The sequence below is a fragment of the Drosophila albomicans genome, chromosome 2R, assembly GCF_009650485.2.
Source record: "Drosophila albomicans strain 15112-1751.03 chromosome 2R, ASM965048v2, whole genome shotgun sequence".
Classification (NCBI taxonomy): Eukaryota; Metazoa; Arthropoda; class Insecta; order Diptera; family Drosophilidae; genus Drosophila; species Drosophila albomicans.
This window is the reverse complement of record NC_047631.2, coordinates 19,658,851-19,798,550: the sequence shown is the minus strand read 5'-3', so window position 1 is coordinate 19,798,550 and position 139,700 is coordinate 19,658,851. Positions and strand designations below refer to the sequence as shown.

Genomic DNA, 139,700 nt, shown 5'->3' with positions numbered 1-139,700 from the left:
CATTTTTGTGCGTTTTGTTATGTTGCTGTTTTTTTTTTTTTGTTTTTTTGCGTAGAATTCAAACTCATAAAGTTGTGTGCACAAGTGTCTGTGTATAAACTCCACTATAAATGTAGATGTAGACCGCAGTCTGGCTCTGACGGCGCCGATAAGCAACTCTCACACACACACACACTTATACACACATACATACACACACTTTGGCACAGAAGTCGCAAGAAAAAGGCGCACAGATTTGAGGGGCAAATATGCAACGCAACTGGTTTATCAACTTGCATTTTGGCGCCAAAATTTCTGCAAATCTCTTTCATGCCGTGCGCTTTGCTCGCCCTTCGTGCCACACACAAGCTCACACACAGATACACCCATACACAGATACAACTCGAGTATAAAGAACAGACCATATACATTGGTATATGTTTATATACCCTTTATGCATATAATTTTCGTTTTATTGGACAAAATTAATTGGGCGCCAAGATAGAGGCATTAAAAGCCACTTTAGTTTCTGAGGCACGCACATAACTTTGCAGACACAAGATACAAATGTATCTGTGTGTGTGTTTCCTAATGAATTTGTTCAACATCAACAACCGCAACAACAGCAAAAAGCCCACACACACATGCTAAGCCGCAATTGACTGAGTTATTCTATGTGGTGTCAAGACGAAATAGTTGCCCAGCTTCCTGACTGATTATTTGCGGTCAGCCTTCAGCAAATTAGCAACAATGTTGTGGGAGAGAGATTGATCGGAGCTCACGCAGCTGACTGTGATTACCACACACCACCAAACGCGTCATCTCTCTGTGGTTGTGGTTATGGTTGTTGCACTGGCCGTCACTCAATCAGCCAGCCAGTCGGTGCAGCACAGTCCATTCATAGCCAATTTTCGCCAGCCGTAGATCCTTGACCATTGTGACAGCACACAATAAAAAAAAACACAAATGCAAGACTAATATAAAGGAAAATGGGAAAAAAGAATGCGGAATCAAAAAGCGTAAAACGATAGATGCTTCCTGTTAGATATCCTCATTCATATCCTCATCAACTAATAAAGAGATTTCCTTTTTCTTCTTTCATTTCTTCATTTTTGCACTTGGCCAACAAGTAGCCAGCGTTGGCAATTAGCCAATAGGTGGTCCATTTGTACCTGTCCTCACTTTCTGTGCTCTCCGCAAAAACCAAACAAATTATGTGATTAACAACAAATATAATATAAAAGATACGCGTACGCATTGTTTGTCCGAAATTCTCAGCGGAGAACTGCGCGCTTCGCTTATCGGCGAGAGTTTTTAGCGCTTAAACAAATGCAGTCCAGTGTATACTTTTGATAAGTGAATAGGCCTCTGATATTAACATTGTTCTGTTTCCTTGTAAATACACAAAAGCGGCACAAAGCGAGTCCCGTGGGAATAATAACAGCCTGTGTTCCCTTAACTCGTGTTTAATATGCATTACGCGTACGCAGCACTTCCGAGCCGCTTTTTTCATAATTTATGATCGGAAATTCGCCTCAGAAATAATCAGTTTATTCATATCAAATGATTCACTTTATAAAAAGTTAAAATGCAGTGCAAGTAATGTTAGATACGAATGCAAACGTCAGGAATATGCTAGCGAATTGCAATTTTATTATTAGAAAAGCATTAATTATCAAATTGGAGTTAGTTCTTTTGAAATTGCGTCTAGTTCAAACCTCTCAAGGGATTTTATATTTTATCAGCATATATATAAACTGAAATACCAAGAAGTGATATGAAAAGCTTTTTGCTTTCTAGCTACTTTAATGGAATTTTGTTTACTAATAAGCGTGCTTTTCGTTTATTTTTATAAATTCTCCTATCTACATTTTTTTAATAACTGTTCACTGACTAAGAAAGAGACTTTCATAACCGAATCCTAAATTTAAAATATCTATCAAAATTTATTATCATTTAATAATTCAGTTGCTTCAAGTCCGCTGGGCATTTAATCTTGAACTTGTCAATTCTGTATCTAAATAATTATTGTAATGCATGTAGTTGTGCCGCCTTGGAATATGAGAAACTAAATGCTGCCCCCACAAGACAAGAGGCTCAGCTAAAAATAAAGGGAGCAAATCAAATGGCCTCACGCCACCGCAAAGATGCGCTGAGCGATACATAGAAAAGATGCAGGACAAGTTTAAGAACAACTCCCCACACACAACATACACACACACACACCCAGGCATTGTATACACACTCACACACACACATGCAGACTGCACTTAGTTATACTCGTATGGGGATAGATACATGGAAAACTCGTATTTCTGCCACCAAGCGAGCGCACAAGCTGAAAGGTCAATGCATTTAGTTAATGCACTACAACTCGCCTGCATGGGTGTATGTGCAGTGAGTGTGGGGATAAATGTGTGAGTGTGTGTGTGTGTGTGTGTGTGTTGTGCGTTGGAGCTGCTGCAGCCCCCACACAGTTGCACAACGCTGCGACAACGATATTAATATAAGCCCTCGCTCAACTCTCTCGCAGTGTTGCTTTGCTGCCTAGTCCTCTTCTAAGGTTCAAGCAACTCTACACAAACACAACTAGCTAGAGTGGAGACATTCCATTTATGTGTGGGCACAGCATCCAATGTGTATGTGTGTAGAGTCTCGCCTTCTATTTCGTAACGGACAACGGGGAACACAACTCGTTGTTCGTTCCTCGTTCCTCGTTCGATGATCGTTGCCAACTGGACTGCGGGACTTTAGTCCAGTTAATAACGCCCACATGCGAATGTTGCCAATATTGTTGTCAACACAAATAAACATCATCATCTGATCACGATTTGGGGGACCCGCAAACAACAAATGGGAAACAAATACAAAATCACTGGCTTAGAATATTCCCACGACAGAAATACAGATGCGAACGGTCGCGCCGACACAATTGCTACACTAAAACACCCAAAAAACCAAAAAGGCAAAAAAATTAGAGAAACCGAAAAAGTAAAAAGAAAAAACTGTATATATAGCAGGCAAATCCGACCCAGACTGAAGCTGAGGAACTCACGGCCGGCTGGCAACAACATCTATAAACGCCGATTGGCAAATATTTAATTATGCTGCGTAAACTTTAAACAACTTGACAATTTCACACTCGCCTGTGAAGATCAAGACCAAGTCGCTCTCGCTCTCTCTCTCTCTCTCTCTCTCTCTTTCTCGCTAGCTCACTCATTCAGCGTATGGATCAGTTAATGTTGTTTTATGATCTTTAAATACGGTTCGCTCTGTGTCTGGGCTGCTCGACTTGTTGGCTTTGTCGTAACCGTCGTCGTCGTCGTCTTCGTAGACATTGAGCCCTTGCCACGTCCCTGTGTTCCATTCTGTTTTGGCGTTTCTTTTTTTTATTGTATGTTCTACAACAAAGTAACAACAGCAGCAACAACAACAACAACCACAAGAAACGACTGTTGCACAAGCATCTTGTTCCATAATGGAGCAATCTTCGACTTTATTCTTATGGCTGGTGAATGTAAATGCGAAGCTAAAGCTAAAGCTGGCAATCTACTCCTATATGTATATGTATGTGTGCACATACATACATACATACATATGTGTCATGTCGATTTGTCTTATTTTCCATATTTTTTGCATATTCAAAATAACTTTGCACATATGACTGACGGCATTGCGCGTTTCCGTTTGTCAGCTGGTTTGCTTTGGTTCGGTTTCTTTCGCTGCGAACTCTGTGAAGCTTTGCGTTGCTGCTGATGCTGATGCTGTCACAGCTTGGGGTAAATTCCTGTGTATTTCGCGGAACGCACTTAGATGCAACAACAAACAAATGTTTAACTGGAAGGCGTGCAAAATTCTAGTTTTTTTTTCTTCACACTTTACTAGGCGCTAGACCTCGTCTCCTCACTCTTTCAAGTCCCTTCGTCTGCAGTCTCCAAGTTTCCGTTTCAGTCCCGACTCAGAATGAAATTCATTCACATTTCTGTTTATTTTCTTTAGACTGAATGCTGCTCTGTTGATGCTGTGTTGCTTGGGTGGCCTCGTATTATGTGCGCAAGTGCTGATAAATGCGACTATTAGTTATTTTTTATAACGGCTGCAGAAAATGTAAACATATGACTCATTTGACTACTAATTTAATCATATGTTAGTTTCTATGGAACGTGCAATTGATATCCATAACAATCGTAATTACCAATTAACACTCTACTTTAAGGTCGTGAGATAAGTCAGCAAATAAGACCAACCGACCATATGACATTCATGAATATCACACAATCTGTCTGCGCAGCTACAACTGTATGTTGAATGTTGTATCTGTATCTGTATCTGTATCTGTAACTGCATCGCACACGTAGTATGTACATACAATTTGAGTTCGAGTTTGAGTTTGAGTTCGCGTCCATCCATCTGTATCTTTAAGTACACTCGAAAGTCACGAAGCATTACAGATGCAAACAAGCTGAATGAACGCCGCAAAATACATAAATACAAAGTGCCCACAGTTTGTTTTCATTTAAATTGAAATTGAAGTCTTCTCGCCGTCCAGCAAAACTTTAGCTCGGACTTCGCCATCGACTGCGACTGCGACTTTGACTTCAACTACATCTCCACATCTTCAGTCGAAACCACGCAGCAAAAGGAGTTCTCGAGCAGAAGGCGCCCGCCACAAGGGGGCAAGGCAACAAACTGCAAGACGCCAGTGCCAAGTCAAGACGCAGACTCATTGCAAACACCACAACAACGACGACATCGACGGCGACGAACTCAACTCAGTGACTTCAACAAGCAAGCGAGAGAGAGGACGACGACGACGACAAAGCCGATGAAGGCGATTTTCATTGTTTTGTTTCCCTGTAATTCTCGCGCTTTGAAAATTGCATTACAAACAAAGGCAGCGAGCGAAATAATAAGAACAGCGATGCTTTTTATGCCAAACCACTCGACTGCAATATACCCTACACTCTACACACAAGAACACAATAAAATTACGACAAAATTCAAAGAATGCAATTCTCTTGTATGCAAAATCCAAAATTCAGCAAATATCTTCTTTAACAGGCAGAAAAATGAACTTGATTGATATAATGTTTTAGCAGTAATGCGTTGAAATTATAACCTTGTTTAATAAGCTTTATGGGGAGTACACCCTTGTGGCGATCTTGTTTTGCGGCAAGCATGCAAAGATTTTTGTTGCCTGCAGCGCATCGCATGATGCCAATTGTTCTCGCACTCGCTCACACACTATTGCTATCTCTGTCGCTGGTTCTGGTGTCTGGCAGTAAAGCAAAAAGCATTTTGCTGTCCAAGTCAAAGTGCGTTTCGCACCAATTCGCGCAACTGCTGCTGCTTCTGGGTCTGAGACTGAGGCTGAGGCTGCTGCTGTTGATGATGTCGTTCTCCGGATGATAATCATGGCAATGATGAGCTCAAATCGAGTCGAGTCGAGTCAACTTGAGTCTCTCGAATGGCAGTAATGATGCTGCCCCGCTTCGCTCATAATTATAATTACGCCCCAGCATCCATCGACACACAACACACACACACACACACACACAGAGGCCCCAAAGGGCTGCAGCGACGATGGAAGCCAAGGCTTCTTCTCTTCTTCGGCATGATGAAGCACTGGAATTCGCTTTGCAAATAACAAGCAATTGTCGTTGTCAATGTTCATTTCCGTTTAGTTTGCTTTGCTGTGCTGTGTTGTGTGCCCTCTGCCACGCCCCTGTGCGTGTTAGGCCCCAGCCTGTCGCATCATTGGCAACGCTTTTCGAGTGATTTTTTGTGCCGCCTGGTCTGCAAGTTATTTGCTAATGAGCGCTAATTGAGTTCGAAATGCGTCTAAATGGCCGAAAATGCATGCAGTACTTTTTGCTCTTCCTTTTTTTGGGGGGAGGGAGGTAGCTGAGAAGTTGTCCAGGATTTTCTTCCGTTATCCCAACGCATCCGTCGGTGCTCCTTTTAATTCCAGCACACGCATTTCTGTAAATGTAATTTAACAAAAATAAACCGCAGAACAATGTACTTCACGCGGCTCACATCCAGCTGTCAGTCACTCGGCTTGAAATAAGTGACTGTGTTGATGGGACAACAGCGGCTGAAGAGAGCTCCCCAATTTCTAGCACATCGAGCAGCTCTCGAGCTGCTGCTGACAAACTGACACAATTCGTTACAAAACCATACACAGAACGCCCCCAATGATTTCAACCTCTATAAATAGATCCAAGAGATGGGAAAATGCACGGGGAATAACCACTTCCGGCTGCTGTTGGCGCGTGCTCAAAACACTCCAAACACATATCCAGAAATAATCCACAATTGCAGCAGCTCGAGTAGGAAAAACTTGATATGAAAATCAAACTAATTTTTTGGTAATTACAGTCAACGACCGGACTGAAAAACACTTGGGAAAACACACGGCGATGAGTGAAAAAAAAGGGAAGATACTACGAGAGAGAATGCAGTCTCAATACGAATTCAGAAAGCAACTCAACATCTTCTTGGGACTTGGCGGCTTTTCATAAATTATTAAACTTTAATGGCGTCACTGACATTTATCGCTCGCCGAAAGTTGGCAAAATAGGTCAAGTAGCGGCTAATGACGACGCAGCATCCGAGGGTCGCCGCGGCCCTCGAGGCTAATCCTCCGCTCAGCGGACCAAGTAAATCACAAATGAAAATAAAAATGTCCAAAGAAAGTGTCCACAAGAGGGCACAATAAAGAGAACACAAAAGCTGAGCTGAGCTGAGCTGATTTCAAATGCAAATTATTGAAAGTGGAATTGTGCAAAAGGGTGCACAGCTTTCTTCATGGCTATTTGATTGCATTGTTTGCGCTAATAGCGACTGGCCTCTGCGTCCATTGCATCCTTTGTGCACGGTCATTAGCCGCATCCCGTGACCGTGACCCGCGCAGACAGATGCGACAAGATGCTGCCTCCTCAGCCTCATCCTCATCTTGCAACCCTAGACGGGGCAATCAAATGTAGCCAATCGAGTAGTAACCGGTATGGGACAACTTCGTTTTGTGGTCCAGTTTCCGTCCTCGCCCTGCAGCATGCAAAAGGGGCCGCAGTCAGACAGACATCATGCAAATTAGAGGTTACCCCTTTCACGGGATATTTTCGTAGGTCGACCCAACCCCGCTGATCATTACGTTTAGTGCTCGACGTTGTAGAAAATTTCATGCGCTTTTTTAAGTGTTTTTGTGCCGGAAAAGCGAAACAGTAAAGAAAAGAAAGTGTCTTAAGCCGCTTTATGGGAATTACGCGCACATTTACATGCGCATGTCAAATGGTGGCCAGAAACAGGATCAAAGGTCGCTGCAGCTTTCAAAGCAAAACGAGTGAAAGCATCTCAAGTTGATGTAAAAGGCGAGATGCTTCCTATTGTGATTGCCCCTCAAAAAGGGGCTGCACCATTTTGGGCATAAAACTAAGCCAAAAGAAAAAAAAAACTAAATAAAAGAGAAACAAATATAGATTGTTAGCTTAGAAGGGATAACGGTTGGGAAACGTCTAAGGCAACAATGACGAGCGTGTGAGTTAAACCAAATGGCAACACTTTGCCCAAAAGTTTATAACAACAATGAACATCGCGATGTTATATCATAAATTAATATAAAAGAGAAGAAGTATTTCTTATGGTGCCCCCATAGGAAGCATATATGAGAATGTGTATGTGCTTCTTGTGATGTATCAATTAGGCAATCCCTTTTGCTTTCCACAATTTGAATGCCCAGAATTCCGTTGATGATCTCACAATCAACCCACTTTCTGTTCCGCTGTTGTTGCTGCTGCTGCCTTCGTTCCGCCCGCCTGTCCGGCACAATAAACTCGCACTCGAAGATCTTAATCACAAAAAAGAAAAAAAAAACGAAACGACACCCCAACAATTTGAGCATACTCTCAAGTATACCATTGAATTTGTGTATTTGTGTGAATCCCCCGGAGGCGCCATGAGCGCAGCGTCGCATAGCCTGCAAGCTAATTAGACTAAATCATTAAAAAGGCGAAACAACAAATTTAAATATACAAATATTGTATACGAACAAAATCTATTAAATGCTCCAGCATAAATTTCAATTTATAACGCCTAGACATCGCACACGCGTGCAAGCTAACGAAAAATCATAGTGAAGATCTAAATGAGGCCACATCGAGCATCGAGGCACGCAAACCGAATGAAAGTACAACGAACCTCCCGCAATAATTCATCGAAAGTCTATAACGGACTCTACACAAACTGCGCACTGAGCTTACCCCCGAAGATATAAAAACAAAAACCGAGAGAACAGCTCATGATAAAGTTGTCAAAGGGGAGCAACCGAAACTTTTGAATGTAGAGAACACGAGAGAGACTGCCACTTGAGAAATCCGATAGTTCTATGAGCACTTTAGATCGTCGAGCTTGATGTTTGGCACTCTAATTGTTCTCCGCCCTCGCCAGTTTTTTTTTCTTTTTTTTTGGGTATGCCTATCGATTATGAACGATTTCTTTTTATATAGGGGTAGTCAAACATTTTATTTACGAGCTGCCGTAAATGGGTTAGCATCACGTAATATAGCGACAAGCATTTCCGATGATTAATCACGCATATTCCATTATTGTTTCTAGCTAGGAATTAGAGCTGCGCACTTTCCCATGGCCCAGATCAGTTCCCAAAGCGAACAAGTGCGCAACTCCACATGGCATTAATTGCGTTTTAAGTACATAGCAAGGATATGCCCAAGTGATATGCCCAGCACAGGTGGCTCCACTTCCATGACGCAGGAAATGCAACACAGATGCCTGCCTTTTCATCTTCTTGCCACCCAGCGACGATGACAAAACTTGTTTTCGTCTCCCAACCAGCTATGCAAATGATAAGTGCACAGCAATCAGCTACGAACAGCATTGAGACTATGTGAAATTGGGTTGCCCTTTAAGCACGGCTCGTAAAGTATTTTAAAATATTCATTAATTTCAGATGGCGTTTTCCCCGAAACTCATATGCATATGGAAATGCGTGTGCATATTCAAATGAGATTTTTCCAGCGATTTTTCGCACTCTACGCCTCTTCGTAGCGCCTGATAAGGGTATCGGGTAATTATTATGCAGCTTTGTGCCAAGGCGTCAAGTAAAAAATGCAACGTTGCCATCACCATCATCAACATCATCTCGACGTCTCCGACCCTCCCGTAGCCAGGGGTGACAGCGAGGGGCACCAAAGAAAGAAGGAAAAAAAACAACAGTAAGGAGAAGCAGAAGGAGAAAAAAAACTGACGCCTTTTGCAGCGGCGTGTGAAATCTTTGGGTTTATTTAGCTACTCAATGCCAGCGCCGGGCAAGCCGGCTGATGGTGCTATTTCTGGCGAGGACGACGATCATATCAAGGCACAGGCAATTTGGCTGAAGCGCAGGGTGTCGCTGCCAAGGGGTGGCCTGGGTGAGTGACAGACGAACAGACGAACAGACGATGCCAGGTTGGGTGAGGGAATCTCGCAGCAAGTCTCAACTCAACTCTCTCAACTCTTTTCTCTAGCTTTTGTATATATTTTTCTTTCGATTGCAGCCGCTTCGTTGCATTCGCGGGCAATACAACAATTTGTACTTTGGGATTTTTGGTTTGCTTTCGGGTTGCTTTTGGGTTGGCCTGGGATTTTCGTATGGGAATGGGGTATCATGATCATGACATTGCACAGACCAACAAAATACAATCAAACAAACAACAACAACTACAACAAAATGCGCTGGAAAAACAAGCGAATAATGAAGCAAACTTTTTACATTTTTTTCCTTTCTGACATTCATTGTAGTTTTTTTTCGCCTTTTCATGAAGATCTTCTTCTGGGGTTGAAGAGTTTTTTTCATCTTTAGCTTGCAGCTACTGCGCTTTATTACAAAACACTTGAAATTTTCAACATGAATTTACCCTTTTTTCTTATAATTTATAACATAATTTTGACTGTTTTTTATATGTTTTTTTTCTGTTGTTCCTTGGTGTCATTGTGCTTTCTGACTATCAATGGCAACGCCTGGGGCGGCACTTTCTTTACATGATGTAAGGAAAGTGACACGAAAAACCCATCGTTGGGTTTGAAAATGTTTTGTTCGCAATGGGATAAAAATTAGCTTAACAAAATGCTTTATTTGGATGGCAAAAGCGTGTTACAAAGCAAAAAGTCTTTATAGAAAAAAACTGTTGTTTTTTTTTTGGTGAAATTTATATTCAAATGATTTTTTAAAATGCCGGAAGCTAAGAAAAAAAACAGCTTATAACACTCAATTTAAGACAAATTTTTTTGGTTAAAAATTTTTTTTATTTAATGCGTAGTTTAAATAAAATGTGCGATAAAAGAATAGGTTTTTATTTAAAAAATTATATGCAAATGGAATAAATTACTAGTAAATTTTGTATGCGGACATAAAATTGAACTGCGAAATTGTCGAGTTAGATTGTTTCGCTCTGATAATCTTATCCATATTGAATTGTTGTGCTCAATCCCAATTCAAGCCCTCCCCACTCAGCTCATTATAAGCCTTATTCCAGCGTTGCATGCGCCTCAAATTCAAATTCCAAATTGAGAGGCACGCAAAAAAAAATAAAAGAAAATTAAGGATCGCAATAAATTATTTGCAAAGGTATGCGAAAATCCAAGAAAATGCATCGCAATCAATATGAAAATTGGCTGCGTTGTGGCAAATGAAAATTGGCAAGCGAAGGGTGCAAGTTGCCAAGCAAGTTTCGCCAAATCGATGGGAAATCAATGTGCGCATGCAGTTCACCCTAAACGAAATCTTAAGCAACTCGGTAGGCTTACCTAATAATCTTAGGCAAAGGCTGAGAAGGTTGAGGTTGAGTTATGGCGGGGTGGTCATATACATACATATACAGTTCGTGAAAGGTATGCGAAATCAGCATTGTTGTTGTGTCCTTTCTGTTGCTTCTGCTGCTGCAGCTTCTAGCAAATTGCAAAATTTGTGACGCATTCAAGATGCGAGTTGCGATCCCTTTGGTGACGACGCCGAGCACTGGGCAAAGGGACCTGGGAAAGCAACTCGAACATTAACCGTAATGTATGTTCAATAAATATTTGGTAATTAAATAAATATGGTAGCTAGGCCGAAGGATAAGAGTGTAGCAGCTGTGCAGCTTTTTAGGCGCATGCTCAATCGACCCTCCAAGACAAGGGAGAGTGTTACAATTTCACCTTTTTTTTCTGTCGTGGGATTTCTTGTGCTCGAATGGCCATGGGAGCGTTTTATGTAGAAGCGCACTGATATGCTTCCAGTTAAATTAGATCAGTTAGGGGATCGTCTTGCGTTTGACTGATCGTGTGACAAATACCCAAAACTACAAAACTGGACTAGACAACCTAAAAGGGGATACTTGAACATGGGCTTAAAAAGGAATGACTGCTCCTAACATATAGTGGTAAAATTATTTACGAAACTTCATTAGACAAAACCAGACTTATGTAAAATTACATACAACGCATCTCCAATATCTATAAAGAATATGCCAAGTCAAGTTAAAGAAAAAGTCGCAGTTGCTTGCATGTTAACCTTTCTATTCATGGCAAATTAATGCTGCTTTCATCTCAGATTTATCGCAGATGAACCTCCGCCCCTGATTATTGACTAGTGTTGCATAGGGATGCCGTGCCACGCCCAGCTTGACATTCGTTGCCAAGAGCTCCTGTGACTTTTTCCAATTTTTGCACAATTACCCTACAATCGATGCTTTCTCCGCAAATCAATTGCAAAAAAACACAAACAAAACCCCATGACACATTGCTATAGCTGCATGCATGCATACAGCAGTGGAAACCCTACCTTAAGCAACCTGGTCTCTTACCTTACCCTACTACCTTGCCTTGCCTTGCTTTTCCTTTACCTTACGCTGTGTGTTGTTACCTTATCCCTTGCTACCTTACTCAACCTTGCCACACCCAGCGAAAGGAAAAGGGGGAAAGAGAACAGGGTATGTGGCTATGTCAAACCAAAGACGTTTGCTACAAATCTCTTTGGGCTGCAAATTTATGAAGTACGTGAATCGGAAGTACAAGACATGGAAAAGGGGGAACCTAGGGATTTAATTGCATTTTTTAGCGCGCGCGCTCATTGCGAAATTTCAGCTGCGATTCAGCTGGCAAACACGGCGCGACTTCTTTTTTTATTTTTAAGGGCATTGATAGGGTCGATCGGGTTCGGTTCGAGTTTTTGGGTTCGGCTACGAGTTTCGGATTCGGTTTTGGATTTGGATTTGAATCGATCGTTCGATCGATTGGCAAAACTGCGCCGCAACAGTTAGCAACGCTTCGGTGGTTCAACCTCAGCCACATCCTTATCCAACTGCACCGCATTGTCATGTTAATGTTGCGAAATGTGAATTTGATTGCCTCCTGCCTGTCGAGATCAATAAACACACTAATGAGCTAAAGGGTTTTGCGCATACCCTTTCGAGTGGTAGCTTCGATTTTCCTGTCTCGAGAGTTTTTCCATTTTTCGCCAAGCCTATTTGCATTTTCCTTGAGCATTTTCCGTTTCGTTGGCGCTGAATGGCCGCGTGTGCCATGAATTTCGATGGTGCCGCACTAAGTTGTCGGGATCCCGTAGTGAAAGCTGCTTTTCACATTCAAATTGGCCCACGTTGCGATCGCAATGATGCCCGCAAGGCGTTTTAAGTTGCTTACTTTGGCAGCAGTTAATTGGTTTGAAGTTTTACGCATATTTGCATTTCAATTGAACTTTTCAATTTGAATTTTGAAAGCGAAACTTTTGTCTAGACTTAGGAGGTGTTGGCAAAATTGGCGGGCGGCCTTTCACCAGCTTATTAGGGGCTGTCTGTAGAATTAGAAATTAACCTGAAGGCTTGTTTACTAATTGGATCTGCCTGCCTGCTCCAAAATGAAATTGCAGCCAGTTGGCAACTAGGCAAGAACAGCTTGCTCGAGAGCAAACAATGTGGCAAACTGTCAAATAATTAGCTGCTATTGATGGTCAATGGAAACTGCAGGAATTGCAGAAACTCCAGGGGCGTGACACGTCACAATATGTCCACACACGCCCTCGGCAAATAAATCTCCAAAACGCGCCAAGAAAGAAAGTCAACCCAATCAAGAGACACAGGGAGAAGGAGAGAGAATGTAACAAATGATGTTTGTAGCACGAGCCGCCGCAAGGAGTCTACGAACTCTCTTAGATTATCAATGACAGCGCGCAGCCGGCAGCAGCAGCAGCAACTTCATAATTCTCTAATTCTTGTCTTGTTGCAGTCGGCAACAAGAACAATTTGCAGCAGTGCAAGATGAAATGCATGCGGCAGCTGCGACGATTTTGTGGCAAGGACCTCGACAAAACGTCTGGGACTCGAGAGCTGCAGAGCTGAGGTTGCTGCCCCCAAGGAAACGCGCCCGAGTCTTGAAATTTATTGATAGCGAGTGTGTGTGTGTGTGATGCAGACTGCAAGTCTGTGAGTGTGTGCAAGCTCAAATAAACTCACAAACACACATGCAGATACAAGCTTGTATTTCGAGTGGTTCTTGCACTTTTTGACTGCTTTTCACTTTTCTTGCTGCTGCTCAACTTAAGTTGTTTTTTTTTTAAGATATTTCGAGATTTTTGCATTTGCGCGCATTTCTACAGCATCGAAAGCACCACCGGCTGCGGCTCCTGCTGCTCCTTGCTGCTGCTGCTGAGACGGCACCACCTTCCTGGAGGATGAGGACGTCATCGTCACCCCAATTTAGTTGCTACCCATAGCCAACTTCCCATTATTCTCCCTGTTTGTGTTTGCGTTTTGTGTGTGTGTTTCATGCCTCGCTTTGCCTGTTTCCTTATGTCCTTACGTCCTTGCTTGCTTGCTGTTGCTTCTTTTTTTTTTTTTGCTTTCTTATGTTTCCTTGCGTGTGCATTTGCCGCATAGCTCGCGCCAAGAAAACGCATATGCCACCTCGATCGCCCATAAGTAATCCTGCTTGCCTCCTTGCCACTCGCACATACACACACACACACACACTGCCGCATGCAATCGCATTTGAAATGAAGCAAAAATTAAATGAAACGTGGCAAGGAGCAGGAAAAACTCTCCAAGTCTGAGCCGCCAGAGAGCATTGCCATTAAGCAGCTGCTTGGCTGACTGACTGGATGGCTGGATGACTGACTGGCTGGCTTACTCGACAAGAGGGTTCAACTTTTTTCCACTCGAACTCGTATATGTACTAGTAAAGCACCACCACCATGATCATTATTACCACCCGATCGATAGAGCAACCTACCAAACTAACACTACTAAGGCAACCGCATGGTTTTAACACACACACACACACATTGAGAGTGCATTACACTCCTTGGAGTTGCCAGTATTAGAAGCAAAGATATTTATGACAAGACGTGCTGCATAAATAAATGAAACCGTTGGCGTGACAATGACCCCAATGTTATTAATACGGCTGTTGAAACTACAGTTCCGCTAGAGGGTGTGCAACACAACAAGGGGACGGGGGCGGGGGCGAGTGCAACATTCCAGCAATATCATATGTGGGGCACATTAGAGCTATCTTGCCTACTGTCTTAGGTTAGGCACATGAAAAGCAAACAGTTCGTTGAACTTCCTTAGCATGTGCCATACAATTCCTGGTAATACATCATAAAAAACGGAGTTCCGATTGGGGTAGATAACTGCATACAACCGTTTAAATGACCTATAAAAAAAACTATATGCCAAAATGTAAACAAGCCAACTAAAATAGCTACGGCCTACGAGGGGATTACCAAAGCATATTTACTTGGGGTTTCTATAACAACACTTTTTTAAGAAATAAAAAAATAAGTAAATGGTGTTCTATTTATAAATAAAAAATTCGTAGAATTCAATAAAATTTATTGTTATGCATTGTGATAATGGAATGCGGAATATGACGAATAAAAATTAAGTATTTAACTGATATCCCTTATGATAAATAAGTTACACATTACCTAGCCATTACAAAAAAAAAATGAAAAATGTGTAATACTAATAAAATTTAGAGGTCTTCATTAAATATAACTTATAGTAATAAAAGAATAGAATAAGAACCCAGTATGTTATTTAACTTATGTATCAATCAACAGCCAAGTTGATGGATTGATAGTCTATAAAATTCAATTACCATAGAAAGAAATACCTTCTTAATATGGTAAGCTTTGTTATCTTGATAAGATTGAATTTGCCACAAGTATTTTTCAAAAGCAATTAACACCTTTCGATTAAAGTCTGTGGAATACTTATTGACATTAGCTTTAATGAGAATGAATTTTTATTTAGTTGTTTACTTCGACATTTCCAAGTACCCAGCAAATTGTATCCAACTAATAATCCAGATACTTCCAGCTTTCTTGGCCTTCATTTACATACCAAATGTTTTAGCAAGTTCTGGTTAAGAGTATTTTCACCTTGTGGCCATTAAGTATTTATGATGTGGAGCTAAGCATATATTCGAATTAAAGTCAATTATGCTAAACTTGAGTGCGGATCAATAACAAACACACAAGTTCAATCAGCCAATTGCCCCAGCTTGTAATGGGGAGCATCCAGTTGGCAACAGTGCTCTTAGTGCCTCGGTCAGTTAATTAGCTAACAGTGCGACTCTGCAATATTCATATTGGGGAGAAGCGACATTGGACCCTTGGCGCACTTACAAACAACAACAAAAATTTGTCAACCAGCGATAAGTCGAATTGTCCCCAGTCCAAGTCCAAGTCCAAGTCGAAGTCCCAAACAGCGAGTTGCAGTTGCATCGCATTAAAACGGCACAAAATATGGGACAGATGTTCGGGAGTTTTTGGCTTGTGCCAAGCAAAAAGTTGAAGGTGTCAGAGTCAGCGGCGGCGGTGGCGGCAACGGAGCGCCGGCTGCTAAGCAGTCTAGGCAAAGAGAGTGAGAGAGACAGACAGACAGACAGTAAGACAGACCCTAGGCTAAATGCTCATTATTTGCTGCATTTTGGACGGCGTTACACTTCTGCCGTTGTCGCTGCTGCTGAAGGCGACGTTTTCTTTAAGAAAACCTCGCGCGCTTTGGCACGAGCTAGAACTGAGTACCCGACTGCTGGGTATGATCAGCTGTGGCCGCATGCACTGCGAAGGGGGATGAAAATATACCAGGTGGCGACGGCGTCTAGGCAACAACCCCTAAAGTTACCAAGCATAGAGATCTAGAGGAGCACAGAACGTCTTGAGGGCCCCGAAGAACGCATTGGAAATTGTGCAAAATCGATTACAATGATTGCATTTGCGACAACGGAAGAAGGAAGAAAATTGAAAGGGAGCTGGATGCTGCTGCTGCTGATGCTGCTGTAAGTAAGTGTTGCCCTGCTGCAGGACAATGGCTGTGCGCCGGAAGAATAATGGCATAAACATTGGACGCATTCAAAAGCGGGGCAAGATGTGCAGCACAAGAGAGGTAGAGGGAACTCGAAGGCCCGGTGTTGAACTGATTTTCCTTGTGTCCATTGTTGTCGTGCATTGTTGATTTCTTGATTTTTTCGACAATTTTGCACAGCATTGCGCAATGATTGCTGCTGCATGGCTGCAGCTAATGTCTTTGCCAGTAATTTATATGATTTTTGCAGCATATTTTCTTTCTCTCTGTTGGCTGTTGCCTGTTGGCTGTTGTCTCGTGCCGCTGCAGGCCCGGTGTGTCCAACAATGCCCAGTGTGGTCAATCGCTTGCCGTGCTGTTGCACAAATTTGCCTATTGTCGCCGAGAGCCATCAAATGCTTCTCGAGTGTGTGGTGTACAGTCTTTCAGTCTGGCACAGCGGTGTGTCGAGTGCGGCGAGCTTTTTTTGCAGCTGCCACACAGCTCGTCTTAGCTCGTGCCCCGTTATGATTTATGTCACCCATGTAATCAAGCAGCAGCAACACAACTACAGCATTGATTAAGCTAGCGGGTCATTGACTGAAAGCGGCAGCTGCACCCGTAGACAACAACAGCATCATTCAAGCGGTGGTATCATCAACGTGAACGCAAACGCAAACGAATCGGAATCAGAGTCGACCACCAGCATTTGAGCATGAGCATGAGCATTGAGCATTAGCCAAGCCAGCACCTGCCTGTTACAACTTACAGGGGCCCGTGCCATATCCTGGGGGTTGTATGCGCACCATAACCACCCCAAAAATGTGATTCACCACCACAACAACATCGAGCACCAGCAGCACCACCAGCAACAACACCACCCTCTCGATATCCTTGCAGCCGTTAGATTCTCACACGCGTGCGCATGTCCTAAATGCTGGTTTTGCGCACTGTACTTGCCGCCAGGACGAGGGCGCAGATACATACACACACACCACCAGCAGCAGCACACTACAAATACACACAATCAGGATCAAAATCAGACACAACAGGCACGCCAATTAAACCATTTGCGGAAATGGCGTCCACTTGTTTTCATTTCCCTTCATAAGGGGCGCCGCCGCCTGCCAACCATCCACCCCTGTGTTGAAAGCAAAGCGTTGCAGGATCTAAGCGCACGTGCGTCTGCGCCTGCGCCACACTTTCGCGCATTGACTGAAAAAGGATCTGCGACACACACACACTATACACACACCCTCTACAAGCCCCTTTAGGTTGATCCTGATATCCTGATGCCGGCTCAACAATGCCACTGTTAATGCAAATACAATCGCATCCTTTCAATTTGAAAGGTCCTTTTGTAACGCTGTATATTAACAATTTCGGATAAATATTTCAAATGGATTTTCATCAACATCGTCGTCATCATCATGCGGGCGCCGAACGTGCTATATTGAATAGGAAAATCTGCTGAAAATTGTATCCGGCACACGTGCCAAATGAAAGGATCTAAGCAACTTGGATGTTGGGCGTATGCTGTGCTGGGCGTGAGGTGGATTCCCTAAATTTGCATAAACATTGAATAATAGTGTTTATTTTAACATAATATAGAGTACCTCCAGTTGAGTGGAAATCGAAATAAATTTTGAGATTCGAGAGAATATTCATTCATCATTCACAGAGTATTTAATCTGATTCATGTGCCCAGAGAAACCCATAAAACCTATATAGATAGAAATCATTTGAAATACCTTACTAAATTCTAAAGTAATTTTGTATTATATTCCCTTCATTTCTGTTGTATAATATGCAGTTCGTATGCTCAGGTTTCGACCGAAAAAAGAATTGTATTTTGTTTTATGGAGAGATCACATCAAGATTATGCCAATTCTCTGTTCTTTCTCTTTCTCTGGCTGTTTTTCGTTTTTTTTTTTTGTTTTTGTCGAAAATATGATATATGGCTTATATGAAGCACTCACTCAGCAATTAGCTGCTGGCTTTAAGCGCGCAACTGAACTAGCCACACATATGTGTACTCGGTTATGCATGCCACAATTTGTATCTGACAGATACAGATACAAACATACACAACGAAATACGAAAAAAATACGAAAAACAAAAAAATGAATGCCATGCAAACGAAGTTATTTTTAAGAAATTCAAACCTGCAGTGAGTGAATTATGAGCCAGTGCTGTCAAGGCTATGGGCTGATGCTTGGCAAGCGACACAAGCACACACACACACACACAGTAACACACACGCTGGGAAGCGGGGATCAGACCGAATACCGAATACCGGAGACCGGCGATCGGAGCCCAGTGCGCAGTAGGAATAGGTGTGATCGAGAGGAGAAGCTAAGAAAACAGCAACACCTTACACGATGCACAGAACAGGTTGCAGCTCGAAACAATAGGTAGATAAACTCACGTACTCATAATTGTTGTTGTTGTCGATGTTGAAGTCGATATTGCTGTTGTTGCTGTCTCGTTTCTAACATTTTGGAAATCTGCGCAATCTGCTTTGGTATGCACAGGCTACCATGCATGATCATGGGCAGGGACTGTCAATATACGCATATACAATATATATATATATACATATATTTACTTGTAGCTAGCCCGCTGATGATGATGATGAAGATCAGAAGTGGTGATGGCAATGACTAGGAAATATTGCCTTTCCTAAGAAGGATTTGTGTCAGCAAACGTGACTGGAAACATCAAGTTGTTGTATGCATTTGATTGCTGATCCTTTTGTGTGCTCGCATGTCTATTGTTTGAATAGTTAATTATGGGTTGGATCAGTTGAACACTCCTTTTGAGCCACGCCGTGAGTTGGAGGCCTCAAATTTGAGCTGTGCCGTGCTGTGCGCCTGCCTTTTTGTTTGGCACTTTTCCACTTTTTTGTTTTTAGCCATTTTTACCGGTAATTTGGGAATTATTTTTGAAATTTTTTCGAATTTTCATATATGTATGTATGAAGAGAAAGACTAAAACAAACCACAGTTGCTTATCGGTGCTACGCCTACACCGCACTCCACATGGGCGTGGTAGCGTTGACAACTGCTGACAATGACTTCATTTGTTTCATTTGTTCATCTGTTTTAACTGTTGGCTCTGCAGCAGCTTAATATTGCACACATATGGCCAGCGTGCAGGGGCCCAGATATTATGATGGATCGCCGCTTTGAGATGGAGATGTACTTGTCAGCGATGATTATTCATATATGACTGAAATTCAATATGTGCGTCTTCCGCCTTTTGTGTCTGGCACAATGTGTTGAATGTGCAATTGCAAACCATTTAGCAGAGTAAAAATAAGAATATAGATCTTCTAGCTAAGATCGTAGTAATCACTTAATGGGTTACATTCATTTCTGCCCAAAAAATTCTAAAGAAACATTATTGGCAAAACTAATCCAATATTTTTTTCACTGAAATCCTTTTAGAAGAAAGTTTTATAAAAACCTTTCTTCTTTTTCCTTAATTCCTAATTCAATGAATTATTCGTTGCCAACTCAAATTCAGAATCACCAAAATAAATTCGCAATTCGAATAAAACTCATTTTATTAATGTCTTGTCAAAGTTCTCAACTTGAAAACTTCTCATCTGTGTATCTTGAGAACTTTCCCTTATTTAATTATTCATTGCAAATTGAAACCAGTGAAAGCATTAGGGATTGACATGGACCATTTGCGATCTTCAAGCTGCCAAGTTGCATCCCACGGTTGCCCTCGGATACAAAATGCACCCATGTCACATAAATAAAATTTGTATATGCGATTAAATTGGAAATTCAATCGTATTGCATTCGGCAAGACAACGCATATCTGCGCCTTCTGCTGTCAGTCAGTCTGTCTGTCAGTCAGTCTGAGCATTTGCCCAGGTCGATCGCTTGCATCCCTCTAACCCTCCCAAGTAACATTGTGGATGACACCACGCCGAGGAGGCGAAGATGAGAACAAGAAACTGGGAGACGGGAACAGCTTGAGACATGATAGACAAAATCTTGTCATAACTTTGATGTTGTTAGTAAAACAAAGCAATTGCTGTCCTCGATGGTAAGCGGCCCCTCAAGGTAAGCGACATTAGCGAAGGATTCCCATCCCATCTGGGAACGGGATTCGAAATGGGATAGCTGCGAAATATCAGTCGAGGGGTGCTAGACTGGGCAGCTGGTTGGGCGACTGACACTGGGAAAGAAGTCGTTTTTGGGATTATGCAACATCAGCCACATCGATGCCATCTAATGTGCTGTGTAATTCTGTTCGACATTGAGAAATTGCTGGACCAGGCCCATCTCAAAATGCATTTCGAATGCGGTTTAGCCAAGCTTACTGATTTGACTGATTGCAGTGCTTACTTAAATTGCGTTGTTCTGTACGGTCCGAGTTCTAAGAAAGCAAACTGCGCGTTAGACAATAAGATAAAAGTTGGATCGTCACAAGATCAAGATCAGCACATTAGATGCTGGGCAAACAAATCAGCTCCCGAGTTGAATGAATGAATCAAATGCCCCGTCCATAGAAGAAGATCTGGTCAGGCAAACACAGTCCCAAAGACGCGATGATAGCAAATAACAAAAGGGTTGAGCGCGGCTGGCTCTCAAATGTGTTGAAGGCTGAGCGAATGTAACGCGATAAGATCGGTGAAAAGGAACATCAATCCAAAAGAAAAGAAGAAATGCTATCCTTAAGAATGTTAATCAATTAATTACATGCTGTGTACACATCGTCTGAAGGGGCATAGGAAAAGGATTGCTCAGATCGAGGGTTGTCCTTGATTAATTTCCAACATATCCCTAGGCAATCTATAGATTGGCATGAGAGTTTATTTTGTGGTTGTCCCAAAACCGTAGGCGAACATTACTAAAAATGAACTGACCATTGGTCAGCTCGTGGCTCAGTCGCGTGTCTGTTATTAATATAAACAACATTAAACATTGCAAGGGTTAGAGACACAAGAGATGATTATGAAGAAGGGGTGTTATTATACGGATTCACGGATTTATCGATGCTAAAGTGACCAAAGTCATTAATCTTGACTCTAGTTATTTACATAGATGATCATCTCATGCTATTAAATCAATTATTTATATTTGTCTCCATTTTGTAAAGGAATGTATAGTATTGTATAAAAGTTATTTCCAGTAGAGTTAATGGATCTGAGAGTAAAGACAACGGGAATTCAGAGCAGACACTTGAAATGTCGAGCAAAAAAACAGACAAAATAAAAGAAGATACTCGTAAGTATTTTAAATTGCCCTGCTGTGTGGGAACCGAAATGCTGTGCAACATGTGACAAGAACAATTTTTGCACTCACTGAGACCCTGAGACCAGCATCAATATTGCCAACGACTGTTTCATTGTCGACACTTGTTTTGCGAAAACAAAAACCATCGAGTGGCAAAGTCCTTTCAAATTGCCCAAAAACCACTTGAGTTGGAACAATGCAGAACAAAAACCCGCCGCTACTATTCAAATTATATAGAAAATTGCCAAGCAAAACACAAACTAATTGTTGCAGAATGTGTAGCAAGCCAGAGGGGGGGCGGCGGGCATGGGAATCTCTCAAGTGGAATGCAATGTGGCAAACAGATGAAATGATGATGCCAGCCTGCCTTATCGCCAGTGTGTCTATGCCCTAGAAACCTCCCGACAATTATGACACTCAATAAGCTATGCCAAGCATATCAACATTGGAATCGAAATGCGCGCGAAATTCGCGCAACATAAAAAATGTATAAATATCTAAGCATGTCAAGAACATTGTTCGCTCATTAAGCGGCAGTAACAGCGAACGACAAAAACAACAACAACCATTTACTCCCCCGCTCATACTCCTCTCTAGGGGCTGCCCTAACTTTAAGTTTTTATTGCTGTTTACCCACATACAATACCAACTTTTGTTGTGTTGCTGAGCCGGGCGAGCAATGTTGATTAGTACTTCCTGAGGCTGCCATATCATTCCCCACAAATACATACGCATGTATGTATGCTTTATGTATGTATGGATGTACATTCTACATACATATCTACGCACTATGTACTCAGTGTGTGTATCAACAACATATACGCCTATTTGTTTAGAGCTCTGCAAACAATCAAAGAAATGTCGTTTGGGGGGCTCTCTGGAAGCTTGAGCTCAACTTATCAGCGCAAGCGACCGTTAGAAGTAATCGCAACAATGGGCAACAAACACCACATATTCACTCGCATGCATATTTCTTACAACGCACAACATGTGGGCTCCAATACAAATACATGTGCTGCAGCTCAAAGAAGAATTTCTCAGGTGTTGTTTCCGGTGTCGGAGCAACGATAACTACCAAAAGCTGCGTAAGAATGTGAATGCCAATAAGACAGCTTGCGATAATCGATAGAGTTCGGTATCGAACTATCGTAGTTACTCACAGCTATTGCGATAGTTAATAATCGCATCAAAAAGCCATTAATTAGAGATGCATAAAAATACAATACCGCCACCCACAATGAATGTTGCAGCCTTTGCCACGTGACTCAAGAACTGTTGTGAATTCTCTGCTCCAATTGCTGCTGTGTTCGCTATATATTCATTCATTTTTTTTTTGGCTGAAGCACATTTAAACTCTGAACCCGGCAATTGATTGCTCTGGTGAAAGCTTCATTTGCTGGAGAATGTGTTCGTGTGTGTATGAGAGTGACTGTGAATATGAGTGTGATTGTGAATGAATGCGTTCTCTAACATCGAAATGAATTGCTTATTTTGACATTTATTAAAGCTTTAAATAAAATTTATGCAGAGAATCAATTAGTGAGTATGGCTGTGGAGCTGGGGGACTAGCAGGGAGAGGGAATTGCTGACCATTGAACAATGTTGCCATCGCCGCTATATGGACACGCACAACATCGAGCAAGCGAAAAGTCAAGTAACAAAAATATTTCTCACAATCAGTTTGACGGCAAGCAAGCAAGAAGGACAGCGACTAAGGAGAGCGAAGAGACATCAAATAACAACAACAAAAACGTTGCGAGGAAAAAAGACAAACGAGGAGCAGTAACAACAACAACAGCGCACATAATCAGAGGAGCGACAAATACTGCAAGAAATCACAAGAGCAACAACTACAGCGAGAGGTGGAAGATAAACAGGCTCGCAGACAGCCACGCATACTAATGTATTTACACACACAGACAGACTAGTCCTGCACACACACAGATACTGACTTACATATACAACAACACTGTGATTTTTGGCGCAAAAACCCTCTAAGCGCAATTCCGCTTTGCACGCTCATTCCGATGCCCATGCTCTTCACCTACTTCTTGGCTCTCGCGCTCTCTCCGTCACACAATGCACATCTTCGAAGCCGACTGCAAGAAATCTCAGCGCCCGCTAAGACTTCCCCCCTGCTTCGACAGCGGCAGCAACAGCGACTTCAATGCACACTCACACACACAGGGGTCTTCTTGTTGTTGGGCTCGTGTTGAGGAATTTGCGCGCGCGTTGTCCTCGTTCCCATTCCCTTCGCTGCTCGTGACACACACATACCACAGAAACAGCAGGACTAATTCGTTCTCTGCTGTGTACATGTCCTTCGGCCCCTTCGATCAGCTGATCGAAACATATGTACGAGCGAGAAGCAAAGCAGAGCAGCGCAATGGCAGCGCAGGCAACGAACAGGATAGAGTGTATGAGAGCAGCGGCAAAAACGGGACCGAGGGTCATTCCCCCATCCTTTTCTAACCGTTTGCGTGTGTGTTTGTGTGTGGGCATTTCTGATCAGTATTTGTCTATCTCTCATTCTTCTTCAGTTATGTACTTCGAGTATATACTACACATGCTTCAGTTGTGTTGTCTTCTTTGATTTCCCCTACTTTTGAGCGAAGTTCAAATACCTTCGAACAACTCTTTCAATCTCCAATTCAAATTGCAATGGGGCGACACACCCACACGCACACACTCACATTTCTATGTATTTATTGGCATGCATGCATAAGTATTTGTATTTGTCAAGAACAATATGCAAATTGCATTAAATGATCATAACTTACCTAGCGATCAAATATGCTGTGTCTCTGTTTCTCTCGTTGCACACTAATTGCACGTCGCAGTGGCTTTTGCTGTCCAGCGGAGCCCTAACGCACACAAACACTAACATACACACTGCGACTTCTCTGCCATCCATCGTTACGCCCCGTTCGCCCCCTTTTACCTATTGGCTTTCGCGCGCGCGCTCAAATGCTTTTTTTACACTTTTTTTGTTGCGACCTCTGCCGACGTCAGGCGCTTAAAAACCGAATCTCAGCGCTCACTTCTTGGAATTTCGATTTACAATTTAGTTCTTCACGTTCATTTCACGTTTTTTATATTTTTTTTTGCAGTTTTTTAAGTTTATTTAAGCTCTTTGCTGCTCCCGCGGCTGCTGCTGCTGCTGCTATTGTTGTGTCCCATTCTCAATCACGTTATTGCTGCAATTTTCGTAGTCTCTATGTGCTTGTATTAGTGTGCAGCCTATTCTTTGCTGGCAATCAAATTCACCGCTCTCACATGAGAAGTTCACATGTGTTTGTGAGTGTTTTTGCATACATTTTTGATTTCTCAGTTTGCCCTTTTTGCGTTCCATCTTCGACTGTGTCGCCGCACCGTGGTACAATAACTGTCAACTATGAAATTTAAATTGGTCCCCATTTACTAAACTGCTAATTTACTAAAAAGTTGTTATATAAAAATATAATGCATATTATATATGTATGTATTAATATATGCATTCCTTAAATTATTGAATTTGATAAGTTAACTACCAACCAATCTGCAGCATGGTGCATATTTTAACGGCCAACAAATGAACAAGCTCCAGTGTGCCGCGCTATGAATGAGATTTTTAGCTTTTTTTTATTCTCTGCTTGTTTTTTGAACTTGTTCAAAACCACTTTATGATTTCTGCGTCCTTTTTCGTTTGTTGTTTATTCTTTGCCAAAAGATGATCCTCTTCCTGCAGCAGCAGCACAAAAGCACACACACAAAACTCCTCAATTCAAGAGAATGAAACCGTAGCTCATTTAGCTTTGAGCGCATTTTTGCCAAAACGGCTGGCAGCACTGTTGAAGATCATTTGCCTTACCATATGATTCGGTTCATACGAATGTGTGTTTGTATTTGTGCATAGTGTTTGAATGTTTGCTTGTGTGTTTGCATAGCTTGTGTAGTTATGCAGCTTTTGTGCCAATATGTTTTTTCCTGTTTCTATAAGTCTACTATAGGTAAATGATATTTTCGTGCTGCGCCGTCCAAAGCAGTTGCCTGGATTCGCCTCTTGAGGAGCACTTGGCAAGCAGTGCTCTATACCCATGGGTGCCCCCCCTTCCCACACTTCTCGCTGTTAAGCACGGACACGACTCCCGCAGGGTCTGCACACAACTTACTTACAAACATGCATGCAAACACACATACATATACATATGTACATATGTATAAATGTAAGGCACATTTTTGCTTTAACTTTGCCGCGGCTGCCCACACACAATCACACATACACATCCACTCTGAGCTCTGCTCATTTAACGACATTGGCGTCTACGTCTGCAAAACACAAAAGAGACACGCCCCACCTACCTGCCTCCCCCCTTCAACGAAGCAGTATCGATCATATGGCACTACGACTACCTGCTGATGCTCTGCTCACGTTTTCCACAAGGCAACAAGGAGAGGAGAGGTGGGGTCAAAGAGGGGGAGCGGTCGGGCAGGCGTCGCGGAATGCGTGGATCTCACATTATTACCTGCGAACGACACAATCGATGCCGATGCCATCGTCGTCTACGTCTCTTGTATTCTACTTCCAGATTTGCACGCAGGCTGAGTCTGAGATTCCAGGCTCTGCTCTCTGTGACTGCAACGTAAATCACATGTGTTTTTGCTTGTTTGTTTCGTATTCGTTTCGGCATCGGCTCCACTCGACGCGCCAGTCGGCTCCAATCGGGGCCCATTCGGCAATCGGGTTTTGGCGCTCAGCGTCAGCGTTGCTGCTATAAAAGCTCGCGCGCCAAAATTTGTGCCTTCAATAGTGCGTTGGATCTCTTCGATGGTCGATGGTTGAGTTGCTAGAAGAAGGGGAAATTTTTTGGCTGAGCTACCTGTTGCCTTTACATTGGCACTGGTTTGTGATTACGCTCCAAAAAGAACATAAGACTCGTAAGGATTTCCATTCTGTGTGTTGTCTGCCTATGTACAATATTTCTATGCCACTTGTGGCTGAAATGCAATTGGGAATATGGGAAATGGAAAATTGTACAATACATATGCGAGTAAGAGTTTGAGTGCAATATGTATGTAGCTCCGGCTCCCGTTCTCGCCTTTGCTCTTGCTCTTGCTCCCTCTTCTGCTCTCGCTCCTTCGTATTTGCGCTCCTGCCAACAAACACTCCGTTATACACAACGTTCTGCTGCTGCTGCTGCTACTCTCACACAAAAGAGCAGCTCAACAGCGACGTCGACGTCGACAGCGGGGGTTGCACTGAGCGGCTTTAAAACCAGCTGCGCTCGGATCGAGAACCACATTTGTTTTCTGTTCGTCGTCGTGTCAACATCTGCGCCTTCGAGCTGCCTTCGCTTTCGTTCGTTTCGTACGGTAGTGCAGAAGAGTACAATTTTGTGTGTTTGTGCAAAACCATTGGATAATATATAAAATACAGCACACAAAGAACTCACTACTACTACATGCAACAAAAACAACAATGTTAAAACGGACACATTAATGCAAAACTCTCTCAATCTTAACAATATGCAATATTAGTTTTTAACAACATTTAAGTATTCTACAAATCAACACCAACAAATGCAACAACAAAGGACTACACAGTACAAAACTGCAACGAACTAAAAATATTTACTAAATGTGCGTGAATCATCATCAACAATAAAAACAAACTACGAAAATTGTGTTTTAGCAATTTTCTGAAGCTACCAAAAAAGAAAAACATTTCGTGAACAAAAACATTCATTACACATAACAACAAACAACATTCAAAATGCTGTGGGAAACAATTGCCGAAGAAAACAACTGCACCATGGATTGCAATATCAGGTAATTATCAACAATATGCTAGAATGGGATAGCTAAACTAGAGCAAAGCACGACAATTAAATAAAAGTGCAAGTTAGTTGAAAAGAGTCCGACGCTTGAACTTGAGACCCACGCACACAGTAACAAAGTCAAAGTCAAAGCAAAGTAAAAAAAGAAAAATCAAAAACAACAACAAAGTTGTGAACAACGGAAAGCAAGAGCAGCAAAGAAGCCGCCGACTGCGCTGCCAGCGCTTGCTTTACTGTTTTGTTGAACAAAAGTAAGAGTATGTATTTTTTTTGCATTATATTTTTTTGCACGCTCCACACGAGCGACCGACACGTTTTTTCGGCTTTGTGGCGCTCAGCTGTTGTTGTTGCTTGCCTTTTTCATTCATTAAACCGGCTTCCGCGAAGCCCCAACGAAAATAACAGGAAAAAAATAAAGCGAACGGCAGTCAGTCACTTTTTTGTGTTGTTGTTTTTTGTTTGCGGTTCTCTCTGCCGATGAGTTGACCGCTTGCGTTTTTGTGTTTTGCGCTTGCGTGACCCAAAAGACGACAAACTGCAGATGCAACGAAAACGAAAACAGTTCGAGCAGAACGTGCTACCAAAGGGGAATTCCGCTTAAGGAAGAACAGAAAGAGAAGGAAATATTGAGCAGACGGCGAAGTTGCATTTCTAATTTCAAATTCCCAATTTACGAAAAGAGTGGGACAACAACAACAACAAGAACAGAGTCGAGGGGTTGCTCACAGTTATTGCTTGTCTGCTGCTTCTTCGTCTTCTGGTTGTTGTTGTTGTTGCCTTTTACACCACCAGCGCCGCCGTCGCCACCACCGCAGTAGTGTATTTTTAGCTGCGGGTTTAATGACCCGAGAGAGACGATCACCCAAACACAAAAAAAATAAAAGACTGTTGACTAATCCTCCCTCTTTCTTTCTCTTTCTTGCAGCAATGCCAACAGCCTGAACAACAACACACAACGTCGTGCTCGTCGTGCGCTCGCCGCTGCTGACGTCATGGCCATGGATGCTGAGGAGGAGCTTTCCTTCTACGACGATGACAATGCCTTGGTCCTGCCCCAACAGCGCGCCGTCAGCCCCGAGCTGCTTGGTCTGCTCTCGCCTGAAGGTTCGCCACAGCGTTTCCAAATTGTGCGACAGCCGAAAATGCTGTTGCCACAAGCAACAACGACAGCTGCTGCCACTGCAACTGGAACAACAGCGACGCCAGCGCGCAGTTTTCGTGTATTCAACAGTCTGTCGTCCAATGGCAGCATGGAATCCTCCATGGATGATGAGTACATGGAACTGTTTGAAATGGAATCCTTTGCGGGCATTCAACAGCAGCAGCAGCAACAACAACAGTTCCCAAGCGGACTCAACTCGCTGATTAGCGGGCAAATCAAGGTGACCCCCAAGTCGCCAGTGTCGCTCAACATGATGATGCGTCGTCCATCCGTGCGTCGATGCCTCAGCATGACTGAAACGAACAGCAATCAGCTGCCATCACCACAACAACAGCAACCAAAGACGCCAGAGACTGTCAGGGATTGCTTCAAGCGTCCCGATCCACCTGCATCGACCAGCTGCTCGCCCATCCAAAGCAAGCGTCATCGTTGCGTCGAAAAGGAGAACTGCCCCACACCTCCCTCCACCTCCAGCAGCACAACAACAGCGACAACAACGACGACGTTGACGCATCCGCCTCCATTGCGCAAATGCATGTCGCTCAACGATGCTGAGATTATGTCGGCGCTGGCCCGCTCCGAGAATCGCAACGAACCCGAACTGATCGGTGACTTTAGCAAAACGTATGCGCTGCCCCTGATGGAGGGTCGTCATCGGGATCTGAAGAGCATCTCCAGCGAAACGGTGGCACGTCTCCTCAATGGCGATTTCGAACAGCAGGTGGCCAGCTATCGCATCATCGACTGTCGTTATCCCTACGAGTTCGAAGGTGGACACATTCGTGGCGCCAAGAATCTGTACACACACGAACAGATCCTCGAGGAGTTCCTGAGTGCGCAGCAGACTGAGCTGCAGCAGCAGCAAAATGCCGATGCCGGCAACAAGCGCAACATTATCATCTTCCACTGTGAATTCTCCTCGGAGCGTGGCCCCAAAATGTCGCGTTTCCTGCGCAATCTCGATCGGGAGCGCAACACCAACGCGTATCCTGCCCTCCACTATCCAGAGATCTATCTGCTGCACAATGGCTACAAAGAGTTCTACGAGACGCAGGCGGAGATGTGCCAACCTAATGCGTACCGCCCCATGTTGGAGCCGGCCTACAATGAGGCGTATCGTCATTTCCGCGCCAAGTCCAAGTCGTGGAATGGCGATGGTGGCGGTGCCACAACGGGTCGCTTCAAGAAATCCCGTTCCCGTCTGATGTTGTAAATACTATTTTGCAACAACAACACCAACAACAACAACAACACATTGTACATAGCGACACACAATTGCATATTTATTTTCATTGAAAACACACACACACATTTTAAGTTGATTTTGTTGATTTTCGTTTGTTAATTCAATAGCGTTTAAGTTTTATCTCTACCAACACACACACACACACACATTACACCCCGGACACACACACACACTCATACAAGACATAGAACAGGCAGATAAGGACAACAGTAATTTTTTTGTATATGTATTTTTATTAGTTATTTTGGTCAAATTTTTATTATTGTTTTTAATTGACATTTTTGTGTTAGTTCAATTTATTTAGACATTTAGATCGAATTTTAACGTAACAAACAAACAAAAAATGTGCATTATAATCTAAACGAACAAATTTTAGGATCCCCTCTGCCCCCGACAACAGACCCCTTATACATAGTTGATAAGCAGAAACTCTCAAAAAAGGCTAAAACAAAAAAAAAACAACCATACAAAAAAACAAAATCACAATCATTTTACACAAAAAACAAAAAACACAATACACTTAAATGATAGAGCTAATAGTTATGTAAGAGTTGAAAGTTGAAAACTTCTCTGATAGGTCCAATTTACGCTTATTATTTGTTTATTTTTATATAATTAAACCATTGTACACCCCAAAACCTAAACTTAAAAACCCCGACAAAAACCACAAAACAAAAAAAAAAAAACAAATTTATTATTTAATGATTATTTTAAGCAAAGCTTATTTTTGCATCAAAAAAGGCAATATTATTGAACAAAGGCGTAAATTTTAAATATAAATTACAAAACATTGAACTGAAAACTTTGGTATTTTATTTACATCTCAAAAAAACATTGAATGAAAAACATGTTTAATTTTTTTAGCAAACTTTTTAAACTTGGCGGCTTTAGCTGGCGTTGCCTTATTGTTTTACAACTCCAAATTCTAAACGCTGGCAGGTGGCGCCACTGGGGTGTGAAACTTTGCTAAGCTAACAGAACGCTGCCAAATAACATTTTCGGCAAATAATACAACGCGTGTCTTAGCTAAGTTGGGTTGTGTCAACACAAAGCTTAAGCTCAAACCGGCAGTTGATTGTTGAAAAAGTACGAACAGCTTGCGCTAGATGGCGGTAGCCACCATTTAAAGGATTATTGCTTAATAAACGGAAAATACATAGGTGCTTGTTATTATTTATAAGTTTTATGTACTGTCAATATTTTAAAAGTAGCCAAATGTATATTGATTTACTTGTTTAAGCAAATATTAACCTAACAAATATTAATACTAACATAAATGCAAAAGGATTAATTGGCATTACGCATACGTCACGTTGCCCGACTGCATTAATATGAAAGGATTTAAATTTAATGGGAATTGCCGGCCACTAAGCTGCCAGCCATTAAGTTAATACCCACTGTCATCTCTGATGATAAGCGCCAATGGTGCAATTAGTATTTTAAGGCAATTACCGCAAGGCTTAAGCTTTTGGCAACAACATTAAAGCCGACAAAAAAATATACTGTTGAATGCAAAGTTTCAGCCACTTGCTGTAAGTGTGTGCGCTGTTGAAGGGCGACAATATGATAATTTTGTGGCACAACAAACATCCAGTTGATAGTTGTGTGTGTTTGTGTGTGTTTGTGTCCCGCTGTGCACGTGAAGTGTTATTTTTGTTACGCCTTTGCATTAGCAAACCAAAAAGTGTAGCACGCTGTGTGCTGCTTTCTGTCCGTCCAACTGTCGGACTGTCTGCGCCTCTTATCTCTCTTGGGCGACTCTTTGTTGGGCCACTGGGCTTGAAGTGCTGCGAAAAACGGGTTAATCAGCGCAATTAAGGTCAAAAACACGTTGGCGTCGTGAACAACAGTCGAAGCAGCAGCAACAGCAAATGCTTTGCTCTAGCATCTTCATTCATGCTGTCTTTGCATTTGAAAATTTAAATTGCGCATACGACGTGTAAGCCCAGTGCAAGTTGTTGCCTGATTTCCCGCTGCGTGTTCTCGCTCTCGTTCTCTCTCTCTCTGTTGCTATCTCTGTCTGCCACTCTTGCTCTCCCTTTCTCGCTCTAGCAATTGTTCTTTAAAAGCTCGCAAGTGCGCCGACGCCGACGCCACGATTCGCACTCGTTTAAGCCGCCATCGCCGTCGCAACAGCAGCAGCAGCAACAACTGTGTTTGTATTTGTGTTGTGTCTTTGTGTGCGTGTCTCGTTGCGTTGCTTTCCGTTGCTATAAGATAAAAGCGCTGTGCTCACATTATCTTTAGATTGCCGCCGACCATCGTACGGCTCGCATCATCTTTGGACAATTAAAGTGCTTCAATTGTGTGGTTCGGTTAGTGTCTCTTCTTCTGCTAAACGCGTTCTTAACCGTTTGTATAAATAATACCATAAATAAATGCTAAATCATAATTACCAAAAGAGAAAAAAACGCTGTGTAACTTGCAAGTATTTTGCAATCAATTCGGATACCGAAAAAACAAGTTTGACAAAAACGAGAACAAAACGATTTTGTGCTAAACTAAAAATTAGCAGTTACAACGAAAATAAAGCAAACGTTGACAGCGCCATAAATCTATTGCCCTGGGATTGCACATTGTATAATTACCATATGTGTTTACTATAAACCATCTCAATTACAATAAATAATCAGGCACTTAAACGCCCTGCAATTCAAACTGCAATATTTATAAGCTTTACAAATGAGAAACGAGCTCTCGCTGAAATTGTTTAAACTAATTATTTTTTTGTTTTAATTTTTCATTTGCTAGTTTCTCATTTTTATTGTGTTTGCAGCAGTTCATAAAAGTTATTGACTAATATAGTTTGTTTTACGTACGTTGAGATAGTTTTTAAGGTTGTTGACTTAAAGTTAATTTAGCAAACTTGTGATCTTTAAGCACATAGAATATCTGTCTCAATTTGCAAATATTTCCTCATAGTCATCATCAGTTCAACACACTCGGCTTTCGTTGCCCTTCACTTTCGCAATGAACTTGGTACAATAAAAGAAATTCATAGGCGTGCAAATCAATTCAGCGAATTCGCCGCAAGTTGAGTTCAATTGATATGTCAATGTCATCTGTTTAAGTAACAACTATTCACACTACTCGTGGTTGACAATCTGTGCATTCAACCACAACAACAACAACAACAGCAAACAAGAAAGAAAGCTACGATCGAGTGTGCTCGACTGTGAAATACCCGTTAGCCTTTAAAAAAAAACATATTCTAAAAATAAAACAAATTAATATACCGAAAAATACTAAAATATGCCGAAATATATATTTGCTACATCAATATAGTATTATATTCAAAATATACCATAGAGCACAAAATATACCAGATTCTCAGATTGCAGATTTTTGCTATACAATATTATTTCTTAAATAACTTTTACAATTTTTATTTGATTCAACCAAATTTAATATACCATATTGATTATGTATATACCAAAATACTCTAGCTTACTCTAGCTACAATATTACGCCTGCTCAATTAAATTTTTTATGTTGATTTGTAGGGGCGGAAGTAGGCGTGGCAAAACTCTAATGCAAACTTCATCTGCGTGTAATAATAACAAGTGCTGTATAAAAAAAATTATAGCTCTATCTCTTATAGTCTCTGAGATCTAGGTGTTCATACGGACAGACGGACAGACACACAGACACACAGACGGACAGACAGACAGACGGGCTTGGCTAAATCATCTCGACTGTTGACACTGATCAAAAATATATATACATATACTTTATGGGGTCGGAGATGCCTTCTTCTGTCCGTTCCATTTCCTGCGAGCACAAAATTATAATACCCTTCAACTCTTTGCGTAGCGGGTATAAGAAAAAACTACTTTCAATTCATTCAATTTCCATACGAAACTAAATACGCGACATTTCCTTCATTTGGGAAAGTTACGAGCATATAAATCTTCTATGCTTTCGAATCGGCGCCTTTGCCATGCTCCCAATACATAATTGAAACTCCAAGACTTCAAGAAGAACTGGCTCCCGAAGAACTGAGGTGATATGTTAATCCAAGAGTTCATTGGCCGCACCCGCACCCAATACCATCTAACCATATAGCCATACTATATAGTCATGCCACACGCTCCCAGCAATGGCTTATGCATAAATAAATAATAACAAAAAAAAGTGTAGATACACAGAAGAAAACGAGTTAGGAGTTTTATACACAGCTGGTATATCAAGTTCTGTCTTCTAGCTCCCATCTCCCACTTCTCAGTTCCCAGCTCCCAGTTCTCTTCTTTGCCTCAAGAATCAAGAATCTGGCTGCAGTTGAACGTGCTGCAGTTTACTAAATAAAGCTTGCTTGCTTGCCATCTTGCTTCTTGCATCTTGACATTGCAGATCCAGTTGCAACCGCTTTCGAATATATAATAACTACAACTTGACGATCAGCTGTTTAGCATTATGATTTCTGTCTGTGATTTCGGTCGCTTTTCTTTTCCATTTGTCATTTCTATGCCATGCACGTGAGCTGCGCTTGAAGACTGTCTGCGAACTGCATTGCTGTGTACACAATGAGCATAACAAAACGTAAATAAACAATAAACAACAATCATAAACAATGAATGATGACCTGGCTGTCGCATGACGAAGTTTCAATACGCTTGCTGAAGAAACAAAACAGTTTCTTTTACCTTGATTTTGCAATTGATTCTCAGGATAGTTCTTAAGATGTGCTAAACCAATTTAAATTACATTTAAAAATAAAGTGGAGACCATCTAAACTTCAGGTTTTGTCAAAGATATGATTTTTTCTCATTAAAAATAATCAAATAAAATTTATTTACTTTATTATTAACTTTAGCTTCTAACACTAGGATGAAACAAAATTTAATCAATAAATTATAGAATATATGTATGTATTCTAAGAATACTATTCTTTCCTTCTGCAACTTTTCCTTCTGTAACTAATACAGAACTTTACTGTGAATAAAATTTAGATACAACCTTCATATTCTACTTAATAAATGAATAAAATTATTATTCATGTATTAAGCGGAATATTTAGATTATTCAAATTAAAATTAGGATTGCATATAAAATTTAATTAATTATACCCGCTACCCATAGGGTAGAAGGGTATTATAACTTTGTGCCGGCAGGAAATGTATGTAACAGGTAGAAGGAGGCATCTCCGACCCTATAAAGTATATATATTCTTGATCAGCGTCAACAGCCGAGACGATATAGCCATGTCCGTCTGTCCGTCTGTGTGTCTGTCCGTCTGTCCGTCTGTCCGTCTGTCCGTCCGTCCGTATGAAACACTGGATCTCAGAGACTATAAGAGATAGAGCTATAATTTTTTTTCGACAGCATTTGTTATGTTTGCACGCAGATCAAGTTTGTTTCAAATTTTTGCCACGCCCACTTCCGCCCCCGCAAATCAAAAAAATCGAATAACAAGCGTAATTTTAAAGCTAGAGTTACGAATTTTGGTATATACAATAATTACTATAGTAGTTATGATTCCTGAAAATTTTGTTGCGATCAGAAGAAAATTGTGGAAGTTATTAAAGAAATACTTTTGTATGGGCAAAAACGCCTACTTACTATGGGTCTGAGTTGCTTTGGCCGACAATCTGGTACATTGTGCCGTCTATGGTATATTTTGAATGGTGTACTATATCGATATACCAAATATACCATTTGGTATATTTTTAGTATTTTTTAAGTATTTTCGGTATATTTTGAAAATGATACCGCAATATTTTGCCTTTATTAAAAATGGGTAGCGGGTATCTCACAGTCGAGCACACTCGACTGTAACTTTCTTACTTGTTTATTACTATTTAGGTCAAAACTTAATACAAGAATTATGATTTTCATTTAAATATGTTGATTATAAAGTCTTTGACATTCAGTTTTTATTTTAAATATGGAAATTTAATACAATACTCACATTAAATAATTGTTTTTTTTTTTAATATAAGAAATATAATTAAACCTTTAAGATGTATGTACATATTTTATACATTTTTAACGTTTAATTTCTTAATGAAGTTAACATTCAATAGATTGATTATATTGTTATTGAATATTTTTTGCAAAAGTTTTTATGCTAATTATGGGAACATAGCAATCTGTTTTTAATTTTGTTAGAATAAATATTTAATTAGAACATTTTTAATATGCCATAATACAGCAATTTATTCACACTAAATATATCAATATAAATAGAATATACAACTTATTAGTTTCGCTAAAATATCAAAATTATTCTTTTAATAGTGCAAATTGCCTTTCACGCTATTATTTCTATGAATAATAGTGATTAGAATTATGATTAAGACTAATTTTATATTTATATTTATATTTTATATGGGTCAATATAGATGAAATTTAATGACAGATAGGTACATTCACATTCAGTAACTACAAAGTTTAGTATCAATTGATAAAAATATTATAATTCTGAATTATATTTATAATATTTTTAATGCAATTTGATAAAATGGCTCGATGCTCTGCACATCCTAAAAAAAGTATCTCAAAGCCTTAAACAAATCGAGACAAAATTAGATTACGTTTAGCAAGGTAATGTGCTTAATGGCAAATAACAGTCAAGTGTAGACTTCAAGTTGAGTTTAAGTTGCGAGTTTCATTGGCCCAGACCTTAATACGTGTTCGGCATAGCCAAAGTAATTGAACAAAAACACAAAAACAACAAAGTCGAACAACAAATTTGCATTAAAACAATACAAAAAACAGTTAACAACAACGATGAGAATTGTGAGTTGATTGCGTTCCGTTTGGATTGATTATTAAATTGAACTGTGAACAGTGAGCAAGTGATTTAGATTCATTATTAAACAGCGTTCAAAACATTAACATTAATTTAGCAAAGTGATTTACAATAATTTACGATGACTTTTGTTTTTGTTGTTTTCATTTCATTTCATTCCACTCCACAGGCGGTTACCATGAAGCTGTTGGCAACGTTGCTCGTGGCCAGCGCCATGCTGCTAGGCGTAAGCATGGCCAGCATTAGCTCCAGCTATAGCTACTATCGTCTGCCCACCGCATTGCGTCCCAAGAAATACGATTTGCGTGTGCTCACACATCTGGAGAATCCCGAAGAGCTGCGCTTCGAGGGCAATGTAAAGATACTGATCGAAGTGCTGGAGAACACCAAGAACATTACTTTGCATGCCAAGAATCTGACCATCGATGAAGCGTTGATTACACTGAAGGATACTTCGAGTGCGGACAAAAAGAATTGCATCTCCTCCACCGAGGTGAATTCACAGCACGATTTCTATGTGATGCAAACTTGCAACGAACTTTTGGCCGGCGAAGTCTATGAGCTGTCGATGCCATTTAGTGCTGATCTCAATCGCCAGCTAGAAGGCTACTATCGCAGCTCCTATCTCGATCCGGTGGCCAATGTAACCAGGTAAAGCAAAGGCAAGAATTTAGCAAATCTCTCAGCTAATAAAACTCACCATCAGATGGCTATCGATTACACAATTTGAGCCGGCCTCGGCGCGTTTGGCCTTCCCCTGCTTTGATGAGCCCAATTTCAAGGCGCCATTTGTGGTCACCCTCGGCTACCACAAGAAATACACCGGACTGAGCAACATGCCCGTTAAGGAGATCAAAAACAAGTGAGTTAACTCCAAGTAAACTTTTAACTGCTTTGTTAATTGTGCTTTCGTCACTTGACAGCGATCAAATTGCCGACTACATTTGGTGCGAGTTCCTCGAGTCGGTGCCCATGTCAACCTATTTGATTGCCTACTCGGTCAATGATTTTGCCCACAAACCCTCGACGCTGCCCAACAGTACTCTCTTCCGCACCTGGGCACGTCCCAATGCCATCGATCAGTGTGATTATGCCAGTGGCTTTGGACCGAAGGTTTTGCAGTACTATGAGGATTTGTTTGGCATCAAATTCCCGCTGCCCAAGATCGATCAGATTGCCATTCCCGATTTTAGTGCTGGTGCCATGGAGAACTGGGGTTTGGTCACCTACAGAGAGATTGCTTTGCTCTACTCTGCGGCGCATTCGTCGCTGGTTGACAAGCAGCGCGTGGCTTCGATTATTGCCCATGAATTGGCGCATCAATGGTTCGGCAATCTGGTCACCATGAAGTGGTGGACGGACTTGTGGCTGAACGAAGGCTTTGCCACCTATGTGGCCAGCTTGGGTGTGGAGAACATCAACCCCGAGTGGCATGCCCTCGAGCAGGAGTCGCTGGGCAATTTGCTGACCATCTTTAGACGTGATGCTTTGGAGAGCAGTCATCCAATTTCGAGGCCCATTGAAATGGTCTCGGAAATCTCGGAGAGTTTCGATCAGATCTCGTATCAAAAGGGATCGACGGTTCTGCGCATGATGCACATGTTCCTAGGCGATGAATCGTTCCGCGCCGGTCTGCAAAAGTATCTGCTGAAGTACTCCTATGGCAATGCCGAGCAGGACAATCTCTGGGAATCTCTCACCGAGGCGGCGCACAAATATCGCGCTTTGCCCAAGAGCTACGACATCAAGAGCATCATGGACTCCTGGACACTGCAAACGGGGTATGTTAAATATATTGATAGAGTAAATAAATAACTAAATATTAACATACAGAGATTTGGGAAAGAATTCGAAATTTAAGAAACTATATCTTGATCAGGATCAAAAAAAGTTTGAATTAATTCAATTGTCTCATAAAACTTCAATACTCAGATTTTTATTAATTGGAAATTCTTATTCAAATCATGTTTATTTTTGAAATCACAAAATCATACACTAGTATTTATCTTTCACTCAGATTGCAAATTCTTATTTTAAGAATGCAAATCTGGTTGCTTGTAATTCTTATTTTCTGACTGAAACAGCTGCTTTAAGATTGAAAGACTTATTTTTGGAGAGTTTAATTTGCAGTATTTCATTTGCATTTTCAAATGTAAACTCTAATTTGAATATTGACAACCTTGCATGACGATTGCATTTCTTATTTCCTGAAAACAGAGAATTCTGGAATTTAAGAATAAATATTGTTCTTATGTAATACTCATTAAATCAGAAAATGTTGTTACATCATTGAAATTTGTTGAGAACATTGAACTCTTTCTTTTTTGCATGCCTTCTCTTAAGGGCCTTAATATTGGCAATACAATTATTCAGTATTATTATTATTATTTATTTGCTTTCCAATAAAAAATTGAATTTGCAATTATTATATTCTGAACGATTATTTAACGTATGTTAAGTGAGCGTATAAATAAATATGAATTATACTTTGTTGCAATTCAAAGTGCACTTCTAATTTATAATTTAAAAAACTTATTGAAGGCTTTGCCCTACTATTTACTGAACCTTACTAAAGTACTTTAATTTAGCGAATAATTAAAAATGTGTTAAAATGTTTTTAAACATTTCAAAAGTTACATTTTAAGTTTAATATTGAAGATTGGCTTAAAAGATTGCAATTTTAAGTTCGGAATGTTTGTTTAAGTATATCAAGATAATGCAGAAGAACAATTTTGATTTTTAAAGTAGAAGCTGATATTCAAATTAAGCCACAATTCGTATTAATTGATTATTAAGGAAGTAAAAATTCTTGATTATAATAATTACTTTTCTTAAAAGTTCTTTCTTTTATATTAAAACTATTGTTACAAAACTGAAAATGTTCTAGAATGTCAAAGTTAACGAATACTTAACATACGTATACATAATATATTTCAATTTCAGCTACCCCATCATCAATGTGACCCGCAATTACGAGCAGGGCACTGCCAAGCTCACCCAGGAGCGCTACTTGCTCAACACTCAGATCGCTCGCGCAGCCCGCGGCGGTTGCTGGTGGGTTCCACTCAGCTATGCTACTCAGGGAGAGCAGGACTTTAACAACACGGCGCCCAAGGCATGGATGGAGTGTGACAAGAATGGCGGAGTGTTGCCCAAGACAATCACCGATCTGCCTGGCAACGATCAGTGGGTGATCTTCAACACTCAACTGTCGACGCTGTACAAAGTGAACTACGATGAGCGCAATTGGAAGCTGTTGATTGAGACGCTGACGAATGGTGAATTTGAGCGCATTCATGTGATCAATCGTGCCCAGCTGATTGACGATGCCCTCTACTTGGCCTGGACGGGTGAGCAGGATTATGAGATTGCCATGCGTTTGGTCGAATATCTGCAGCGTGAGCGCGAATATTTGCCATGGAAATCGGCATTCGAGAATCTGAAACGCATCAAGAACATTATTCGACAGACGCCCAACTATGAGTTCTTCAAGGTTAGTTCAGAAACGATATTTCACCTTTCTTCGCACTCATTTTGAATTTGTTTTCAATGCGGCTCCATGAATAAAAAAAAAGTTGTTGTTTTTCGTAAGTCGCCCAAAGAAAGTCACAAAATCATCAAAGAATTCAATGAACTCTCAAGTTTGTTTCAAACCTAATTCAACTTTAAATCTTTCAGCGTTACATGCAAAAGCTCATTGCACCCATCTATCTGCATCTGAATGGCTTGAATGACACCTTCAGCGGCATCGAGCAGCAAGAGCAAGTGCTGCTCAAGACAATGGTCGGCAACTGGGCCTGTCAGTATCAAGTGGAGGATTGCATCGAGGTTGCTCAGTCCTATTATCGCGCCTGGCGTGCGGAGCCTAAGCCCGATGAGAAGAATCCCGTGCCCATCAATCTCAGGCCAACGGTCTACTGCACTTCTATTCGCCAGGGTAGCGACTCCGATTGGCAGTTCTTGTGGACAAGATACAAGAATTCGAATGTGGCCGCCGAGAAGCGCACGATTTTAACCTCCTTGGGCTGCTCGCGTGAGGTTTGGCTGCTGCAGCGTTATCTGGAGCTGACCTTTGATCCCAAGGAGGGCATTCGACGACAGGATTCGATGTGGGCCTTCCAGGCAATTGCCTACAATGAGATTGGTTTCCATTTGGCCAGGGAATACTTTATGAACAACGTGGACTTTATCTACAAATTGTGAGTGCAATCGTCATCATAACTTCATCACAAGTTACTAAGATACTTTTTTCACTTTTTTCAGCTACCATCCGATTACCAAGGACATGTCGCGCTTGTTGCCGCCGTTCTCGGAGCAAACATTCCTGGAGAGCGACTTTGAGGACTTTAAGAACTTTGTCACCGCCAACAGAGGCTCATTGAAGGGTCTAGAACAGGCCATACAACAAACACTGGAGACGATGCTCACTAATGTGCAATGGAAGCAACGCAACTATCGCCAGTTGTCACGCTCCATTGAGACGATGATCTAGATATAGATTGCGAATTTAGCTGCACGAATATCCTTAAATAATTACGAGTACACTCAACATATGTAGTTCTTTCTGAAAGTCCTCATCAGCTCATTAAAACTAATTCAACAATTAAGCGATCAGCCTGTACGAGTATTAAACAAGTTTCCAATAAATTATATACAATAAAAAATCGAATTGTTTTTTATGTAAAGGGAAGGTTGATTTTAAAAAACGAAAATTTGGTGTATGGAAATTCTAAAAATAGTTAATACTCCGAAATATAAAATACTTCAAGTGACAGAGGCTTAACTTTTTGTATTTGTTTTTGTTAGTATTTTATTGTATTATTTTTGCATGAAAAAACTAAGGCTATCTTGGGAGATAAATAAAAATGTAAAAAATTGAAATTTCCTAAATAATGTTATTTTGATAAATTTATTATTATTATTATATGGCCATGACAATCTTTTTATCGGGTCTCAGCCTGAAGCATTTTGATAAATTTACCATGTTTTATTGTATTCCTCTATAAAAATACTTCTTGAAGTCTCCCTCTGAATTGACCCAAAAGATTCTAAGATGAATTATTGGATTACTTTTTGAATTAATATATGATATATTTTTATAAAAATTGAGGATTAGAGCTTAAAGATCTCAAAGGTTACTGAACTGGAATGCTAGCGATAAGAAAGCAATAATTCTGGTTCTAAGCAAGTTAGAGACTTAGAGAATCTATGTATCTTTAGTGAAAGCACATAACAATAGCAAGTTGTGATAAACAAATACGTAGATTTATCGCCTAAAGACGATACAAACGTCACATGTTAATTAGAAATGCAATAAAACGAGTCACATTGCGTGAAACTCGTTGAATATTTACTTGGAATCGAAAAAAATATGAACTGAAATCTCAATTTTTAAAATGTGACTACCCTGATCGAAAAGTATAACCTTTATATCATTATATAAAATTCCCTATTATACCTTATATTCTTGCCCCTAAAATCTCAGCCCATCTGCTGAGAATATTCTTGATAGATAGATTAATGACAGATATAAGTTAGTATGTTGTATATTTCGTATATTTAGTCAAGCATGTTCTATAATGCTAATCAATAATGATAATCGTAATCATAATCATAATAATAATAATTGTAATTGCAATTGTAATTAAACGGCGCTTTGTTTTTAATTAACACAACTGTCGTACCATGTGGAAAGTTGAATTGATTTCTCTTATTAAGGATGTTTGTATTGGAATTATTGTTAATGTTACAAATTACAATTAAATTACAATCTAAATAAATATATGTATATGTATAATATGTGTTTGTGTATATGTGTGTGTTGGTGTGTATAATTTTTTTTTTATTTTGTTGTAAATGTTAATATCACTAAAGCAGCGCTCCTGAAACAAAAACGTTTATTAATTGTCAACTAAACTTCTAAACAGATTGCATAAAGTAGTTTTTTTTAATAATTATTATTTATTTTGTTATCATTATTTAGTACAATTATCGTAAGTGTGTGAGCGTGTGTATGTGTGTGTTAGAGTCTGATTTATATGCTTGAAGTTGTTTCGATTTGTTAGCTATGCATTATGAAAAACATCAATATAAACTATTTTATTAATTCTGTTTTTTTTGTTTTGTTTTTTTTTTTGTAACAATTCACTGATTGGTATTTATTGAGTCTGTTGTCTATATGTATTGATGTAAGTTTGTGTTTGTTGTTGGCTGCTTTGCTGTTATTGTTATACTCAAATACCTTTGAAGATTGAAAAGGCGTTTCTTTTATACTTTGTATGGATTTATACTCGTAACAACTATTTAACACTTGATATACATATGCATCTATATGTTTGTATATAGTACGACCAGATGCACTGACATATCTATATTGATGTACGGTACGTATGTATGGATGTATGTATATGCGTGTATGTAAGATATATTTAACTGCTGACTTTTTCTCAATTTGTTTTGCTTTCAATATATATTGTTTATGGAAGTACGCATAGAACTGAACTATAGTATTATTATATGTATGTATGTGATGATTCAGCTTACGAATAGCCGATTTGAGCTCTCTATCTCTTTCTTCCTTTATATCTGTTTGATTTTTGTAATTTACATTTAATGCATATCGAAATCGTGTGTGTGTGTGTGTGTAATTTTTGAGGCGATATCGCAAACAATTGATTAATAGCGTTCTTAACGTGTTAAATTCGTGTTTACAATTATCTGTTTATCTGACTTATATTTTTGCTTTATTGGCAGCAACTTTATAACAAATGTTTGCCAGATCTCAAATGCCACGTTTATAGGGTGCATTTACAAAAAATGTTTAATGAAATGAACAAGTATTAGCTGCGATATATTTAATATATCCAATGTGTGTGTGTGTGTCTGTATGTGTATTTGTCTCGATGATGTAGAGAAATTAGAAAGAAGAATAACACAATACGAGATCTCGACCTGGTCGTGAAATCGATGTCATCATCAGAACTTTAACTGGAATAACTAACCTACACACAGAGCTACACATCGAGGGATGCGGGGCGCGGGGCTTGGGGGCTGGCTTCAGTCAAAAGGTTAAGTTAGTTTTAAACAAGTTTTCGTATAGTTATTAAATGTAGATTTTCTTTTATGTATGTAGATAATCGATATAGCTTAAACGAGTACATTGTTTAACAAACAGACTTCTGCTTCACTTATTTTTTGTTTTGTTTTGTTTTCTTTTGTGTTGTTGTATATATTCGCACACTCGTGTGACCTAATCTAGAGACGACATATTGTATGCACCCAAGCAGTACGTATGTGTGTTTATATCCGTGTCCCCATCGTGGACGTGGATTGCCCCTCTCGTATCCTGGGCACTTGCTCCTCTTCTTTGCTGTATTGATGATTTCAGATAGCCGTTGCGCAGTGTGGCGAAAACCTTTCAAATCTTGTGCAGACCACTTTGCAGATTATCATTTGACCACGAGCTCTGTGGCGTCGGCGGTGGCGGTGTCGATGATGTGCACGGCGGCTTTGAGGGCGTCGATTGGGCCGCTGGCTGCAGATCGAAACGCGCATAGAATAACAAATATGGTGTGATTGTTATTTTGCGCGTGGGTGACAATAAATCCTCAAATTCTCGCTGTGTCATCGCTTTGATTTTATCATCATCGCACATATACCAAATCGGTTCATTGCTCCCTTGTGTGTAATTGGCCTTAACGCCGCCACGCCCCGTGCTGCCATAGCCTGTGGGATATTGCGCTGAATTGCTGGCCGAGCTGCCGTAACTGAGATTGCTGTTGCTGCCATTCTGCAGTGATTCCTCGCTGAAATCGCTGCTGCTGGCGCTGTTGCTGCCCGCCGCACTGTTGCTGGCCTGTTGTTGGCTGCAGCACAGGCGCATGGCGCAACAGTTGACGCCGTGGCACGTGGTGTTCATACTCAGTTTGCCAATGCCATTTGTGATGGTCTTGCTGGTGAAACCATTCAGTTGCTTCACATTCTTGCTCATATCGCCGCTGCTCGACGCCTTGCTGCGTCCAAATTTCATCTTCTTCATCAGACTGGTGCCCGAGGAGGCCAACGCCGAAGCGGCCGCCGAGACGGGTGCGCTCACAATGCTGCTGCTGCTGCTTCCATTGTTGCTCGGTGCGGCATTCTCATTGCTGCCCGCGGACGCCGTCTGTTGTGACTGTGCGTGACTCGTTGTGGTGTTGCGACGATCCTTGGGACAGTTCATATAATCGCTGGCCAAGTCCAGAAAACACGTATACGCAATGTAGTGGCCCACAGTTAGTGTGGCACCCACATGCGTTATGACGCTGTACAGCTTGTAGACATGCAGCTTGTTGGCGTCGCTCAGTTCACAGCACTTGGCACAGAAACAGGGCAGCGTAAATGTGGTCGGCACATAGGTGCTAACCTTCTCCATGCCGCCCGAGAAGCGATTCAGCTGAATGACCAAAAGACGTGGCAGCACCTCGTATGAAATGGAGCGTATGGCTTCAGTGTAGCCGGTACACTGGTTGCAACTATATTTGTTGTCGCCTCGAAAATATTCACGCGTAATGCACGAGTTCTGCAATGAATTAATGCACGAATTAGCAAAGAGTTGGAAGTGGTTAACAACTTGAACTTACTTGTATGTAGGCGCTGGGTTTCTCCTGCAGTTCGGCATTGTCGTAACCAGATATGGGCACGGGAACCGAAATGTCGAGCATGCCCTGCTTTTGACGCGTTATAGTCTCACAGCTCAGGCACTTGGTTGTCAGCACCACAATGCCTTCGAAATCGGTGCTGAAGAAGTTCAAATTGAGCTCACGTATGCGCTCCTCCAATCGCATTTTATCCTTTAGCAGACTAGCCGAGTTCGTTTCATCATCACTGGAATATTTTGCTGGCACCGTTGCAGTTGCTGTTGTTGTGGTCACTGGAGCTGCACTTGGCGCCGCGCTGTTGGTGCTGCTGCTGCTGCCGCTGAGATCGACTGTATTCAAATAGAAAAGACTATTGGAGGCCGCATGCGGCGGTCCCATGCTGCCGCTTGTGGTTGGACTGTTGTCCTTTAGCGGTGACTGCACTCGCGTTGCTTTCGATGATTTCACTTCGTCTTTTCTCTTCGATTTGCGTGAGAAAAACGATGTTTTTGTTGTCGTAGTGCTTTGTGTTTGACTAGTGGCAATCGAGCCATTACCAGAGGCGCTCATTAGCGCATGGTTGCCTCCATCCGAGCGATCCAGGGCATCAACAGTGTCCGTTTCGTCGGGATTAGCAATGTAACTGCAAGGATCAAACATTGAATTAGTAATTTCAAAAGTTAGAGCATTCAAAGTGCCTGCTTACCCATTTGCAATCACTTCGGGACAGTCGCCAATGGCCTTGATCAGCGACTGATTCGTTTCTCGTATACAATTGAGTACGCACATAAGAAACTCATGCGCATCCTGCTGCTGATTACCCTCGAATGTGGCATTCACATCCTGTATGGCATGCAGCAATGTGTCCGCATGATATGGCTCACTCGAGTCGGCCATCTCATTGCCATGCAGACTGTGATACAGTTCATGCAGCTTCTCGCTGACGGATTGCAGACTTGACTTGCTGCTGCTGCCGCTGCTGGAGCTGCTGCCACTGCCATTGGTGGTGCTATTGCTGTTGTACGACGACGACGACTCTGCGGTGGCCAAATCTTTGCTGCTCCAGCTTCTCGCATGCTCCAAATGCACGCCGCCACCGCTCACATTGCGTCCCAGCGACGCTGACTTGGCATTATTCTGTCTTACGATCGTCTGTTGCACCACGCTCAGATCGTGGATGAGATGATGCAGATTGTGCAAGAAATGCGGTGCAAAGCGCAGCGTATAGACCACCGAATTCAGATAGCATGTGTTGCCAATATTGCATAGGGTGCCCATGGCTGGCACATGATTCAAGGCGACGCTGCTGCTGCCATTGAGTCCTGGGCCAGCGCCAGCGCTTGTGCTGCTCGAACTGCTGCCACCGGTGGGCACATAATACTGATGGCTTTGCAGCTCGGCTACATCGACATCGCTAGCGCCAGCCGCATTGTTGCCAGCACGTAGCCCGTTGCCACCAACGGCATAGCCATTGGCCACACCGCCGCCACGTCGCTGCTGCTCATCGCTGGACGTTTGATAGCGTCTGTCGTACAGTGACATGTTGTTGCCGCTGCGCTTGCGTTTGCGGATGGAGCGCGAAGCCGGTTTCGCCGAGTCGAGCTCAAGCTGTGCCGCTGCAATGGCCGCAGCTGTTTCCGGCGAGAAATTCGTATCAAGCTCAAGCCGATTGCGACGCTTCCGGTTCCTACCACCGACGCTGACGCTGCCGCCGCGTTTCTTTTTGCCAGTTACCTTCGGCTCCGGCTCCTCTTCGATGCGATTCCAAAACTCTGGCCTGAATTGATCTGCAATTATAATATTTTAATAAAAGTCTTTCTTTTATACTATTTTAAGCGCTCACCTAACTTCAAATACTTGTCCTCGGAGGACTCGGTTGGTGTTGGCGATGCCTGTGCCGGCGGCGGTGTTATTGGTGGCTCTAGTGCAACAACAACAACTGCTGGCGCTTGACGGGATCGTAGACTGGCGCAACGTGTAAACTCAGCCACATAAACGCGTCGCGGTCGGCGACGTTTTGGGCTCTCCTCAACTTCTGCTGGCGGTTGGGTTTTCACTTCCTCCTGGCTGACAACCTGATCGATAACCTCCTGCACTTCTGGATATATCGAAGAGTTGGTTGTTGTTGTTGGCTTTGACGGTGAAGCTGACGCTGATGCTCTGCGCTGTTCGGTTTTTATGGGACTTGTGGAAGTTTCGTTTTGATCAGCTGATGTTTGCTTTTTGGGCGAACTTTTGATTTGTGTTTCAGTTTGGTTTAGTTGTTTGACTTTGTATTTGCCATTCGGAAGACGGGCTTGATCCTCATTTAGCGCATATATGTCATATTCGTGCATCTTTCATTATCCTGTCAGAAGAAAAGAACAAAAATCAATTCAAAATTACTATATATATACTATTTTTATCTCAATGTAATATATAAATTGAAATGTTTTACTGATAATGAAAAGAACAGCTGTGTAACAAAAAGGCTTGGCCTGATGTAAATTGGCAAATTGATAATTGCATTGTTAATAGGGTTTTCCAGCAATTATCATAAAAACGTGTAATTAAAACCGAGTAAATTATAATTGGTCTTTAAGCAAAATTGATAAAGAATTAATTGTATTTACACTTAAATTTAACACGAAACTAAAATAAAATTTAATGGAAACACTATTATTCAAAAAAATTCATAGATTAAAAAAAAAATTAAAATAAATCGATCCAGAAATTACAAATATAAAAAAAAATATGCTAATAAAAACAAAGATAAGTAATCTAAATTATGTGATCTATCAACATTATTTGCAGACTTCGGGGAAACACAAAAAAAAAGTGAATCAGATTAGAATAGTTCGGTTTAAAAATCTAAAGTATATAGATTTATTGATATATATATTTTATTATTACGTGCGTGCGTGCGTTAACGAAGATTCGTCACTACAATTAATCGAAAGCAAAAGAACAACAAAAAACAGTTGCCTCCTGATAACTGAATATTTGATAAGGAAATTGTATAATGCGGTAATCTTTTAGGCAGTTGTTGCCATGATTCATTTGACAACCACAAACAACTACAAGCTATTTATTATTTGCAATTGATGTTGAAGGAATGAGCTTACATACATATATCTAAGAACTGCGCGTGGTCAATTTCATGAATTGGATGTAAATTGAATTCATAATTGTGAATCAATGACAACATGTTGATAGTTAATTGCCTGCTGACTCTTTTGGCCTTGTCCCTAGGGGTTTTGTTGGGTCACATGCCATGAACATATTTATTATTTGTGCCCCCTAGTATTTTGAGATGGGGCTAATTATGTAAAGAGAATGGCGAGCACATTGACCGGCGACAGGTGGAAAGACAGAGAGAGAGAAAGAGAGACGAAAAGTGGGAATGAGAGGGCAGATGGGGGAGGGTTGTTTTATTGGTGAGGTAGGCCAGGGGCAAATCAACAGCAAACAAACAAACTACTAAAAATGTGAATGCAAATGCGAATGAAGTGTGTTGTGTGTAGAGAAAGAGACAGCGACAGAGAGTGAAGAGTGATGAAACAGTTAACCATGTAGATTGCTCTATTGCTATTGATTTTGTTGCTGGAATGAAGGTCACATGTCGCACAAGGTGCACAAAAATGACGTTGACGCTTGACGGGCAAAAGGCGCATGATGATAATGTTAAGGTTACACAAATCAAAGGCTACACTGCTGTTAAGTCAACAGTTATACTACACATATGTATGTAAAATACGTTTTTTTTTCGTTTCGTTTGCCTAATAAACTGTCAGTTGCTTTGGATGCTGTGTATGTGTGTGTGTGTGACATTCATTTTGCAAAATCGCAAAAGTATACGTGTGCATGTGTGTGTGTGGATGCGACAACTGTAAATGAAACTCACATATTTGGGGAACAACATTTGCGGGCAGTTGCTTCAGTTCTGTGGAGCGCACTGTAAGGAATTATAATATAAACAAATTCCAATTGCCGCCGCCGCCGCCGCTGGGGCAATTGTCAAAAATTTCACTTGCAACGTAACGTATCGCAAACGTAAGACGCACACATACACGTACACGCACACACATAGACATTCACTTCTCGCTGCTTCTGGCTGAGCTTGAGACACCACTCGAATTTTCACTTTTTCACTGCAGCGGTATTCGCATTGATGTGTGTGTGTTATTTTATTTTTATCGGTTGCAATCAGTTTAGCCCATTGTTGATTTTAGGCGGCGCTGCACTTACACAATTAGAAATAATTTTAATTACAGTTTTAGATGTTTTACAGGCACTAAACTTTTATTTTTTGCAGAGAAAAATTGTATGCCGTGAGCAGCACATACGGCCTCTCTCGCTCGCTGGCTGACATCTACTCGCTATCATCGTATTCGTTGCGCCTACAGCAATTACTCCACACGCAAGAAAAAATTTGACTCCTCACTGTAATAGGTATAACGCAATTTGTTGCTCCTCTGGTTTCAACAGTTCGCAAGTTTTAAGTTGACGGCAACACTGGCTGTGTCTTCTTCTTTCTCTCCGGCAAGAATCACGATGTCGACTGGAGTAAGTGAAAAAAAGCGTCGCTTTAATTTGCGAATTATTGTGCAATCCTACACAAATAATTGGCAAATTTGTACTCAACACATAGCTAACACATTTGCGCATACGTTACTAATGGTCGTTCGTTGCCATTCTGCTTTAATTACAGACGCTTTACACTTATCCCGAAAACTTCCGTGCCTACAAGGCGCTGATTGCTGCCCAATACTCGGGCGCTAAGGTGAAAGTGGCCGAGAACTTTACTTTTGGCGAGACCAACAAATCGGAGCAATTCCTAAAGAAGTTCCCCAGCGGCAAGGTAAGTTCAAATATCATATTTTGTATATTTTGCATAAAAATGGCCATTACGTTTTTGGGTGTGCCAAAAAAAAGCAAAAGCCGGGTGTCGTCAGCTTGCAACGTCATCTCTTTTTTTACGCTACCAAATTTTGTGACGCATCAAATTTGTCTTTGTAGGTGCCAGCTTTTGAGACCGCTGATGGCAAATATTTGAGCGAGTCGAATGCCATTGCTTACTTTTTGGCAACCGAACAGCTGCGCGGTGGCAAATGCCCCTTTGTCCAGGCTCAAGTCCAGCAATGGATCTCGTTTGCTGACAACGAAATCGTGCCCGTCTCCTGTGCCTGGGTGTTCCCTCTGCTCGGCATTCTGCCACAGCAGAAGAACTCCACGGCCAAGCAGGATGCCGAATTGGTGCTGCAGCAGCTGAACAAGAAGCTGATCGATGCCACCTATTTGGCCGGTGAGCGCATCACACTGGCCGACATTGTTGTGTTCAGCAGCCTGTTGCATCTGTTCGAGAGCGTGCTGGAACCAAGCGTGCGTAGCGCTTATCCCAGCCTGACTCGTTGGTTCCTCACCATCCTGAATCAGCCACAGGTGCAGGCTGTGCTCAAGGATTACAAACTGTGCGAGAAGGCATTAGTCTTTGATCCCAAGAAGTATGCTGAATTCCAGGCCAAGAACAAGACTGGTGCTGCCGCACAGCCCGCTAAGCCCAAGGAGGAGAAGAAGCCCAAGGAGAAGAAGGAGCCTGCACCCAAGAAGGAGAAGGAACCCGCCGAGGAGCTGGATGCTGCCGATGAGGCTTTGGCTCTGGAGCCCAAGTCCAAGGATCCCTTCGATTCCCTGCCTAAGGGCACCTTCAATTTCGATGACTTCAAGCGCGTCTATTCCAACGAGGAAGAGGCCAAGTCCATTCCTTACTTCTTTGAGAAATTCGATGCCGAAAACTATTCGATCTGGTTGGGCGAATACAAATACAACGAAGAACTGTCCAAGGTGTTCATGTCGTGCAATCTGATTACCGGCATGTTCCAGCGTCTGGACAAGATGCGCAAACAGGCATTCGCCTCCGTCTGCCTTTTCGGCGAGGACAACAACAGCACCATCTCTGGCATTTGGGTGTGGCGTGGACAGGAGCTCGCCTTCCCTCTGTCGCCCGATTGGCAGATCGATTATGAGGTGTACGACTGGAAGAAACTGGATGCCAAAAGCGAGGAGACCAAGAAGCTGGTAACACAATACTTCTCGTGGGCCGGCGCCGATAAGGAAGGTCGCAAGTTCAACCAGGGCAAGATTTTCAAATAAAATGCAACACACACAACACAATTTTTTGAGATTCACAATATGCAGCAAATATTAAAAATAAAGCAATCACGATGCGCCCCTTATAGCTAAGTTCCAACTGATTAGTAATAGCGAGAGAGACAGAGAGAACATGGAGATGGAGAGATAATAAGGAGAACGAGAACGAGGAGACATCGGGGACATCGTGTGCTTAAGAATACAAATATATATGTCCTGGTTTTGCTCAGCAAACACCACAGTTTGCCTTCTGCATTTTTGTATTTCAAACGAGAATTGTTTTTGTCACTTTGCGTTTCAACATGGAAATTATTGATTGTCATCAGCCAGGATTAATAATTTATGCCACACAATGAATAAAATAAATATGCGTTTTCTACTCAAGTAAAATAAGTCGATAAACTTGTTTGTTTTTCATTCTGTGAATTCAATACAGACACTATGTTTTTATTGGCTTCATTTTGTATCGGCTCAATTTGTTTTGCTTATATTACGAATATCGTCGGTTGACTAATCTGAAGAATTTTACACAATTTTGCAAACAGAACTGGTTGCGTTTTTAATAAAGTGGCAAAATGTAGAAAAGCTCTACGAAAATTTCAACAAGGAAATGCTATAGAAAACGGCAAAATCATCAATGGAAAGAACGTCCAAGATGCCTCCTGATGATTACTTCTTCTTGACCACAACGGGACCAACGTTGTCGCCGGTTTGTTTATTGTGCTCGCCATGGCTGCCATCACAATAGGGCCACTATAAAAGAGTAAAAATGTGAATATATGAAAAAAAAATGTATATGTGTATTTAAAATGGTAAATAGGAATATTTCTTCTAAAAAAATTGTATCCCTACATTCCCTACTATAAAATGACATTTTGCCGGCACTTACGTTCTTGGTCTTCCAGCAGCGACAGAATGCCGCCTTCTCCGCAATATCCTCCACATCAATCATATCCACCACTTTAGCCTCATGCTTGCGAATCGTCTCATTGCATCGTCCGCTCTTCGGGCTGCATCTGCGCTGTGCAGCTGGACAGAAGGCCAGATAACCGGCGTAGCCGATGCCGGCAACAACAGCGGTGGGTGGCACAAGCGCCAGCCAATCCTTGACTGCAAATAACAAGTGAGAAAGAGAGAAGATATAGGAAAGAGATTAGTAAATACTATGATAGATATATTTTAAGACATCAATCATAAAAATAATACAAACTGTAAGCAGAACAAGGTCAACACATCTAGAACGATACTTGGGAAGCATTGAAGCGGCATTTCTTTCACTTATCATATTCCATTTTATCATAGATAAAAGAAAAACAACAAAAAAAACTGTAAATGAGGTTTCCTATGGTCAATCTGGTTTTTGTAGCAACAACAGCAACAACAACAACAATGGCGCGATTTTAACACCAAAATGTTGCATAATAACGTTGACACAGTTGACAACTGCATTGGACGCTGTTAAACCATAGAAAACCAATTGAAAACTCTGACATCACGCCACATAACCTATCCAAGTTAATACTAATCACTAAAAACCTCTTGGCTACGTCATTAAAACCCATTTGATTTGAAAATTTATGTAGGGCAACCTTAGGGTTTAATTCCAATGATCGAATTTCTGGCACAACACGCGTGTTCGACACTCACATGATAACTTAAACCAGCCGCCAAAGGTGTCGGGAATCGGCAAATTGGACAAATAGTTAGGTAAAGTAGATTTTACTAATTGCGATATTGGTTCCATTTTTTTTATTTATATTTTTAAAACGAATTAAACACAAATGCAGTAGACAGTGTTACCGCATATGGAATTCAAAATTATAGCCACTTGTTTTTAGGAAAAATATACTAATAATATACCATTTCCGCAATATATATATAAATACAAATTTGCGTAACTTTTCAAATTATATTGAATTATTGTTTCAAAGTATTGTTTTGCATTAATTTAATATGATTTAAATCAGTGCCATGAGTTTTTAAACAGAAAATTAAATTCTTCAAACTGTACAGTTTAATATTTGTGAATTTTATCTTGTTTATGCATCTGATTTTTATATATTTTTTTAAAATTAAGTACTAAATTTAAATCTATATGTGGCTTTTGTTTACGTTCTATTGTGGACGAAAACAATAAACAATATAATAACATGCAATATATATATATATTTGTAACTGCTACATAACTGAAATTTTGGTATACTTTGAAAGTGAAGTGCTGAAAACATCGAAAATAAAACGATTTCTGTTATCGGTATTTGCCCATCTCTAAAACAAAGCAAGACAGTCTGGTGGCAAAGCGAATAAAACTTGTGAAATTATAATAATATTAATGAGATTTGCAATAAAATGAGTCGAACGCCTCTCGATACGTGGACGAAACGGGAGCACCTTTGCTTGGCATCGGCTGTATCATGCAGTGGCGATCAGAACTGGATCACAGTGAGCCGCACATTGAAATCTGTTTGCGGCAATAATGGCAACACACGACCGGCAGATTGGTACTCACAAAAGAACTGTGCCGTCCAATATGGGCATCTCTTGGAGACGGTGGAGACCACAAAACGCAAGAAACGCACCAATGAAAGCAGCGGCTTCTCTTCACCAGCTACAGTCGCTGTTGAGACACCCACAGAATTGTTGTTGCGCCGCTTGACCGAGGAGCGTTTGGCAGAAATCAAAACACAGATGCGACGCGATCAGGAATTGTACAGTAAAGTGCAGCGTGAAATTGAATCGTTGCAGTCGGATATGCTGAGCGAACAGCAGTTGCAACAAATGTGGCAGGAAATCGAAAAGGAGCAGGAGACCAAGCGTATTGATGAAATGAAACTGGAGAATCGCATGCGAGAACGTGAGCAGCGCAAGAAAGATGTGGGCAGCTGGCGCAACAACAGCAATACAGCAGCAACGAGGCGTTCCAATCTCACAGCTGACACCACATCCGTAGACATGGATGTGGAAGACATAACAGGTAGGTGCAGATTATTTTGGTTGTCCGAAGAAGTGGGAAATGGCTTCAGTGTTATATTAAGGGTTGCGTGTTCCTAGGTCCTGTCCTTGATCAGCACATGTTAAGTTAACATTTAAATTACTTATTTTAGGCACAAGCACAGCACCTGCCAACAACACCAGCAGTAGCAGCAACACCAACAAACATCAGGCAGCTCCTGCGCCGCTGCTCACATCGCTGCTTAAATCGCCAGGAGGCAGTGGTAACAATGCCACCGCCGCCAATAGCGTTACCTCGCCCACAACAACACCAGCCACAGTTGGCTTAGGCAGCATAGCACGAGCAACAGCGCCAACGATAACTTCGTTGTTGACGAGCGGCGCCAGCGCAATGCCCAATCAACCGGCGATTGTGGCGAAAAACCTCAGCGATCCAGCATTCATGACACGTCCCATTAGCGGACCGCCTGTAGCTGAGGTGGCCACCACTGGACGCAGTCCGTCGCAAGCAGCGCCAACGCTATCCATGCTACTCGAGAAGAACAAACTGGCAGCAGCAGGCAAAGCAGCTGAAGCAACTAAAGCAGTGGATGCAGAAGCCACCACAAATCAAAAAGCTGCTGCAGAAGTAGAAGCATCTGCTACAGAGGCAGCAGAGACGTTGGATGAATCCGATGCCGAGGAACAACAGTTGCTGGAGGTATTCAAAAATATGGACGACATCATGGATGACATAGACATTGACATGGCCAGCGTCATTGATGAGGACTTGTTGAAAGATGTCAACAATGTTGATTCGCCACCGGCAACAACTGCAAGCAAACCCGAGGTAGTTGACTTTGAGGACAAGCTGGATGCATTGAAGCGGGAGCAAGGCGATAGTCGCAAGTCGAGCAAATCGCCAACGGTGTCAAAAGTCACAGAGGTTGTCCTAGGCTCCAGTGATGACTCCAATGACAACATACCTCTGGCTGCAGTTGCCTCCCAAGAGAGCAAAGATCGCAGTCAGTCTGCAACGGAGGGAAACACAAGCACAGCAGCAACTCCCATCACACATGAGGTCACAGTCGATGAGCTGAGCGAAACGATAACAATTGCCAGTAGTTCGAGTGAGGATAATGCACAGGAAATTCCAGCAGAAGAACCTAGCGACAAGTTAGAAACAATTGAAACGGCAGCTAAGGCAGCTAGCTTAAGTCCCACGCCGGAAGCAGCAGAAAAGCAGCCCGAGGAGAGTGTTCAGCAGCCATCTGGTGATGTGGAAACTGAGAAAACATCAACAACAAAGGTGGAAGGTAAGTTGTCATTTAAATTCAACCTAGATATCACTTTAAGAGTCACTTTTCTTTTGCAGCTGCCAAAGAAGATGCAACCAAGACAGAAACAGCTAAGCCAGCAACGACAGATAAAACAGCAGAGTCAACGATGGACACCAAGACATCAAATGCGCCGGCAGCTGCCAGCTCAGTGCACGATACAGATGAGGAATCCTCCTCGCTGACAGACAGCAGCAAAGCAACAGATGAACCCGCACGTGGCTCAAAGTCCAAATCGCAAGCCGAGCACAAACATGAAACCGATTCATCAGCTGTCCAGTCGCGACAATCTCAACCAAGCAGTATAACGCCAGCACCCGCTGCGGTGCCAGCTCGTCCTCCATTATTGCGCAAGCTAAATCATCACGATCGCTCGGCGAGTCCCATGGTCGACGATGACACCACAACGGCCAGCGATCATTCCACAGCGCGATCCAGTTCACGACGTCGCTGCTCATCCACGCCGGTCATCGACAGCATCCCCAACTCGCCGGCATCCAGTGAGCACACCGATGATCGTCGCGAAACGCGCGGCGCCTCCAAGAAGCTCTTCCTGAGCATCTACAGCTCGCTGCTGGAGAGCAAACATGCTGCGCCATTTCGTCGGCCCTTTCACGATGAGCATCCACTGAAGCAGGCCGATCTGTGTCTGCGTCCCATGGACTTGCCCACGATTAAGCGAAATATTGACTCTGGCCATTTGCGCAACATCAGCGAACTGCATCGGGATGTGCTGCTGATGTGCCACAATCTGTTGCTGATGTACAAACCCAGCTCGGCACAGCACAAGACAGCGCGTCTCTTTCTGCAGGAGTGTCAGGCACTCAAGGAGTTTGCAACGAGCTCGCATCATGCTCACCAATCGGATGGCAGCTCGACGAGCACTGCAAGTGGCAAGCACGAGAAGGAGAAGGAAAAGGAGAAAGAAAAGACACCGGCTGGCAATAAAGCACGCAGCGGCTCACGGAAGAGTCAACGACACCATTAATCTCCATTTTAACCGCGCTGTTGTGCTCTTATTGCGGTTTAAATCAAATCACAATCTTTTTTTACGTAATAAACTTTACAGCGAATGTAACTGGATTTGGTTCGACGTTTCAGCATGACTAGAAGGTATGCTAATTTGGTGGAAAAGTTTTTTAGAGCCGGTAAATGTGCGAATGCAAACCAGTCTCTCAGTTTTAATATTTAAGTAGCTGTAACTTGACACAGATCTGTCTTATGGCTGTAGACGTTATTAAAGATGCGATTCAAGAGTATTCAAGGGCTGTCATGAGAACGATTAAAAGTTTGCAGTACTTGAACTCAAGGCTTAATATATAAAGTATCTCAAAGTAGAAGCAATTACTTGATCATAAATGTTTACTACAGATTGCATTTCACTGATATTGCCCAACTGTTTAGTTGTAGCTAGAACAATAATTGTTTTGTGAAATTAGATTTTTCCGAGTAGTTTAATTAGTTGATTTGTTTTTATAGGAAACATGTTGATTGCACAATTTTATTATGTCTTTGGCAGCTGGCAGTTGAGCTTCGCACTCAATCGAAGAATATGAGATTCTGCAATCGACGCGAACGCGACGAACGGCAAACGGCGCGTCCATTTGGGCAATAGAATTTGCGCAAACAGCGCGACAGCCGTAAATCACATTGACACAATCGTGCCGCGCAAGAATCTGGACCACCCCACTCGCCGTGATCGATGGCACACAGTGGCTTGCCACGATAACACTTCCACACATAGGGCACAAAGTATTCCAGGTACGAGATGCAGTTGCTCTGCCCGTAGCACTTGTCATGCAGCCGGCAACAGCGATCGATGCCATCGGTGGGCACACCATGACCACCAAAGCCACAATAGCAGCCATAACCCTTGTAGATCAGGGGATCGCAGCTCGTGGAACACTTGATCATGGAGTACAGCTTGGCCACATCGCGTTTGCCGCGCTCATTCGACGCCTGATCATGGACAGTTGTGTCATTATTCAGGGCCCATCGCATGGAGTAGCCGAAGGGATCGTTGGCACGTGCTATGTACACATTCTCTCCATTCATCAGGTCATCAACTGGCGCCGAATGCTGATTGGTAGCGATGACTCGAATGTCCGTAACGCGTCCATTGAAATGTTGGTTCTTCAAATCGTGTATAATTTCAGCGCGTGGATATTCAGCCAAAGGCAATGCTGGCGGTTGTGGGTGCACATCTCTGTGAAGAAGTAAAGACTGTAATGTGACTCCTCAAAATGATGTTCTTTACTCACTTGTGTGACTGCTCCTGCCATGGCAACGGTGGCTTCAGCTCACCCACCCAACCCTGTAATCCCAGCTGCTGCCATTCAACTGCCGGACTTGACTTCAGATGACTATTGCCATCCAATGTTGGCTGCACTGCATCATCGCCCACAATATTCGATTGACTGCTGATGTTCGGGAAGATGGGTGTTGAAAAATCGGATCGTTGCATCGTGAGCATCTGGTAGCCATCGCGTTCACTAGTTGGCATCTTGAAAACGAAGCTGGGATTTGTCTTTTGCATGCTGGCTGCATACATTTCCGGTATGATGTGATCGAGCAGAGCACTGTCATTGGTCACAGCCCTGAAAGCGTTCCAAATGTCATCAACAACCGTCGATTTTGTCTTGTCCTCCAGACACACCACAGCAGTCGAAGGCAACAGCAGCACCAGCATTGATAACCACATCATATTGTTACCGAGCGAGAGATCAATGTTTTCCCCCCAAAAAAGAGCTCGACGAGCTCAAACGATCCGCACGAGTCGAGCGGCAATCAGAAATTGAAACTGGTGCGCCAGTCCAGCAACGAGAGCCAGCGAAATGCGGTAGTTGGCCACTAAGTACACAACAAACATACACACACACACACACCGAACACACCGAAAAAAAATGAAGCATGAATTGTTCAAAATCGTGTTAATAGCAATAATAACACAATGGCCAAGCTGAAGGCGCCGCCAGACGACGCATTTGGTACCACGAAGAAGTAAACGACGACGACGACGTCGACGCATAAAGGCAAACATACTATTAACTACACCAAACAGCAGAGCAGCAACAATGGCACAAATACGAGTACGACTGCGCTGCGGATTTTGGTGGGTCAGTAACCACCGTAACCCACTTTTTTCGAGCGTTTGGTTTAAAATAGCTTACAACAAATGGGCGGCAAGTTAAGGCGAAGGTTACTCAGAAGCAGTTCATGGTCAACATTAAGGGTTTTAATTGCCAAAAGCAGAGACATAAATAAAACAAAAATCACAGCAGAAAGCCAAAATAGTTGCCGGTGGGTGGTCAACAAACAATTGCCAGTTGTGTGTGCAAAAAAACTGGCTTTAATATATGTATGCTGTATGTTGTTTACCTGTTGCCTGCTCATGTAATTTTATTGCGGCCGACTGCAACGCCTTCGTTACGTTGGTTGTATGTTACGTGCAAGTGGCAAAAAGCAGTCAAATCGCAGCCAGTGTCCGTCAGTAATCATCGGACTCTTTTGAGCCAAGCCTAACTCAAGGTGAGCACTAATGAAAACACACAAAAAAGCCAATATACCTACTTGTTTTTAAAACGCATTAATCATATCAAATAAAGTTAATTAGCCATACCCAATTACGACGTGTTAAAACATGATTTAATTGTAAGACTAAGTTTATTTCGATTTGAACTGCGCGCTAGTTATGAATTCAAATGATTTATCGAAATAAAATCGAGCCGGCAAGCGATAACTTATCGATTTATGAACAAGCGAATAGTGCTGGAAAACGATTTTAATTTTTAAATAAAAAACGGGCACTTTTTTTGTTTTAGTAGTAATTATATATTTAATTGATGTACTATAATAATGTATTTCTGAAGAATCGTGAATAAAAATAAGCAACAGCACATAAGAGCAATCGTGAACAGCACAATACATACGTATGCATGTACTTAAAGGGTGAAAATACTAAATATATTTAAAATGCCCTTTCAGTATTTTTCGATTTTCAAACTGCAGTGACTTTGTTTTACCGCCATTCGTATAAAAAGTAGTTTAAATTTTGAGTCTTGCCAAACAATCTCTATGTTATTTAACGGAAATCTGATTACCGGGAGGAGGTTACTCGAATGTTGAAGAACAACACTAAGTAACTCTAAGAAAGTAGAGCGGACGGAATAATTCTGGCCAATAAACAATAATTCGTTCAAATTCTAATTCACCCCGCTTAGTAAATTTATTCGTTTGCCCCGAGCATAATCTATATCCTCTTCCTTTGCGCATAAATAATATATAGACAAAATGCTTTCATAAATTGCATAAATATTTTATTTGATTTAATAAATGTGATTATTTTTTCTTGTCCGGCCAAATGGGCAAAGACACACATAACTACACACACACAAGCTGCAGCATCCTCACTGGCAAACGGAAATGCCGCACATTGGAACGAGCATTTTTCCAGCTGCTGTTGTTGCTGGAAGGCAGACTGGCAGCCAGAAGATCTAGAGACAATGTCGAAGTCGACGACGTCTCTGTCCAGAGTTCAAGTTGCGTTGTTCTGCTTTGCTTTAATCGCTGCATTGTCATCTTGCTCTCTTCGTCCTCTTTGACGCTGTTGCTGTAGTTGTGGTTGCAGCAATTGCCAAGCACATAGTGGTTGTTGTTGTTTGTGGGAACGAGCACACAGCACAGCACAAAGCTATTTTCAAATTGGAAAGGTTTTGCACTTCGCCAACGCAGTAGTTTCTTCTGTATCTCACTTCTTGTTTGTTTTGTTGTTGTTGTTGCGCTTTGTTTTGTGGCTTTGCTGCCAACTTCTTTCTCGTTAGTTTGCTATTTTAACTATTATATCAATTAGTTTCAGCATTTGACGTCTGCCAGCTTTTCAACTCATTGTGGAATGGGAAACTTCCAAGTGCCGTTGCAATTCACTGCGCTTGACGCGCTGCTTTCTCGTCTCGGGGTTGAAAATGCGCTACGTATAAAGAAGGTAAAGTTAAAGGTATGCTGCTGCCTAAATACTACCTACAAATAGCAGCAGCGAAAATATGTAAATAAGCCCAGAAATAATGCGGCGCTATTTTACTTTTTTATTTATTAGACTCCGACTTGAGTGCGTTGGCATTTCAGTAGCGTGAAGGCAGCAACAATAAGTGAAGTGGGAAAGGGAGGGCAAGGGAACAGGGCGTAACTCGTCGTCAGGGTTGAAAGGTGTTCCCGGTTTGCTGAAAAATACGAAATACTCGAAAGAAATTGTAAACGCAGGCAGGTGTTATAGATATAGTTTTAGAGAGCAAACATAAATGCACAGAACTGAACATGCAAGATCAGTAAGCAGTAAGCACACATACAGATCTAAACACACCCTATTCACCCGCAGGCGCCAGACAGCGATTGCGACGAAAAAGGAAAACCCCTCGACTGTTTCACACGCTGCCGATAACACAATCGAGAGCGAGCAATGCTGGGTCCAAATTTATTGCAGCGTTAGACGTTTGTCAACGGGTGGCAGCTAACAACAACAACCACATCGACATCGAACGCTTCGATCGGGAATCGCGTGTCGCTTGCCCATAAAGCAGACAAATCAGAAAGGCTACTGCAGCAGCAACATGCGGGCGACGGCTGCCGTCAAGGGGGCGGAACGTGTGAGCCAAGCTGAAGCTGAAGCTAAAGCCAAAGCCAGCATGCACTGCACATTGCACAGTTGACTTTTCCCTTTGCGGTCAACAGACAATTCATGCAAGCTGCAATGGGTCAATGACATACCTTTTTTCGGTTTTGGTTGCTGCTGCTGCGGGCGAAAAAGTAGCTCTTATTCTTGTTGGCTGCTGTTTATTATGTGGGTCACGGGTCAAACGCAAGCAATACACAATAATATAATCATTCATGTTTGCTGTTCTCAGGCAATCAATGGAGAAGTCTGCCTCTTTATCTGCAGGGCACAAATTGTTTTATAATCGCATATATCCAGATCAAAAAGAAGCATTAAATATGCATTCGGCTAATTGACAAAGTCGCTGCTATATTAGTTGACTACTCCTTTTTAGTTGCTAGCTTGCTGCTCTCCTCTTAGGCATGGCCGCGTCGTCGTCGTTGTTTTTGCCATGTTGTATGTGTGTTGACCCAACTTAATAGACGAGCATGAAATCTAGTCACGAACTTAATCATGACCAACCGTGCACTAGATCCATGTTCGCCGACAAAATAGAGTCAGAGAAGAGCAACATTAGCAACAGCCTCTCTCCATCTATCTATCCATCCATCCTCGGAGCAATGATTATTGCCAGTGCACGACTTTCTGTGGCATTTGACTGCGGACAGCGACTTCATAGTTGGGAGTTGGAGTTGCAGCAGTTGAGGCTGAATACCTCTTTCTCCTGTGATTGGTGATTGCAACTTTGTGGGTTTGGTTTTATTTTAGTTGCCTTCTTTTCTTTTCTTTTTTTTTGGACATCATTTCATGTCATTGCTCGTGCCTGGAAACAATTTCAATTGGGGCCGTTTTGATCGGTTTTCATAGCTCAATTGGCAGTCCGCCTCACCTTCCCCATTCCCTTCGTTCGTCGTCAACTGTCGATCTCGCGGTCTCCCGCGTATATTGTATTTGTGTTTCTGTATCTGTATCTGTAGCTGTGTATAGAACTGTATGAGTATGAATGAATCAAGCTCGAAGCTTCGAATTAAGGTTTATTATTTTTTGTTCGGCTCGTTGCTTTTTTCTGCTGATTTATACAATAATTTTTACACTCTCCCCAACCCCGCAACAAACAACGCGCGTCTTTCAAAAGCCGTCGTCTGATTGTTTAAGAATTGTGGCGTCGCTGCAGTTTGAATTTCTGCTCGATCTGCACAAAAGTTTCAGGCCACACAATTCTACGGAAATTGCTGTTTACTCAGTGTCGCGTCTAGTTATGTATTGCTCAGATATATATTTAAATATAATTCATACATATCATCACTATGTACAAGCAAAGAGAGAGAGCGAGAGATAGAGCACAACAGAGAAAGAGAAAAATAGTGGAGAAACCTAAGAAGTAATGCGACAAAAAGATTGTGGAACAATCTTCCGAGAATTTTGAGTAATTTGTTCCGGTAGCAAATAATAATCGTGTGCCAAAGAAAAAAAAAAAAACAAAAACAGAAAAACCGAAACGCCTTTCGCCTTTTTCAAATACGGAAATCCAAGTTCAACTGGAAAACAAAATGTTGTTGAACTCTCTGGCCCTCTTTTGGTTATTGACAAATATATAAGGTACTCAAATTTCAGTCCCACTTGAAATTTTTCCATAAAACAGACCGAACGAACGAAAATTAATTTAGGAACATACTATACGAGAAATCTTGAAAATAAAGTTCTTTTGTTGTGGAGTGAGGTTGAGAATTGAGCTGATACGTTTTATATACGAAAATCATACACATTAGCTTTAATATGGTGCGTGTAATTAAGCCACCCAAAAGTCTGGGAAACATTTCTCGATCTCAATCTACCTCTCTCTCACTAAGTCTTTCTCTCTCTCTTAAAATACTCACACACACACATAGCCTTGCTTGAGAACATTTCGTTCTGTTTGGTTGGCTTTCAGTACGTGAGCGTGGAGCAAAGAGCTGACTAATTACCTTGCTCAAGAACCAAAAAAAAAAAATAAATAAAGAATAAAGAAAACAGGTGGATAGTTTGGAAAGAAGAGCACGTTTCCGTTAAGGATTTTTGAATGCGTTTCTCTTTCTCTCTCACGCAACTAAGATAAAAACTGAATTCGAAACAAAAATTGTGACAGCTCATTTAGCAGCAATCAAATTGTACTACAACTTCCGCCTCAGACGTTTCCTCATTGTGTAGATAGTTTTGTTTCTAAAGAACCAGAACTTGATTCACTCAATTCCCAGATATGTATTTAGTAAAGTTTGACTCCCTTGCTGATTGTACTACCGTTTTTAATGAGTGTGGATCTAGTCACAAATACTAAATCAATGTGAAACACTGGACCCTCACCCACTAAAAACAGTAGTAACCGAACAAAAAAATTGTTCTGATCTGGTAACGTTGCGCTGCGATTTCCAATTCATTCATTCATGCTTACCAAATTTCAATTTCGGGGCGTGCACATTGCTTGAAAATAACTCGGGCATTCTCGGTCATTTTTTTTAATTTCAATTATTAAGCGATAGTGCAAAAAACTGGAACAACAAAAACAATGCATGCGGCTACAAAGTTTTTTGTATTGATAAGCGGAGGCAGCAGCAGCAGTTCTCAGCTTTCTTCAATACGTTGTGTTCTTGTTGCTTATCAGCAACAAATACACACACACAAAGAGAGCATCTGTGTATGCTCAAACACATACATAACGGACCATTGAACACCCATAGTGTGTGTACGTAAGAAAAAACGGTTAAAGCGCCAAAAGTAAAAGTCGTTGGCTTTTGAAATGAATAATTGAACTACTTTCAGACAGTGTGGCAACGCCATGAAAGAACCGCACAAAACATGGGGCACACATACTTTTGCATATGTACATAGGCCTGTGTATATACACATACCTATACACACTCACACGCATGCAAAAAGCAAAGCTTACACACAGCAACAGAGCGGCGAGTGTATTCACTTTGTATGTACAAGCATTGAGTATGTCGAGTGTGTTGGTGAGTAACGATGGCTGCGCTGATGGCTCAAGTTGATAGGAGAGTAGCAGTTGTTTTTGTTGAGGCTGCTGTTGCTTTTGCTGTCGCAGTCGCTGCTTTTATTTCTCAAGTATGCCTTGTCTTCTTCGCTGGCGTTGTTCTTGTTATCCTTGTTCTTCATGAAGAGTATGGTGGTCTCTTGTTGTCGCTGCCCTGACTCTTCCAATTGAAAAAGTATGGCGAATTACATACACACATGCACAGACACACAAAACACGCGAGAGCAAAAAAAATCCATCGTCTATCATGAGATATTTATTGCCAGCAGCGCACTTCGCAGTCGTTTTCTCTCATTTCGCAAACTCAGTTTTATTAAATTGTTATTGAAATTAAATCGTTTCTAATTAGACGACCGCCAACTGATCCAACTGTAAACGCCTCGTGCATCCGCTGTCAGAGCTCTCTGCCGGGTACGCTCATTATTTCGGTAAAAATTACGTCTGTATGTGCGTTTCCATGTGCATGCGTGTGTGTGTGCGTGTAATCAACGGCAATTTGAAAAAAGTAACTTGCAGAAACAAGCAGACAACGTAATACATGTGATGTACATATATTTGCGTGTGTATACTTTCAAGCACGAATTTGTTGTTGTTTGTTTTCCATATTATATACAGTTTAATTTAATATCGTACATTGAAATGGTTTACGCTTATATTGTAACATTTTGTGCCAGATGAAGATGGCGGACTATGGCTGGCGGGAATGAGAATTAATATATCATCATATACGATCACGCTTTAGCACACGAATACACACACACAAACCAACACACACACATACACGCGCGCGGCGAGTGACAAATCAACACGCGTTTGAATTAATCTCATCAAGTTTGATTTGGGGTTTTGTTTATATAGCATTTGTTTATAGTTTGTTGTGACCACTAGAGGTCTGTGTTTGTTCTGTTAATTTGTAAATCAAAATTTGCAAACGTTTCGACGGCTGCGCACAAACTACGAGGAACACAAAACATTCGAGCAGAACCAACGACCACTCACAAGCGTTGCTCTTATAAGACTAACTCAAAGCTAAGCTACAGACGCGCTCTATAGTGCGGAGATCAGTGGTATCTTGGTCGCTTTGCCGTCGAGCGACCAGCGGAGAAACCACCTCAACTCAAACGTGTATATTTTGAGTGTGGTGCGAGCACAAAGAGAGCGCGGGCAGAGCGAGAGCGAACGGACGAAACTCACCAACACTCACACAGAGATACAGTAAAACGATCGGGGTGCTGCCAACGCGCGAAATATTTAAACCACTATTGCCCGCGCCTAGCTTAATGATTTTTAAATTTTTTTGTATAACAAATTGTTTTGCACAGCATTAACAAAATGCATTTCAAACATAATTAATAGATTTATGCCAAACTTTAAGCTTGAAATTTGCAATGCAATAACATAGAGTTGGCAGCTCCAGCATGGTGGTAATTGAACTCTTGCTGTTCGTATGTACACACATACAACGAAGAATAGCTGCCCACATACACTTACACTAAATATATAGGAGAGTGTGAGTTGCGCTCGCGAGCTGGCATTTGTATGTGTGAGTGTGCAATCGTGTGCAAATGATACAAAGAAGAATTATATCAAAAGCGAAAGAAAATAATGATGACGCAGTGAAAAAATTATATTAAAATAATTACAACAGCGCGTCCAAGTGAAGAAGAAGTTAACGTCGTCGTCGTCGTCGTCTTCGACAGCGACGCGCCGCTGCTGCTGTTTTGTTACCGACGCGCGCACCTTTTAACTGTGGCTTGTTTTTGTTGCCGCTGCTGTCGTTGTTGCTGTTGTTCTTGGTTCTTTCCAACTATCGTTAGCGGGGTGGATTTCTTTAAGAATTGTAGTGAAATGCTTGGGAAATGCTAAGAGTACGTTAGCACACAAACACACAATTTATCTGCGTATGCGTATGTATTCCTCAATATGTACAGTATGTACAGTACATACATATGTATTTATCTTTACGCGATTTTTGTATGTAGCTGTAGTTGCCCGTTGTTTTGTCAATTTCTTTGGCAAAAGGTAGGGCGAGACATTCAAAGGGTTCGTGACGTCAACGCACTCGACTCGTGCAGCTGTTGCTGTTGTTTGACACTCAGTCAGTAGTCGCAATTTTTCACGTCTCCTCCAGATCTGTGCATCCATTATATTATACAACCAAATGTTAGCGGGAGCGTCCATCATCATCTTGACCATCATGATCATCATCATCATCACGATCATATCATCATCGTCAAGGTGACACAGTTCGTCTCTGTTCTCTGTTTCAGTCAATGAAGCTTTGCTCACAATTCACAAATTGGGAGAAATGTATCTTGAAATGTATTTAATTCATTTCCCGCTTCCTGTAATTGACATTCATTGACGCAGCTCATTGGCCACCTAATTTGCCATTCGAGCAAACAGACAACCGAAGACTGTTCCAGCAGTCGCCATAAATCATCGACAAAGTCCTGCAATTTATATTATTTGATAATTGCAAAATTCACGTTTATCACAAGCAATAATTTGCAATAATTTGAATTCAATTTAATTTTTTATTAAACTATAAAAATTGAATAGCTAAATTTAAAGTCTAAAGCTTCACTAATAAAGTAGACACAGAGCTAACAATGATCTAGTTTAATAAAATATTCAACAAAAGAATAAATAAATAATTCAACATGTAAAATTAGTTTAACAAAGTGGTGTCAAGAATTTATATTATAAACCTTTATAACTAATAAATTATTATTTTTCATTGAAAGCTTTCTAAAGCTTAAATTTACTTTGAGCTAAGCAAAACGAAATAAGAGTTTAGAAAGACTGCAGATAAATTACTTGATGATAAATGTAAAATTTACCTAACAAATTAGTATCAAGAGATTAGAGTATAAACCTACATATATTACTAATACATTTTTATTTCTCATTGAAAGCATAATATGAAATCATAAATAATAATGGTTGATCTGCTACTTTCTAACGCTTAAGTTTACTTTGAGCAATCTAAGCATAACGAAATAAGAGTTTATAAAGACAGCTGAATTACTGGATGATAAATAATAATATATTAATTATAATAATACTATCATAATACAAATAAATCTGTACCGTTGATAAATTATTATTTATATATTTAACATTCATAATTGGCAGCATATTAATAAAGTATGGATCTATCTATAAAATAAAAAGAATATTTCCTAATGAATTAAAAAATGTTATTAAAATATTAAATTGTATTTGTTTCGGTTGAGTAACAGAATTTATCTTATAGGCTCGACACTTTTTTTTAAAAGATACAACTAAGCCTATTCTTTCTGTTGTTGTTGTTGAATTAGCTGCAGCGTTTAAGCCAAAGCCGCAGCTTAGTTTAGCTGTTTTGACCCAACCCATGTGAGATTATAAATGGCACACGTTGGCTACTTGTCACTTGGACTTTTTTTTCTTTATTTTTCTTTTGCGATTTTTTGAGGTGTGTGCCGAGATTAGCTGAGTGCTGTGCTGTGGTGTGCTGTGCTGTGGTGTTGTGGATGCCAGTTCCAAAATCGTCGCCTGACCCAAGCCAATGCAATCTCAGCTGGTGCAATATCAATTGCGTTTTTTCGATTTTCTTTTTGTATCTTGTAAATGTCATTGCGCCGTTGCCCAATGTTGCCACATCCATATCCACATCGACAATACATTAAAGTGAGTACACTCCTTTTGTTTGCAATGCTCGCTAACAGACAATATATTTAAATCGCTCTGTTGTTGTTGGCCGAATAAAATGAAAGAAGAAAGATGCGAGCCATCTCTAATGGTGGCTCAAACAAATGGCAAAGTTCAAACGAGGTTAACAGCATTTCAAGTCAGCACAAGGAGCGCGCTCTGCTCCTTTGGCCACCAAAATGGATGCAACTGCTGCAGCAACAGAGCAAACAAACAAAATACAAAAAAAAGCAACAACCAAACAAACAAACAAATGAAATAAGCGAAGCAAACGAAAAAAAAAGCCCAAAAGCATCTTAAACGACAGGCAGAGGTAACATGACCATAGTAAGATAGTAGTTACAGCTTCAACTGCAGCTTCAATAAAAAGACATGCGCACAAATCTGCCGTCGATGCGATCCACACACACACACACATAGAAACACACACATACATAGGTATATATATAAACCTTTCTAACGATCGTTTACCTCTCGCAAAATGTAACAAAGGAGTCTCTCGGTCGAAGCTTGAAAACTTGCCTAGCCTGGCTTCGACTTGGCCAGTTGATGATGCGGGCCAAAACAGCAGCAACAGCAACAACAGCTTGGGCCAAGCCTAGGCAAAGCGCCCACTTCCTACTTGTTGCTGCTGCTGCTGCCCACAAACTTAGAAGCCCCACAAACATGGCCAAAACGAGGCAATGCAAAAGATTTTGATTTTATGCTGCTGCTGCTGTTGTTGCTGTTGTTGATGCACACAGTCGCCGTTGCGAGGATAGCAGCTGGTTAAGTTGGCCATAATGTGCTGGCCATTTGCCCCTTTGCATACGCCACTGAACTACACAGAGCCAAAGAGCCCAAAAAGCCAACCAACGTTTGCCACTTTGGACAGACCACGAACCGAAAAAAAAACACACACAGAAAAAGAGAAAAAAAAAAATATACGTAGCAACCGAAAACGAAGTTCAGGCAAACGGGGGAAAATATAAAAAAAAACACAAAAAAAACAATATATAAGAAAAGAGTAATAACCAGTTTTGTCTCCCAAAAAAGCCAAACAAATGAAGTCAAGCCGAAGTAAGAAGGAAAAAAAAAGAACGTACCTCATGTTTACGAGTCGCGTAGTAGAAGAAAACCGAAAAACTTGAGGCCAAAAGCAGCAGCAACAGCAGCGAGTACGATCAGAGCAATCGAGCGTTCCTCTTGGCCACAGTTGGGGCCACCACACTGTAGTTGTTGCTGTTGTTGTTGCAGCGGGGGCAAAGCGTTGCCAAAGGGGGGCAGCAACAGCAACAGCGTGCTGTGCTGTGCTGTGTGCCATGCCGGGTCGGGTCGGGCGCTCTTCAGCTCTTAACTTTAACGGCCATCATCAGATAGAGCCAGGCAAGCAGCAGCAGTCAGGCAGCAAGAAGAGGCAGCAGCAGTACAGTTGAATTGAAGTTGTGTGGCAAACGGGTATTGAGGGAGTTGGCAGTAGGTCTTAATGTTGCTTGCTGTTTGCTGCTTGCTGCTTCAGCTTTGGCTTTGGCTTTGGTTTTTGTCTCTGTCGACAACGCGTTGTAGGAGTTTTGGCTACACAGAAGTTTAGTTACATGCTCATTACATAGATACACACACACACACATACACACATACACTGAGAGAGAAGAAACACTCGCACAGCACAAGAACAACGTACATTGTATGTGGCAAGCGCGCTCTATAGATACATACAATTTATGTATTGCAGAGATAGATAGAAGCCAGAGTCAGAGTCAGACTTGTACTTGTCTTGGATGCTGGCTTTTGCCTTTCTAAACTTTAGGCTTTTCCGATGCTTATCGCCGCAGCAAGAGAGAGAAAAAAAGAAAAGCAAGCAAAATAATAAGAATATAAAAAAAGCTAAACTCCCACAAAAAGGCGAGCAAACGAGCGAGGCCCCCATTTCTTTGGCCCAGCTTCGAGTCGTAAGCATTTCCCCCTTACCCCTCCCCTTGTTTTTCCTGCTTTTCACATGCATAAATTGTGAACGAACAAGTAAGAAAGTTACAGTCGAGTGTGCTCGACTGTGAGATACCCGCTACCCATTTTTAATAAAGGCAAAATATTGCGGTATAATTTTCAAAATATACCGAAAATACTAAAAAAATACTAAAAATATACCAAATGGTATGTTTGGTATATCGATATAGTACACCATTCAAAATATACCATAAACGGCACAATGTGCCAGATTGTCATCTAAAGCAACTAAGACCCCTAGTAAGTAGGCGTGTTTGCCCATACAAAAGTATTTCTTTAATAACTTCGACAATTTTCATCTGATCGCAACCAACTTTTCAGGAATCATAACTACTATAGTTATTATTATATATACCAAAATTCGCAACTCTAACTTTAAAATTACGCTTGTTATTCGATTTTTTTGATTTGCGGGGGCGGAAGTGGGCGTGGCAAAAATTTGAAACAAACTTGATCTGCGTGCAAACATAACAAATGCTGTCGAAAAAAAATTATAGCTCTATCTCTTATAGTCTCTGAGATCTAGGTGTTCATACGGACGGACGGACAGACACACAGACGGACAGACGGACATGGCTAGATCGTCTCGGCTGTTAACGCTGATCAAGAATATATATACTTTATAGGGTCGGAGATGCCTCCTTCTACCTGTTACATACATTTCCTGCCGGCACAAAGTTATAATACCCTTCTACCCTATGGGTAGCGGGTATAAAAAGAGTCGAGGGAATCTGCTTCAACTTCAGCTTAAGCTTCAGCTTCAGCGTCTTCTTCGGCATCATTAGTTTTCAAAATTTCCTGTATTGTGTTTAGTATTTGTATCTCATGCAGCTCAAAATGTATCTGTGTAGCTGTGTGCTAAGCTATTCGATTGTTCAGGACTTGATTGTTGGTCTTGGCCGCCATTGCAATGGCAAATAGCCAACTTCAGTTCTAGCCTCAACTCCCAACTCCAACTCCAGTTTCAGCTCGTGTGCAAGTAATTGTGAAAACAATTTGGACGAATTTTCCAGTTCAATTGCGCTTTTAATTTAAATTGCAGCTTTTGCGAAAAACTTGGCCCGCTCTTTCATTCGCCTTTTTTGTTGCTTTTTGTTGCCTGTCCCCTGTCATCGTCATCGTCGTCGTTGCCTGACACAAATCAATTGTCTTACGTTTATGTCTTCTCCATTTTTTCTTTTTTTCGTTTTTGTTCTTCCTGGATCATGGGCAACATTTTCATTGTTGGCCAGCGAGTGTGTGATTGTCAATTGACGTTAAGTTTAGATGAGACTAGTTAATTAACGATCAGCCAATTGATGTTCTGCTTGCTCCAAAGTCAAGTCAAAGTTCAAATGAGTTGAAAAGTTAATGTGGGCCAGAGACATTGTATTTATAGCACTTCACAATGAGTGAGAGGAAGAGACAAACTTCCGACACAAATAGTTTCGTCTGCCACAGATTAGCGAGCGAAATGTCTTTTTTTATGATAGTCAGACTTTATCAATATTGACTGCAATTCATTATGAATTTTATCAAGTCTAGAGATGGGTCTTTATCTAGCCAACTATATATTGGAATAAATACATAAATAATCTTCAACTATTTTATGCTAATTTAATGTGTAAGTTGATAGGTCTTTCAACTGAGGAGCTTCTCATAATTCATTTCAACTAAACTAACTAATCGTCGCAATTATTCACAGCTGTAAATTAATTATGCACACATTTCATATTTTCAGACCCTGTGGCATAAATTATAATGAGTCTATTAAGTTCGTGAGTGTGGAAATATTTACATATTAATATGTATTTTAAGGCATCTCAATAGAAAGTGATTTATATTGAACTTATAATAAACAAGCTTATTGGGTTATTAATAGATAGATATATTCAATATCTTGAGACCCTCTACTCCAAATCGTATAGCGTCTATTAGGTTTTTGAGGTTGTGAATATATTTAATGATTACTTCAATGGAAAATAAATTTATTTTGAATTTAAGAAAACTCTTATTGAATTGTTGAAAGATAAATATTTGGAGACCCTTTGCTTTAAATTGTATAGGGTCTAATATGTTTATGAGCATAAAAATATGAATATGAAAAATTTAAATAGTTCAATATTAAAGTTTAACAAAACAAGTTTATTAAAATGTTTATAAATAAATATAGTTAACATTTTGAGACCCTTTAGTCACAACCGTAACGGGTCTAATAAGTTTATGAGCATCAAAATGAATTTTTTTTAAGCCATTCATCGAAAAATGAATTGAAATCTTAGCGTTTAACAAAACAAGCTTATTCAAAAATGTTTATAAATAACAGTTAACATTTTGAGACCCTTTAGTCGCAACCGTAACGAGTCGAATAGGTTTATGAGCGTTTTGACACTTAAAATCTGTACTTATCTTAATCCCTTAATAGCTTGTCTATTTGTAGAAGGTAACAACTTTGATGGCTGTTAAATGGGCAAACATTTTGGTATGCCTCAACGACGACTATCGAGTTTGCAGTGATGCGTGCTATGTACTATAGTTACACACACACACTCTTTGACCGCGTCATCAGCCTTTCACCGTGTCGTAGAGGTAAGAAGATGACAAAGAAGAAGAAGAAGGAGTTGTGCCCCGTTTTAGTGGCAACTTGAGGTCCACTCGAACTACGAGTGAAGTGAGTAGCATTAAGTTTAAGAACAACAAATTGACTGCTGCTAAATTTCACTGTTTATTTCTTGTAGTCGAGCTTGAAATTAAAAGACTTTAAACAATCGTGAGAATGGCACTTGAACATGTTCAAAACTATAATGGCCTTAAACGAAATGTACAAGAAAACGGGCAACACAAGCAGACAAATCAACAAGCCCGTAGTCGAAGTCGAAGTCGTAGTCGAAGTCTAAGAGAGAGAGAGAGAGAGCGAGACAAGAGGCAAGTCAAAGCCAACAAACGGAGCAAGACACAAGGCAAGCACGGACAGGCGGCTAAATGAACAGACAGTCAATCAACTTTAAGCAAAAAGCACAACGACGACGACAACGACGTCAGCTGCGCCAGCGACAGCGACAGCAGCAACAGCAACAGTTGAGGAGGCATCAAAGAGAAATGCGCGCGCTGATCGCTTCGATCGTTGCGTTTGCCGCTTTGCCGTTGCCTTAGCCTCAGCTTGGGATGCGAGATGATTTAAGGAGCGAGCGCGCGCCGCGAAAACTATTACAAAATGATCAAAAACAACTAAAACGAAATCAAATCAGTGTGCGAACTGGACCTGACCGATCGTATCGTATCGGATTGGATTGGATCGGTTCGAGAGTCGATTACAATAATTACAATCAGCTACGCGCGATTCACCAAATCACAACAACAACAGCAACAGCAACAACAACAACCACAGCAGAAACAATGCAGATCAGATACAAATACAGATACAGATAAGTCAGCTATTACGTGCATATACAATTTTTATAAGAAATTGAAGTCAAGAAGCAGAATTAAAACAAAACTCATCAACTCGATCGCAGCACATGCATGATGAATGTATGTATCTTTGTGTATGTATCTACTAGATACTCTCACACACACACACATACACACGCATGACTCAATTGCGCTGTTTGTGTGTGTGTAGTTAAAGAACGGACGGAAGATCCATCTTCAGCTTCATCAAAAGCATCAAAGCAATTTTCAGTTAACAGCTCTTGGGCCGCTGCAATGTAAGCTGTATGTATCTGCTAGACAGGCTCAGGCTCAAACGCAAACGCAAACTCAAGACTCGAGTCTTCGACAGCATTGGCAAAGCGAATCGGGCAAAACGAGAAATTGAAAAGACAGTTACAACGTCATAATGAAGCTTAAGTTTACAAAATCGACGGCAAAACCGCACGATACAACAAACCCTCAAACTCAAACTCACACACACACTCGCACACACATGCATATGTATATACACAAACAATCGTGATGTTATTGTATATATGTACATATGTTTATATGTACTGAGAGCGAAGCATAGTTTTTGCGATTGAAATTTTCGCGAGAGCCGCAAAGCCAAAGACCCAGAGAACAAAGAGCAAGCCTCAATTTGCAAATGTGACTCTCTCGCATGCGAGAGAGCGCGTGAATGAGTGAGTGAGTGAGCGAGTAAGAGAGAGTATTGGGGGGCCATAGAGTGAACGGCGTGCGCTTGACAGCGCGTCAACAGTAGCGTGCGCAGAGCGCACGCATTGCGCATTGTAATTACGTTGGGGCGCTTTGCAACACTGTCAGCGGCAAATGTAACCATTAAGTTAAATGTGATCTCGTTTTATGATAATGAAATATGCACACACAAATATATACACACGTATGTATGTATGTATTCAGACAGATGTTTGTGTGTTTAGAAGTAAATTGCATCAATGCATTCTTTGCATCTTGATTCAGTTTGCTGACACAGCAGCAGCAGCCACATGCTGCATATGCTGCACAACACACAGATGCCCCCAAGTGTATGTGTGTGTGTGTGTGTGTATGCTTTTCAAGCACAATTTATTGATATTCATTGTTTGTTTGTTGTCGATCGTCGTCATCGTTGTCGTTCTCGACTTTGTCGTTTGCTGCTGAGAAGCTGGCAACTGAAATCACAATTGTTGGCTCTTAAGAATAAAAAAACGAGGAAAAAATTGCTGATGCTGTGCCTTCACTTCTTTCTAGTCGCACACAGACGTTTCCTGCAGACACCTACATACATACATACATACATATGTATGTATAATTGTATGTACATAGCTATGTACAATGTGCAGTGTACTTGCAACTGGCTTTTGGTCTATAATTCTTGTTTCTGGCTTTCGTGCTGCACAGAGATAAGGAGCAGGCGGACCACAAGCTGCAAAAGCGGCCAAGACACAAACACACACACACACATACACACATACAACGAGCGCACAGCATCTTTAAACAGGAAACTGTATGGCGCTATCGCTCCCAAAGGAAGCGGACTAGTAATATTTACATTTATTGCAAAATTATGCATATTTTTTTTCTTTTCGTTTTTTGCTGCATACACGATCCATGGCCCCATAGATGCGCACATTTAATAAACGTTACGTTCATACATTGTACATATCTGAACAGGCAATTATTATTCACCTTCTGCCTTCTTTTTGTATAGATTATACATAAAAGATACATGCAGCACACAAAGATACAAACATACTTGGAAAAATATGTATTGAGAAGGATGGTAATTTTAAGCTACTTGAAAGTTCCTTGAGTGCGAGTTAACAGAATGTTAATTAACATTTTTGGAGATTACCTCACTGAAGAGTATGTATGTAAATGTTGTTGAAGGAAGTTCCTTCAAAGCAAATTAACAGACTGTTAACCGTTTGCAAACTTCCATTAGAAAAGAGTATGCAAAAAATACTGAACGTAAATTTCCATTCTATGCATGTCTTTTTAAAAAGGCATTTACATTCATTACTAAGCCACGTACATAACTCTAATGACGGTGCCACATGAATCAAATTTATTAGATCGTGAACTCTTTAGTTTTCGGGGTCTCTAAGCTTATTTCCGTGGTTTGTTGCAAGAGTGAAAAGCAAGTGGTGTGGTGGTGACCCAAAGATTTTCATGGAACGTTTTTGTGGTTGTTGCTTGCTGCTGCTTTCTTGTTTATGAAAATTTCACGCTAGTCGAAAGAATTATTAATTGCGCAGCAACAACAGCAATAGCAGCGGCAAAGTAAGCAACAAGCAACCACCGCAGAAACAAAAACAACAACTGAGTGGGAATTATGCATCGCTGCGCAGAAGCAGAACGCAGCACACACACAAACACACTTACAGACACATAGTCGCACTCATTTACGCGCATAGGCAGCTTTCCAGACTGCAAGTGTATGTGTGTGCGAGTGTAAGCGCGTGTAAAAATATGGTAAACATGATAATACGTAATAAAAAAAAAAATAGTATAACAGAAAAGGGAAATATAAAAATCAGGTACAAATTTTCACCAAAAACCGTTTGCGTCGCTTGGCCGCAGTTGTTGCTCTTTGTTGTTGTTGCTGTTGCTAGTGCTGTTGTTAGTGTTGTAAAAGCTGGCTGGCTGACTTTGACGATTTCGTGGTCACACAGTGTGAAGAATGGGCTAGGAAATAATATTGTATGCAAGCGTTGTTGTTTGTTGGCCTGTTACAGATTTACCGATTACTGAGCCCAGATAACAAATGAAAGTGCCTGACTGCCTGCATTTTGTTGTTCAAGATGGATGAGGAGGCCCCAAAAACAAAACCGAAACACAAAAAGAACGAGTTGCCCTTTTTTTGGAATGCAAGTTTTTCCAAGAGAATTACACTTGCATTTGTGTGTGTGTGCGTGTGTGTTTTGAATTTTGTGTAATCTGAACTGTACTTACATGTCAAGTTAAGAAATATTACAACAAGAAATTAAAACTTTTAGACACACATTCGAAGAACACACGAAAAAGTGACAGTGTTGTATAATTAAGTTATATTTTTTCATAGTTTCGCTATAAAGCATCTGGCAACTTTAACTACTCGCGCTTTGCAGCACTGCATTTCAGTTCAAGGAACTGACGTGAAGGAAAAGTTTTTTTCTTACTATGCGTACAAATATGGCGAGTAAGTTTCTTAGTGTTGTTGGCTCCAAGCTACTCAAATCCACACCGAGTGCGCTTAACTGGACATCAATGCGACGCAATGGCTCCACTAAAGCCGGAACCTGGTTTAGAACACGCCCCAAACTTTTGGCCTTTGGAGCTTTAGCTGGCACCGCGGGATTGCTGTTGTACGCTTTGGACGCCAGCGTTGAGGCTTCGGATGATTGTGTGCATCCACCCAAGCAGAACTGGGATCACAATGGCTTACTGTCAGCCCTGGACATGGAGGGCGTGCGTCGTGGCTACAAGGTGTACAAGGAAGTGTGCGCCTCGTGTCATTCGCTGCAATACATTGCCTATCGCAATCTCGTGGATGTCTGCATGACCGAAGCGGAGGCCAAGGCGGAGGCCGAAGCAATCACTGTGAAGGATGGGCCCGATGAACAAGGCAATTACTTCGAACGTCCCGGCAAACTGTCCGATTATATGCCGGCTGCATATGATAACGAAGAAGCTGCTCGGGCCGCCAACAACGGAGCTTATCCGCCAGATCTGAGCTATATTGTGGCTGCTCGTAAGGGAGGCGAGGATTACATATTCGCCCTGTTGACTGGATATTGCGAGCCACCAGCTGGATTTGCCCTGCGCGAGGGTCTCTACTATAATCCGTACTTTTCGGGAGGTGCCATTGCAATGGGTCAGTTGATCGATAATGAGGTCGTAACCTATGATGATGCCGAGATCGCTCCGACGAGCAGTCAAATTGCCAAGGACGTGGTGACTTTTCTCAAGTGGACATCGGAGCCGGATGGGGATCAACGTAAGCGACTACTGGTCAAAGTGGTTATGATTTCGGCCTTTTTGGTGGGCATCAGCTACTACATCAAGCGCTTTAAGTGGTCATCGTTGAAGTCACGCAAAATCATGTTTGTGCCAGAGATAAATGAGCAGAGCAAGTCAAATGGCGAAGGGAAGAATTGTCCAAAATAATTTTACGATCATTATTCTAATAAACATTGTACGGCTGCTGCGCTCATTTTGTAATACTTTAATTGCTTTGGTTTAAATTTGTGGGGAGAACCTATTAGGCCACATTCTTAGTTTGGAAATTGCCCAAGTAGTACTTCAAATTTTGAATTAGGCGGTTTCATGTAGCAATTTGTTTCAGCCCTGAAGAACATAAAAAAAAGCTGCTGGAGATGCATAAAGACAAAAGCTGCTTGAAATGTTGCGCCCTTAATAAATCCACTAAAATACTAGTTTGTACGTATTTTGTATATTGCAGCGTATTTTAAAATGTCAACTGTGGTCACACTGCAAACGCCGGTTATTAAAATTGCATTGCACGCGCAACAATTTCCATTTTGTCCGTTACTGTTTGTTACCGTGGCTAAATAAATAAATAAAATTATGACATCTGCTCGATTTATGAAGTGTCTGCAGTATGCTGCCCAGCAACATAGAAATCAACGACGCAAGGATCCACAAGAGACACCATACATCAACCATCCCATCAATGTGAGCACCATTCTAGCCACCGAAGCGGGAATCGATGATGAGGCTGTGTTGATGGCCGCATTGCTGCACGATGTGGTCGAGGACACAGACGCCACATTCGCTGACTTAGAGCAACTGTTTGGCGACGATATCACTGGCTTGGTGCGCGAGGTGACCGATGACAAATCGCTGGAGAAAATGGAACGCAAGAGATTGCAAATTGTGAATGCACCCAAAGCCAGTCGACGAGCGAAGCTTATCAAACTGGCCGATAAGCTGGATAATTTGCGAGATCTCCAGGTGAATACACCAACGGGGTGGACGGAGGTAAGTAGCCAAATCAAGTTAAACCAACTGGCAATATTTGGTATAATTTGCAATTGTAGGAGCGACGAGAAGCGTATTTTGTTTGGGCCCAACGTGTTGTGGACGGTTTGCGTGGCACGAATGCTGCTCTAGAGGAGCAGCTTGATCAAATCTTTCGCCAGCGGCAGCTATTGGACTAAGCTAACTCATTAAAAGACTTCAGAGTGGACTAGTAAACGAACAGCTTAGTTTTTATTATTCTCGTAAAATGCTAGCATCAGCTTGGCCAGCTTTTGTGTCTCGTCCAGCGTGACAGCGTTGTAGATTGAAGCACGAATGCCGCCTACCGAACGATGTCCTTTCAGCTGTATCATGCCCTCCGCCTCAGCCTTGGCCAGAAATTCCTTTTCCAGCGCATCGTTGCCGGCAGCGCTGCCAATGCGGAAAGGCACATTCATGTGGGAACGGACACGAGACTCCACTGGGCAATAATAGAAGCCATTGGAGCTATTGATAATGTCGTATATAAGCTTGGACTTGGCATTGGCCAGCTGAGACATGCCGGCAACACCACCATTACGTTTGATCCATTGGAGAACCAGGCCCATGACATAAATGCTGCAAATAAAAATGCGTATAATAAGAAACAAGTAAGAAGAATATGCGCTATCCTTTCACTTTTGCATGCAATTTTGTTATCTTATTGTAAGGTACATCTGAAACTATAGTTAACAGAAGTCAGATCATTGTAGTTGAATGATAAGGTAGTTCAGTTAACAGATTAAATAACTCTGTTAAATAACAGAGCTGCTTAGCATTATTTAGTATGCTAAACTAAGTGGTTTCTTCAATTACTTCTAAGCTTATCGTTCGATTCTAATCAAGTTCTCGGAAATCATTTATGAATTTGTCGTTTTGTCCGGGGCAGTGGCCCTAAACTAGAACGAACCAGATCTGTGGCCAATTCAATAAGTGTTTGTCAAAAAAATGTAGATCTATCACTTCTAATCTCTTTGAAATGCTATAGTATAGGTGTTTATATGGACTCATATAGTCTTTATGAAATAGATGTTCTTTTAGTCCGAGACAGACTTGCAATTATGTTATGGGGTGTTCAAGAATATAAAGGAGATAGGAGATGTCACTCTACCTTATCCTCTACAGTTTAAAGAGTTCTTAAGGATAACAGGGAATAGAAAACTCACCCAAAAGTTGGTGGTGTATTTAGCAGCGAGTTGTTCTTGTCCATCAACTCGAAGTTCAGCACCGATGGCGTCAATTTCAAATGCTTGCCAATCAGATCCTCACGAACGATGATGATGGTAACGCCCGCTGGTCCAATATTTTTCTGGGCACCGGCAAAAATAAGGCCAAACTTGCTCACATCGAAGGGGCGCGACAGAAAGTTGGACGACATGTCACAAGCCAACGGCACATTGCCCACTTCCGGTATAAAATCGAACTCGACACCTTCAACAGTCTCGTTATCACAATAATAGACATATGAAGCATTCGGATCCAATTTCCACTTCGTTTGCCGTGGCACATCGACGTATTTATCGAACTTTGGCAGCACTGCATTCACTTTGCCATACTGTGCGGCTTCCTTGGCTGCCTTCGATGACCAAGAGCCGGTGATGACGTAATCGGCTGTGCCAGTGCTGCCAATCAGATTCATGGCAACCGCTGCAAATTGTCCTGTGCCGCCGCCCTGCATTAGCAGCACTTTGTAATTCTTGGGAATGTTCAATAATTCGCGCAGATCGGCGATAGCCAAATCGTGTATTTTAGCATAATTACTGGAACGATGCGACATTTCCATCACGGAGATGCCACTGCCATTGCAGTTGATAAGATTTTTCTGCACTTCTTGCAGCACCTGAAAAATGTAAATCCTTGAGCTAAATAACCTACAAAACGAAGAAATTTTGCTGACCTCTTCAGGCAATTTGGCTGGGCCGGCTGCGAAATTGATAACCATGTTGTTGAACTCTGTGTGTGCGCGCGCTCTGAGAACCTTGACGGCAACTCGTTAAAGTCGAACTGAAAGTGTTGAAAAGCAAGCAGCAGCGAATGAAAGCGATCGCTTCTCCCAACGACTGCGCTGCGACTGCGACGCCTGCTGATAAATAAGCAACAACAATAACACACGAACTCATGCATGCATGTGTACAAACATAATAAAGTATGTGTGCAAAACCATAGTGGACAGAATAATTCGCAAAACCAGTGGCGTTCCAGTTTAGTTTAGCAGCCCACTAAAAGCTCTTAGTTGTTGTTGCAGCTACGCCACTGGCGCAGCGACAGCGCAGCAGCGTAAGTAAAGCTCGCAACGAGACAGAGACAATCGAAACCCGGCCTTTGTTCAGTTCGATCAAAACAAGTCGGCAGACGACAAAACCGCAACTCGGCACTGCAAGAAACGAAAACAACACGCCATTTGACCGTATCACTCTCTTCACTCTCCGTAGCTGACAGCTGTCTCTGTCTCGCTGCACTGTTGCTATGCACTTGACTGGAAAAGGCGTAAACAAGTGCAGCTGGAAGAAATAAACAAGGTGCAGTCGCGGAATTGTAAGTTACAGTAGACGCTCTATATGACGAACTAACACGCATGAAAATATATTAAAATTATATAACGAATTTAGTTGTATTTTTTATAAACTAATTTTAATTTTATAAACGCTTAACACACTTTTACTGACATAATGTTTGCCAGACAGAATATTATCTGCTCATAAATACACTGATAGCACACTCATTTATTGTAGACGCTTTATAAGCACTTCCAAATACACGTTTTCTACGCCTTATCTGCCAGATTAGACGTTTCCCCAGATTTTGAACGTATTATTTATGTATGCCATTCAGAGCATGCTGTTCTAATTACTTTATCATCCAATGGTTTAACTCATATGTAAGAGCAAAAAAAAGGTGCTTAAATTTTGCAATTTACTTCTATGCCAAATGGCAAAACGAATTTCCAATAAGATGCAAGCAACGTGCCTGGAAATTTAAACGTGTGAGAATTCGTGCGGGGCCAAGCAATGTGTGTGTGTGTGTGCGTGTGTTTGTGAGCTGGCGTCGATACATTTACGTGAATGCGTGTGTGTGTGAGCAGTAGTCGATATATATTGTGTGTGTGTGAGCAGGCTGGTCATTCATAAACGTTGAGCTTTAAGTCAATAATTTGGCGAACGCTTTTTAGGGGCTTGGCCCGTTTGTGGTATTTGCACTTAATTAAAAACAACAATTTGTTGAAGTACATTATTTGTTTATGATTTATTGCCACCGAGAAATGCTAGAACTAATCAAATTTAATTAAACACTCTTGTATCTTATTGCACCGCTTGCACTTTGGCGACGAGTTCGCTCCAGAAATTTCCGTAATCTTGTAGCACAGTGCCGCTGCAAAGAAAATAATTAATTGCATTAATCGAAGTCGTATTTAATTGAATGTAAACAACGTGCTATAAATAGGCAATAATGCCGATGAGTTGACAATTTTGCTGTGATTATTGTAAGCTGCATTTTTACACTGCGCTACAAAAGTAATTTATCAAAATGTTTGACTTAAGTCTGTCGCCACATTCGCATAATTTACAAATCATTTGTCAAAGCTTATGTGTGTGTGTGTTGTATGTGGTGGCATGATAAATGATGATGATGAGGCAGTGGCATGTAGCACAGTGTTGTTGGCGAACATTTTGTGCCGACGTCATTCTTTAGCGGCCACCAAAGGCAAACCAACTCTTTTTACTTTTTAGCTATTTTCTCAAGATTTTTGTTGCCGTCGCCCCTCCTTCTGTCTCTGGTGACAAACAAATCAATTACATAAGGCTGATTATTATCCGGCATTTTGCTGACAATTATGTGGGTCAACGTGGCGTATGATTAATGAATTTCCAATTCGATAGCAATGATTATGCCAAAAATGTTAACTTGCTACATCTTGTAAGCACTTTTAATGCCACATCATCATCATCATCGTCATCTTACTCCTCCTTTTACTTACGTAAAGTAGACATTGCCACGCTTATTCTGCGGCGCCTTCCATATTAGCTTTGCACCCAGCTTATCACGATTATCCGAGTGCGTTATGGCCGAGCATTCTGGTATCGTTTTCGTATTCTCACTCTGCACCCATTCGCCGAGCCATTCATTTGAATTGGCATCACGCGCCTGCAGAAAGAAGCCACGGAATGTCTTATCCTGATGCACGGGATAAATGGTCACCTCCACTTGTTGCCCCGGATGAAACGTCTGCGAGCTGGCGACCACTTCAAACGGATTTGTATGCGCCGGCTGTGAGCGCGCCTTGCCATGATTAGGCTGATTCGCCCTCTGTTTCACACACGTATCCGCTGGCGCGCCATCCGGAAAGCCTGCAACTTCACCCAGCAGCAAATGCAGCAGCAGCAGCAGTGGCAGGAATAGAACTTTGGCTGCTGTCCGATGATTGCAATTCCTATAACGAGATGCCATGACTTGACTCTTGACTCGACTTCACTTCACTTCACTTGAGAAACTGTCGACCGTTAGCTCTTAGCTCTTAACTCTTTACGCTGTGCGTTTCAAATGGCGTCAGCGCTTTTAAAGCCTCGCTTCGAGTTGTCCAAAACCAAAAAAACCAAAAAAGTAGAAAAAAAAGCTTGCGGCATATGGGCGTTTTTGTATGTTGAGGTGTTTGCTTTTGGGCTTTTTATACCCGCTACCCATAGGGTAGAAGGGTATTATAACTTTGTGCTGGCAGGAAATGTATGTAACAGTTAGAACGAGGCATCTCCGACCCTATAAAGTATATATATTCTTGATCAGCGTCAACAGCCGAGACGATCTAGCCATGTCCGTCTGTCTGTCTGTTCGTCTGTCCGTATGAAACACTGGATCTCAGAGACTATAAGAGATAGAGCTATAATTTTTTTCGACAGCATTTGTTATGTTTGCACGCAGATCAAGTTTCTTTCAAAATTTAGCCTCGCCCACTCCCGCCCCCGCAAATCACAATTTCAAAGCTGCGAATTTTGGTGTATACAATAACAATAATAGTATTTATGATTCCTGAAAATTTGGTTGCGATCAGATAAAAATTGTGGAAGTTATTAAAGAAATACTTTTGTATGAAGACAATCTGGTATATTGTGCCGTCTATTGTATATTTTTAATGTGATACTATATCGATATAAATCAATTTTTAGGATTTTTGTAGTATTTTCGGTATATTTTGAAAATAATACCGGCATATTTTGCCTTTATTCATAATGGGTAGCGGGTATCTCACAGTTGAGCACACTCGACTGTAGCTTTCTTACTTGTTGTTGCTGCTGCTGTTGGAGCTGCTGCTGGCCAGGCTAACCAGTTTTTAATGATCAAAAATCAAAATAGTTATGCGCAGTTCCTTTCCTGCAGTGCTGCGTCCAACAACAACAAAAAACTGGGTCAAACATTAACGCTTTGATGCAGCCGCCTCGCCTTTGCGCCTCCCCAACTCTCTTCTCCTGTTCTCCTGTGCTCCAAACTCGCTCCAGGCTAAAGCGCCTGATTCGGTTCGTCTAGGTTTCTGTTTCTGTTTCTGTCTCTGTTGGTTTTTCGAGGCGCTAAGTGCTCCATTACGAAATTCTATGCTTCTAATCACACACAGTGTCCAGCATTGACGATGTTGTGTGTTGTGTTGTGGTTGGCCTTGTTGTTGTTGCTATTTTGCTGTTTGTTTTCTAGCTTTTCTGCGTATTTTCTGCGACTTTAATGTGTTAATTGACAGGCCGCTGCCGCTGGCGTTGATTTCGCTGAGCTTTTGATTTCAACTTTACAACTTTGCAACGCCCGCAAGACAGTTTTGGGGCGTTAATTTCCTTTTTTGGGGAGCGGGCGGAAAACTAACCAACATGCTGTCATCGTGGACGATATTAAATTGATATTAAATAATTTCGTTAAATAACAATAACGAAATCGGAAGGTAGAAGGCAAATGTGCGTCCTTAACTTCACGCTAATTTAGAGAATATATATTATAAATATTAAACTATGCTAATTTAAGTTGTTAGATCCGTTTGCTACTCTTTGAATGATTCATCTTAAAGTTTATGACATCAATTTTATTTAATAGCATTAGAGAGAATAACATTATTTAATTCACAGCAAAACTAAAGTTTATGAATTGGAAACATTAACAAATAAAACAGTAGAATTTGGCTTTCAAGAATGTAATGTTTTTTGCTTCGAAAATTAAGTTAAGTTTCACCAAAAATGAAGCATTAAAAGTTCTTAATTTTAGGTTTAGTGCTTTCTCTTCTTAAACAAGTGGAAATGGATCTTTATCTTTGATAAACCTGTAAAGAAACATCTACTGCTCACAACCTGGTATATTCCTTACTCTATAGTATATTTTAAATGTAGTACTATACAATTATACCAAATACAACCTTCCGTATAATTCAGTATTTTGTGGTATATTTTGAAAATAATACCGCTCTATTTTTTTCCTTTAAAAAATGTAGTAAATATAACCTTCGGTATGCATAATTTTTTTTGGTATAAGAATAATACCACACTATATTACTCTTATAAGAAATGGGTGGCGGGTATATCACAGTCGAGCAGACTCTACTGCAGCTTTCTTACTTGTTATTATTTTAAGGATTTCTTAAATAAATGCAATTTATAGCTAGTTCTGAGTCACTCAATTTTGGTAGAAGCAAAATTTTAGCCACTTTGTTAACTTTCATGCAATCATAAAATAAGGTAATTCAATAAAATTCTGTAATGTAAAATTTGTCATTTCTTTATAGGCAAAAATGTTGCCAAAGTTAAATATTCGATTTAATTTATTATTTCAAGTGTTCGAGTATTCCATAAAGAATAATTGCTTAACATACATAGTTCAATATCAATTAAAAAGATTAAAAAATGTCTAAAATAAATGAAATTTATTGGGTCCGAGGAGACTCCTTCTGGAATTTCCTGCGGGCACAAAGTTATAATGATCCAACTCAATGTGAAAATAAATAGAAATTAAACAAAAAGTGTTTGCATATTCTACACAAATTAAATGTTGTTCATAATTCAATTACAATTAAAAAGTTTACCAAAAAACGTTTGAAATAAATGATTCAACAGAAATGAATAGAAATTAAACAGAAACTTTGGTAGACTGCGTCTTAAGTAAAGAGAGCAAAAAAAAGGATGCCAGCAAAAACATTTGCTTACTAATGAAAAGTTTTGCACTTAATTTGAGTATTTGTTTACTATCTTTATGTGCATCTCCTTCATATAAATGTGTGTGTGTTGATGATGCCTGTTAATAAACATTTATGTCAACTGTATGTGTGTGTGTGTTTGTTTGTTTAGCAAATGAGTTTTAGTCGTGCAAATAAATGGCATCAAATCGTGAAATTCTATGTGTGTATGTTGACTATTAGTTAGGCGCATTAATTAACTTAGAGCTGAATGCAAAACGTTGGTAAATATTTAACGCACATTGTTCAGCTCGATGCTGAAGTAATGTGTGTTGGTTGTTGCTTGTTGTTGTGTTGAGTCTGCAAAAAGGTCAGTTAACCCAATGCTGGTCTGGCTAATCAAATACCGAGTACAAGCACAATTCAGCCTGACGCTCGCCCCGAGTACGTCATATATTATGGATGTGGCAAATGCGAACTTTCAACTCCCTGCCGCAGGCGCTAAAGGGGAGAAGAGGAACAGAAGCAGAGCTGAATGTGCTGGCCGCAAATGTTGAGCATAGCAAATGACATTTGTGCCACATCACGCTCAAAGTTTAACAAACACTGGCAAACCAGGCCCAATTCTCAGTCCTTAAATCCTGGCCAGCTGTCGCCTCAGAGGTTGCCCCAGCCCCCCAAAGCGCGCCCGGCAATGCATGCGAAATTGAGTAAGACAAAAAACCAAAAAAAAAAAACAGAAAACAAGAAGAAACGGTTCCTTTTAACCAAGTCGATGGTCGATGTAAATAGTGGCGCTCTGTTTTCGGTTTCGGAATATCCACTTCCACACAGCGAAGCCGAAGGTGGCGCGGAAAAGTGTGTCACCTGCAAGGACCCAATGCGCATGTCCTGTGTGCTCTCGCTCTCAAGCTCTTTGCTGGTGAAATACATTTCAGTTTCAACAACGTTTCGTGCCTTGCGACTTGCGACTTCACAAGTTGATTTAGCGGACACAGAACGCAGTCAGACGTTGCAGCGCGTGGTCGTGCCAAACGAAAAAACTTAAACCAAATTTAAAAACGAGCGAACGAACAAGGAGTACTACAAAACAAGCAACAACCAATCAACAGCAACAGCAACAAGAATAACAACATAACTAGAACAAAGTTACAACAGCAGCCAGGCGAGCGAGAAAATTGTGAGCAATTTGTATTTGTAATTTCTGTATATTTTACGTACTAAACGCGCGCGATTTTCCAACTCTGTGTGTGAGTGTGAACTTTATATTTGTGTGTGTGTGCTCCACTCTGTGTGAGTGTTTGTTTGAGTGAGTGAAGTCAGCCAGAAGCGAACAAAAATATACGCTCAAAGCGAAGCGTGCAAAAGTTTTGTCTGTTGATTTTTTCGCCAAAGCAAAAAAAAAGAAAAGAAAATGCAAAAAAATATGAAAGAAAACACTTAAAGTTAAACAGAAAAGCTAAAGCCCAGCGGCTGGCCAAGAGGAAGGAAAAAAGTATGTAGAACAAACAAAACAAAGAACAAATCGGGCAATGTTTAAACAGCAGCAACAAGAGAGTGACTTTGCTGGGCGTGCATAAATGAATCAAAATGAAAATCAATGCCTTTTGCTAAATATGCGATACGTATACGTGATGTGGTGTGTGGTGTGCTGCGTGTGTGTGTGTGTGTGCACGAAAGGTAGCAAAGAGAAGCAATGCGAAGCGAAGCCAAGCGAAGCAGCACAGCGAGCTAAATTCAAATAATAATAAAGGGAATTCTCACGTGACGCATAAAGCCAAGAACACACTCACACACACACTCACACACACAAACTACTGCTGCAAAAGCAGGCCGCAAAGCTCAACTTAATGCCACCTGGCTCACACACACACATATACAGAGAGAATATGCACATGCTACATTTCAGCTACTTTCATAGCTGAGCTGATTATGATATGCGCTGCATACTTTTAGGGGCAGCACAAAAAAATGACAAAACTCGCTGCCGCCGCATTTGTTGCTGCCATTTTGCATACACGGAATATAATGAACTGTACTGTGTGTCTGTGTGAATGTGTTTTGTTGTTGTATTTGTGTACCGTGTTTTGGTTTTAATAATTTAGCGCACTCAGTACTAAATGACGCGTTTAAAGTATGAAACGGCAGGCGAAAAAATATATATGTATATTGTATATGCCATTTAATGCCGCTACACTCTGCGTCTCTGTGTGTGTGTGTGTGTGTGTGAGTTGGAGTGTGCTGGTCTGCAATAACAACCCCAGGCAGGCAACAAAAAAAAAAAACAGAAAATAAGGCACACTAACACACTTTTGGGGCCAGAAACTCTGTTACTGAGGACTACGTCATCCTAGCCAGAAAGCAGAAAGCAGGCAGAAAGCCTGGAGCTGCCTTTGGCAACGTCGTCACATTTGCGCATTTACAATCACATCGCGTGGCATAGGCCTGGCCTCCATACACACAAGCACACACACTTCTCTATGTGAGTGTGTGTTAGTGTGTGTGGCATGTGGAGTTATACGAACTCGCCTCGAGCGCTTGGATCGATTTGGGATAGACATTGCGGCAGCTGCTGCAGTCGAGTTCTACACAGTTACAATTTTTGTTTGCTGCTGTGTGTGCAACACGAAATCTGCAAGGAGCAAGGCGACAAGACTCGTCAGCAAATCGAATTTAGTCTAAATATATATACATATATTCGTTATTGACATTTTCATATGTGTGGCCCCAGAAGCGAAGCGTAAAGGGAATTTTGCCAGCGGCATTTTGTGGCTGGTGCGGATGCTCTTTGATTGCCCTGCCAAGTGTTGCAGTAAATTTCGACATTATCAAAAATGCTCGACCCTTGACCTTAGCCCAGCGGCAACTGAATATACGAGTAAGAGGCCTTTATGCTTTGTATTACTACTCCAACGGTTTCGATTGCCATTTCGATTTCCTGCTCGTCGCCAACTGCAAAATCATTTGCCATCAAATCGCATGTCGCTTCCTTTTATTTCTTCGTATATATAATATATAACTTTTACACTCTCATACATTTGAATGTGTTTGTGTGTGTGTGTGTGTGTATGCAAAGCCTTGTCGCAAAGTTTGCGTTTATAATTTATATTACTTGTTCGGTTCGTTTCGTTTCGTTTCCATTGTTTTTTTTTTGCTGCGCTTGGCCTTGCCTCGCATCTGTATCTGAGTGTGTCTGAGTGTATCTTTAAGTATGCCCACTGGCATTTACCGCTTTTGGCGGCTCCAGGGACAGATTCTCTAGGCTCTTTTATGACTATTAAAATATGCATTTAAATATATCTTCTGTTCTACTAAGCCTGAGTTGTGTATATGTGAGAGTGTGTGTGTGAAAAGTTACTTTACTTTCGTATTCATGTGTGGAAAATTGAAATTGTGTGGTTATTTACTGTACGTCTTGGCGTTGATTGCCGTTACGCCCCATTGCCTGGTACATGACTATAATAATGATTACCATTTTATAGCGCTGCCAAGATAAATTGTCGTTCTGCCGCCGGCCGACACCAAGTCTGAGTTCATTTTTCAATCCTTTACCCAAAAAGTTATTCTCAATTGCTTTTCTTTCAGACTGCAGCTCGTGAGAAAATTTGCCGAAGGGGGGAAACAAGCTCAGAGCGGAGTTGAAAACTTTCTTGAATGTTATGATAAAATATTTAACAATAACCATAGTGAAGAAATATATTGGTTAATGTTAATCTTTTGCTGTTGAATCATTTTATAATGCCAGCTAGTTTTTAAGTTTTTAAAGTCAGTTTATTCTATTTTATTTTCATTTAATTTTAGTTGAATATATTGTATTAGAGAAGAGCTGAAAACTTTCTTGAATGCTACGATAAAATATTTAACTTTAACCACAGTGAAGAAATATATTTTTTAATGTTATTCTTTTGCTGTTGAAACATTCTAAGATTCAAGCCACAATTTGAGTTTTTAAAGTCAGTTTATTATATTCTCATTTCTTTTGATTTTAGTTGAACTTATTGGAGAAATGTTAGAAAAGTTTTTAAAGAAATAGAAATTTCTAAAGTATAACTTATTAAGGAAAGTTGTTTAAGCATATTTTGTTTCTTTTCATATAAAAGATATATTCTTTTGATAGAGAATGGTATTGAAGCTTTTTGGTCTAATCATTCGTTATGCTTTTTATGGTTGAAGTTTTAATAAGAATCAAATTTATTCACAAGATAACTTCTGCAGTTTAGTTCTTTCTAGAAAATTCTCAAGTATAATCGACATAAATTTGTTTTTTTAATCTCTTCTATATCTTGCCTATATCTTAATCTATTCTTATGTTACTTAAAGCTCTTTTCTTTCAATTATTAGTTGTATACTTTTTGATTACAATTTTAATAAGAATGAAATAACTTCTGCAGTTTTATTTTTTCTAGAAAGCTCTGAAATATCATCAACAGAAATCTTTTTTCTAATGAACTATCTTGCTTAATTTTTGTATACTTATTTATTCGATATAAGACGTTGTGCTTTAACGGAAGCACCTGTTCTCTTTAAAACTTTTAACTCAAAAAAGTTTCACATCTCAAATATAAAATTCTGTACCGCAATTTTATTTGCTTTTTGGTTTGCAAGTTCGCTCACATTTCTCACTTTGATAAGCTCGTAATTAGATTCTGACTAATTGTCAGCATGTGTAATTTTGCATACATCTTCCGTACAGAAGGAGGAGCTCAACAGCAAAGCAAGCTACTTATCTCTTGCTCCTATTGTGTGTTTAACTGGAGACTGAGCACGGAAGGACTTAAAGTGTCAACGCATAGAGGGCGTTGCTCCAGTTCCAGTTGTTGGGCTTCTGTTTTGGCTAATTGCTGTAATTAATTTACCTGAGCTGACTCGGTGAATTGTCTCATTCTCATTCAGGTTGTGTTGCCACAGCGCAGCATGTTTCTGTGGTCCTTTAAGTGGTTGTGTATGTGTGCGAATGTGTGTGTGTGTGGCGGGCTTTAAGCCAATCCAGTTTAGTGGTTGACCCATTTTGCTGATGGCACAAAACCACTTGAACTCTGCAGCTGTTCTTATTATGCACCACAGATGGGGTGCTATATAGACTAGCGTATTATATAGTATGGTTATGAGTGTGTTTGCTGCACGTGTCGCATATTAAAGGACTCGAGTTGCAGCCAGGAATATACGCGACCATCTATCTAGCTTTTATTTGAGTTTCTACTCTATTATTTATAGGCCTGTTATCTGCTGTGAAAGTTGCAAAGTGTTTTATGCGCAATTAAAATGACAAAGTGTTTGTCGCTTCGCCATCGCATTGCAACTACGTGTGTTATGGATTAACGGACAAATGCATTAGCGCTTTAAGACAAGTTTTGCTGCAGCTAAAAGTGTTTTTATACCCGCTACCCATAGGGTAGAAGGGTATTATAACTTTGTGCAGACAGGAAATGTATGTAACAGGTAGAAGGAGGCATCTCCGACCCTATAAAGTATATATATTCTTGATCAGCGTCAACAGCCGAGACGATCTAGCCTTGTCCGTCTGTCCGTCCGTCCGTCCGTCAGTATAAAACACTGGATCTCAGAGACTATACGAGATAGAGCTATAATTTATTTTCGACAGCATTTGTTATGTTTGCACGCAGATCAAGTTTGTTTCAAATTTTTTCCACGCCCCCTTCCGCCCCCGAAAATCAAAAAATAACATGCGTAATTTTAAAGCTAGAGCTGCGAATTTTTGTGTATACAATATTGACTATAGTATTTATGTTATGAGTCCTGAAAATTTGATTGCGATTAGATAAAAATTCTGGAAGGTATTAAAGAAATACTTTTGTATGGGCAAAAACGCCTACTTACTAGGGGTCTTACTTGCTTTGGCATATTTTGAATGTGGTACTATATCGATATACTAAATATATATATATATTTTCGGTATATTTTGAAAAACAAACTGCAATATTTTGCTTTTGCGGGTATCTCACAGTCGAGCACACTCCACTGTAGCTTTCTAACTTGTTTTTTTTTTTCTGTGTTTTGCATAATGTTCTCGATTCTCTGGCACGTGCTACCTAACCGCCTTCACTTGCAGTCGAATCGAGTCGAAGCTTACATGTTTGCACTCTACGTACGTTTTATGCCATTTCTAAACGCAGTCACATCCGGATTCACATCCGACGCCAGCTGCCTCCCACAATTCCATGAGTTTATCTGTATGCTTGTGCTTGTGTGTTGATTTAAAGCCTGGCCATTCAGCCTGGCAAAGTGCAATGTGAATGGGCGTGAAGCGTGCAAACTTTAATGGATTTGTCGATTCTTTATGGGGGAAATTGAATTTAAATTTGCCTCGGATAAACAGTGGAGCTTATCAGTTTATCAGGCATCATCCCATCAAGCATAAATGTGACCTTTACATAAATTCAAACACTGCGATGATTTACGGGGATGATTTATTCGTTGACCCTTTTCTTTGCTTTTACAATTGTATTTGTTGACATATTCAACTTAATCGCAATAACTCAGAAAAAGCTGCCACGCCTCGTTGCGTGCATTATAACGTTATTAACAGTGCTGACATCAACGGCTTCTACTTGACTGCATCGACAACCACTGAGGCCACTGAGGCGTATGCGTAATGCACCTGGTAGAAACTAACATACATATATAAAATATGAAACGAATGGGAAAAAAAAATGTCAAGCGAAAAGGCAAAAGTTAAAGGCAACAAACCAATGGCAAAATCACGTTTTATTTATTCACTGTCAGACGAAAAGGTTAAATGTTGCACATCGAATGCCATTTTACCAATCAAATGTGTAACCGTTGCCGCATCCGTTTTCGCCATCCTTTTTGGGGTGTTTCGGAAACGGAAATGCACAACAGCAACAGCAACAGCATAAACGACAAAGGCGATGGCGATGGCGTTCGCGACGGTAAAAAACTGACTGAGCCATGGACATGCATCCGCTTTTTGAATGCCCAGCCAAGTCAACTCTGCAAATCTTCCAGAGTTGTCAGGCTTCGGGGTTCTTTATTTTTTGGGTGCTGGCTAATTGGCCATTGGCCATGTGCTTGGCTGCTGCTGTGTGAAATGGTGACTGTTTTTTTTTTTTTGAGGGTTTAACCTGGAACTCAATGTTGCCATTTGCCGTAATGCAAAGAACCGTTGCTTGCCACGCCATGTGTCGTGATTTCTCATTTTTCTTTCGTTTTCATTTGCGGTGCGTTGTTACTGAATCGTCTTACTCACGCCCCTCTTAAGGCTGAATCCCTTGCTGCAGCGACGCCTACAACAACTCGTGTACAACTCACGCCATATCCGCTTCGCCGTTGTTATTGTTATGCTTGTCCTCAGTTGTGTAGCCAGCCAGTTTTGTTGATGTTTGCTCGTTCGCTTCCCGACAATGCCAAAAGCGGCAATACTTTTTATTGTATTTTCGCATTTTTCCACCAGTTTATTTATTGCCCTTCACGTGGCCAGGGCGACGGCAACAGCAACAGCAACAACTGTAACCGTTGCCGAAAAGTTCACAAAGCGCAACATTGGCTCCGCTCACGACACAAATTGTGGCAAGCAGCCTAAAGTAACAACAGCTACAACGACTAACCGGGGAAAACCAACAACTGGCCCACATAGCCCTCTGTTTTGTATAACAATCATAATTCATTATATGGCATGCTAATTGCATGCCTCGCATTTCCACTTAGCAACCTCCCAATGCTGCCTCCTGCCTCCTTCCTCTGTCATTGTAGTTTTCAGCAGGATTTGAACATGAAATGCGAGGCTAAATTAATTCATAATAAGCCAAAAGAAATCCTTATATACATAGCGTAAAATATCGCTCTGTATTTGCAAGCTACTTACTTTGGGCATCGCCATTAGTCCAATTAAACAACATGCGATATATAATTGAGTTTTAATATATAAACAAACGCACTAACACCAACGCACTCTTACAAACACACACATTTCATTTCATATGCATATAGCATATATGGGAAAATATATGTCGAGAGCGTTGTGTGTTTGTTAACTGTGTAAACGATATACAAACTCAAAAACTTTACTCAAAAAAACAATTAAGCGCTGCACTGTGGAGACTGCTCGACTTTTAAGTACGCTGTAGACAAAAGTTTAAAGAGCGATGTGTCTATGTATATAAAGTTTAAACATAACTGCAGCATGATTATTAATTTACTTATTCAACCAAAGTGTGGTAAGATTAGGAATGATTGATGAGCTAAGTATTAAGAATAGACAGAAAAGCTTAACGAGAGTTTCTATATTTAGATTGCTGCTAAGTAGACTAAACACCAAGCAAAAGTTCATCAACAAAATTTCAAATAGATGATAGAAATTATTTCAGGAAGAAAAAAATATGAAAAAGATTAAGAAGTAATTATTAATTGTATTGGAAATAACGCCTACTGAAAAGGGTTTTTAGTTGCTATGGCTGACAATATGGTATATTTTGTACTCTAAGGTATATTATGAATGTAGAACTTTATATGTATACCACAAATAGACTTCAGTTTATTTTAATATCGGCATCAGATATCTCGCTGTCTTACTTTTCATAATTTTATTTATGTTATATCAATTGGTTGGAATAATAGAAAATAACTATGTTATAAAACTTAACAATTTTTTTCATTCTTTTAGCTTAGTAAATTAATTTACTTTTATTTGTTGTAATTGAACTAAATTTGTATATTGCTCTTAATGTTATTTAAATTGTATGGTATAAAAAGTTCAGTCTTGTATTTGAAGTATGTTTTATTTACAAACTATCAGAAGAGTTTCAAGTTTTTAAAATCTAATAACAAAGAATTAAAGACTTTTTAAAATGAGTTTTTATCCTTTCAACAATTGTAGCTCAACTGTTATTAGTCACAGTAGTAAATGAGTTTACTTGCAGCAGATCAGCAATGAAAGATATAGAACAACCAATTAAACAAGAACATATTCTCGTAATTTGTGTTTCTTGCTCTCTAGGCGAGATTTTAAAGATTTAATCATTGAGAACGTAGCATCGTTGCCAAAATGCCATTACGCCCATTCATTTAATTTTCATTAAAGGAAAAATGCCAGCAAAATTATCCTTACATTGCTAATTCACTTGGCCAAGTTTTTCGCTTTGACATTTAGTTTTCTTGGTCAAGAGTTTGGCCAATCTGCGTTGCGCTCTACTTTTGTGCAGCCACTGAACTTTTGTGTTCATTAGCTGCCATTCAGCGTTGGCCTCAATGAAAATTGTTGCCGAGTTGTTGTTGCTCCCACCCCTCACTTAAATCTGCACCCACTCTATTGGCCACATATAATTACTAGTTTCGAGTATAGTTTATTTAGTTTGACATGCATTTTTGATTAGTTTATTGACAATTTATAGAGCACCATCCAAGTGTCTCCCAATTGGCCAATAATTTGCACTGAATGCGTCTGTCAGACAAACTGCATTATGGCAACGCTTTGCTCTGGGCCACAATACTGAATCCCTCCGCTCTCTGGCTCAAATTGTAGGCCTTCAGGGCCATGTCTATTGCATTCCGTGGGACGCATTTCTGGTGCTTAATGCCAAGCAATTTGTTCAACGCCTCGTATAAATCTTGTGCGCATTGTTTGGCACTGCTAGTCAGGATTTCTTTGCAGTTATTCACAGACACACACATACACACATTCATATGCAGCCATACTACCATATAGAAGAGAACCATAAAGCCTTTTGCATAGCCTAAACGAAGGGCCCTTAAGATATGCGAATGAACTGCTGGCACGCTGGCTTTCTACTGGGGTGTTAGTTAGGGTAGATTCAGCGTTCAGATTACTTACATCAGCAATCAATAAAGTATAGGACAAACACATGTGCACAGCTATACGGAATTTAGTTCTGGCTCTTGGCCAAAGTGCGTTTTACCAGCGCACACTGGTGCAACATGCTATGAAATTGGCAACGAAAAAATATATTGTATTTTGGTATTTTTTATATAATTATTAATTACTATTATTTATTATTAGTAATTAGTATTCATTATTTACTTTTTTTATAATTAATATATATATATATATATTATTTACAATTTAGTATGTATTATTTAGTATTTTTTACTTACTTGGTAAGAATTAACTAGCTAGTATTTATTATTTAGTATTTAATATAAAGTATTTACTATTTACTGTTTTGCATTTAATGTTAAATATTTAGTGTTTGCTAATAAGTATTTAATATTTATTACTTATTGTTTTCTATTTAATCTTTAGTATTTATTATTAAGTATTTACCATTCAGTATTTAATGATTCGTATTAAATCTTTAGTATTTATTATTTAGTATTTTTAGTATTTAAAATTAAGTATTTGTTATTTAATATCTTAAATTTGGAATTTACTATTTAGTATTTAATATTTGGGATTTATTATTTAGTATAAACAATTTAGTATTTCATATTTTTAATTTACTATTTAGTATTTATCATTCAGTATTTATTGTTATGATTTTAGTATTTACTGTTTTTATTTTATTATTAGTACTATATTTTAGTTTAGCCGCTGGCTTATTTATTGAGCAGCATTTGTAATTGGCATACTAAAATCTAAATACTGCCTTAAAAATACAAAATTAATTGCTATAATTATTTTGTTGCACGCCACTGTGGCGCAAGTCCAAAGCTGCCGCTTCGCTTGGATTTGTGTGGGGCACGTTGTTTGTCTATGGCAGTTGTGGTATTGTTTTTGTTCTTGTTGTAGTTGTTGTCGTTGCTGTTGTGCCTCTGTAGGCGACAACATACACATGCATGAACACAACACACACAGACACTCGCATAGAACACACACGCACATAGATGCTCAGATGTAAGACACTGCCATTGTTTGCAGAATTTATTGCACGAATTTCTGAATTGGCTCTTTGGCCTGGTATGTGGTTTTATTATACCCTGTAGCCATTAATATTGCATGGAATGGGTATAATAAAAACTGAAGTTGGCATCATTGGCGCTATAAAGCAAACTATGTAACTGATCAACATAAAGAGTAAAGTGCATCTCAAGCGAAAGTTATTGATTAAACGCAGTTGAAAGTGTTTTAAGTGCGAAATTCTGTTTGGTTTACAAACTCTAGGATAACTTCACGCCCTTTATACTCGACTAATGTTTATTTATAGCTTTCCTTATACAATTCTTTGTCCTCGCTGAATGAATATCAACGCACAGCCGAAAGACTGAGCGATGCTATTTGTTCCACTGACTGAATAGTTTGTACAAAACGACGACGGGATGTTTGAAGCATGGAAAAATAGGTGAAAAGCGGTTCTGTGTGTATCTCTGTTGTTCAGCAAACTGATTGGCATCGTGCATCTTTCGTGCTCTCCTTTGTGAATACACAGAGAGACATGGCCTTGGGGTCGCTCCTATGGCGCCTAAAACAATAGCAGGGCAATAAGTATTAATTGGAACGACCTGAGCCTCATTACCATTAGAATTGGCAGATGTTTTCGTTTTATGCTTATGTCGTGTTAATTAGCATAAACATTTTTCCGGGTTATAATTTAGCCCTCCCCCACCAAAAAAAAAGGCACAAAATACTCGAGGTGCATGTTGCGTATACGTAATGTGTGACAATGCGAGCACATTTCTTCTCATTCATTTTGCGACAGCATACTACGATATTGTTATTGTGTGTAATTTGCTCACAGGATGCCTTCGTTTCATGTGTCAAGCGATTGTCTCATCATCGTGGGGGCTTCTGTGCAACCATATATTAATATTGCGTATACGCCGCATTTGACATTTATTTATTACACTCGCATTTAATGCCGTCACATAAATTTATGGAAAACCCGAAAACAATTTGTGTGCCCCAACATGCACGAATGCGACACATGGAAGACATGCAACACGTTTCCTGCTCATCATTTTTGGGTTGCGTGAGTCGCGTTTTATGAGCTCGGAGCAGATCTCGCAATTGGATGCTTATAGCTTATAAATATGCTGGCCTGACCAGCATAACTGTAAATTCCTTGTATGCTTATGCGTCAGACGCATAAATTAATTGCGGATTTACACTGTCTCACGCTGGGGAATTTAGCTTAGCCGGATCTCTTGAGTGCGCCACGCCACATTTATTACCGAAATAAACACCCAGAGCCAAAACCAAAGCCAAAGCCTATTTGCTGCCATACAAACGAACGAGTGTTCAAATCCAGACAAAACCCTCAACTGGGGAAAACGAGTAAAGTTTATATTTAGATGCTGACAGTATATTTATAGAAACTTAATGGCATCACGTGAAGACGCAAAATTATCTTTCGAGTCAGGTAACTACGTGCAACCGTTGAGACAAATGCGTATTTAAACGAAGGGCTTTCGTTTAGTAGAAGTTTTTTGAGTAAACGGTATTAAAGAGTGGATGATGTGAAAAGTAAAAGGGCGACGTTTGAGTGACGTATTCAGTCACATTGAAAGATCTGCTTGTATGCAAATAAGTGAGCACTGACATGTGGCAGGCAAATGTCGTCCGTTATTCGCGTCAGCCCCATGCAGCTTACACACACTTTGAATACATACTATTGCCGTTGCCGTTGCAGTTGCATACATGCATACGCTGTGTTGTGGCATGTGGAAATGTTGCAACATTCATGGCTTATACAGAATATTCACGCCACATGCGTTGTTGCATGTTCAGATGTATGATTTATTTATCCGGCTTTGGCTCAAATAACACGACGCCATAAGTCGCCCAAATCGTGTAGAAGCCTGCACACACTGCCGCAACAATTAAGCAGAATAACTGACACGAGATGAAAAAGCATTAAATTAAATGCAAAAATAATAATTAAATGCACAATACGATTGTTGTGTGCTCAGGTATTTGTGTGTTGCATGAGAAACACAAGCACAGGTATTCGTGCGCCTGAAACTATGCAATGCAATATTTGCTTGCAATATGCCGGACTGCAATTCAACGTGTGCAAGCGAAAGGATATTTTGATTAAAAATGCTTTTAAGACATACATATGTATATAATATTTCAATAAAAACAAGTAAGAAAACTATGTACAGTGTGCTAATAAAAGCAAAATTTATTGCAATGATGCTATATTTTTTGAATTTCATTCGTACGCTTTGCAACTAAATATATGCAGCCATTTTCATGATGAAATTTAAAAACGTTTTATGCAAGTTTAACAAGCAATGAACAATGATTAAATGCAAAGCTGAAATCAGGCAACACCGTACGTTCTTTAATGAAAATTTATAGCTCTTATTAAATTTCAAAAACATAAGAAAGCTATTCTTAACTATGATTAAAATCATGGAATATTTAACATCAATATGCAGGACAATTTAATGTGTGAAAAGACTTTTATTAAAAATGTATTAAGATTTTAAATAAATTTGCACGAAAAATAAAGCTGTTGTTAATAATGATTGAATACACAGGTATTTGTGTTGCATGTGCAAACATTTATGGTTGCGCCTGAAACTATGCAACGAAATATTTGGTTGCAACCTGCCGCAATGCAAGCCAGCAGCACTTTTATTGTTGGAATTAAAAAAAAAACTTTTATGAAAATTAAACGAGCACAAAAAGCCATACTTAACAATGATTAAATGCATCTGGAAACACATGGCAAATATTTGGTTGGCAGAGGCTGCAGCTCTTTAATTGATGGAATTTTAAAACTTTTATTAAAAGTGATGATCAACTATGGAAACACATGGAAGTTGCTGAAGCTAAAGCACTTTAATTGATGAAATTTTAAAACTTTCAGTAAAGTTCAAAAACTGAAGAAATCTCTTCTTAGCAATGATGAAATCTGTCATTCAAAAATTTGTATGGCAAGTGCAGAAAATTGTGTGGCAATTCTTTTAGAAATGAAATTTTGGAACTTTAAATAAATTTCATCAAGAAAATAAAGCTATTCTGAACTATGATTAAAAGCGTGCAAGCTGCTGCACTTTAAACTAAAAGCGGGGATTTTAATGGACGATTACGACTGTTATAAAATTGAAACAATAAAATAAAGCCAAAGTTAAAGACTGCACAAAAGTGCCCCTGAAACGTTTAAAGAGCAGTATAGCAAAACAATTATAAATACTTGTTCGTGGCAGAGTAACATGAACACAAACACATGTAATGTCACATATGTTATTCTCAACAGTGTGTGAGTGTGACCTTAATCCAATTAGCTGGTCCGGACCGAGGAGGCATTGGCAGCTTTGTGCTGTGGCCCCACACACAGATGATTCCCCAATTTACTGTCAGTCAATTTAATTTCGTGCCAGGCGGTCCAAGTCAGTTTGACAGTTTCGGTTGGACAGTTAGTGTGTGTAAAGCGAGAAGAGAGAGCGGGAAAGAAAGTGAGAATTTGGCAGCTAGAATGGAGAATGGTAGTTGGGCAGAGTGCAGGACTTGGTTTCAATTTCATTGGTTTGGCTGGTGCCCATTTGCTGGGCACTTTTGGAAATTGTTTGAAGGTCGGTTTGAAATTTCACACGCAGTTAAGTGATTAGCCCTGCTTGCTTGCTACTGCCCAAGGGGGCAACAACTTGGCTCGTTTTGTCGTTTATTGTTGTTTATTCTTTGTTGCTGGAAATCAAAACAAAACGCTTCAATTTCTCTTTGCAGTTTTCGTGTTGCGACACCAGCGTTGACCAGAGAGATCTACGTTTCCATGTGAAGTGGCAATCAAAAGAGGGCAAAGGCAATAGAACAAACGAGAGCGCTCAAATTGAACGGCTTGAAAGCAGCATGGATGAGGAGCACGACGACGATCGAATAATATGAGATTAGATGGGGCTTTAGAGCCCCGTCACGGTGCTGCAACGCTGCAGGGCCGCTTTATTGGCGTTGCCAAGTATCGGCGCGAGACGCGTGTAAAATGTGAGCAACAGCAGCAACAATGCGCTGATGAAGACGACGAAGCAGCAGCAGCAGCAGCCGCAGCAGTATCAACAGCAGCAGAAGCAGCAGCAGCATCATCAGCAGCAGCAGCCACAATAGCAGCTAAAGACGCCAACAATAATAGCAGCAACAATAACAACAACAACAATCAAAACAACAACTACGACAGCAACAACTATAATAATAACAACAAGAGCAGCGAGAGCAACAATTGCCGCTGGGAGGCGTCAGAGCAACAAGCTCAACACTTGTCGCCCAGCCAGGCGCCAAGCATAATAATAGCAACACAAACAAACAACAAAGCAAACTTGCACTTAAGGATTAAGGGCGTCGCAACGACCGCAACAGCAACAACAACAACTGCCGCGTCCCTAAAAATGCGTGAGGAGCAATCGTTAATGCTAATGGACCGCCGGACTGAGGTCGATGGTGTTGGTGTTGGTAGCAGCAACAACAACAACATGGGGCGACTTCAAACATACGTCCTGTGCCTGATTTCCGTTTTCGCACTGCTGCCACGGCTGCCAGTGGTGCTGGCCGATGACGGTGACAATTTCTTTGCCGTTAATAGCTTCAGCGTGGGACCGGAGACGACAACACCCGAGTTTGGTAAGTTAACACCACGGGGCATGGCCTCACCGTAACTTATGTTAGTTATCGTGTGTCGTGTGTTGTGTGTCGTGTGTGGCATGCCATGTTGTCGTCGCAAACCGCTAATCAAATATGTACAACAATGACGTCATCATGTTGCACTATTGTTGCATAATCATGCTAAAGCAAGCACAATGCTTGCTGTCTAACCACAAAAGCCACACTCAAAATGTGTGCTTGCCACAAATAAATGTGCTTACTATTTCACAAAAATTTCCAATTCGTTGAGCTGCACTTTTAAGATACTACACAACACAACAGCGAAGCAAAGTTTCCAATTATAACAATTATAAATGTTGAACGGTCTAGCCTTAAATGACAGACCATCAGTTTTGAGGCATTAAAAATGAGTTGAGTTGAGTTGAGGCTGCTGTTGCCCGCATAGAACCCTTCCTTCGCTTGGTAAACAAACTGCCACGTTGGGTAATCTCTTTTTGAAATGGGTATTAAAGGGGCAACAATACAACTGGGCTGCCTGCCTGGTTGCTTGGGTTGCCTTTTGGGTCATAGAGAGCAGACCCCTTGTTGGTCGTCGTTGTCTCTCTTGTTGGTCCCCCACTTTGTCAACACTTTCAGAGAATTTGCTCGCCACAGCTACAGCCACAGTCACAGCCAGAAAAACCGATGCAATGCGGCAGCAGCAGCAGTTGCTTCTCTTTTTTAGCTGCATTTTATGGAGGGCTCTATTCATAGCAGTCACTGCATTTAAAAATAAACCACAAGCAAATAGACTTGCACCCTTCTCTCGCTCGCACACACACTTCACATGTATGCACAAGTGTTTGTGTTCGTGTGTGTGTGTGTGTGCGTGTATTTGTCTGCTAGAAAATGGCGCATCCTTTTTGCAAAGCGCAGCCATTTTGTTTTGTCTTTGCGCTTCCGTTGGCTTAAATGCGAGGCCGGCGCACATCCTTTTCCGCTCCTTTCCTGCTCGCTGCTATCGTCAGCGTCATCGTCATCGTCATCATCAACAGCAACAGCAACAGCAGCAACACATAGACGCGGCTGCCATCAACGTTGGTTGCGCTTGGTAATTATGTCGGAGTATCAACAAAATTAGTGGAGCAAACGCGGCATATGCTGCGATATTAATGCCAGCGTTAACCCCTGGTTGCCGTTGAGATTTTGCATACATTGTTGGCCGCCAGTTCCGGCCAAAGTTACTCCCAAGTGCTTAATTAAGATGTGAACTCAACTCAACTCAACTCGGCTCACTTTACATGCCACTGGCATGTTCTTCTGTGTGTAACTGAGTGTGAGACTCGGTGAGTGTGTGTGCGTGTGTGTGTGTGCGTCTACGGCGTCTGTTTTCATTTCATTCAAACTTAATGAAGGATTCCACCCACAAGTCTGCCAAGTGCCCTGCCATGTGGTATGTGCTGAACCATTGAAGTGCCTCTCACTCGAGTCGCACTCCGGCCCCTTGAGCACCTGCGTGGGCTAGCGCCAAAACATTTCGGCATACACAGGTACACACACATACACATACAGACGCTGACGTATACATACGCACTCGTAGTCATACTCATGCTGGTACTTAACTGGCTGACAAGCGAACTGAGCGAACAGAGAGTGAGAGATTTATACATGAATTTACATTTTAATCTGCCACTAAGCCGCTTGGGATTCAAATACTTTTCACTTTTTGCAGGCTTTCTTTTATTTATACATTGTGTGTATACGTATATATTGGGGATTGAAAGTTTTGATGCGGTTTCGTTATAAATTTGACACCAGGGATTAGTCAAGAGGAACATGTGTTATGTTAACCTTTACTTTACCTATTTCACCTTTTTTTCTTCACTTTTTTCATCATAGATTATGCCAGTCGCGGCCAGAAGAAGTTTGGTGACAAGTGCGAGAATACGTTGGAGTGCGGTTTTCCCGGTTCAATATGTGATCCCAAGAAAAAGTCGTGTCAGTGCACCGAGGATCTGCATGTCACCAATCACATTGATAAATGTGGCAAGGGTAAGCGTTAACAGCAACAACAACAACAAGTACAACAAACAGGCTCAACCTTGCTTGTCAGTCTGCCAAGTTTTCATTAAAAGAAATGCATTGCCAGCAAACAAATCCCCCAAAGCTCAACGTTGATTACATCGCGCGGCAAATTAAAAATCAAAAAGAACAGAAAAAAAGAGGAAAAAACAGCTGAAAGAAAGTCAAGTCGAAATGATTTGGCAGCGGGCGGGCGACACTTGGCACAAAAAATTATAATTTATATTCCCCCACTGTTGGAATGCGCATTTAATATTGTAAATTAAAATTTAATTATGGCGATTATGGTCCCCACCACGTAAACATTAAGCTCAGTGCATTGGCTGATTGATAAATTTATGGGCTGGGGATTTTGCATTTAGCATTTTGTTGGTTAATGACTCACATCACAGTGAACTTGGCACCCAAATTGAACTGCTTATCAAACACCAATTATAAATACGAAATAGAGTCTAGGGATTGGGAATTTGAAATTTGTAGAATTTGGATCAAGCTATAATTACAAGCTGAATGCTTATAAATAGCTGTACCCAATAAATGCGTAAAATTCATCCGACATTTACACACATGCCATAATATTAAAAATACAATTATTTATGTAGTGTGTGGGTGTCATTCGTTGACCTCATTGTGCGCCTATAGTTTGACCAATAAAAATATTTGTCTGTCTGCCATTGCCATTGGGTCGACCCCATTTCGGACACTCGTAAAACAAGTAAAACTTGTCCACGTGCTGAAACAATAAAGAATGTGTGTACGAGTATGTGTAATTCAATTGTGCGAATCGTGGTCAACAATTTACTTATAGTATTTTTCCCCTCTTATCTCCTATCTTTCCCGTCTTTAGCGTCTGCTGTTAACGAATCCTGTTTCTTCAACGAGCAATGTGAAGCGGTTTACTTTCAGACGGAATGCCGAGACGGACGTTGCATTTGTCGGTTCGAGATGTCGCCCATCTGGGGCAAGGATGGCTCCGTCGAGTGCAAAGGTCGGTGTGGACACCCAAACACACACACACACACGCAGTTAATGTTTGCTTAACGGAGAAGTAATGGAAAGTGTTTTGCTTGCAGGGCGCCAGGATAAGCGAGGACCCGAGACATACATTGATCCGGCCATGATTGGCGTGCTGGTAGGAATGGCATTGATGTTTATTATTATTTGTGTCGTCCTGCGATTGTTTAGCCAGTGAGTAAATTGCAATGCAAACATTTTCACACAACACCCAACGTAAAGAAAAAAAACTGCAAAAAGACACCCTGTAAAAATCACGCACTTTACAAGTCAAAGTTAGATAGAACTAAGCGAAAGGAAACTAAACATTCTGAAGGGTATAGAGTTCCGAGCAGCATAATCAAGCAACACTTGAAATGTTGCCTGTCATGAGTGGGGCAAACCTAATTGGGTCAATGGGCTGTGCTGATGATGCTTTGCCGTCGTCATGCCGTCAGGAGCGAAGAGCGAAGGCCCAAGGACAGCTTCATTATGTTATGTGCAAAGAGCATGCTGTGGGCGTAGTCATGGTTATGTTGATGATAAATAATTTCATCAGCAATTAATTTCAGTCAAATGAACAAAATTTTTGCATTAATTGGCATTAAACGAAACTAACGGCAACGACATTGCCAGCCACGTCTTCCACACACATCTTCGTCCACTTCAATCTCATTCCACGCTCCAGCTTTTTGGCACACGTCATCATCATCATCTGACATTTGCTGAACATCTCCGCTAATCGAGCACTTTTGTACTTCTTTGCAGGGCACGCTGGCGTGAGAATCGTACCATCTTTAATACGCCCAATCCACGCCTCATGAACGTCTCGCTGTTGCGCGACAGCAAGCTGCTCCATGGCCAGGAGCGTCGTGGCTCACGGATGTCTGTGCGGGCTCCATCGAGGCAGCCAAGCATGGCCTCATTGCGGCCCCATTCACCGAATCCGTCGCTAGGTAAGACAGGTTTGTATTCCATTCTACAACACGGCACCGTCTGCAGTACCAGTGCGTATACGTATTATTTTTGGCTTTCGTTTCTTTTTTCGATTCGTTTTCGATTTGTGTCTTGTCGTTGATTTTTGTTTTTATTTTAGTTTGATTTGTGCAAATTTTGTTTGACAACTTGCAGAACTTTTCTGTCAACTTGCAAAGCAAAAAAAAAAAAAAAAATAAGAAAAAAAACGTAAACGCAATCAATCAATCAAACTAACTATCAATCAATCAAACAGTCGCTCAATCAGTCAGTCAGTCACTTAACAACGAACCAAACATTAAGAAAACGAGCCCCTATTCAAATGTTCGGAAGTGTTCGAAACAACTTGAACTTGAATCTTATCTTTAAAGATACTCCAAATATCGATTATATCTCATGTTTGATTGACACTGATGATAAGCTAAAAATAAAAGTAAAAGTGCACGCTTTCTTATTTATAGCCCTCAACGAAAAGTTGCCAGATCATATACTATATATAAGTACAGACAGAGTGTGTGATATATGGTGTTTTTCCTTAGATATGCCAATTATATATTAGTAGTATTAGCTGCGCAACCAGATAAGTGTGTAAAGAGAAATGAACGCTTCATTTGTGGAGGCGTGACATGGCGCTATTTATGAACTGGATTGAATAAATGGAGAATACGTGTTTATAGATTTCTTTAGAGAGTTGAAGTGCCCTTGAGGGGAAAATTACGGCTCGGCGTGTGGCCAAGAATTTCAATTATAAGTAGCAGCAGCAATATGAGTACTCGAGGTTTACCCAATCAAGTGGATCGCATTGTGTTCACAAGAAAAATAAAAAATAAAAAACGGCAAAATGATTTCAACTGGTTTGCGGGGCTCAATCAACGTGATTGACGCTTTAAGAACCGTTAAGTTTAGAACGTTGGCCATTTGCTGTTGAGTTGTTGACGAAGACGATAATGATGATGATGATGATTTTGTTGTTATCTAGCTAAGGCCCAGCGGACAGTTGTTGCCAATTACCTTTGTGTGGTCGTCGTGCTTTCATTTTGTTGTTGTTTGAGTTTTGTGTCGCGATGCCAAACAATAAACATTTCCTTTTAGCTCGCTTCCCTCGAAACTCTATGTGTCTCTCTCTTTCTCTTCTGCCACACTCAAACACACCCACACACACTCACTCACTACGTAATGTACTACAATAAAAGGTCGCATGATACGCTCGAAGAGCAACACGCGCTCCAGCGACTCCCGTGTCAGCGATGTGTCGAACTGTTCGCGTCTGCTGGAGCATCCAAGCGCCGCCAATCAGTATAATGTTGTTCATAGCCATTTCTTGCCCTACGTGCCAACAACAGCAGCTACAGCTACAGCAGCAACCACAGTGGTCCACAATACAACAACAGCAACAGCAACAAATGCTGCCACAGCTACCACAACGCCAACGCCATCGCCAACGCCAGGTTCATCCATCACCGTAACGACCACATACGTATCCTCGCCGGGCACAGCACCAGCCTGTGGCATGGCTGCCAATTCGGGTGCAAATAAGTTTTAGTAGGCCAATGAATTCCAAACAAACAAAAAACAAAAAGAAAGTACAGATCCTGATCCTGATCCTGATCCACAAGTCCACAAGGCATAGGTCCACGAGGTAGGCAGCTGCTCGTCTCTCAGTTGTTATCGTAGTAGTTGTTTTTTTCCCGAACAAATTGTTGAATGTGCTGTCTAGCTATTGTGATGCCCAGTGTCCTGTATTTTATTAAGAATAATCGTAGTTGCTGTCGTTGTTATTATTGTACCAAACTTGTATGCTGGAGACAGTTGCGGTTATCTTCTACATAAGTAACTAGTAACTAGCTCCTAAATTGTATGTTCCAACACACACAAATACACTCAACATAGAACACTGAATACCCTGTACTAAGTAGGAATACAGCTACAGACTTAGTGCTTAGACTTAGTCTGCCTGTCTACTGGCCCTATATATAGTACAAAAAAACATACTACTTCTATACATACAAGTACCAACTACATTCACACTATGTACTTAGAGATACTTACTTCAAAACTGGATTATACGAAACTGTCATTATACTCGAACACTTTCTAAACATCTATAGTTTTTCCTTTTTTACTTAGCAGTGCCTCATTCTCTTATGATTTCCATTTCGATTTTTGTTTCGGTTTCCGTTTCCATTTTCCTTAGTTTCGTTTCTGTCGCACGCAGCTTTCCTCAGTTTTGTAAGTTAGCCTGGGTATCAAGTAGAGATATAAATACCTTATATGATTATGGCTCAATTATCAGTTTATAGTATTCGAGTATTAGTAGCATTTTATCTACCATGTTACTATGTAGTCTTGTGCTATTTCCGATGCAAACACGAATGGCGTTCGGCTATCTCAGGCAGCGTCTCAGATAGCCGAAATGTCCTTTCAACCGGTGCGTAAGCAAACCGGCATCACTCAAAATTTGTTGTTGTTTTGTGCTCGTTTCAAAAGATTGTTTTGTTTGACTTTGTGATTTTTAACTCTCTGTCTGTGTGTGTGTGTTCTCCACAAAATAGGTTCGCAGTCGGAGTCGCGTGGCAGTGCCAGCAATGCCTCAGCCGCCTCGGTGCGTTCGAATCGCAGCAACTCGGTGGCACCGGGCAAGGTGTCCAGCGGTGGTGGTCATCATGAGCGGCATGGCTCCTCGCATCGTCAGCACCATTCGCATGCCCAGCAGCAATTGCAATCGCCGCAGGAGGAGGCCCTGATTACGAACATAACAACAAACCCCGTGGCCGAAAGCGTAACCGTTGAAATTATCGAACCGGGACACAAGTGAGAGAGAGAGTTTGCTGAACGCAGAGACAGAACGAGAGAGCGGCGATGAAGTAAATAACAATTTATACAATAATAACAACCGTAAGAAGAACAAGAACAAGAACAATGAAAATGATGATGGAAAGAAAAGAAAACCATAAAACTAAAGTAACAGAAAAACACTCAGAAAACGAGTCAACAAATCGTCGATATCGTCGTTTAATATGCACGCGATAATAAGGCTCACTATTCGGGCCAATGCCATTGTTAGACCCTTTTTTAAAGACATTTTTTGCAATTAATGGACAAATTGTTGGATACCCAGTATAAAGCGTATTACAAAACTTTTTGCAGAACCACACGACAACAATGCTAATTAATTACTTGCATAACGATATATTTAAATAAATATATAAATATATATATAGATAAACACACATATATAGCGAGCAATGCATATATTGATCGGATATATGCAACTACACCGTAAAAAAAATGTTCGAAAAAAAACCTTGCATAACAAATTCATACTACTCTTTTTTTCAAACCAAAAAAAATCAACAAAATAACAAATTAAAAAGACAAAAATATTACAAATAACAAAAAAAAAAAAAAAAACAAAAACAAAGATCATTTAAATAAATAAATTTACAAATTTATATAAATATTGTACGCAAAATAGAGAAAGCTTTATGAATTAACAGCAACAACAACACCCAAGTAAATCAAATTTCGTAGCAAAGAAATGAACAATAATTGAAATGAAAATTAACCAATGTAGGCATGATTTCAAAAGTAGTGAATTGAGTTTAGATTTTGTTTTCATTTGTTTTGTGTTTGATAATACTACTTAAGGAAAAGCGATAATCATTGCCAAAAACAACAAAAAAAAACAAGAACAAAACAATTAGGACACATAGCAAAACAAGCAAAAAAAAAGCTGATTATGTACAATGTACATACGCACAACGCCTTATCTTATCTAACTTACAAAAAAACACACAAAAATAACAGGAAGCAGCTCCTCCCATTGAATATCTCTATAGTGCGAGTTCCGGCCACGCCTATATATTAACAACAACAAATGCTGCTGTAGTCCCCATATGGATAATTATTATTCTTATAGCCAATGAACAACACAGAAAATGCAATTGCAAATGCAAGAAAATATTATGAACCTCGGGACCATATTTTATAATCAAAATATGCGTTTCAGAAAAATGTAAACGAAGCACGCACGTTTAGTTCCCACAAAAACATTTTTCAAATATACTCGTATAATGAAAAACCAAAAAAAAACAATAACAATACTTTTAACTATTGGTTAATGCTGGCTGAACTAAAGTTTAGGGAACACTGAGAACAAAATGAAAAAAAGATGAAAAAGAAAAAAAAGCTAGCACAATGCACCCACAAGTGCCGTAGTTCGGGTAGTTAGTTAAAATCTAACTACCTCTCTAAATATACGAGTAGCTTCTAATAATCTAAATTGACTTCCAAAACCACATATGAATCTTGAGTTCTTATTGTGCTACGTTTTTCGTTACAAATAATTACACATTTCATTTCCAAATTCCCAACCCAACCTTAGTCAATAATGTTCTCCTTCAGCACTGGGCGGACCAATAATAGGGGAAGATTCTTCGTGCGTCGAGTGCTGAGACAACATTCATTGCTTTAAGTGTAAGAGGGGATTCCGTTAGGTTTTCAGTTCAAATTCATAGTACTTAAAGTCTATCGAGTATAATAAGGAATTTTTTGATTTTACAGCAAAGCCCCACAAACAACCAAAACAAAAAAAAAAAACTCTCATTTGCTTTTGTGCTCAATCAAAGAAGCTTAACTGTGAGAATAACAAAGTGAATACAAAACGTGTTTATAAAAACCTTAAATACTAAATACAAAACACAAAAAAAAACCTAAACATGGCCTACAAAATGGCAAGTACAATTTAGTAGAGCGAGGCAAAATCGCATTAACTTAAACTTTAAAGCAAATAAAAAATAATACATGAACAGAATAACTTAAAAATCTCCAATTCAAAATGAAAAAAAAGATACAAATCATTAATAAAATGCTTGTTAAGTAAAAAAAATAAAAATTAATAATAATAACTACTTAGCTAAATACGAGTAAATATTAATTACAAGCATAATTTTATTCAAATTGCATCGAATTTTTCTTAAACAGCAAACAAACAATCTTATTTCTAGGACATCAAATATATACATATATATGTATTTACATTAAAATGCACAACAAAAGGAACAATACATAATAATATAAACTTAACTTGATAAAATGACAGAAAAAAAACGACTTAAGCATTGAAATTTGGGGAAGGATTTCAAAGTTTAACTTTGTTTTTGTGACAACACGTAATTTAAGCACAAACGCTAAGAATTAAATTAAATAGATCTATATATATTATACATATACATATTTAAGATTTATGAACATTCTCCAAACACTGATTTTTCTATTTACATCAAAATAAAAACAAAAACTAAAACAAAAAAACAAATGTTGAAGGCAGACTTTAATTAAGCGACTTTTAAATAAGCAGAAATCATAAGAAACATATTTTAAACAAATTATATACATCAATATATGCTTTATTTACTTTAATATTTATATACACGACATACAAAACAAAACTACATACAAAACTAATGATGATTATATACACTTGTATGAAAGTCTAGTGGAAATCTATGCGATAAATTCATTTACACTCTACCAAACCAATTTTATACATATACCAAGTAAAACAAAAACTTCGAAAATCTAATCTAATGAAATCTATGAATATATGAAAATAGTTACAAAATACATTATCGCAAAATTAGAGAACAACAAGAACAAATAATTAATTCTGTAAGCATCGATAGAAGGCATTAATCTAAAGATTTCTCATGTGACTCATGTAACTAAGTACTTACAACAACTAGCAACAACAAAATGAACAACTAGAAGTTGAGCGTAGTTATAGTATGACAAAAACAAAAGTTAAACCAAAACAGTAGCCAGGATTACTTATAGCTCGCAAGTTAACCATTAGGTAAAAACATTGCATTCAACAAAAAAGAAAAAATCAAAAAAAAAAATTACTAACAAATGAAATGCTTTTTTTTCAAACTTAAGAACGGCTATGAAAGCAGTCAAAGTAAAGAGAAAATGAAAACAAAAACCTGTTGGAAACGCTACAAGAACTTCGTATATTATACATATAAAGTGCATATATACATATACAAATATAGATTTATATTTAAAAATCAGTTCACTATAATAAAAACTATATTACCATAACTTACATAAAAAAAAACAAAAAAACGAAAAACAAAATCAAACTACAGTCTTTTATAGAGTGGTGCCCCTGCAAATGTTCTCCCGCTGATCCGATCCATCCTGATCCGGTAATCTCCTCTTTGTCACACGCTTATAATAACTCTGTTCGGCCACATAATTGAGATGCTTGGCGCTACCCGCTCCAGTGTTCTTCACGAAGCGATATAGATGGCCATTGCGCTGCTGCAGCAGCTCGTAGGGATGTCCGAGCTCGACGACACGTCCCGTATCGATGACCATCACACGATCCGAGTCCATAACCGTATGCAATCGATGTGCTATGGTCAGCACAGTGCAGTTAGCGAATCGCGTGTGAATGGCCTCCTGAATCAGTTGATCAGTGCTGCAATTCAAATTGAAATTCAAATTACAATTTCAACACTTTCATAACCGAAATTATTTCTAACTTACTCGGGATCTACGTTGGCTGTCGCCTCATCCATGATGAGTATTTTGCTGTGCCGCAAAATGGCACGCGCCAGGCATATCAGTTGTCGCTGGCCCATGCTAAAGTTGCCACCGGCATCGTGCAGTCGATAGCTGAGCCCGCCATTGAGTGCGGCCACAAATGACTTCATTTTCACAGAGTCCAACGCCTGCCATAGCTCTTCATCCGATTGATTCTCAAACGGATCGAGATTGTAGCGCAACGTGCCCGAGAACAGGACCGGATCCTGCGGTATAATCGAGATGCGGCTACGCAGATCGTGTAAGCCCAACTTAGAGATATCGTAGCCATCCACCTCGATGAGTCCTTCATTCAGAGCAAGGCGAAAGAGCGCCTGCACAATCGATGATTTGCCAGCGCCAGTGCGTCCAACAATGCCGATTTTCTCCTTCGGTTTGATGGTGAAATTGAGACCATTTAGCACATAGTGCGACGTGTGCTCACTGTAGCGCAATCGCAGATCCTGAAAGTGCAGCTGCCCTGCATTGGGCCAATCTGCTGGCAAATTGACACTTGCATCCGTCTCGTAGGATGGCTCTGGTGGCAGTTGCACGTACTCCAGCACACGCTCCACACTGGTCATTTGATTCTCCAGCTCGACGGTCTGCAGCATACCCCACTGACAGATGATGCCCAGCGACATGGACTGTGTGATGGCCAGACCGACATCACCGCTGAAGTAGCCACGATCAACAATCAGAAAACTGAAGGTGACCAGCAGAATGTACAGCACACAGATGAGATCCGTCCAGAAGGCAAAGGCACGATTCACAGTCACATACATGTAGACAGCGGATGTGTTTTCATTTTGATATTTATGAAAGTCGCGCTCCAGACGCTTTGTGGCATTCAACGCTCGTATCGTAGGCAAACCCCTAAAAGTGGCATTTGTGTACGAGTAAATGGGACTTCTAGCTGCAAGGCCAAGGAAAAAGAATGGAATAGTTAATGAAACAAAATTATAAAATTTAAGCTTTACTCACAAATGATATCGATGCGCTTGAGGCTTCGACTGGCGCCTATGTAAAGACTTCTTGCAAAGTAGAGCAAGCCGATCATGAGAATCGCAGGTATGAGCAGCCAATAATTGGCAGTGCTCACCACAATGAGCACAGCCAGGCCATTGACAAAGAACTCGAACGAGTCCATCATCGATTGTGGCAATGTGATGTCAATGGACAGAATATCACTGGAGAATCGATTAAGTATACGCCCTGAGGTGGCCAGGGTAAAGAACTGCATGCTGGATCGTATGACACCCTGGAAGAGAAAGTTGTGAATGTGCAACGAGATGCGTAGACACATCATGAAGAAGCCAAAGGTGCGCAGCACATAGAGCAACAATGTGGTGATGATCAGCACCGAATACACGATGACCAATTGTGTTCTGATCTTCTGACGCTGAATCGGTGTCCCGTGTTCATCTGGTTCCTCTTCCTCCCAGTTAGCCCTAAAATAAAAATCAAAAATTTATTATTTGATTAGAAAACATTAAAAAAGGGTAAGTAATCAAATGCTTTTTATATTATTATCATCTTCATTATTATTATTTTAGTCTTGAGAAAATTAATAAATTGAATTTGCAAATCTTTTTTAAAATTCGAAAATATTCTGAACTTTGAAAATATTTTGAACAACAAAATATATAAATAACATTGTTATTGAGTTTTATCAAATGTGCTCAAAAATAATGATTATATTGTATTAAATTAGAAAAAGTTCATCACTTTTAAAGAAAAATAATGAAAATCATAGTTTTAGAAATAATGGATGACATATTTAGTTGGTCAAGTAATCCTGATTCATTCTAAGTTTATTTTAAGTCTATTTTTAAAAAAGGATAAATCCTTAAAATTCCCTACTAAAGATTCACTTACCATTTGGAGAGAAAAATATCCATGGCAGCCTCGGAGCCGCGGGCTATTATGAAAACCACCAGAATGATGAGCACCACCGACGGCAAACCCAGCACAGCAAAGTATTTCTTATATGTGCCCAGTTTAACGGATCCCTGCTCCTGTTGTTCCTTGTACAGCTCAGCGCACTCGTCCTGATGCAACTGCATCTCCTGTTGGCTAAGCGGTTCGCGTTGCTCCGTCTCCTCGAGAATGCTGTCTGTGCGCATGGCACGCAGCTTGGACACCTCGCTGTCATTGGCCACCGACATGCGGAAGCGTTTCAGCTGCTTAAGCGATTCGTATCTACCCTGAATGGAGGCACGTCCGCCCTCCATGAGCACCACGTGATCGGCATGCTGCAGCAGAGCCACACGATGCGTCACCAGAATGCGTATCTTGTCGCGCAGAAACTCCTTGAGACAACGTTCTAGCAGCTGATTGCCCACATGTGAGTCCACAGCCGAAAGCGGATCATCGAGCAAATAGATGTCCGCCTTGCGGTAAACAGCGCGTGCCAAGCTAACGCGTGCCTTCTGTCCACCACTGAGACTGAGACCCGTTTCGCCCACTAGCGTGGCATCGCCCAATGGCAGCAGAGCGATATCTTTTTCCAGCATGCACACACGTAGCACCTCCTTGTAGCGCTGCTCATCGAACGGTTCCATGAAGACAATATTCTCGCGTAGACTGCAACGATTCAGCCAAGGCTCTTGCGGTGCATAGCTGATGACGCCATTCAACTCAACACTGCCGCTGATGATGTCCAGCTCGCCGAGCAAGGCGGCCAGCAGCGTGCTTTTGCCGGCACCCACGGTGCCCACAATGCCAATGAACTGCTGCTCCTCCACCTCGAAGGTAACGTCTTCGATGTGCCGCTGCAGCTTCTCCTGTTTGGCGGGATCCCAGCTAGCGGTGAGTCGGCAAAGCGTCACACTCTTGCGCATTGAGCGCGGATTGTGCATGCGTCCAAAGTAGTTGCCATGCTGCAGATCGTCGTCCACATCGTTGAAATTTGCAACGCCACCGTCAGCGGGATCCTCGTGCTGCAGCAGAAAGTGCAGAACACGACGAGCCACCACAAAGGTTTCGGCCCACGAGTTCATGGCGAGTGGCCAGAGATGCAGCAGCGATTGATTGAGGTGATCGTAGTAGCTGGACACAATGAACACCTTCTGGGCGGTCACAATGTCGCCAGTGTACACATAGCTGATGAGGCACAGGAACAGCGAGAGCTTCGAGATCATATCGGTGCACTGCAGCGCCGCATACAGATACATTGTGCCACGAATGGCGCCCATCTCTTTCTTGCGCACACGTGCAATCAGCTTGGCGAAGGACGTCTCCCAGGCATACATCTTGATCACCTGCATGGCCGTAATGATCTCGTTCATCAGCTTGACCCGCACATCGCCATATTCCGCCGAGAGGTACTTGAAACGCGCAGCCGCCTTGGAAGCCCACACCTGGAGCGGTATAAAGACAATGATGGCACCAATACCGACGAGTGCTGGCCAACCGATCACTTCGTAAATGATGTAACCAAAGATCAGGCCTTCGAAGGGACCCTTCCATAGTTCGTGAAAGAAGTAGAATGTCTCGTTGAACTGCGGCAGATCTGTGGCCATGATGGCAATGGCATAACCACTTATGCCGCTGTTATCGGCAGCGATCGATACACGCAAACACTTTCGATACACGAGGCCAGCACACGCCAAGCGGACACGAGCGCCCAGCTTAAACATATAGAACATGAAGGGATGATAAGTTAGAGCGTTGACAAGCGAGCACAAGACCACGCCCATGGCGTACAGATATGCCGATTCCTTGGATATATCCTCATTGCTTTCCGAAAAGAAGGACACCAATCTGCCCAGCAGCAGCGGTTGCAACGTGCTGCAAATAAAAGGTTAGATACTAAACAGTTGTAGAAACCAATTCAAAAATTGATAAACTTACTGCAAAAGGATCTCCAGCAAGGAGTAGAGTATGCAGATGGGCACAAAACTCGCACCATAAGCCTTGAAGATCATGTGCAACACACTCGGTTGGGAGCGCTTCAGCTCCCGCTCCCAATACTCCAGCAGTGAGTGCGATACATTTCTGCTGTCCAGGCTGGGCACATGTTCGTATAAATCCGTTGGTTTCACGTTTTTGCTGCCGTAGCCTTTTCTGAGAATCTCACGTGACCAGCTGCGAATCGACGAATGGAAAACAACAAGATTTGTAACACCCAGGTGGGAACTTTTTATAGATGGGACAGACAACGCGTTGTCAGAATTGTTTAAGTTAGTTTATCATAATCACACTTTAAAGAATCTGCTGCATGTTTGTGAGTTCCATTGATTGACAGCACCATAAATCTCGACTCGATGTGCTCGGCTCTTCAAGCTTATCTTATCACGGCCGCAGAAGGCGGGGCAGAAGAGCAGGCACGGTATTGATCGCGACTAAATATTTCATTAACTTTCAAATCACCCTCGCAATTATTACGTATACGGAACATACCCCTACAATATATAAAACGTATACGTAACGAATGTTTTCAAGTTTTTATTGACCGCATAAACTATTGAGATTTATGGCATCATCGGCAGGCACCTTATAGACGAGACGAGCTACTGAGATTTTGTTATACGACTATTTAGCGACAATAATCGCTCGAGCACTCACATAAAGAACCATTTGGAAAAGAAATTCGCTTTTAGCACTGGATTTGGTTTTAGCTCCTTGGTTGTGAACATTTTGTTTCACATTGAATTCACTGGAGTTGCAAGGTTGCGACTACATAAATTTGTGTATATAATCCTGAAGAGTACACATAGGTATTCACATATAGTATATTTCGTAGTAAGTAGACTAATATCACACAGATCCTTTGCACAATTCGCGCCGTAGTAATAATCCGGTTGTGGCCGCTGCCTTTGCCGTCTCGCTCGCAACTGATTTGCAGTACGCGAAAAGCGTTTGATTTTTAACTAATTTTGCGCTCCGTTCCCGAATCATCGCTATAAATCAATGATCCACGAAAGCCTATCGCACCACCACCTAACACAGAAAGGGGTGGACAGTTTGTGTTTATCTTAATGCCGCTTGACAGCAAACCATCAGTCGATGCAGTCGAAACCACAGCAGCGAGTCGCGAGTCGCGCCGACGACCATTTACCAAAGTGGGTTACGCTGTTAACACATGGAATACGGAGCACTGCCAGCAATTCCAGGTCTAGCCCTAAATTAGTATCAGCGAATAATGAGTAATATATATACCCTGTATGGATTTCACCATACAAATGAGGTTTATTTTAGATAGATAGCTGCCGAACGTGATATTCGGCAATTGGATTCCAAAAATATTTATGCTGATATGTGTGTTTTAAAATAGAAATAGAATAGTGCTCATTAACTGAGTACAATAGGGTATCTCGTGGTACATCTATCTTTGCTAAATTACATTTTTTTTGTTTAATCAACGTATTCAACTTTGGCTATTGGACTGTTCGGCAATTGACATTTTTAATTAGAAGTCGTCGCACTCCACATTGTGTGTTTTACCATCGTTTATCTCTTGTCTTAGATGCGTATCAACAATCTATTGAAATTTGTCTATTGCTTTGTGTAATAATGAATTGTGAATTCTATAAACGGATGTGAATATTATGAAAAATAAATTCCATAAACGGATATGTTTGGTATAATCATTCCCAGGCACTTTATTGAGATTTTGTACGTAAATACGTAAGTACAATGTTAGAACTCTACATATTGTTGTATGTAGTAGTTTCTGTAGTATACAGAGTAGTAGTAGACTGTTTATAAAAATAGCACTTGGCGTAATTTGATTTCCTTCGATTTGTGCAAATTGCTTTTGTGTTTCTACTTATGAAATATGAAGACAGAGCGGAGGCATTAAAGTATCCTAGCGAAAGAGTTACATTCATAAATTTACCTTTAAAGTTAAGTAACGAGTTAACAATGAATCACGCTTATATGTAAGTATATCTGATTACGTATTTGTATGTGTATATACAGACTTATACAGAATTGAACTAATACAATTACAACTACAAAACACATGATAAAGTTAAGTACAAATTGTGCTTATAATACTTTCAGTTTCATCTGAATGTGAATCTCAAGCAAGTTTGTGTGTGATTTATTTCTGGGCGTGAATTAATTAAGTTTGCATCCATGTTGGGCTTGAATTGTTTACGAGTTTCGTAGACACTAAGCTATATAATGTTGATAAATTCGCCATCGAAATTAAGTATCAGGTTAACATTGAATCACGTTAGCATATGTACATACTCATATGAAATAGAAAGAACTTATACGATTACAACTAAGAAACACATTTTAAAGTAATTTGTTTTCGATGCCCATGTTCATAATACTTTCAGTTCCCTCCCACTAACTCCTAATCAAGTTTGTGCGTGTAAGTAAATGTTTGTGTGCTATTCTGATTTCTCGTGAAGTGCCGGTGTAACATTGTGCTCCTGAGGAGTCGCATCCTTATCAAGCAATCGTTTGCTGTAACTCTCTTCGGCCATTTGTTGTAGTGAAAATGCGGTTGTTGTCCCCGTATTATCGACTAGGTGTCGTAGATATCCGTCAGGTCGTTGTAACAGCTCGTAAGCATGGCCAAGTTCGCGGGCTTCTCCTGCATCCATGACAAGTACACGATCCGAATCCATGACGCTATGAAGTCGATGCGCAATTGTAAGTACAGTACAATGAGCGAACTTCGATCGAATCGTTTGTTGAATGAGCTTGTCAGTTCTATAAAAAGTACAAGATTAATATGATGACGTGCTTATTTTCAGACGTAATCAGCGGTTAATAAACTTACTCTGGATCCACGTTGGCTGTGGCCTCGTCCAGTATCAGTACACGATTATTACGTAGAATGGCGCGGGCCAGGCAAACCAGCTGACGCTGGCCTACGCTGAAGTTGGATCCACCATCATACATGACGCAATTAAGGCCACCAATTAACGTTGAAACATACGAACGCAGTTCCACATCGCCCAGAGCTTTCCACATCTCCTCGTCGGTTCGCTCATCCATCGGATCCAGATTATAGCGTAACGTACCTGAGAACAGCACTGGATCCTGTGGTATGATTGAGATTCGACTGCGCAAATCATGGAGTCCCATATGCTCTATGTCTATGTCATCAATGCGTATCATGCCCTCGTTGCACGCCAGCCGGAATATGGACTGTATGATGGAAGATTTGCCAGCGCCCGTACGACCAACAATACCAATCTTCTCGCGCGATTCAATTGTGAAGTTAAGATCCCGTAGCACAGGTTCATCTTTGGGCGAGTATCGCAACTTGAAGTTAATGAACTCAATGCGTCCTTTGCTTGGCCATTCGGTTTTCGGTTTGAATTTCTCTTCGGTCTCTAGTGGCGGCTCCGGTTGCACTTCTGTGTACTCCAGCACACGCTCGACGCTAGTCATTTCATTTTCCAGCTCGGCAGTCTGACGCATGCCCCATTGGCACATGCCTGTCATCGTCGTGCTGTGTAAAATGGCCAAGCCGACATCGCCACTGGTGAATTCGTTTGGCAGCACCAAAAAACTGAATGTCACTGCGGTCATGTAGCCAATGCACAATAAATCCGACCACAAGGCAAAGGCGCGCGTACACGAAAGGAAGAGGAACCACGCCGAGGTGTTTGCATTCTGATAGTCGTGAAATTCACTCTCCATCACACCCTGAGCTTGCAGTGCTCTTACAGTAGTTAAGCCCTGGAACGTTTGATTCGTCAACGAGTAGATTGGACTGCGAGCTATAAAGATGAATATATATTAATTGAGAATTCCAAAATGAAATTAGCATAGACTTACATATGCCCTCCAATCGCTTAATGCTGCGACTAGAGTTCACATAGAGATAACGTATACAGGCCAGAATCACCACAATGACAGCAGCAGGAACTAGCAGCCAATAATTGGCAATGGCGACAATGATAAGCACACCAGACACATCGATGGCGAACTGAAAAATTAACGAGTTAGAATTATTTGCTATACTTATGAACAGTTCAACAAACTTACCGAAATGCAATCTAATAGCGTATGAGCTAAATCAGTGTCTATTGTACGAATGTCCTTCGAAAACCGATTCAAGATGCGACCCGAAGAGTTCGTGTTGAAAAAGTACATTGTCGCCCGTGTGATACCACGGAAGAGGCGATCGTGCAAACGCAGTGAGATACGCAATCCCATCCTAAAGTAGCCAAATGTGCGCATTAAGTATACGATGAATGTGGCGCTCAGCATGATGGCATAGAATAAGACGAGCTCCTGACGAATGCTATCTTCAGTCCTGGCCTCAGACATTAGAATGGTATCGTTTACAGGTGCAGGAGTAGTCGACTCATCAAACGTTGCATTGGTTGAGAGATTCGTTGTGCGATTGAGTGCAATGTTTTCTTCCCAAATAACCCTGCAAATATTTAATGGCGTATTAAAAAAGATTAAGATACAGCACTCTCATACACTTACCATCGCGATAAGAAGTAATCCACGCCTGTGAGCATAACTCTGGCACAAATGAACAGCACCACAATGACGAATAGGAGAAATGAGCTCTCCAACGCTTTGAAATACGAAGCGTAGACACTAAACTTGACCGAGCCCACGGCTTGTTGTTCTTGATTCGTTTCCTCGACTGTCTCATCGGGCCTGAGCAGCTGATTATGTTGATGATGCTCCATACTTTTCTCAGAATCACTGCGAGACATATGGCTGGCAATGCTATGCGTATCGATTCCACTCTCGTCGTGGGTTTGCTCCAGAAATTGAAACTGTCGTGACCGTTGCAATTGCTGGTAACTGCCTTGGGCTGTAATCTTGCCCGCGGACATTAAGATCAAATGCTCCACATCGAAGAGATATTGTACTTGATGGGTGACTAAGACGCGTATCTTGTTAGACAAAAAGTCCCGTATGCACTTCTCAAAAATGTGCTTGCCCACATGAGTATCGACGGCCGAGAGTGGATCGTCTAGCAAATAGATGTCGGCTTTGCGATATACAGCACGCGCTAGATTGACGCGAGCTCGTTGGCCACCGCTAAGACTGACACCACGCTCTCCAATGACAGTCAAGTCTCCTCTGGGCAGCAGCTCCATATCTCGCTCCAGTGCACAGACTTTGATAACCTTTTTGTAACGGCGTTCATTATAGTCCTCCACAAACACAATATTATCGCGTATGGTGCCCTCAAATACCCAAGGCTCCTGGGCGGCATAAGAGATCTTCCCGTGCACAAACGCCTCGCCCTGATCAATGCCCACCTCACCGAGAAGCACATTGAGAAAACTGGACTTGCCTGCTCCAACTCCACCCACCACAGCCGTCAGTGACTGATCCTGAATTTCCGTACTGAAGTTCTCAATGGCGCACGTCTTATGGCCATCACTGATATCCCATGAGGCAGAAACGTTTTTCAATATCACACTCTTTTTGGGTGTCTCTGGACTAAAGTCCCGCAGACGATTGTGCGGTGTTTGAGTTGTCTGTGGCTGACCATTTGTTAAAAGCGAACCATTTAGTTCGACATTTTTCTTCTTATCCTCCTCGGTTAGTTTGCGCTTGTTCTTCGACTGCATTGTGTCGTTCTCCATATTACTGGGACACTCCGCTCTGGTGCCATCCAACAAAAATTCCTTGCAACGTTTTGCCGAAACCAAAGCCTCGGCAATGAATGTAATGGAGAGTGGCCAGAAATGTACCATGGAATCATTTAACATATTGAAGTACGATGAAACCGTGTAGACCTTCTTTGCTGTCAACGCATCGCCCAAGTAGACATAGGAGCACAGCGCAAGGAATACGGACAATGGCGAAATCATTGACGTACAGCTTAATGCTGCATGAATGTAGTTTGTGCCACGTATCGCCTTCACCTCCTTGAGACGCACTTCGGCTACGACACGTGCGAATGACTTTTCCCACGCATACATCTTAATCACTTGAATGCCTTGAATGATCTCGTTCATCAGTTTTACACGCATATCGGTGCGTTCGGCTGTCTTCTGCCGATAATAAGCCGCCTTCTTGGCCGCCCACGCCTGGAGCGGTATAAAGCTAAGCATAAACGAGACACCAATGACAGCAGAAAGTCCAATCTCGCGATACATTAGATATCCAATTAGTATCGATTCCATGGGTCCTTTCCATGTGTCGTGCAGAAAGCAGAGGGCAACATCGAATCGACCCAGATCATTTGATAATATATTTATAGCTCGAGCACGAAGACCATCGTTGCAACTGCTCTTCGATACTTGCAGGCACTTGCGGTAGATGAGACCCGAGAATGCCAGGCGCAATTTGGTGCCCAATTGAAATATGTAGAAGATGAACGAATGAAATGTTATCACAGGTATCAGCATGCAAATCACAATGCCCAGTGCATTGATGTATGCTTCGTCCACGGTTACCGTGGTTTGATCTGTGGCAAAATATCCAACAAAGCCGCCCAAAAATAGTGGCATTAGCGATCTAAAAAAAAAACAATGGATTAGCACGATTGTTTGCCATAAAAATGATGAAATCTACAATATAATTGCTCACTTGCAACAAGTCTCGAGAAATGCATAGATTAGGCCCAAAGGCAGGAACACGGCACCATACGCCCGCCATATCGTACGGATTATACTGGGATTATTACGTTTTAGTTCATCGTCCCACAAGTCACTAAAAGTTTTCGTCACCCGCTCGCTGTCAAGGCACTTCCTATGCTGATACAGTTCGTCATCTGTAAATGGGCCCTGGAGACCGCGCTTAAACAGATCCCGCATCCACCTGTAAATAAAAAGATTAGTTTTTAATATGTATACAGATATGATAAGCATCTGACACTAATTAGATGTGTGTCATTAAGATTCTTTTGAGGCATAATAATTTATAAGGCTGCTACAGAAGCGAATCTCTGATATCTAATCAAAATAAAGTTCAAGGATATATACTAAATATATATATAGTATGTATATATACTGTACTTTATGTTTATTATTATTAGAATCCAACTGAAGTGATCATGAAACGCGTATAATTATAGATTATATATTAACAACAAATATTATGATTATGGACTATGGACTATGGATTTTTTTTATCAAAATTATATATATTAATAATGGATAATAAATTATTTAATCTTAGAACCTAGCAATTTTAATGTCATAACACGATATTCATGGAGTGTTCAAAAAGGATTATAACTATACATTTTGTTGCTGCGATTTTTTTTGTATTGAAATACAACTACATACTTATTATTTACGGTCCCGGGATAAAACACATGCTTTATAAATATGTATTGCGAGATAACGATCGATGAATACGTTTTGAATAAATAGTATTTTAGTTAATCATAGGCTATATACATCTATACTATATATAAAAACTACAATATATTCATATACAATATGTGGCAGATAACAATGTAACCTTGATAGCTTCAGTGACATCTAATATGTACCGATATCTTGTGCCATACATTGACAACCAAATTCAGGGAAATTCATTCGATAAAAATAATAATAATGAGGAGACAGACGGTGAATAACCTTCATAAATATTACTAATGTGTTATAGTACATAAAGATTACATATCTACAAATTTGTGAGAATAACTTTAATACATCGCGACACGTGCTAACGAGTTGACTTAGCATGCGGAATTTACAGTAATTATTTGTGTTTTTTTGGGACTTTTTCGTATGACTAATATGGTGGACACGGGACTTGGGGTTTGTGTAAGCAAATAAGAATCTCATTAATATTCTTACCAGAAACTCCAGCGTGAGAAGGCATTGGCAGTTGCATAGGGATTCTTTGGTCGCACTATCTTTCTTCTGGTGCGGTTCATAATATATTATTTTTTTAATAAAATTTATTTTTTTAGGCACAATTATCACTATTGCAAAAATGGAGCTTGTCCTCCTTTTTACTATTGTCTATTTTATTGCACTGTCACAAGAACAATTCCAAGCGAGAATATTACACAAAATACGCTCTATTGTAAATTGATTGGCTACGGTCGAGGTCAACGGCAATCTTCTCGTACCCGCTTCTATGTCGACGACGTACCAAATTAACCGTTTGTTGCTGCGATTGCTGTTGTTGTTGTCTGTCGTCTGCTAACAACAAAACAAAGCCAATGCAAATGCAGGCTCTCTTGTAGATGTATGTATGTAAGTAATGTATTTTTTATTCGCTCACTTGGAACGACGAGAAATCGCGCACAAAAATTTAAATTAGTTAGTAATTATTTCGATTTAAACACTTATTACGACAAAACAAAAAAACTACCATGTGTAATCTACATGGGCCGGTGGACGTCACTCCGCTCTGACTTCAGAAATGGCAATGACAAAATCAATGAGAGCGAGAATAAAGGAAAACTTGCAAAACAAAACTCAACAAAGAAGAGCGCGAGAGCAGCGCCGTCAATGAGAGAGCGCCAAAAAATGAAACCGTGAGAGTGCAGCCGGTTCGCACAGCTGTTTTGCTACTCTACGATTCCGGTTTTATTGTTTTTTTCTGCCGGACATGCAGTCATCAACAAATATCAAATCAAAAACTAATCAATTAAGATTGCGTACTACTTGGCATTATCAAATTAATGAAATTATGTATTATTGTTGCCTTCCAATATCAAAAGTCAATGAAAAAAAAATGTTTAACCGGCACGATAGGGTAGATAAGCATCGGCTTGAAGATTGCATTTGGACTCTTGTTCTCTTTGATGTTTGGAGCAAATGATGTGATGCCAAACGACAATTTGAACGCTGAGCGGGCTGCGATTGCCCAGCATTGTGAAATTGTTTGCATTGAAGTGCTGGTTTTGTTGTAAAACAAATAAATAGTTTGTAGACAAATGAAAGAACGTGCAACTTAGTTAAGAAACGGGCATTCCCGAATGTTTGGAATTGATAAGATTCCACGATTTCACAAACCGTGAAATGTTTATACTGTTAAATTTATGGCCATGGATCAGCAAAGCTTTAAGCTCCATCTCACATGTCTGGCGTCAAACAGATTAATCGCCAACACTACAGTACGATAGTACACATAAATACAAATCTTGAATTTTACATCAGGAGTGATGAATATTTTTTATTATGTATAATTATGAATTAGCATTAACTCTCGTGTTTTGTTTTTTTGTTTGTAATTTCTGTTTAGTAATTTAGGTGAAAAATACATTGTATATATGGATAGATATATTTGATGACAATCGGGGAACACAAGTTCCACTCAGATGATGACAAACAACAAGCCCATTTAATCCTCAATGTATTCGAATGGCTCTGGTGGCTCGGGCTCCTTCTCATCATCATTCATGGGTCCAAATGCCGCCACCGGTTCAACCAGTTCCTGTTCCTCGGCTGTGCCAGTATGCTGGAATACAATGATGCCACCAATGGTCACATCCTTCATGGGCTCGTACGACTGCCCATCGATGACACTGAGCACCTTTAGCTGCTGGCGAAGTACACGTGCTGGATTCTGTAGAAGCTCGAAATTTGGTTCCGGCTCCTTTTTATCCTTCTTCTCTTTTTCTTTCTCTTTCTCCTTTTCTTTTTCTGCACTTGCGCTGGTGCTGGCTTCTTTGTCCTTGTCATCATCCTTCTTCTTCTCCTTTTCTTTCTCCTCCTTTTTCTTGGGCTTGGCCTCATCGGCAGCGGGCTTCTCATCAGACTTGACAGCAGTTTCAGATTTCTCATCATCCTTTTTGCTGGCAGCAGCAGCTGCTCCTTCTTTGCTGTCCTCATCGACATCCATCTTTTCATCTTCCTTCTTACTGTCTGCATTTTCGCGTCTCTTTTGTCTAGCTGCTATCGATAAAACGGCTGTGGCAACCTTTTCGCGTTCTTCGCTCTTCTTTTCCTCCAGCGGTGCGGGGTAGGCATATAATGATGGCTTCGCTGCCGAACGATATTCCATCTTGGGCATCTTCAGATCCGAGTTCAGACCAATCACGCAAGTGGGCGTAAAGGCCAGAGAGAGCGTGTGCGCCAGGGGGAACCAATACCAGTATTGGGTGAAGGCGAGCATGCCGACGACAGCTTGCAGATTGGTGTGTCCAGTGCGCGACTGAAGCGAGAGTGTTGCATTGCGACCACCAGCATCAATGATACCTGCAAGAAAAACAAGTGAGCTATTAGAAAATGCAAGTTTAGCAACAGAAAACTGCTCACTCGCCTTGAGCCAGAATGGCACCGTATTTGGCCATCACATCTTCGTGCTTGTTGCTAATGACCTCAGCGTACAGCTGACGGAAGAAGGTGCTCTTGGGGCAGCTTTGATCTGTGTGCTGGATGAGTATCATTGCGGATGCAATGAGCGCACCCTGACGCACAAAATTCACCGGATCAAACTTGACCATTGGCTCCAACAAAGCAATAGCCTCACGCAGTCCAGTGCCGGCGCAAGCAATGCCCAACGCCATTGCAGCACCGTACCGTACATGAGGATTATAGGATTCGGCCAGCAGACTGACCACCGATGGACATTGCTCCGGTGTGCGGAATAGAATGAAACCAATGGCAGTAACGGCAGCGCGACGCACATCATCATTTACATCGGAGACGGCAACATGCAACAATTTGCGTATAGCTTTATTGCTGCCAGTTCCATTGTAGGCCATGGCCAGGGTGTACATGCCGGAGCGGCGCAGCACTGGATCCTTGTCCGTGGAAAGACTGGTTACCAGAGGATCGGCCTCTTCCAGGCGCGAGAACATGGTCAATGAAATGCCCACGGCCAGGCCACGCAAAATCTTCTCATGCTGCGTTTCTTGCGCATACGAAACCATATCTTCGATGGCTTGTGCATTTTTCGAGCCCAACATAACCATGCCCATGGCAATGCCAGCAGCCTCACCGGTGACAGCGTCATCTTGATACAAATTGAACTTAAGCTGCTCATAAAGGTCCTGACGATGCGTGCCCATGCCAGCCAGACCCAATCCCAGGCAGCCGCCGTGACGAACATTCTCGTTCTGTGCATCCTTCAGCTGTTGCAGCAAATAGTCAATGATATTGGCGCCATGATTGGCATGTATCAGACCCAAAGCATAGAGTGCACCGCCTTCGGAGTAGCCCGAGCTGGGACCAGCCTCCTTGGGCAAATAGCTCTGCATCAGAGCCAACGAGTCCTTCTCATGTCCGCGATGAATGACACCTAAGGATGCGGTGGCTGTTAGCTTGGCCCAATTTGTAGCACGGGCCAGCCAATCAAGATTGTCGCGCAGGAACTGATCGGAGGTGGTGCCGCTGTGCATGAACGCATTGGCAATAACGGTGGCTGTGTGGCAGATAGAGACACGCACTGCCTCCTTCGTGCCTCGCAGAATCTGCAGATCGGCGTGATTGCTGCGTATGAGGAACTGCAGCTGCAGATCGATTGACACCTCACCGGAGAGTATGGAAATCAGCTTCTCAATGTTCTTCTGATGCAGCTTTTCCATGTCATTCAACGAATCAATAGTGCGCTCGATCTTGGCATCGGCTGTAAGACAAAAATACAAAATCAGTATTATTATTCATATAAGTGTAGAAATTATTATTATATCATAATTATAGAACAAATAAAATTCGAAAATAATAATGCACTTATTATATATTATCTGTAATAATATATAAACAACTATTACCTTCTTTATCCTCAATGCTCTCGTCGCTGAGCAACTTTGACTTTTCGTCGTCAGATTTGGCCGCTGCTTCACTGCCTCCAGCGGCGGTGCCCTGAGGCTTGAAAGTGCTGGGCAAGGCGGTTGGAATCGGTGCTGTATCCTTAAGAGCCTGCAACACATTGCCAAGAAACTCTTGCGTGGCAGATTCATACAAATCGAATGCGATTTGATAAGCCATCAAATTATTGGCTTCCACCGAAGATCGGGTAAGTTTGTCCAGCATTTCTGCAACGGCAAGCGGATCCTCGAGGAAGATCAAGCATTGACACATGTTCACATAGTCGGGCACTCCCAGATCCCGATAGAGTCCGACCAGGCAGCGCAGCACCTGATTGCGGAATCCACGATTTTGTAGTAGCGACATTGTCACATTATAGGCATAGGCCAGCATGCCCCGCACATCGTCCGACTTCATAATGGACACTTCGAAGATGTCCATGCGACGCGTCTCTAGCGCAATGCCCAGTGCCTGGCGGAACTGATTGTCATCGAGACAGCGTTGAATCATGCGATTCACAATGCCCTCGAGACGTTCGTCAACGGGTTTCGCCTCTTTGGGATTTTCAATAAATTCGACGCGCTGCGCAATATAGAAATCAATGCACTTGGCAATGATGGTTTCGGTGTATTCATTGCGGGCATTCACATCAAATAGATCACCAGCACCCAGAGCATATGTGAGCGCATCCTCAAAGGAGCCCAGATGATAGAAAACTTTGGAGGCCACCATGCCAGCTAATTTGTTCTCGGGAAATGCGCGATCTTCATGCAGCATTTCGATTTTCTCAATGGACTCTGAGATCTCCGGCCAGAACTCATCCACAATGTTGTCCAGCTTCTTCAGGGCAAACACCTTAAGATCAGGCATCGGCTCATCAAGTAGGGATATTATCCCTGCGGCGGACGTGAGACTCATTTTTGTTGCTTTTTTTCTCTGTTGACTTTTCCGACAATGATTTATGTTCTACGAAAAGAACGTGTAACATGAATAATTTGAACACCAAAACTATCTGGTTATTATATAGAGAAGCTATATTTTGAAGTACTAACCCAACAGTTACACCTTTCAATATAGTTCACAGATTTTCTTTTATGCCGAAAAAAACGCTAAATCACCAATTGTTATAGTGCTGCACAACGCAGTCTGTATGTGCCAGTCTGTGTTGAAGCCAGTCATTGAAGCATAGTGTTGCTAAATGACTTATTTTGATAAGTGGCAACGCCGAAAAAATAAAAACAACCTTCAATCGATAATTCTGCAAATGTTATCTGTTATTTTATTTTGGTCCGGACTAGATAACAGTATGTTTGTCGAATTTATTTATTTTAAAATTTGTTGAAGAAATATTCTTTTGACTTGTATCAGTTTTCATGGGAATAAATCAAAGTTGCAAAAGGATTGATCGAATAATTTATCTCTGCACTGAAGTAGTAACGTAAATAGAAATTACGGTATATTTAGTATATTTTGTCAATGATAATATTATGTGTTGACATTACAGATGTGGTCACTTTGCTAGCATCGCAGCAACAAAAACGCGCGAAGAAGTAGCGCGACCACAACACAAAATTGTTTAGCTCTCTGTTAGTAAACGTAATAAACGTAGAAAATAAACAATAATAAATATGATGTGTGAAGATCAACTCATACCAATGGATGTTGCGACACCTCATAAAGGCGCAGGCAGCCTAAACTCCTCAGCATCCTCGATTTCAATTGAGGCAAAACCGATGAACAGTTGGGCCCAAGAAGTTCGCGCAGAATCTGGTCAAAGCGACGAGGTAATTTTGTTCACTAATGGCATTTGAATAAATAACTGGAAAAGTGTGTATTCTAGGCATCATCGTCATTCAATAGCAGCGCCGGGTCAGCTGCTCAAGTAAAGCGAGAAATGACATTTGAATTTCTAGACGGCAGCAATGAAGAAAAATTTGAGCGTCTGGTGAAGGAAGAGAAACTAAAGACGCCATTCAAGCGACGTCATTCCGGCACACCGCCAACACAAAGTACTGAGAATAGTCGTTCCACTAGTCCCAACAGCAGCGAATCCTCGGTTAATGGTGAAGTAAATGCACGTCCCAAACAACATGCGTCCTTCAAGGGTCACAAAGAGGAGAAACGTGTGCGCCACAACAGTTATACATCGTCGACCTCATCCTCATCCTCGTACACCGAGGCAGATCCTGCGGTTTTATCGCGTCGCCAGAAGCAAATTGACTATGGCAAGAATACGGCTGCTTATGAGAGATACCTGGAAGTGGTGCCCAGAAACGAGCGCGCTCGTGAACATCCTAAAACACCAAACAAGTTTGGAAAGTACAGCCGACGTGCCTTCGACGGCTTGGTCAAAATTTGGCGCAAGCAGCTACATTTCTATGATCCCCCGACAGCCGGAACAGCTGCGCAATCAGGTGAAGACTCGGATTCGGACTAGAAAACATTATGTTGCATTTGGGGAATCGGGGAGGGAAGCCTAGCATTGAAAGTACAAAACCAGGCAAAGTTAAAAGTAATTAAACAAAAAAAACAAACTCATTTTTCTATTAACATCATTACCAAAATACATTAAGTAGCGTTGAATACTGCTCACAGGCAAGTTATGTTTGTTATATTAACATAAAACTATGTAAAATTCAATAAAATGGCGTCGTTTTCATTTGTGCTTTTAGTTCTTTAATTTCTCTATAGTTGTACTTTTTTTAATCGGCAACAAGGAAACTATTGTTAACGCGAATGGCATGTAACAATCTTTAAAAATAGATTTTTGTATTTATTTAGCTGGAATATAAAATCTGCAATTTAGCTCGAACTAAGTGTATTACCTCCAAATTGATCCTTAGATTTAGTGAGTAGCAAGGAAAACTGCAGAACACATCAATGCTGCAGCAAATTGGCAACAGGGTTGTGACCCACAATTTGAAAACAAAGCAGCTGTTCTGTTAACATATGTGTCTATTGTGAACCAATTCCTTGCAGTGCGCGCTTGTTTGAATTGGTTTTTCCGCACATTAGAGTGACGCACATCTAAAAATTTTCACACATGGCGGCACAGCGAGAGTCGTTTCTTGTGTGGAAAAACAGCCGATGGTCCTTAAACTGGACGACGCTCAACTGATGCTTACATTGTACATGCTGTGAACAATGTCAGAGATTTTTTTATACCCGCTGCCCATAGGGTAGAAAGGTATATGTAATAACTAAAATGTATGTAATGTATTAAAAGAGCAGAAGAAGGCATCTCCGACTCTAGGAAGTATTGACTTCGGCGATTAACAGGCTAAAGAACATTTGGATAGTCCTTAAAGTTCTCCTGTTATCCTTAAGGTTCACACGATATCCTGGAATGTACAATTTTTACGTGTTTACAAATATTGGCAGGCTTTATATAAAAGGTGCATATTGAAATGATTTATCAACTAAAGGCCATTCGGATAATTCATATAGTTTTTCTATTGTGCTTAAAGTTCATAAGATTTCCTTGAATTTGCAATGAGCATTATATGAAACAATGCATTTTAAGCATAAATACAAAATTTGAGGAGGCGCCATAAAAGTGTGCTACAAAATATTAGTTGTGTAATCCTAAAAATTACACATCCTAAAAGTATGCCAAAATAAATTTTCGCAATTTCAAACTTCTGCTGCACACCATATACAAATAGACTTCGATTCAAAAAGTGTCCTGTATTTTGGGCCATTTGAATTCCGATCGTGATGTCTTTTGGGTTAATTACTGAAAAATTACAAGCATTAGATGCTAATCGATAGAGTTGGTCCTTATGATCCTTGCAATACATGTCCTTTGAAAATGCAACAGGATATGGCTGAGAAACACGCATTTATAATTTTTATATGGAATATTACTTGCATTAATTTGCATCCTAAAAGTATGCTTTAATATTATTTTGCTCAAAAATTGGGTGGCCGCAATTCCACGACGATCGAAGGTCGCTTGTAAAATGCCAGTTGCCCAAATGAAATACCAGGCGAACATAAATCAACAGAAAGCGAAATGCAAAAATTGAAGAGTCGCAGTAAAAGTATGCTGCAAAATATTATTTTTTTTAAGAATTTTCTCGGACTGAATTGAACATCCACAGCCACAATTGCATGATCCTTCTTCTTCATTCGCGATTCTTTCTTTTGAGACTGTACCGCGAGTTTGCAACGATTCTACCGCGACTCTTGCCATTCTTCTGCGACTCTTCCGTGATTTTTTCTCGGTTCTTCTGCGACTCTTCCGCGATTCTCTCGTGAGCCTTCCGCAATCCTTCAAGGATAGTCTCCTGCGACTCTTCCGAAAGCCTTCCACAATTCATCTGCGATTCATTTGCGATTCATCTGCGACTCTCCCGCCACTCATCAGCGATTTTCCCGTAATTTTTCCGGAATAGTAGTAAATAGCAATAAGAAGTAAATTCTCTTTTTTTTGTTTTTCTTTTTGATTTGAAATAATAACGAAATGGTAACAAAGATAGGTGCACTGTTACCTAACTGGGCAACTTAAACAAATCAGAAATAATAATCGGTAAATTCTCTGAAAATATTATTGTGTCGATATCTCATTGTCGAGATTTCCTATTTTGCTAGCTTTTAACATTTTGGTATACATTTTTGGAGCTCTAAAGCACATATGTGCTTGAGTAAAGTTTATAATTTTTTAAAATGAATGCCTTGAAAGTTTTACTGCGAACAATTAATACACCCCGTGCCTCTCGCTCTATGGCATACACATTAACCGAGGCTGTGGCAGAGGAATAGGAAGAGGCAGAGGAAAAGGTAGAGGAAGAGGCAGAGAAAAAGGCAGACTGGGACTGGGACTGAGGCATATGCACAATTACAAGCACTGTAGGCAGGCAGCTTTATTAAACTTTGTTGTAATTGCAACAACATGTGTTGTGCCACTTTCTCCCACGCATTACACACATTTCACTGAAAGTGCGAGTGTATATGAGTATATGTGTGTGTGAGTCTGTGTGTGTGCGTTTGCATACATTTACCTAATTAAATAAAATAATGTAAACGCAAAAGTTGCAGAGGGCGCGAAAATTTTCCTCGCTTCTCCAACTCTCCCATCTCACAGTCGGCATTTTCTTAGCTTTTCCTACCACATTTCCCTTCAAATTGGAAAATAAAACAATTATGAATGCTGCAGTTGAGTGTGCTGGACTCTTGCATACCCTATAAAACGTTAAGTACTCTGGTGGGTAGAGTTTGGAAGGCTGCTACAGCACAAATTGCAGGGTATAATTACGTAGAAATATTCTCAAATATTTATATGAGAACACGTGTGTGTGTATTTGTGTGTGTGTGTGATTATACCGTACTGCTTGCGTCTGATAATTATCATTTGCTGAAGCCAACTCTCAGCTCGGTGCAAGACAAGGAAAAGGAGGAGGAACATTTGTAGGGAGTTGGCGGCATTAAGCCTTTCGCCTTCTCAAAAGTAAATATTTAGCTCAGCAAATTCAGTTTTCTCTTTTCCGCTGTTCTGCTGAACACTGCTCCCGTTTCAGTTGATTTCGTTAACGGTTTTTGGTTTTTGTGCCTTTCCAATTCGAATTTGTTGGCCATTAAGTTTGCTCATTTTTGGCTCGTGAGTTCCCGACATCAATTTGCATATGAAATTGTTGTTTTATTGTTGTGGCATTTGGCAAATGTAATTAAAAACTGTGTGTGTTTAATTTGCGGAAATATAACTGTTACCCTTAAAGGAAACTCGTCGCGCCAATCGAGCCAAGACAAGCGACCAAAAAAACACAAAAACTCAAAAAATTGTGGAAAAAGAGAACTCGGTCACATACATTGGGCTGTCAAATAAAAAGGAAAAGTGCATAAAGTATGCACATGGCGCGGCCTACAATATTTCGAGTTGAATTCATATTTGCATTGAAATATTTTTGCAAAAAATAATTACATGCACATGCCCCACAAAAGGCGGCAGGCAGCGCTGTTTATGACTGGAGACAAGCACACGGAGACATTGAGGTGGAGGGACAAAGGACGGGGGACAGAGGGCAGAGGACAGACGACAGGCATGTTGCTTGGAGCTTTTTTGTGGTTTTTTGGCAATGTCAGGACACGACACGACACAAAGCCAAATGGCAAGAAAACTTCCAATTGTTGTTGCTATTGTTGTTGCTGTTTTGTTGCCCGTTTTGTTGTCTCAACTTTGGCTGTGGCAAGCGGCAACTACTGTTTTTGGCCCCTAAGACACGCGATGCGGCTGCTTCAGCGGAAAAGAAAACAAAAAGTATAAAGTAAAAAGAAGAAAAGACTCGAAAAGAAAGCAACAACAGCTCATATAATAAAATGCAATTGATATTCAAAAGGGAAATTGCAGTAAACAATCAGACACAACAACGACAGCAACATCGTAATCGCCTTTGAGGGGCGAATTCAAGCGAATTGCCTGCAGCAGCGGCAGCAACATGAATTTGCCGCAGGGGTAACCTTCGGTGGCGCCTCGCACCAGCAACAACAACAGCAACAGCAGCAGCGCATGCTCCACACCTAAGGCATGGTTCGAAGGGGTTTGAATTGTTTTTTTTTGTTTTTTCGTTGCTTCCGCCAAGCTGCGGCGAATATCGCGCAGCGTAATGCCTCGACTTGGACTGACCTAGTTCAATATGCTGGCCCGTTGGCTGTTTTGGCCGGTTGCAGAGAGTTTGTTATTGCTTATGTTTTGTTATTGTTATTGTTATTTTTTGTTTGCAGGTGCATTGTTCAATTTGAATGTTTGACTAAAGAACCTGAACATGAACAACTCTTGCAAATATCGCAAAAGCTCTTCTTTATGCTGTTACTCGCTCGCATGCTTCGGGAATTTATTAAGCTTCACTTTTTGGCTGCCTCCACACACACACACACACACACACACACACACATGCACACACTCTTGAGTTACGTTTGCTAAGGGGGAAACGTTGGAAGGCAAGGCGTGCTGAGTTCCGCTACCACAAAATATGCAAACAATTTTCAATTAAAAATCAATTTTATGCTTCAACTGCGGCTAAGTGCAAAATACTCGTAGTAGTTGAGCTGCACCCTACAAAAGCATCGCAAATTCAGGTGTTTCAAGACCATATCGAAGTCTAGTTTATGGTCAACTCAATGTTGTCATTAATGCTAGCGCATTTTTGGTGCAGACTTTTTATAATCAACGTTAAACTCGTATTGAACTATTTTAAGGAATTAATGCAAGTAGTGTTTCCTAAAACTTTTGCAGCTGCCAAAAGACTTAGTGCTCGAATTTCCGCGTTGCAATTTTCAATGTTTCTCCACACTTGCAGCAAATTTGAGTTGCAATGACGCAATGCTGTAGATCAAAAAAGCAATTCATTTGGCCAGAAACACCCTGTGCTAAAGAACAGAAGCAGTGTAGCTACAAGTAAAGCAAGCAGTGTATACAAAATAAGCAGTGCAAGCAGTGAAAAGAGGATTGTTGATTATTTTGGATTCTTTGAGATATGATTTTTTTTAAAATCCATATGAAATTTGATTGTTTTATAATATATAATAATAATAAAAAAATTCGTTTCTTCAATGCAATTTTATAAAATTATATTTCTACGCCTTAAATGCCAAATGTTGATTTAGTTTTCTTGTCGTTCTAGAAATGATCATCTTTGAGACTTTTCCAGCCTACAACTCTCCACATTTTTGCCAGTGTATGGCAACCGCAGTTTGGGGGGCATTTGTAAACTTAGAAGCAACAGTGGCAGCTGCAGCTGTTGCATTTACCCAAAGACGGAAGCCATCTGACCAAGTTGACATGTAGCCAAAGTTGAAAGCGGAAAACCAAGCAAGCTGGTGGCATTATGGCAATTAGAAGGAGCAGCAACAGCAAATCAAAGAGGCCAATAGTGGAAAAGGAATTACAAGTGGGCGGTGGGCGGTGGTCGTGGAGAGGCAGAGACAAGCTGGCACTTGATGCCGCTTTGCCGCGCACCGACACTTGGCAAATAAAAGAAACAATTTAAAGGCACTTGAAATGCGCTCCTAGTCCTCCTCCTCCTCCTCCTCCACCTCTTTGGGTGCCTTGTTATCATTTCACCCCTCTCAGCGCATTGGCTTCAATCCATTGGTATGCCCTGCCTGTTGGCATATTACATGCATTCAACGTCAAGTCGAGTAATTGGCAAATTGATGGCCCAATGGCACACACAGGCACACACTCACACACTCGCACACACACACACACTCGCACATATGTTGCGGAGATGGGGGAGCGGCGATGGCGTTTAGAAATTTTCATAAAACTTTTTATGGCTGCCATTTTGTGGCGCGTTACAATTGTTGCCAATTTCCGCACTCCCCCCGACCCCCCTGCCCATCCCTGCCCAAATGTGTGCTTAGCACTCGAGAATCCAACTGCCCTCTTCTTTTTCGAAATGCAATTGGAGTCTTGTGGCGTGTTGCCGCACTCGAAAAAGTTTCAGCGAGAAGCGTGAAGCGAAAGTCAGCCACACATCCAATTACGTTTATAGATATTACCAAACATTGTGCCAAAAATACGCACAATATAGCCATAAAAAATGTACATAGAATGCTTAAATAAAGCTTAACCATGCCACATGCCACATTCCACATTCCACTGTCCATTCGCCAAGTGGAGACGCTAACTGCTCTAATGCCTCCTACAACGACTGCAGCAATATTTGAACTTTGCTAAGCTCCCATTGAAGGGGATGTTTCAAAGTTTCTACTCCACGCACTTCTAGTGTGTGTTTTTTATACCCGCTACCCATAGGGTAGAAGGGTATTATAACTTTGTGCCGTCAGAAAATGTATGTAACAGGTAGAACGAGGCATCTCCGACACTATAAAGAATATATATTCTTGATCAGCGTCAACAGCCGAGACGATCTAGCCATGTCCGTCTGTCCGTCTGTATGTCTGTCCGTCTGTCCGTATGAACACCTATATCTCAGAGACTATAATAGATAGAGCTATAATTTTTTCGACAGCATTTGTTATGTTTGCACGCAGATCAAGTTTGTTTCAAATTTTTGCCACGCCCACTTCCGCCCCCGCAAATCAAAAAAATCGAATAACAAGAGTAATTTTAAAGCTAGAATTGTCAATTTTGGTATATACAATAATAACTATAGAAGTTATGATTCCTTGCTTTGGTTGACAATCTGGTATATTGTTTCGTCTATGGTATATTTTGAATGCGGTAATATATCGATATACCATTTGGTATATTTTTAGTATTTTGCAGTATATTCAGTATATTTATAGAAAAATACCGCAAAATTTATTTCTTTTATTCAAAATAGGTAGCGGGTATCTCACAGTCGAGCACGCTCGACAGTAACTTTCTTACTTGTTTTTTTTTTGTTCGCCTTTTGCACTCTGATCATTTGCCAGCTGACGACTTGCTTACTTTTGCTAGGATAACATCGATTGTGAACTTGTGCTTGCCCCGGCGACAATCGATTCCGTTTCTCTGTGTGCGTACTTTAAGTGACTGCAAAGTTAAGATTTTCAATATTTAATGCGCTACACAGCAATTGATAATTTATGCCTTGTTTTCTAAATGACCATAAATGACTTGGGCCCGGTCTGCAAACAGAGACATAACAAGTTGCACTCGGTTGAGCACGACTATCAGATACCTTTTGTGTTTATTAAGAGCATTATTTTCTCTTCTCCTTATTTTGTCATTTTTTAAAAAAAGAAAAGAGTTGTCGCTTAATAGACAATCTGTGTTGTAAATTCTTCATTTTATAAATGGCTTCCCTTCGCAATTTCTAATTGCCTTTTTCAATTACGAAGCGTATTACAAGTTGCTTAGCTTTCTCTCCCACACACACACAAACAAAATGCTGCCTACCATTTTGCTCATTTAACAGTTGCGCGGTATAAAAAAGACAATTGCATTTTGTAGCCCCCAGACTGTGGGACTAAAAAGCGGGGGCTACGCCAGAGGCGGTCACATGCATTTTACATCAATCGACAGTTCCTGGAAGGCAGGTCAGAGTACGACGCCAGCGAGGCAAATACAAGACAAGACAAACACACTGCGTAGCAATCCGCTTAAGTTAAACGCTTTGATCGGCTGCAAAATGAAGCACGAGTCCATTAGGTAGAAAGAAAAAGATAGCGAGAGAGAGAGAGAGAGACGGCGAGGTTTTTTCATTTCCAACTCAATGACGTTCATAAGCAGTTTATAAATTAAATAATATAAATACTTTCGAGTTCGAGTTTTCGAGTCACAAACGCTGAAATATTGCATTATTTTAAATTGAGTATAAAATGAAGAGAATGTTTATACACTCGAAAAGACATTGTTGCTGCAATGTTGCTGCAAGGCAAGTAAAAAGAATGAGACATCGCAAAAGAAACGCACAAGGTACTCGCACATCGAGCGTATACTTAATATTGCGCGTGTTTATTATCTGTTGTGGTCGCGGTTACATAAACATCATGCTCGTAAATTAAAATGACACGTTTTGCATATTCATACAAATACTGAGCGAGAGAGGAAGAGAGAGCACGCAGCAGCAATAAAAAGGTTAATTATTCAATTAAATTACACTCGAAGGCGTTGCAGATGTCGCATTCGGCAAATGGCTGACGACCCATAAAACTGACACCGCTCGCTTGCACGGCAGAATAAGGCAGGACTTTCGTTTCATGGCGCGGACTCAACTCACAGTGTAGTGCAGCGTCGCCTCCCCAAAAAAACGAAATCATATAAAATCATGTTTATTTAATTTGCATTATAAAGCGAGGCTGGTCGTTAAATTCACTTGGATGCCAACAGCAGGCAACAAACCAACAGCTGGAGAGAGCGAGAGAAGTGCCCAGCCACGTCCGCGTTTTAAAAACAATAAAACGTAAAATGTTTGACAAATACATATGCATGTAGTGTAGTATATGTGTATGGTGTGTGCTCCTCAAAATAGGCACAGGGATAAGGAGGAGAAGAAGGAGGAGGAGGTGCTTGGTCTCCCCCAAAGGAACAGGACATCAAAATTGCGCCCTGACTCTACAGCATGGCGTCACGCAAGCCCCGTTGGGGCAAGCACTACTTTCGTAGGAGTGCAGCAAGGGGAAGGTACGCATATTAATGAGCTAGGGCAAAGTGTTCAACGGTAGAGAGAGAGCAACAGAGAGAGAGAGAGAGGGAGACAGAGTTATACAGCTCCTTGTGGCGAACTCTAAAGTAATGCATGTAATGTGAGTCGCTGACGTTGTCCAGGCAAACGCTTTATGCGTGACCGCACTGTTGTTGTAGTTCCTCCTGTTGTTGTTGTTGTTGTTGTAGTTGTTGTCGTTGTAGTTGTAGTCGATGTTGTTGCTGTGCTTGTTGTGTGATTAATTCGCGCAAAGAGTTGTGCGCTTCCGTTTCCGGTTGTAGTTGCTGCTGCGCTTTTATGTTTCACATTTTACAGGAGGCTGAATCGTGTGTGACTCTGTATGTGTGTGTGTGTGTGTGAAGGAGTGTGCTGCGTGGGCGTGGCGCAAAATTAATTGTTTTGTGCCCAACGAGGCTTAAAAACACATGCTCATGTAAGCCACGTCCGTTTCAGAAGCTTGCTCGCAAGTCACACACACACACACACACACACTAGTTGAGTTTTACACTCACACACACATACAGACACAGGTTGGTCACCAGGCAACGTTTGACGCTTTGCTTTGCGACATACAGTTGAGATAAGAGCAACGCAATGGTTTCGCTTGTGTGCAATTAATATGAAAATCAGACACACTTATCTTAATTAGCTAGTCGCTTCAACTAAAAAAGGAAAAGCACAACCCCAAACTACACGTAAACTGACTGACTGACTGACTGACTGTTGGACTTATTATGTCGCCAGGTCGAAGCACGCTAAATGTGTGAAATTAAAAAAGTATATACTGCGCGCTTATTCCCTTGACCCTATCACACACATTTCCTCCCCCTCTGCTTCTCCCTCTTTTCTTGCCTCCGCTGTTAATGCGGCAAGTTGAGCTGGTAGTTACTGCTTATTATGGCACTTCACATATAATGCGTAGTTAACAAAATGCCGCATTTAGTTGAGCTGCCAACCCTTGAGTGCTCCCAGAAGCCGACACAGCTAATTCGTGTTACGTATACGCCCCGCTGTACGTCAGACTTATTGCATATGAATATTGTACAAAAAATGGGGTAGCCTTTATTTAGTTCGTATTTTTCTTTTTTTTTTATGTGTATGCGTTTGTGTTTTCATTTCTTTTATTTAGTTGTTGCTTGTTTTGTGGGCTGTGCTTTGTCTTTTCTCTTACGTACAAATTTACAATTGCTTTGCAGCATTTACAATAAACAATAGCAAAATATCCATGCATAAAAACAAATGCAAATTCCTTTTGCCAAAGGTATTTGACACTCTCTCTCTCTCTTTCTCCCTCTCACTCGCACGCTCTGATAGCTTTTATTCAAATACATTTGCAATATACTATTCGACATTGAACAAAAATACGGGCGACAAAATATTGCATACAGTTTTGAAACGGCTCAAAGGCAAAATACCAGCTATAAAGCGTTTTATTTCATATATATCGTATGTACTAACAA

At 40.9% G+C, this 139,700-nt stretch overlaps 16 protein-coding genes and 1 long non-coding RNA gene across 26 annotated transcripts; 8 read left to right on the top strand and 9 right to left on the bottom strand.

Annotated features, from left to right (window-relative positions):
- Positions 1-26,387: 26,387 nt before the first annotated feature.
- On the top strand, positions 26,388-30,585 carry LOC117574038 (M-phase inducer phosphatase). The gene is made up of 2 exons (XM_034257638.2): positions 26,388-27,367; positions 28,301-30,585. The coding sequence occupies exons 1-2, from the start codon at positions 27,312-27,314 to the stop codon at positions 29,748-29,750; spliced, it is 1,506 nt and encodes a 501-aa protein (XP_034113529.1). The 5' UTR covers positions 26,388-27,311; the 3' UTR covers positions 29,751-30,585.
- Positions 30,586-31,991: 1,406 nt separating this feature from the next.
- LOC117574037 (aminopeptidase Ey) lies at positions 31,992-41,198 on the top strand. The gene is made up of 7 exons (XM_034257636.2): positions 31,992-32,098; positions 36,704-37,185; positions 37,241-37,396; positions 37,458-38,315; positions 39,478-40,027; positions 40,213-40,733; positions 40,798-41,198. Exons 2-7 carry the CDS (start codon positions 36,713-36,715, stop codon positions 41,024-41,026), a joined length of 2,787 nt encoding a protein of 928 aa, XP_034113527.1. The 5' UTR covers positions 31,992-32,098; positions 36,704-36,712; the 3' UTR covers positions 41,027-41,198.
- A 2,449-nt stretch (positions 41,199-43,647) lies between these two features.
- LOC117576121 (ubiquitin carboxyl-terminal hydrolase 1) lies at positions 43,648-49,510 on the bottom strand. Of its 2 annotated transcripts, none has more exons than XM_034260679.2 (5): positions 49,033-49,510; positions 46,993-47,496; positions 45,856-46,936; positions 45,153-45,792; positions 43,648-45,091 (listed from the first exon to the last, which is right to left on the bottom strand). In XM_034260679.2, the coding sequence occupies exons 2-5, from the start codon at positions 47,483-47,485 to the stop codon at positions 43,952-43,954; spliced, it is 3,354 nt and encodes a 1,117-aa protein (XP_034116570.1). In that variant the 5' UTR covers positions 47,486-47,496; positions 49,033-49,510; the 3' UTR covers positions 43,648-43,951. The 2 variants fall into 2 exon arrangements, with proteins under 2 accessions (XP_034116570.1, XP_034116571.1); XM_034260680.2 differs by having other exon boundaries at positions 49,377-49,510.
- Positions 49,511-49,532: 22 nt separating this feature from the next.
- LOC117576124 (elongation factor 1-gamma) lies at positions 49,533-51,671 on the top strand. Its single transcript, XM_034260682.2, has 3 exons — positions 49,533-49,694; positions 49,840-49,989; positions 50,148-51,671. Exons 1-3 carry the CDS (start codon positions 49,683-49,685, stop codon positions 51,279-51,281), a joined length of 1,296 nt encoding a protein of 431 aa, XP_034116573.1. The 5' UTR covers positions 49,533-49,682; the 3' UTR covers positions 51,282-51,671.
- LOC117576126 (CDGSH iron-sulfur domain-containing protein 2 homolog) lies at positions 51,284-53,093 on the bottom strand. The gene is made up of 3 exons (XM_034260685.2): positions 52,926-53,093; positions 52,168-52,388; positions 51,284-52,031 (listed from the first exon to the last, which is right to left on the bottom strand). The coding sequence occupies exons 1-3, from the start codon at positions 53,020-53,022 to the stop codon at positions 51,948-51,950; spliced, it is 402 nt and encodes a 133-aa protein (XP_034116576.1). The 5' UTR covers positions 53,023-53,093; the 3' UTR covers positions 51,284-51,947.
- Positions 53,094-53,536: 443 nt separating this feature from the next.
- LOC117576123 (bromodomain-containing protein 8) lies at positions 53,537-56,656 on the top strand. Its single transcript, XM_034260681.2, has 3 exons — positions 53,537-54,252; positions 54,383-55,525; positions 55,585-56,656. Exons 1-3 carry the CDS (start codon positions 53,628-53,630, stop codon positions 56,532-56,534), a joined length of 2,718 nt encoding a protein of 905 aa, XP_034116572.1. The 5' UTR covers positions 53,537-53,627; the 3' UTR covers positions 56,535-56,656.
- A 310-nt stretch (positions 56,657-56,966) lies between these two features.
- LOC117576125 (uncharacterized) lies at positions 56,967-58,351 on the bottom strand. Its single transcript, XM_034260683.2, has 2 exons — positions 57,808-58,351; positions 56,967-57,752 (listed from the first exon to the last, which is right to left on the bottom strand). Exons 1-2 carry the CDS (start codon positions 58,248-58,250, stop codon positions 57,086-57,088), a joined length of 1,110 nt encoding a protein of 369 aa, XP_034116574.2. The 5' UTR covers positions 58,251-58,351; the 3' UTR covers positions 56,967-57,085.
- Positions 58,352-76,294: 17,943 nt separating this feature from the next.
- LOC117576057 (cytochrome c1, heme protein, mitochondrial) lies at positions 76,295-77,522 on the top strand. The gene has a single exon (XM_034260589.2). It carries the CDS (start codon positions 76,474-76,476, stop codon positions 77,458-77,460), a length of 987 nt encoding a protein of 328 aa, XP_034116480.1. The 5' UTR covers positions 76,295-76,473; the 3' UTR covers positions 77,461-77,522.
- A 255-nt stretch (positions 77,523-77,777) lies between these two features.
- LOC117573654 (guanosine-3',5'-bis(diphosphate) 3'-pyrophosphohydrolase MESH1) lies at positions 77,778-78,487 on the top strand. The gene is made up of 2 exons (XM_034256977.2): positions 77,778-78,294; positions 78,354-78,487. The coding sequence occupies exons 1-2, from the start codon at positions 77,881-77,883 to the stop codon at positions 78,471-78,473; spliced, it is 534 nt and encodes a 177-aa protein (XP_034112868.1). The 5' UTR covers positions 77,778-77,880; the 3' UTR covers positions 78,474-78,487.
- Positions 78,488-78,498: 11 nt separating this feature from the next.
- On the bottom strand, positions 78,499-80,361 carry LOC117573653 (probable phosphoserine aminotransferase). Its single transcript, XM_034256976.2, has 3 exons — positions 80,210-80,361; positions 79,479-80,152; positions 78,499-78,891 (listed from the first exon to the last, which is right to left on the bottom strand). Exons 1-3 carry the CDS (start codon positions 80,252-80,254, stop codon positions 78,519-78,521), a joined length of 1,092 nt encoding a protein of 363 aa, XP_034112867.1. The 5' UTR covers positions 80,255-80,361; the 3' UTR covers positions 78,499-78,518.
- Positions 80,362-80,564: 203 nt separating this feature from the next.
- LOC117573652 (putative uncharacterized protein DDB_G0277255) lies at positions 80,565-109,691 on the top strand. 6 transcript variants are annotated; one of them, XR_007955503.1, is made up of 8 exons: positions 80,565-80,847; positions 100,053-100,937; positions 102,798-102,950; positions 103,828-103,968; positions 104,054-104,168; positions 104,742-104,929; positions 106,142-106,587; positions 107,501-107,637. XR_007955503.1 is itself a non-coding variant. In XM_052008200.1 (7 exons), the coding sequence occupies exons 2-7, from the start codon at positions 100,208-100,210 to the stop codon at positions 107,761-107,763; spliced, it is 1,590 nt and encodes a 529-aa protein (XP_051864160.1). In that variant the 5' UTR covers positions 80,581-80,847; positions 100,053-100,207; the 3' UTR covers positions 107,764-109,691. The 6 variants fall into 6 exon arrangements, 3 of the variants coding, with proteins under 3 accessions (XP_051864161.1, XP_051864160.1, XP_051864159.1); XR_007955501.1 differs by having other exon boundaries at positions 104,742-104,938; XR_007955502.1 differs by lacking the exon at positions 80,565-80,847 and adding an exon at positions 86,452-86,627 and having other exon boundaries at positions 104,742-104,938.
- LOC117573577 (putative defense protein 3) lies at positions 81,600-82,758 on the bottom strand. Its single transcript, XM_034256865.2, has 2 exons — positions 82,289-82,758; positions 81,600-81,681 (listed from the first exon to the last, which is right to left on the bottom strand). Exons 1-2 carry the CDS (start codon positions 82,756-82,758, stop codon positions 81,612-81,614), a joined length of 540 nt encoding a protein of 179 aa, XP_034112756.1. The 3' UTR covers positions 81,600-81,611.
- LOC117573655 (uncharacterized) lies at positions 103,522-107,420 on the bottom strand. 4 transcript variants are annotated; one of them, XR_007955504.1, is made up of 4 exons: positions 107,278-107,420; positions 106,998-107,187; positions 103,783-104,109; positions 103,522-103,713 (listed from the first exon to the last, which is right to left on the bottom strand). It is a non-coding gene; the product is annotated as an uncharacterized LOC117573655 (long non-coding RNA). The 4 variants fall into 4 exon arrangements; XR_007955505.1 differs by lacking the exons at positions 103,522-103,713; positions 103,783-104,109 and adding an exon at positions 105,052-105,118; XR_007955506.1 differs by lacking the exons at positions 103,522-103,713; positions 103,783-104,109 and adding an exon at positions 105,052-105,111.
- Positions 109,692-110,084: 393 nt separating the features above from the next.
- On the bottom strand, positions 110,085-116,176 carry LOC117573576 (probable multidrug resistance-associated protein lethal(2)03659). The gene is made up of 6 exons (XM_034256864.2): positions 116,106-116,176; positions 115,392-115,625; positions 113,415-115,328; positions 112,521-112,987; positions 111,501-112,452; positions 110,085-111,432 (listed from the first exon to the last, which is right to left on the bottom strand). Exons 1-6 carry the CDS (start codon positions 116,174-116,176, stop codon positions 111,102-111,104), a joined length of 3,969 nt encoding a protein of 1,322 aa, XP_034112755.1. The 3' UTR covers positions 110,085-111,101.
- A 928-nt stretch (positions 116,177-117,104) lies between these two features.
- On the bottom strand, positions 117,105-123,815 carry LOC117576477 (probable multidrug resistance-associated protein lethal(2)03659). Its single transcript, XM_034261247.2, has 7 exons — positions 123,239-123,815; positions 122,019-122,249; positions 119,946-121,946; positions 119,496-119,886; positions 119,286-119,436; positions 118,279-119,227; positions 117,105-118,208 (listed from the first exon to the last, which is right to left on the bottom strand). The coding sequence occupies exons 1-7, from the start codon at positions 123,316-123,318 to the stop codon at positions 117,884-117,886; spliced, it is 4,128 nt and encodes a 1,375-aa protein (XP_034117138.1). The 5' UTR covers positions 123,319-123,815; the 3' UTR covers positions 117,105-117,883.
- A 721-nt stretch (positions 123,816-124,536) lies between these two features.
- Positions 124,537-128,314, bottom strand: LOC117576478 (26S proteasome non-ATPase regulatory subunit 1). The gene is made up of 4 exons (XM_052008190.1): positions 128,200-128,314; positions 127,111-128,113; positions 125,658-126,965; positions 124,537-125,593 (listed from the first exon to the last, which is right to left on the bottom strand). Exons 2-4 carry the CDS (start codon positions 128,063-128,065, stop codon positions 124,737-124,739), a joined length of 3,120 nt encoding a protein of 1,039 aa, XP_051864150.1. The 5' UTR covers positions 128,066-128,113; positions 128,200-128,314; the 3' UTR covers positions 124,537-124,736.
- A 114-nt stretch (positions 128,315-128,428) lies between these two features.
- LOC117576479 (histone RNA hairpin-binding protein) lies at positions 128,429-129,806 on the top strand. Its single transcript, XM_034261250.2, has 3 exons — positions 128,429-128,585; positions 128,652-128,931; positions 128,988-129,806. The coding sequence occupies exons 2-3, from the start codon at positions 128,776-128,778 to the stop codon at positions 129,582-129,584; spliced, it is 753 nt and encodes a 250-aa protein (XP_034117141.2). The 5' UTR covers positions 128,429-128,585; positions 128,652-128,775; the 3' UTR covers positions 129,585-129,806.
- The last annotated feature ends 9,894 nt before the right edge of the window (positions 129,807-139,700 follow it).

What these genes read in the sequence shown, in the direction of transcription:
- LOC117574038 (XM_034257638.2), top strand. Translation starts at nt 27,312, where the DNA reads ATGCTGTGGGAAACAATTGCCGAAGAAAACAACTGCACCATGGATTGC. An exon ending in ACCATGGATTGCAATATCAG is followed by an intron (nt 27,368 to 28,300) that starts GTAATTATCAAC and finishes TCTTTCTTGCAG; the next exon opens with CAATGCCAACAGCCTGAACA.
- LOC117574037 (XM_034257636.2), top strand. Translation starts at nt 36,713, where the DNA reads ATGAAGCTGTTGGCAACGTTGCTCGTGGCCAGCGCCATGCTGCTAGGC. An exon ending in GTTAAGGAGATCAAAAACAA is followed by an intron (nt 37,397 to 37,457) that starts GTGAGTTAACTC and finishes GTCACTTGACAG; the next exon opens with CGATCAAATTGCCGACTACA. An exon ending in GTGGACTTTATCTACAAATT is followed by an intron (nt 40,734 to 40,797) that starts GTGAGTGCAATC and finishes CACTTTTTTCAG; the next exon opens with CTACCATCCGATTACCAAGG.
- LOC117576121 (XM_034260679.2), bottom strand. Translation starts at nt 47,485, where the DNA reads ATGCACGAATATGACATATATGCGCTAAATGAGGATCAAGCCCGTCTT. An exon ending in GGACAAGTATTTGAAGTTAG is followed by an intron (nt 46,937 to 46,992) that starts GTGAGCGCTTAA and finishes TTATAATTGCAG; the next exon opens with ATCAATTCAGGCCAGAGTTT. An exon ending in CCCGAAGTGATTGCAAATGG is followed by an intron (nt 45,793 to 45,855) that starts GTAAGCAGGCAC and finishes TGATCCTTGCAG; the next exon opens with TTACATTGCTAATCCCGACG.
- LOC117576124 (XM_034260682.2), top strand. An exon ending in AGAAGTTCCCCAGCGGCAAG is followed by an intron (nt 49,990 to 50,147) that starts GTAAGTTCAAAT and finishes TTGTCTTTGTAG; the next exon opens with GTGCCAGCTTTTGAGACCGC.
- LOC117576126 (XM_034260685.2), bottom strand. Translation starts at nt 53,022, where the DNA reads ATGGAACCAATATCGCAATTAGTAAAATCTACTTTACCTAACTATTTG. An exon ending in CGGCTGGTTTAAGTTATCAT is followed by an intron (nt 52,389 to 52,925) that starts GTGAGTGTCGAA and finishes TGTTATTTGCAG; the next exon opens with TCAAGGATTGGCTGGCGCTT. An exon ending in GCTGCTGGAAGACCAAGAAC is followed by an intron (nt 52,032 to 52,167) that starts GTAAGTGCCGGC and finishes ACTCTTTTATAG; the next exon opens with TGGCCCTATTGTGATGGCAG.
- LOC117576123 (XM_034260681.2), top strand. Translation starts at nt 53,628, where the DNA reads ATGAGTCGAACGCCTCTCGATACGTGGACGAAACGGGAGCACCTTTGC. An exon ending in GGATGTGGAAGACATAACAG is followed by an intron (nt 54,253 to 54,382) that starts GTAGGTGCAGAT and finishes TACTTATTTTAG; the next exon opens with GCACAAGCACAGCACCTGCC. An exon ending in ATCAACAACAAAGGTGGAAG is followed by an intron (nt 55,526 to 55,584) that starts GTAAGTTGTCAT and finishes TTTCTTTTGCAG; the next exon opens with CTGCCAAAGAAGATGCAACC.
- LOC117576125 (XM_034260683.2), bottom strand. Translation starts at nt 58,250, where the DNA reads ATGATGTGGTTATCAATGCTGGTGCTGCTGTTGCCTTCGACTGCTGTG. An exon ending in TGGCAGGAGCAGTCACACAA is followed by an intron (nt 57,753 to 57,807) that starts GTGAGTAAAGAA and finishes ACTTCTTCACAG; the next exon opens with AGATGTGCACCCACAACCGC.
- LOC117576057 (XM_034260589.2), top strand. Translation starts at nt 76,474, where the DNA reads ATGCGTACAAATATGGCGAGTAAGTTTCTTAGTGTTGTTGGCTCCAAG.
- LOC117573654 (XM_034256977.2), top strand. Translation starts at nt 77,881, where the DNA reads ATGACATCTGCTCGATTTATGAAGTGTCTGCAGTATGCTGCCCAGCAA. An exon ending in CACCAACGGGGTGGACGGAG is followed by an intron (nt 78,295 to 78,353) that starts GTAAGTAGCCAA and finishes TTGCAATTGTAG; the next exon opens with GAGCGACGAGAAGCGTATTT.
- LOC117573653 (XM_034256976.2), bottom strand. Translation starts at nt 80,254, where the DNA reads ATGGTTATCAATTTCGCAGCCGGCCCAGCCAAATTGCCTGAAGAG. An exon ending in CAGCCAAATTGCCTGAAGAG is followed by an intron (nt 80,153 to 80,209) that starts GTCAGCAAAATT and finishes TACATTTTTCAG; the next exon opens with GTGCTGCAAGAAGTGCAGAA. An exon ending in AATACACCACCAACTTTTGG is followed by an intron (nt 78,892 to 79,478) that starts GTGAGTTTTCTA and finishes TTTTATTTGCAG; the next exon opens with CATTTATGTCATGGGCCTGG.
- LOC117573577 (XM_034256865.2), bottom strand. Translation starts at nt 82,758, where the DNA reads ATGGCATCTCGTTATAGGAATTGCAATCATCGGACAGCAGCCAAAGTT. An exon ending in CGTGGCAATGTCTACTTTAC is followed by an intron (nt 81,682 to 82,288) that starts GTAAGTAAAAGG and finishes TTTTCTTTGCAG; the next exon opens with CGGCACTGTGCTACAAGATT.
- LOC117573652 (XM_052008199.1), top strand. Translation starts at nt 100,208, where the DNA reads ATGAGATTAGATGGGGCTTTAGAGCCCCGTCACGGTGCTGCAACGCTG. An exon ending in CATTGATAAATGTGGCAAGG is followed by an intron (nt 102,951 to 103,827) that starts GTAAGCGTTAAC and finishes TCCCGTCTTTAG; the next exon opens with CGTCTGCTGTTAACGAATCC. An exon ending in TGGCTCCGTCGAGTGCAAAG is followed by an intron (nt 103,969 to 104,053) that starts GTCGGTGTGGAC and finishes TTTTGCTTGCAG; the next exon opens with GGCGCCAGGATAAGCGAGGA.
- LOC117573576 (XM_034256864.2), bottom strand. Translation starts at nt 116,176, where the DNA reads ATGTTCACAACCAAGGAGCTAAAACCAAATCCAGTGCTAAAAGCGAAT. An exon ending in TTTTCCAAATGGTTCTTTAT is followed by an intron (nt 115,626 to 116,105) that starts GTGAGTGCTCGA and finishes GTCGATTCGCAG; the next exon opens with CTGGTCACGTGAGATTCTCA. An exon ending in GATATTTTTCTCTCCAAATG is followed by an intron (nt 112,988 to 113,414) that starts GTAAGTGAATCT and finishes TTTTTATTTTAG; the next exon opens with GGCTAACTGGGAGGAAGAGG.
- LOC117576477 (XM_034261247.2), bottom strand. Translation starts at nt 123,318, where the DNA reads ATGAACCGCACCAGAAGAAAGATAGTGCGACCAAAGAATCCCTATGCA. An exon ending in TAAGCGATTGGAGGGCATAT is followed by an intron (nt 119,228 to 119,285) that starts GTAAGTCTATGC and finishes TCATCTTTATAG; the next exon opens with CTCGCAGTCCAATCTACTCG. An exon ending in ACAGCCAACGTGGATCCAGA is followed by an intron (nt 118,209 to 118,278) that starts GTAAGTTTATTA and finishes TACTTTTTATAG; the next exon opens with AACTGACAAGCTCATTCAAC.
- LOC117576478 (XM_052008190.1), bottom strand. Translation starts at nt 128,065, where the DNA reads ATGAGTCTCACGTCCGCCGCAGGGATAATATCCCTACTTGATGAGCCG. An exon ending in GAGCATTGAGGATAAAGAAG is followed by an intron (nt 126,966 to 127,110) that starts GTAATAGTTGTT and finishes TTTGTCTTACAG; the next exon opens with CCGATGCCAAGATCGAGCGC. An exon ending in CGGTGCCATTCTGGCTCAAG is followed by an intron (nt 125,594 to 125,657) that starts GCGAGTGAGCAG and finishes TTTTTCTTGCAG; the next exon opens with GTATCATTGATGCTGGTGGT.
- LOC117576479 (XM_034261250.2), top strand. Translation starts at nt 128,776, where the DNA reads ATGATGTGTGAAGATCAACTCATACCAATGGATGTTGCGACACCTCAT. An exon ending in AATCTGGTCAAAGCGACGAG is followed by an intron (nt 128,932 to 128,987) that starts GTAATTTTGTTC and finishes TGTGTATTCTAG; the next exon opens with GCATCATCGTCATTCAATAG.